General features: G+C 40.7%; 2 protein-coding genes across 2 annotated transcripts; one reads left to right on the top strand and one right to left on the bottom strand.

Annotated features, from left to right (window-relative positions):
- Positions 1-5,290: 5,290 nt before the first annotated feature.
- Positions 5,291-46,904, bottom strand: RGS20 (regulator of G protein signaling 20). The gene is made up of 5 exons (XM_065629270.1): positions 46,782-46,904; positions 11,972-12,120; positions 7,793-7,879; positions 6,701-6,935; positions 5,291-5,479 (listed from the first exon to the last, which is right to left on the bottom strand). Exons 1-5 carry the CDS (start codon positions 46,902-46,904, stop codon positions 5,291-5,293), a joined length of 783 nt encoding a protein of 260 aa, XP_065485342.1.
- Positions 46,905-56,210: 9,306 nt separating this feature from the next.
- On the top strand, positions 56,211-106,981 carry ATP6V1H (ATPase H+ transporting V1 subunit H). The gene is made up of 14 exons (XM_065628694.1): positions 56,211-56,570; positions 58,083-58,209; positions 67,380-67,482; positions 68,935-69,024; positions 72,793-72,906; positions 74,490-74,594; positions 75,683-75,736; positions 78,548-78,645; positions 80,112-80,304; positions 83,585-83,763; positions 84,562-84,687; positions 87,341-87,442; positions 92,005-92,118; positions 106,149-106,981. Exons 2-14 carry the CDS (start codon positions 58,106-58,108, stop codon positions 106,207-106,209), a joined length of 1,443 nt encoding a protein of 480 aa, XP_065484766.1. The 5' UTR covers positions 56,211-56,570; positions 58,083-58,105; the 3' UTR covers positions 106,210-106,981.
- The last annotated feature ends 16,751 nt before the right edge of the window (positions 106,982-123,732 follow it).

Raw genomic sequence — 123,732 nt, 5'->3', positions numbered from 1 at the left:
ACTCAATTTATTTTATATTACTGCCCTAATTTATAAAACATTCTGGTTTTTTCTACTAACTGAATGGGTTTATTTTTAGCTTATATGTAGGTCCTTTGACAGGATTACTTCTTAAGAGTTACTTAAAGATGCATAATTGATTTTTTTTCCAAGTTGTTTAAGACAGCAACAAACTAATGACAGATGTTTAGTATCAATTACGTTGCTTTGTTTGGGGACCTTACTGAAGGAACAAGTCTAACAAATTGTGTTAGAAATGATTGCAGATTGGATGCCAAGTAGACCTAAATTTCCAGTACTGTTTGCAACGTAAATACAGGACAGACACAGGTTGGTTTGCATCACCTTCCTCACGCTACGTGTACTTTAGTCTTTATGCTGGATTGTGACACTTAGGAGAATTACCTTTTGAGAACATATAGTAATTTTCTTTCTGTATTTGGAAATTATATTTGGACTTTATTAAAATAACTAGAACTGCAATAGCTCTTTTTGTGATGTAGGTGTATCCAAGTAGAGTTCAAATAAAATGTTGTTTCACCTAATGTTACCTTCTGACTGGACAACAGCCTTCATCCATCTTCTCTTGTGTCCCCAGGGTAGAAGGAAAAATTTCTTTCCTGCAGTGAAAGAAATAGTTAGAAGACATTTCCTCGTGAAGAATTCATTTAACTTGCGCAGTAGAAAGTAGGTTTTAAAATGTCTTGTACTGAATGATTCTTTTTGACTAGCACTAAGCAGAAGGTAAATATCTGCTCAATGATCTTGGCTTTTGCGATTCCCACTTTGAAGGCCTGTTGCACTTACCAGGCATTGTAAAGGAAACACCTGTTTTTTGCCCAGGGTTCAGGATTCCACTTGTGTTCACATACGAGCATTTTAAATTGAAACTTACCACCCATACCAGCTTAGGTAGAGCTTAAATTCATCAACATGAAGTCTTATTTCTGCTAGAAGTGGTTGTATTAGGTTTCAAATCCCTGCCTTTTGAAATAGATCATCAGTAGTCATTCACATCAATAAACCTGAGGAGTTTCACTTCTAATTACAATTTCATACAGCTGTGTATTAGCTTCTGTTTTGCTAGATCATCACTAAGCTTGAAGTGTTTTACCATTTTAAAAGGTTTGGGATTAATTTAGTTACATTAGTATAGAAAATCTTTAATTCATGTCATTGAAATGATGCTTACACCTTTCATGGCAGAAGACACTTTTTCTCAATTGCTGTTTAGAGCAGACTTGTTTGAAAATTACTTCACATTGAGATAGTATTTCTCTTTTTCAGATGTCCTTTGTAATCAGAACACATAAGTACATGATCTTTGTGTGAAGAATTTTAATCTGTCTTTGTATGGTAGGACCATTCAGGGGAGATACATATATTTATATTTCCTCCCCTCACCTTCATTTGTATTGTGCTAATGACTTTGGAATTTAAAGGTCAGTGTAAAGCACAATATGTTGGCTGAAGAAGCCCATGCAATTTTAATACTGCTTAGCAGGCTGGTGAAAAGAGCAGTCTCTAACAGTGTGCATGTTGTGTGGGATTTATTGGTTTGTGAAGTGCAGACATTGAAGGAAGAATACCGGTGGTCTGGAAAGGTGTTAGAGCTTAATGATATCCTGCCGTTAGATAAATGCCAAGGCAAACCAACCGTGCTTATTTTCAAACCGGGATAAATTGATTTTGTGGTAATTTCTTACTTGATGAATTATAAATAATACCTTGTGTCAATATGATGATTTTCTCCTGCTGTTCATGTAGCAGCTTGTCTATAGTAACTTTTCAGCGCAACTCACTTTTGCCGTGAGAAAAGTTTGTGCATAATGATCAAGTATATAGTGGTGAAACGTAGTTAAAAATCTGCCTTCTGTGTGGGTGAATGTCCTTTATTTTTATTATTCTTTTTTCCTCCTCCCCTTCAATTAAATCCAGCATCGAACAGGCTCAAAATAACATGACTTTTAGGGGAGTGGGCTGGTTGTTTGGGTTTTCTAAGAGATACCGCGAGGGTATCTAGGGACCAGCATTCCGCCATTCGTTCTGGGTGTAAGCTTAAACATAAAAACACAGCATTAAAATTTGTTAAGATCTTTCAGAAAAGAGGTGCATTGCAAATGTCAGTGTATTGCAATGCAGAAGAAAAATGAAAATTGCCTAGAGAATTTTAATTGCTTAGAAGTTGTGGCACATGGAAAATAAGCTAAGAAATTATTTTTTAATAACCTGATGTTAACCATAGAACTGCCCAAACCAATATTGTTTTCTCTCCCTTCTAATTTCATTGCATCTTTTTCTTTTTCTTGCAGAATAATAGAATATGTTGTTTGATTAAAAAGTATGAGTATTTGGTGTGTTTTCCAGCTCTTAATGAGGTATTTTTGCAGGGAAGAGATGTGACTTAAAAGAAACAAAATCCTCCATTTTGTGAAATGACACACTTTGAACTTTTTGTTTGATATGTGTGTATGATCTTTCCAGCAAGCTGAATTTGACCTACTTAAACTTACTTTGTCAGTTTAGGGTTTTAGAGCAGTCCTTACCCATGCTGATTAAAACAAGTACAGCTTTGTCAGGCTGACTGCAAGCTCCCCGTGAATATGCTGCTTTATTGATTGATCTCGTTTGCTTTGTTCAAATTACTACCTATCATGTAACACTTTATGTAAACTGAGATTGTACTGATAGGACATTCTATGATTCTGTGATCTCCAAAGCTCTGAGTTGGAAGGGACCCATAAGGATCATCGAGTCCAACTCCTGTCCCTGCATATGACAACTCCACGTTTCACACCATGTGTCTGAGGGCCTTGTCCAGTCTCTTCTTGAACACTGTCAGGCTTGGGGCCGTGACACCTCCCTGGGGAGCCTGTTCCAGTGCTCCACCACCCTCTGGGTGAAGAACGTTTTCCTGATGTCCAACCTAAACCTCCCCTGGCACATATTCTGGCTATTCCCTCAGGTTCTGTCATTGGTTGCTGAAGAGAAGAATTCGCTGCCTACCCTACCTCCTCCCCTTGTGAGGAAGCTGTAGCCACCATGAGGTCTCCCCTCAGTCTCCTCTTCTCCAGGCTGAACAAACCAAGTGACTTTAGCTGTTCCTCATACGGCTTCCCTTCCAAACCCTTCGCCAACTTCGTAGCCCTCTTCTGGACACACTCCAGTAGCTTTATATCATTTTTATGCTGTGGTGCCCAGAACTGCACACAGTGCTCCAGGTGAGGCTGCACCAGTGCAGAGCAGAGCGGGACCATCACCTCCCTGCCCGGCTGGCCATGCTGTGCTGGATGCACCCAGGACACGGTTGCCCTCTTGGCTGCCAGGGCACACCGTTGGCTCATGTTCAACTTGCCATTGACCAGAACCCCCAGACCCCTCTCTGCAGAGCTTCTTTCCAGCATCTTGTCCCCCAGTCTGTATGTACAGGCAGGGTTGCCGTGGCCCAGGTGCAAAATCCGGCAGTACAAGTTCAGCTGGGGTAACCGATGTTGATACATTCAGCGGTGGCAACTGCTAAACTGGACTGTGTCTTAAATAGTGGTATATAGAAGGTTCTGTCTTAACCTAGTCATCCAGTGTTGTACTACAGAGGGCAAAACACTTTGTTTTGCTGTCTCACTCAAGCTTTTTGGTTTACATTTTTGTGCTGACATGCTGAATAGTGCTTTGTTTTTGGAAGGAGATGATGGTAACTGGTCCATAACTATTGTTGCTAACTTGCCGTGTCTCAGGTCTTCTCCTGCGGTGCCGTGTAATGGAAAATCTTGGGTTTTGTTTAATAAGGTAAATGCAGTAAGGAGAGAATGTGTCTCCTGCCGAGTGCACTGAGGAAACAATTAAACTGATTTCCTAAATTCTGCTGTATTATTCCCATTTCCTTTTTCTCAGAGACAGAAAGTCCTCATTTTGTGCTTTTCCATAGTGCTGGAATTAGGCAAATAGCAGGTTTTAGAAAGGCTACAGTAAATGTCACTGAACTATGCCTGTCTGGTTCTTTCCTTCTAGGGGTATTTTTTTCTTTGTTCCCAAAGTGTCCTTTTCCTACCTATATGTGTCATTTGATTCATTTAAATAAATGTGCAGGAAGATGTACAATTGAAGTCCACTAGAAATGCCAAAATTTAATATAGTGGAATTGTAGTGTATCTTGTAATTGAAAATAAGTTACTAGAATAACAGATGTACAAACAGATCATGCAGAATTCCATTTACTTTCTTCCAAGTACTTCCTGTGCTTACTGACTCTAGGATATGGTCAGAAATCAAGTGTAATGTTTGGGGGATACTGTAAGTGAACGTGGTTTATTAGCAGATAGAGCTGTTGCTTTTCTTCTGGACAGTCTGAAATAGTGCTAAGTCAGAACAGAGTAGTTCCAGTTAAATACATGAGTATCTGTAATAGAAACCTTATGAGATCTGTCAGGTAACAGGAGAATTTAATGTATACAAACCCAAGGTGGCTGATACTGCCATCCTGTCAGGAGCGAATACTGAGATGTTTTTTACATCTACCTACCAAGGGAAGAGAAGAATATGTGAGAATTCTTGTGCTTTATTTCGGAATTCAAATGCCCAGACTTTTCCTCCTCTTAAGTAAATAATTTAACTTTATAAACATCAACAATATGAACTTAAAAATGCTTTCAGCAGACTCTAGTAGTAAAATAACAATTCTTCAGCAAAAGATTTTTATAGGCAGCATTATTTCAACCATTAGCTTTCATAACCTTGAGGTTGCCATACTGATTTCCTTTAGCACACCGTATACGAATTAAATTTACCAAGACGAGTGGAGCGTACCTGTGCCAGGTACGATCCGTACAATATGTGAAACGTTGTCTAGCATAACCCAGATATTGACAGTACTGTCTTCACTTTGGTCCCAGTGTGGATGGGGCAACTGGTTTGGTTTCCAAGAAAAATTTAACACTCCACTTAAAAATAAAATTTGGTTTTCATGCTCAGTTGGCATTTGTACCTCAGACATACATTGTAACAGATTTGCATCTGAGTTGCGTGCTGCATTTGAAAAAATACTGCATTTTTTGAACACCAGCACTTTCTGTTCATTCTCTTCATTTTCGTTGGCAAAGTAACACTGAATTTGATCAGAAACTCTAGTTAGCTGATTGTGTCAGAGCTTTGTGCGGGTTTAAATCATTCAGTCTGTAGTAAAACTTGCCTGAGTTATTTTCAGGTAAATATCTGATTAATTCTAAATTCCCTGTGAATTGGTGTAGCCCAGAGTTCCACTTGTTGTCAAATAAATACATTTAAGAAAAAAATCCTATGCTTCAATGGATTTTTCAGATAAGGACCGAAGCAAGTCCTTATAAATAGCAGAGTTCATAAACCGGGGGTAGGAGTCTCTGTGCATTAAGGTATAAATTTGAAGCTGTGCGTCATCAAAGGTGTGTTGTGAGGGTTCCAGCATATTTCGGTTAATAACTTCTCGTACTCTGGAGTCCAGACTGACCTGCATATTAAAATAGAAAGTCACATAATTAATAGTGGTTGGCTTGAAAAAGCAGGCTTTTTTAACCATTTCAGCTGATGTCCTTTGAGAGTGTAAAAACTGCGAAATATACTTAGGCAAAAAATGCCTGTGTTGAAATTTGGAAGTAGTAATCTCTGATAGATAGAGAAATTATCTCACTGAGGTGACCTTACTTTGAAGAAGGCTGTTTGCAATCCTGTTATTACTGAAACCTGAGAGACTGGGGGACTGTTTCCAGACCAACCTCCTGCTCTGTAGTAGAGAGAATTTGTGATGTTTTGTGACAGTTTGTTTCCTTGGGAGTTAGTGCCGCTGCAAAGAGACTGAATTTGGAGTAAGCACTGTGACGCAGACCAAAACTGTAACCTGGGAAGCTGTTGCTTAATCAAATTCCTGTGGTAAAAAGCAGGGTGAATTGATGTGAACCACAAGTATGGCTATATAATGATGCCATACAACATACATGTCATCTTTATTTTTCTGCAAGGCTCTAGTCTCTGCAGAAAGATATTAGTATTAGTAGACTAGACCGACTAGATTTAGACAGCATTTTTGTAAGTAGGTAAGTATAGCTTGCACTGCAAACAATTGAGTTTTGCAAGGATATTGGAAGACTTAAAATTCCAGCCTACTTGGCAGGATTATATTCAAACTGAACTGAGGTGTCTTCAAAATGTGACATATTTGCTAACAGCAAAGTGACAAACAGTTTTTAAAATTTTCAGGAAGTCGTCGTGTTTGTTCCATGCCGTATTTTGTCAGCTGCTCTTTGAACAATTTACGCTTTGCCAGTAACACTTTATTTGTGGTTACTGTGCTTTTGGAGAGATACACACACCCCCTCCCCCTTCCTAGTGTAAAGAAAAAAGAAACTGGTTTGTTCAACAAATAAAATTAGAGCAAGGATGAAGTGATGATCTGTATATTTGTGCCGCAAACTAAAGGCCTCAGATCAGCATGCCAGGGTAGCATGGGAACTTTCTTACAGCCGCTGAACATAGTTTTGACCATCTCACCTCAACGATGGGTTTGCCTTTTTCCCCTAAATCTCTGCTTGTTGGCAGTGGAACGTGGGGGGAGAAAAGTTCTCCCTGAGTGTTGTTGTAGCTTTAGACACAAAACACACTTTAAACACACTAACTGTGCAAAACAGCACCAAAGAATGTGTTTGGGACAGTAATATAATATATAGTAATATACCTCTTTTGGAGAAAGGATGGAAATATAATCTTCATAAATTAGTCTTGCTTTTTCTTCAATGACACTTTTGTTGGATTCTTGTTTTAGTTCCTCGCAGGCCATCCAGAAAAGCATGTTTTCCTCGCTGAATTCTGTTCGTAGAAATTCACGAAAAGCATTTCTGCCAGCTGGAGTTAGCATCAACTTGTCAAATGATTGAGCCCAGGCATTAACTTCTTCAAGAGTAGGAGCTGGGCTTGGGGGGGAAGGAGAGGACAAGAAGAGAGAAGGTAGTGATTGTTACTGAAGCTGTTTGCAGCTGGCAGGAGGCATCTGCCATTATGACGGGAAAAAATCACAAGGTTCACAAGGCTCTAATTCCTCACCTGAACTACCCAAGGGCAAACTCTAGTAAACGTATTTATAAGATGCTCTTTCAAAGTGTGCTTATCAAAATCTCAGATGCAGATGCCTGCCAGCGCTGTGATGCAGAAATTGCAGTTTGTTGCTCAAAGTAATTGCAACAAAGTTCCTCTGCAACAGCTAAGCATTTTTTCTATGCCTAGTAGTCCTTGTTGAATCATTGTTAAAAATTGAATGAAAATATGTAGAAAGAAGCAATGATTCAAACCCCGTAAAAGGCACCCTCCTGTCTATTACAGTTTTACAGGTGCTCCTACCTGTTGGAGCAATTCTGAAGAGGCAGTTGCCTGACTCTTGAGAGGATCTGAGCTCTGAGCTCCTCTTCATAGTTATTATTTTTGTAAGGCTGAGCACTACCAGTTAGCTTCATTACAGAGTTGTTGGGGGGGAACAGGTTGTATTTAAAAATTACTTCAGAAGAAAAGGAGACTGTTTACAATGCTGTTTTTGATCTGCCATGTTATGAAAGTGGGGATGTGGTTACATGCTGCATATAGATAAGGTAGGAGATCATAGATCAGACCTTTGGTTCCTTAGGAGGTAAGAGACAGATGATTGCAAATTCAGCATAAATGACAAATAGGTGATAATAGTTATTTGCATATTTCAGGTAATTCACTTTAATTATTTAGCATGTTTTCTTGGGTTTGTTTCACTTTAGCTTGACAGAACACTTAGTAAAGACCATACCTTTCCTCACAGTTTGGAATACCCTCTGCTTGGAGTTCATGAGATGTTCTCCTTGCTCTCTCTTCATCTTGATTTCTAACAGTAAGACTGCAAGGTAGCAAATAAAATCTTAGTCAACTTTACAAAGGAAGAGGCTGAACGTACCCCAGATGCTTTTCCTCCAAAATTAAAAAAAAAAAAATCAGATAAAAGGACAGAAGCTAGCATTAGCCACATTACCCATAGTTATGCTTTGAGATTAATTTGACAGTTGTATAAACCTGGCAAACTTTAATGTAGCTGCATGCTGTTCAATATTGTATCACATAGACTTTCTATACAGGGACCATAGATTCATAGACTGTCTTGAGTTGGAAGGGACCCGTGAGGATCATCGAGTCAAATTCCCTATATATATATATATATATGTATGTATGTGTACACGAGTATATATATGTATGGGATATATATTTATACATGAGTACCTTTTATCACATAACAAATCTATTCTCCATTGATCCTTATTATACTGGGTATGCTTGATGCAATGTTTTTACTTAAGTTCGACTAGATGATCTGGCTTTATTTTGAGTTATTCAAGGTTGGTTGTTTTGGGTTTTAGTTTCGATTTTTTTTTTTTCCGCCTTGGCTATTTTTTATATCCACAGGGCACGATGAAGGCCAAGACTCTGGTTTAGAATCACGATACCATGTTACAAGAAAGCCAGAGTTCAGAAGCTGAGCCACAAGTTTTAAGCAAGGTAGACACTTCTTTATGTGTTGTGGGAAGTGTAAGCATCTTTCAGAGTTCAGGTGTAAATATAGCCAGATTGTGTAGTAATTCATTGCAACTTTAGAAAAGCGCTAGTATATGCTTCAAAATGTGAGGCCTGGAGCACAAAGAGCAGATATATAGTTGCTGAATATCGTTTTGAGTATGTCTGACTGGAAATGAGTATTAGTTTATTTGTAGCATTACCAAAAAAAAAAAAAGTTTACTGCAATCACTAGTGATCACTGAGAGATTTTCATGTCCCATCAAAGGGTAGCTGTCAACTCCTGCTATTTCAGCAAATGTTAGTTTAAATAACTGTAGTTTTTAAAAATTCCCGTTGTAGTTGCAGATGATTCATTTTCGTTTGAGACTGGATTTGAGAATATACGTATTTCTTGTTAGGGAATAGGGACTATGTTCCAGTTCATACGCTATCATAGTTTAGTGAGAAATGCACACGCACATTCATATAATCTGTAAAGCTGCTTAAAATTTGTCAAGAAGAAAATGTCCAGGTGAGGTATAACCTGTAATTCACGTGAAACAGGTCCTTCAGCTGCAATAAAGCAATAAAGTTGTTCTAACTTCTAGGAAAATATCAAATTTAATTTCTTCATTTGTATCTTACCTTTAATGCTAATCTTGTAACAGTTTTGTTGCCTTAATCCTTAAGAATCTCATTTATCTCTAGTAAGGCTTTTTGTTAAACCAGCTGATTTTTCTGTCCTTTCTGCCTTCTAAACTCGTGGCTTTGTCTTATATGAAACTTTACTGGTTATCTCCTCTTCTTGCTTTCTCTAGCATTAGTCTATAATGTGCAGAGACCTGCTTTTCTCTTTACCAAGGCAGTCCATGCATTGAAGGGATAGTGAAGCTTTCCTGTTGCTAAGCTGTAGAGCAGTTATTACAAACACATTTTTTTCTGCAACATCTGAGCCATACATTCAAACTAATTAGTTTTTTCAATTCACCTTTTCGGGAAAAAAAAAAAAAGGCAGTTAATCATAGTTTTCTATTCTTTTGGGTTATATAGGTCTCGATCCTTTACTACCCTTTTTACCAGTGATTCAGGCCTTTTTTTAATATGCAAAGTGATATATTATGTGTTCCTCACACACAGACAAGAAATGATATGCTTGTCAGAGTTATTTTTGGATTGAGGGCAAACAACAAATCCAAAAGAAAGGATTACAGTCTTCCTAGGATAATGCACAAAAGAGGAAAAAGACAAATAAGAGCTTAAGAAAACATGCCATACCTCAGAAAATGACTTGCAGGTAGACTCTTTCCCTACAAATGTACCAGCAAACAAACGAAAAAAAAAGAGACTAGTGCAATACTGCAACTTGTCAGGATCTGGAAGAGTAACAGGCTGGAGGCTTGAGTTTTGGCTGCAGGAATGAACACAGGCTCTGAGCATCCAGCTGAGAGACTCCTTTCACCAGTACTTCATTCTAAATCTACTATTAAGAGTATGCTGGATATTGGATGCTCAGCAACTCGGCGGCATGACTCATGACTCTTATTTTTATTCCTATTCATAATTTTTCTGTGCGAAGTACTTGAGCTATTTTGAGGAAAGGCTCTATGAATAGGGAATATAAATAGCTTAATTACGGTTTGTTTTGCTTTTCTTGCTAGTAGAAAACAATTGTTCTCAAAAAAAATCGGAAATTATTTTAAAAGTAAAACAAGCTGCTCTGTTTTGGAGCCTCTGTTGGTTTCCCAGATGATTCTGAAATGCAAATAGGAATTTTAAGCATCATGAAATTTGGGTACTTTCACACACCCTATCGAATAAATTGCTTTCTTTGAATTGTTTGAACAGTGAGGTGCACAGAAAATGAGCATCCTGAAGATGTCAGGTAAAATGGCAAAAAAACCCACTTCACCAACAATTTAAAAGATAAAATGCAGATTTTATGTACTCCAACTTAGTAGATAAATGTGCTTTTGTGGAAAGACATGTTTGTGTAATATGCAGCTCTAGATCAAACGACTTGTGATTGCACGGGACAGCTGTTCAGATGACCCTGGAATTTGTGTGGTGATGCTTTTACATAGATGCCATTCTGCAGGGTAGCGAACTGATCCTGTACAGGCACACTACCCACTGTCTCCTGAAACTCTACCTTAGTTTACCTCTAAGCACCTGCTGAAAAGCTTGGTAGGATCAAAGCCACGGTACTTGGCATCTTGCAAAAAAATCCAAGCAGCCTTTTTGCCCTTGTAGAATACTCACTGTTTACATTGGAGAGGGCAGAATTGGGTAATTTCTCTTTCTGATGAGCTGAGTACCAATAGGAAAGGGGTGATCAGCCTGCCCTTCCCTCACCTGCTAATGCTGTTTTCCAAAGCATTTGCTATCAGCTGCTGTTGGAAAAAAAATAATGGTGGAATAGATTGCTAGCCTAGGCTGTAAGATTAGTTATGACTTCTTTCCTCCACCTCAGTGCCAGCTTTGCCTGCTCTGGTGGATAGTGCATTTGTAAGAAGCATTCAGCTTGCTGTCTGTTTTGGTTGAACTCCTAAGACTGTTTAAGACTTCTTTTTTCTTTATTTCAACGCAAGTTCTGGTCTCACCCATTAATTAACATTTGGGCCCAAACAGATACAGGACTTTTGAGTATGGGAAGCTTTACTTCAGTTGTGAATTAAATCCCTTGTATCTGGAGGAGCTGGTAAGAAATGGAAGGTGAACATGTCATTAATTTAGTAATTAAGTGATTCCTTTTCCTCTTTTGCCTTGCTTCCCTGATAAATTTTCCTCCTTATCACCTTGTAATAGGAGTTCTTCTGAATTATGTTTTGCTTAACTCCTCATCTTCAGCAAATACTTACAATACTTAAAATCTCTGATCCTAAGGATTAACTTCATGTGAGTTGCAGGTGTCATAAATTGGCAACACTAATTAATGACAACAGATCAAGTTTTGAAACAAAAGAACAGCCCTGGGCACCTGGTTATTTGTTTTCTGACCTAAAAATTCTTCCACCTTCTCCTAACTCTGTTTAACACCACTTGTGCTCATTGCTAAGTTCCAGTGATAAATCTAAAGCTATTACATATTCTGGTATTGCTTTCAGTTTGTACTGGAAGCCCTGGTGAAGCTCAAGGCTGAGGGGAACCAGTCCTGCACAACTCAGACCTTCCATTACACAGTATTGACAACAAAAGTACAACAAAGATACTGTACAGAGATTTTTTTGTAAAAAAAAAAAAATGTTATTTCAATGGCAGGAAAAAAAAAAAGAGTAAACTGGAGTAGAAGGTTGTGTCTAGTACTAGAGCACAGTCACCTCTATTAGACTCAGGCTTGCAGAGTTACCCAGGTGGTTTGTTTGGCTTGTGTTGTCCAATTCAGTGGCTATTACCTCCCTCCCCGGCTGTTCTGTTCCCCAGAGGCTTGAATGACAGGGGTTACCATGAGCAGCTGCAGCAGCAGCACCAGCAGAAGCAGCAGGCGTTGGACCCCCGGTTCCCTGTGCTGTGCGGAGCTGGTGCAGCACCTGGTGTCTCCGGGGTCGTAGACATCTGCCGTTTGCGCATCTCCATCCGCTCTGATCCCATGGGCTGCTAGACAGCAAGAGAAGAGGCAAGTAAGAAACATCTCAGTCTTACCAAGAACTGCTGAAGGCCACAGCTCCTGAGGGAACTGAAAAGCTAAATGCTTGGCTTTTCCACACAGATGCTCTTAGGTGTTGAATCTTTTGGAAAATGCACAGATTTTATATTTAAGTGCTGTGATGGAAAACAAGTGGCTATTGAATTCTGCACGTGGGTGGGCATACAAAGAGAAGAGAGCGGTGATGCAGAGAGCAAAAGGTGGAAGTGAGGGGTCTCAGAGAGCTGCAGCTCTTAGGACAGTGGTATATAAGCCTCAGAGTTGAAAAGGGTTTCCTGAGGTTTTGACTTCAAGGCTAATCTTAAAGAAAATGGTACAGAATAGAGGTAGGTAGAGCCTCTTTTTTTCTTTTCTTTTTAAAATTTTCTTTCTCGTCTTGATGAGCCAATGCACAGGTTTAGTGATGCTTGAGAGACACATGAGCTCTCTTTGGTGAGAGTTCAGGATGTCTCAAACTTGCTGGTTGTCCTATAGCAAAGGAGAAAGGTCAATAATACTTATCTGTCCATTAGAGGTCTGACTGCCACAGATTTTTAAAATGTTTTTCTCTCAAGAAGGAATCAAGGGAAGACGAGGAGTTATTACTGGAGAAAACTTATGACTGCATCTTAATATTTAACATGCAGGTTTTTGGTTGCCTCCCCCAGCTGAAGACAGAATGAAACATTTTTTGGTGGAAACACTGGTTATGGTTTTTGTACTGTTCTAGGAAACCTTTTTGGAGCCTGAGTTCTGCAGATTGTGCAGAGAAATGGTGTTAATGAGATGACAAGTCCCCTTGAAGTCCCTGTCTCTTTCTGACCTCTCTATGAGCTTCAAACTTGCCCTACAGCACTTAATAATGCTCTCCCTATTATGCTGAGGGTTGTGCCATATTTAAGTGACAGATGTCTTTTATAGATGAAATTCCAGCTTGTACAAAGACGAGTACGTCTTCATTTTGATTGTATTGGATTTTTGGATACATAACTACTCATCCTCCTGTGTCATGAGACCTCTTTGTGTGCAGGTTTTTCAGGTTGCTAAAAGTTCTTTTGGGACCATGACAGTTGTAGGGGAACTCAAATTAGCTGCTACAGATTTTGAGTTCTTTGTTTCAAGTCTGATATTAAATTATCAATTAAAAAATCTGATGAGATGAATACTGGAGGGTTAAAAGTTGCCTTCCTTTATAAAATGTTTAGCCAGGTTTAGAAAATATTACTGTGGTAAGTTGGGGGAGAATGCACAGGTGCTGTCATGGACTTGAGAGAAGTGTCAGGAGAAGAAAGATTATTTTAGCAGAGTGCAGCATTAAAGTGTGCTGGATTTTTCTCTGCTGAATTTTTTTCCCTTTTATAGAGCTTAATAGTTTTTGTTTTTGTGAGAACCACCCACTCTCCCGAGAGAAAAATGCATGACATGCTGAGCAGAAGGTGCACCTGTTTTGCTGGAGGAATAAATTAAAAGGATAACAGTACAGATATAAATGATAACCCATTTTGTAACTCTGTAGACCTAACCTGACAAGCAATACCTAAATACCAAAAAAGAGAAAATCAGAAAAATAACATAGCTCCCAAAACCCCACCACCTTTCTCATTTCAAAATGTATAGAATCACAGAATGTCCTGAGCTGGAAGGGACCCACAAGGATCATCGAGTCCAACTCCTGTCCCTGCACAGGACAACCCCACAGTTCACACCATGTGTCTGAGGGCCTTGTCCAGTCTCTTCTTGAACACTGCCAGGCTTGGGGCCGTGACACCTCCCTGGGGAGCCTGTTCCAGTGTCCACCACCCTCTGGGGGAAGAACCTTTTCCTAGTGTCCAATCTAAACCTCCCCTGGCACATCTTCCTGCCATTCCATTGGGTCCTATCTTTGGTCGCCAGAGAGAAGAGATTTGTGCCTGCCCCTCTTCCTCCCCTTGCGAGGAAGCTGTAGACCACAATGAAGTCTCCTCTTAGTCTCCTCCAGGGTGAACAAACCAGGTGACTTTAGCTGCTCCTCATACGGCTTCCTCTCCAAACCCTTCACCAACTTTGTAGCCCTCTTCTGGACACACTCCCGTAGCTTAATATCCTTTTTATGCTGTGGCGCCCAGAACTGCACCCAGTGCTCCAGGTGAGGCTGCACCAGTGCAGAGCAGAACGGGACAATCACCTCCCTCGCCCGGCTGGCCATGCTGTGCTTGGTGCACCCCAGGACATGGTTATCCTCTTGGCTGCCAGGGCACAGTGTTGGCTCATGTTCAACTTGCCATCAGCCAGAACCCCAAGATCCTTCTTAACAGAGCTGCTTTCCAGCGTCTCATTCCCCAGTCTGTATGTACAGCCAGGGCTGCCATGTCCCAGGTGCAAAATCCGGCACTCGCCCTTGGTGAACTTCATGTGGTTGGTGATTGCCCAGTTCTCCAGTTTGTCCAGATCCCTCTGCAGGGCCTCTCTGCCCTCGAGAATGTCAACAGCTCCTCCCAATTTTGTCATCCGTGAACTTACTTAGTGTTCCCTCGAGTCCTGTGTTCAAGTCATTTATGAAGACATTGAAGAGTGCTGGCCCTAAGATGGATCTCTGTGGAAACCCACTAGTGACTGGCCACCAGCCCAACATGACCCCTTTTACTAGAACCCTTTGATCCCAGCCTGGCAGCCAGTTGCGCACCCACTGCATTGTGTGTTTGTCCAGCTGTATGCTGGACATCTGGTCCAGGAGGATACTGTGAGAGGCAGTGTTGAAGGCTTTACTGAAATCCAAAAAGATCACATTGACAGGCTTCCCTTGGTCCATTAGCTGGGTAACCTTGTTGTAGAAAGAAATTAAGTTGGTCAAGCAGGACTTTCCCTTCATGAACCTGTGCCGGCTGGGACCAATGACGTGTGTTGTTGTTCAGGTGTTTTTCTAATAACTCCCAGAATTACCTTCTCCATGATTTTGCCGGGTACAGAAGTGAGGCTGACAGGCATGTAGTTGCCAGGGTCATCCCGGTTGCCCTTCTTGTAGATTGGGACAATATTTGCCAGCTTCCAGTCATCCAGGACCTCTCCAGATTCCCAGGAGTGTTGAAAAATCATGGAGAGAGGTCTTGCTCTGATGTCAGCCAGCTCTTTAAGCACCCTTGGGTGAACTATCAGGACCCATTGACTTGTAGGGATCTAGCTGGAGTAGCAAATTCTGTACAAGTTCTGGATGGATGTGGAAGAATAAATGTGAAATGTAGAATACATTTGTAGATTCAGGTTTCTTTCCTTCAGAGTTTCAAATTCATAGGAACAGAATGAACCCCTCAGTATTAGTTTCCTTCCAGATACCTATACTTTTTAAAATAAAGCATCTTCATATGTGAATTAGAAAGTGATAGCAAAGAGAGCATTATTGGAGTGATGTCTAACAATATTTCACGCTTCTTTGGAAAGTAAACTATTATTGATTAGATAAGTGTAGCTTGGATTCAGATGTGTGGTTTATATAGCCTAATCCATCCAGTCTTACTCTTGAGATGTTCTATGTAGCTAGTTCACGCATTCATACCTCTAATCCATTTGATGGTGGTCTGAGTGGAAAAGCTGGTTCCTGTTGGGGGTGTGTGTGCTTGTTTGTTTGTTTTTTCAAAGGAGAAAGGTAAAGGACAGTGGAAATAGGAAGAATACACTCTTCCTCCCCACCTCATCCCACTGTGGCTTAATTCAAGAGATCTTTCTGGATCCATTGTTACCATTTCAGGTTCTTCTCCCTGTTCTTTGGCATCTTTAATGCAAGAGAGGAGCATGTGAGCAGCTGTATGACAAAAACTGTCCAGCAGCATTATGTTCTTTGTTTCACTTATGAATCATACCCCTTAAAAGTTTGTTGGTACTATAGGTTTTTATGAACGTTCATCATTGTATGATTTCTCACACAGTTTATGGAAAATGAAGGATTGAGCGACACAAACATTCAGGACACTTTTTTCTTCAGATTAAATGATGCATTTACATTTTTATTTGGCAGATGTATACAAACTTTCTCATTGAATAAACAAGTAGGTTTTGGTCATTTATGTGATGAAGATTTGTTTTGAAAGATATTTTTAGCAGATAAAATGTGCTTTCATGATAGCCGAGCTATATTAGAGAAATGGGAAATAAGAGAAAGAAGCCTGGAATATATCTGTTGGCTTAAAGACAGCCCAAGCTTTTGAATTACAGAGCCGTTTAGTGATTATCTTGTATTTCCTGTGGCAATTGACAGTCATATTGTATATTCAATAGAGCTTTGGAGTTGATCACAAACTAATTAGGATGTGACTTTCTGTGGTGTGTTAGCAGGAATACCGGGGTAAGATACAGGAAGTAATTTACTCCTCTCTGCAAGTACTACAGGTATCGCATTCCAAGAGAGAGAGAGCATCTGCCTAAACATCTAATGAGATGTTTAGAAAGCATGACTTACGCAGAAAAATTGTAGGAGTTTATGTTGTTTAGAAAGGGGAAATGAGAAGCATATTGATCTTCTGATCAGTAAAAGGCTATGATGTTCTGCTGTTCTCTGTTTCTTTCAGAGATAAATAATGAGTTACCTTAGGCTATGTAGCCTCGATTTTATAGGATAGCAAGGTAGAGAGCTGAACAGTGGTGCAGGTTATTATGAAGTTGTAGAAACTCCTTTGGCACAGATAGTATTAAGACACATAAGACAAAAACACATCAGGCTATTCCAGGTTCACAGAACAAACAATGAGTAAGTGAACCATCCCGTCATTGTTTTTCTAACTTCATTCTTCCCTTTTTTTTAAAAAAAAATATTTATTTTTATTTTTAATGCAGCTCTGTCTCTAAACCAAATGGTCATCAAGCACATGGTTCTATTTACCTTTCTACCCGGACTAACTCCCTTTGGCCACATAAGAATGATTAATCCACAGAAGTGGATGTCTTACATTAAAAGTCTACATTTTTCTGGTTCATCCTCTAGCCAGAATTGCAAAATAAAGTTAAAATGTTAATGTTTGCAGCACAATTTGTTGTAAATGTATATCCTAATCATGATTGTACTGAGACTGTAATGCCACACATGAGGCCAAAATGCACAGCAAGATATATAGGCTCTGCCCAAAGGATATGTTGTAATTTCGTATGTATATTTGCTAGCTTTCTAGATTTGCTTTTTAAAAAAAGATGTAATAAAAAAAGTAAACCAGGGAAACACAAGCCCTGCAATTTTGCAGCTGTGTATGGTGATAGAAGAAGTTAACCATGAGCTCCCTATCTGCTGCTTTGCTCTCCTATAAGCTGCACCTTGGCTGCAACAGAGGCAAAGGCACAGACACCGAGTTTGTGCAAGTCCTATAAGGACCTATTTTCAAAGAAAAGTACCTTGAAAAGCATTGAGACTATCCTAGTATGACTATACACAGGAAAGTATAATAACCTTAGAAGGTGTATGGAAAAAAGTCATAGAGGTGAAGGAAGTTGTCTGAGGTCGTGCAGTGAGTTAATGACAGAGCCACTAACGGGACGGAAACAGAAGAGCCTTATTTTATGTCTGTAGTTGGTTTTCTGCTACCTCTGTTATATCCAGAAATTCACTATGGGTCGTTGAAGTTCTCCATCACACTTTGCTGCTTCTTGCTGTGTAATGAACCTTTCCAGACAACTGCTTGAATTACTGTTTTCAGTTGTGCTGTGTGCAGGAATGGACAATAAATTCCTCAACAACTCAAGTGAATATTACTTACAGGAATTTACAAAATGCCCTGCTTCTTTACAGTACAACCCACATTAGTAACAACTTCAACAATTGCTTGACTGACTTGCGGATCTGTGGGAATGGAGGCAGCTATTTTTTTTTCCTTCAGTAGACTTTAGGTGCCCAAGGCAAAAAGGAGAGGGCCTTTTTAGACCTCCCAAGAGAAAGGTCTTCTCTTCATATAATGTTATGTTTGTTAATTTGGGACATCAGGTGATCTGACTTGGTCATGCAGTAGGTGCAAAACCAATTAGAAAATGTAGTGCCTGTGTTCTTTTCATTAATGATGAGACTAACATTATATATTAGTTGAAGAATTATTCACCTGTGGATGCTACTGCTATGGTACGTGCTACCTTGGCAACCTCTTCAAGTTATTACCCCACAGTATTAGGCCAAAGGGTATCAATCAAGTGTAATCAAAAACAGTGGAAGTGTGACTGCTAATTTTAAAAGAGGGCTTTCCTTATTTTCTGGACTGACATTATGAATGATAAGGTTGTTTTGATAAGGAAAATTTCAATAATCAACAGCATTTTAAGCTAATGGCTTACCTTAAAGTTGTTAAAGGGAATTATTTATGTTGCTACTTATGTTTAGCTAAATAATTTACTTTCTTTGTCCTAGTTGAGAATACACTCAGCAGACACACAACTGGTAGAGTCGGGAAGTAAGATAAGAGGCACGTAGAATCATAGAATAGTTTATGTTGGAAGGGACCTTCCAAGGTCATCTAGTCCAACCTCCCTGCAATGAGCAGGGACATCTTCAACTGAGGTTGCTCAGAGCCCCGTCCAGCCTGGCCTGGAATGTCTCCAGGGATGGGGCATCTCCCACCTCTCTGGGCAACCTGGGCCAGTGTTTCACCACCCTCATAGTGAAAAATCTCTTCCTTATGTCTAGTCTGAATCTACCTCATTTTAGTTTAAAACCATTACCCCTTGTCCTAGCGTAACAGGCCCTGCTAAAAAGTCTGTCCCCATCTTTCTTACATGTCCCTTTTAAGTACAGAAAAGATGCAATAAGGTCTTTTCCTCGGAGACTTCTCCAGAATGAACAATTCCAATTCTCCCAGCCCGTCCTCACAGGAAAGGTGTTCCATCCCTCTGATCATCTTGGTAGCCCTTCTCTGGCCCCTCTCCAACAGGTCGGTGTCTTTCCTGTGCTGAGGGCTTCAGAGCTGGATGCAGGACTGCAGGTGGGGTCTCACCAGAGCAGAGAGCAGTAGAAACACCTCCCTCAACCTGCTGGCCACATTCCTTTTGATGCAGCCCAAGATACAGTTGGCTTTCTGGGCTGCAAGCACACATCACTGGCTCATGTCCAATCTTCCATCTACCAGTACCCCCAAGTCCTTCTCGGCAGGGCTGCTCTCAATCCTTTCATCCCCCAGCCTGTATTGATACCACGGGTTGCCCTGACCCAGGTGCAGGATCTTGCACTTGGCCTTGTTGAACCTCATAAGTCTCACATGGGCCCACTTTTTCAGCTTGTCCAGGTCCCTCTGGATGGCATTCCGTCCCTCAGGCCTGTTAGCCACACCACTCAGCTTGGTGTCATCCGAAAACTTGATCCCACTGCCTGTGTCACTGATGAAGATATTAAAAAGTATTTGTCCCAATAAGGACCCCTGAGGGACACCACTTGTCACCAGTGTCCATCCTGATATTGAGCCAATCATAGAATCATAGAATCATTTCGGTTGGAAGAGACCCTCATGATGATCAAGTCCAACTATAACCTAACTCTGGTACTAAACCATGTCCCTAAGCACCACATCTACATGTCTTTTAAACACCTCCAGGGATGGTGACTCCACCACTTCCCTGAGCAGCCTGTTCCAATGCCTGACAACCCTTTCCATGAAGAAATGTTTCCTAATCTCCAATCTAAACCTCCGCTGGTACAACTTGAAGCCAATTCCTCTTGTCCTATCACGTGCTACTTGGGAGAAGAGACCAACCCCCTCCATGCTACAACCTCCTTTCAGATAGTTGTAGAAAGTGATAAGGTCTCCCCTCAGCCTCCTTCTCCAGGCTAAACAGCCCCAGCTCCCTCAGCCGTTCCCCATAAGACTTGTTTTCCAGACCCCTTAACAGCTTCGTTGCCCTTCTCCGAACTCTCTCCAGCACCTCAAAACTGAACACAGTATTCAAGGTAGGGCCTCACCACTGCTGAGTACAATGACCACTACCCTCTGGATATGACTATCCAGCCAATTTCTTATCCACCAAAGAGTCCACCTATCAAATCCGTATCCCTCCATTTTAGAGACAAGGATTTTGTGAGGGACTGTGTCAAAAGCCTTAATTTGGTATGGGTATTGCTCCCCCATCAGCTGCTGCATTTCATAAGTAGCATAAGAGGCAGCTTGAACTTGTCCCCACAACCTGACAGTGATGCTTAAATAATGATTTTTGGGTTGGTTGGTTGGTTGGGGTTTTTTTGTTGTTTGTTTTAAAAACAGTAGTATGATGTTGCAGAGAAATGCGTGTACAGAACTGGGCAGGGAAAACAGTTGTAGCAATCAGCTGGAACACTTTGGAGCTCCAGGAGCCATGAGAGCTGAACTGTGTATAAAAGTAAGTTAATTCAACGGTGAGGGATAGTTCTGAGCTGCTATTTGGCTGTAGAACAAGAGGGTGCATTCCTGGGGAACAGACATTCTCCTAGACCTGGAGCTGTCAGGCAGATCACTCAGATCTGGCAGGAGACTTTGTTGGTTTTAGTCAATCTGGCATTGAAGTGGGAAAGAACTTGCAACTGAACTGGACAGATTGCTCCTTGTAGAGAAATTTTATAATGTGGTTAGAAAAAAAATAATAAACTAGGTGTATTGTCTGTCAACATCAGAGCAAATGTTCTTGCATCAGCCAACATATTATGTTGTTTATCTCCAGGTGTGCACTTTGAAAATGGCAATTGGTAAATACAGCTTATTGTCCCACCACCCCCCCAGGACAGTTGCTTGTTTTGTCAGCTGACACTTTGAAATAAAAGCAAGATAGAGGTGTCCTTTCTAAGGTTTTTAGTTTGCATGGCATGAAATTAGTATCTTGTTTTAAATGGATTTGTTACTGGCCAGTGTCAAGGATTTTCTGTTTTATTTTCCTGGACAATCAAATATAAGTACGTCCATCAGCATGTTTTCTTTGCAATACCAAAATCTTCTTATGATGAGAGAAAATTCCATCCCAGTTCTTATATATTCAATTTTGAAGTATTAATGCTGATTACATGTAGCATGAGTCAAATTTTCAGCTGCTGAAAAACTACATCACTTCACCATGGCCAGTGAAGACAGAGGGATTTATACCAGCTGAGGATCTGATCTGGTACTTGTATTTTTATGCTGCAGAGAAAAGTGATTTCATATCTTGGGTTAGACTTAACACCAAGTTGTGCTAAGCAGAGGTGTTATGAATTGTCTGAAATGCCTTTCTTCAAAATTTGTCTAAGTGTTTTGCTTAAAAAATCCTCCTTCTGCTTCCTGAATGCATTTACATGGATCATTACCAACAGTGAGAGTTTTATCTTATCACTGAAAGTGACTTTTATCATCTTACTAAGAGAATGTGGAGGGTGAATGTGTATCTGTATGCATAAACTATTGTTCTCTATTTCTGCTCTGACTGAATTAATTCTTTGAGAGAATTCTTACTGTTTTGACTGTAAATTTAGACATGGATGTTTTTATTTTTCTAATGTAGTTTAAGCATGTTTAGATTTTTAAATATATTTGTTTAAATAGCTAAAGATTCAGACCTGTGAGATGCTGTTCTCATTGAGGTCTTTGCAAGTTCAGGAAGATCAACATCTCACAGGATCAAACTGAAATTACTGCTCTGGTTTTGTGTGGGTTTTTTTAAGTCACTTGGGTAGTCACACTGAGCTCTAGTGCTTTCCCTCGTTAAGATTCAGGCAAGGTTATGCTGCTTCTTCAAGGTAAGAGGAGAAGGTCTAGGAGGAGAACTTACCTCTGAGCACCAATGGAGTGATTCATCAGCCTAGCTTGTGACAAGTTTATCCTGGATTTCAAAAACCTTGGATGCTCCCTGGTCTCTTGTTCAATTCCCTGTTACCTTGAGCTCCCTTACTAGGTTGCTGTACTATAAGAGAGATCAATACCCTAAAATGTGGCTCGCTGAGGAAAAATAAGCCAATCAAAAATTGCTTCTCTTCCTCTAGGTTATCTCCCTCACAGCAAAAATGACATTTCACTGCTCTAAACTCCCTGTGCAGTGAGTCTCCTTCATCTCCTCAGATTTCCAGACCTCCCAGAAGGTGTTATGTGAAAGAACAATTTCTGTGAGAACCCTCTGTACTTGGATGCTCTCTGCACTTTGAGATTTGGGGTCTGCCTTTTCTGTCCCCACCATCTGGAACAGATATGTGCCTTGCTTGAACATGGGTTGGAGAAAAAAACAAACAAAAAAACCCTGATGAACTGGAGATAGACTGCTCTCTTGTACATGTTTTGTAAGGAATCCAAAAATACTTTTAAACTACTGATGGAATGAGGTGAGATACCTTTAAGCAAAGGACTTTAATCTCTGCCATCTCCAGCATTGTTTAACCCCAGTCTGGGTACAGTTTTAGCCAACTGCTGGATATGACATGAAATGTATCTCTGTGTCAAATTGTATCAGTCTGACTGCCTGAACTAATCACAGCACTGTCAAAGACACCTACCTCTGCTTGGTGAGGGCTTGGGTAGCCATAATTTAATTGAAAAAAAAAAAAAAAAAAGACTTTCTGGTTCATATGGGTCAGGGAGGACTAAAAGGTGCTATTCTGCTGGTTCTTGGGGAGTCAATGGGATCTGATTTTGTCACCATGGGGAATCAAATCCTTGAAGAGGACAGTCAGTCAATGTCCAAATGGCAAGAGGAGTTTCTGTTGCAAAGGTCCTTGTAGTGGTGGTGTTGGCTGAACCAGATGGGACTCCCTGAATCGTGCTTTACTGTGCAGCTCTTGCATGCAGCTGGTCTGTGCTCGCTGGGACCACTCCAGCATTTGCGTGACCCATCCCTGGTCATTATCTTGAGCTACATACAAAATAGCTCCTAATTACCTAACCTGTATACAAAAGAGTGTCCTACATGATCATTCCTGCATCTGCAGGAAGGTTCTTCTGACTACTTACAAGTGACTAGCTGCTTACAAGCTTCCTGTGACTGCCTGCAGTTGGTGTAGAGGTGGATCCATTTTGCAGCCTTGAAGCCTCTGGAAGGGACAGGTTCTCCACTCAGGGTATTAATCAGCACATTGAAACATACAGGGACTGGTCTGGGCACAGTGGGGCCTGCCTGAAGGAATTCACAGAACTGACCAAATCCCACCTGGAGAGCACCAATTAGTCAAATACTTAACTGAATAAGGGGAGTAGGAGTTGAATTGATCAGCTTGTCTCTGGTTCATTCACTGTTTCAAGTCAATCTAATGTAGCATCTATGCAGATGCCCAGGTGTGGAGTTTCTGGATCTCCCTGGGAGAGATCTTTCTCTATATAATGATAAGAATAAATGTGGTCCATTATAAAAATGTCTCTAAAATGAAATGAACCAAAAATAAAGGAAAATAATGGCACATTTTTGCTTCTTATCCAGCTAGACGGCATCTATGATTCATATAAAAAGTACACACTAAACACTAATATTACTGAATGCTAATAATGAATTAAAAAAAAAAAAAAAAGTCCAGGGATTTAAGCAAGCATCTCAAAAGCTACTTTTGACAGTAGTGGAAAAACTGCTGTATGCCTTTAGAGTAATGTTGAAGTACTGGAATAAGTATGTCTGTCATACCTTTTCTACTCCAAGGCATGCCTATCTGACATTCACATTTTGAGGCATTTCTGTATGTAACCTTATGAATGCAAAGGAGTGTGAAGGTCAGGAATGAAAATTAAAAGCACCTCAGATGACATTTGGCTTAGTTGTAACATTTATAGTATTTGCTAATCTCTCAGTAGAAAGGTGGGCTACCAAGAAAACAGCTTTCCAAAAGGAGTAATATTTAAAATCTAAGCCACAAAGATAAGATTTAAACAGAACAGAAAAACCCAACACAAGAATATCCAGGAAAAAAGTGCGAAGGTTTTATTACTTAAACACCCTGTTTCCCCCAAAATAAGACAGGGTCTTATACAATTTTTGCTCCAAAAGACGCTTACCTTTTTATATGTATAGCTGCCTGGACACTATTTAAATTGACTTTTTTAATGAACTGTAACTGAGTCTTATTTTTGGAGTAGGGCTTATATTTCTACCATCCTGAAAAATCATGCTAGGGCTTATGTTTGGGGTAGGTCTTATTTTCAGGGAAACAGGGCATAATGTGCACTCCTTGTGCCCATTGCAATCAGGCAGGTGTGCAAGCCTTAACTTGTGCTCGGGTCTGACTTGCACAGCCACAGCAGGAGCTTTCACAGTAACACAGCGCCCGTAAAGCCCTGGGCTGTAACGCCAGCTGACACACATATGGATCAGCACAGCCCAGTTATTTTTTAGTAAATACTTTGGGCCTGATCCAAACTCCATTAAAACAATGAAAACCACCAATTAGTTTCCATGAGCTTTAGGTGAGGTTACGTAACTCTCGCAATCGCTGCTCTCCCTTCAGATTCCCCTCCAGTAATGGTAACCAGTGAGCTGGAAAAAAGAGATTCTGTCCTTGTCTACTTGTGTCATAAGAGGCTTGCAACTGGGGTCAAGCTCCAAGTAAATCTCTGAATCTATATTTTATTAATTTAAAAATATTTGGGGCGGCAACATACTTCCACTTAAGCCTTTGGCAGCTTATTGTCAACTGAAATAAGAGCAGAAAGCTTGATGTTTGTGCTTCTTCCTCTTCATTGACAAATTTGACATGCAGGATTTCTGCATCAAGCATTTTACTATTTTAGATAGAGAAGAATTATAATGTATGTTAATAAACTCACCCACACACATGTACATACTTTAGGCATAGTTGTCAAATTGCCCACGTAGTGAATTAAGAGCAAGGGCTCTTCAGAGTTTTTCTATTATTGGAGATTTGGTGTCTTGTAGTGGGGTGCCTGAAATGGTTGAGAGTTTATGAATGCAAGACAGAGGTTAGCAGGGAGGAGACTGGCAGCCACTCAGAATAAAGCAGCTTCTTATTGCACTGCTGTGCCCATGTCTGTCAAAGGCTTAAGTGGATAAAATTGCAAGAGAAAGTAGTATCCTTCTGTGAGTTTAAATAACAATTCTGGGATGCTTTAATGTAAAATGTCCAGAAATTGAGTGCCTTTACCTGTTTTATTTATTTTTGCAGAGGTGCTGGGATCACCTGTCCAGCTTAAAGCATTGTTTTACCTTTCAAGAGGAATGACTGGAAGTCTGCTACATTCATGTAGTAACAGGTATTGGTGCCTTGATCATGTCACCTGGAACTGAGGCCTTTTTCTGCCACGGGCTTAAATGTCTTCTGCTCCTTTTTCTTTGCTATTCAGTGCTGCACATCTGTCCACCAGATCAGCCTGCTGTCTGCAAAAGCTTTCTGTACTGAAGTATGAGTAAATTCTTACTTTCTTGTTAAGAAACTTAGTTACTTGAGGTTTCAGTGAGATTTTTGTGTATTTTTTTTAGACAGGTGTACTAAATCTCCTCTGGTAGTATTGTGAAGTATTTCTTTACTTTGGATTTTAGCACAAGAAACTTCACTGAAAATGTTACTCTAACATGGAATTAGAAGGATCACTCTCAGTCATTATTTTTCCTGTAATGTGGAAAAGACATGAGAAGTTTTTACCAGTTGCACAGAATAAGTAACAAAAGGAACCTGTCACTCTGGTCCAGCCCTTTATGTGAGTGCAATGACAGGGCAGCAGTATGAATGAGACTATGGGTAGAACTTCATCCCATGCTGAGTCCCTTCACAAACTGGGTCGTTGCAAACTGCAATTAAGTTAAATCAGTGTCCAGTCCTTCTCTGCACAGCAGACTGTCACCATCCCTTGCCTTGTCTTCTGTGGCAGCTGGAGTCAGCCTCAGTGGATCTGTCACCTCACACTGCCTGACCAGCTCTCTCAGAAGCAAAACCAAAAAAATAAATGTCCGGCTTCTCCAATGTTGGGAGTTTTACTGCTGCTTCAGCTGGCTTTAATGTCAGAAGTATTTGCTTCTAGTTATTTGTATGCAGCTCACTTGAAAAAAAAAAAAGTAAAACAAAATCATTCAGCCTAATATTTTACAAACCTCTTTACTATGCAAACAGTGAAACCAGTGCGCATAGCAGATTGCTCTGCTCACTTCCACCGTCTCCTACTGAGTGCTTGGTTGCATCGTGCTTAATTATGAATGGTCTCCAAAAAGCCCATTTTACTGTACTATGAAGTGACTCATATCACACAGCAGCCCTGACAATTCGCACTGGGTGCTGGAGTCACATGGCGCTGTATTACTCTGTGACTCATTTCATATTGTACTTGGTGCTGGGATCTGACTCATATCGAACTGTGCGAGGAGCTGAGTGACATTGTACTGGTCTGAAAGCTGGTTTGAATCAGGATGACTCACCCTGGAGTGCATTAAATAGTGATTCACGTACCGTTTCCTATTGATTCCGATTGTTGCGATTCACTTCGGATTGTACTACGCCGGCATCTGGCTGCTCTGGCAGGGCAGGTGCCATGGCAGCTGCCCCTCCGCCTTGTGAGCTGGGCTCTAGCACCAAACGGAGCAGCATCAGCTGGGAGAAGTATTAGCAAAGTCAATTTAAACCCAAAGTAAGGTCAGAATTTGATTTAGCATGCCGTCATTTCGGTCATGACGCTCTCTGGACTTCTTTGCTTCACCTGTCTATGACAAATTTCAAAACGCCTATAAGCAGAAAGTTAAGAGTCGTGAATCTCATACTAAGAATACTCTTGCTTCTGAATGCTTGGAGATCTCTGTAGTATTTCCAGGACCTGCTGCCTCCTTGGGACAACTTTAGTGAAGAAAAGAAGGGATTAATTTTTTGTTGGTGACTGAGTACTGGTATTTGCCTACACTTCAGGTTCGCCAATTTGTGACCTGAGCTCCAAGAGACACAGAAACCTTACACGCTGACAACTCCTTCCTGGTACTTTAAGATGAGCCCTCAAAAATCACTACTCACGCTGAAAAATGTGTGCTATTCTTTCCAAGGGATGAAGAGGTGTGTAACACTTGAGGCAACGCTTCCGTGATTAACGATTTGGGACCCAGAATAAAGACATCAAAATAAGTATTGGAAGGGGATTCTGTGTGCACATAAGGAATTCAAGGGGAAATAATGTAACCGTTCTCTCATCTTGCAGCATTTTATAGTGCTAGTTTTGCATTCAGTTGGCTTGAATGTGCTCTTAGTTTAGAAAGATGCTTCTAATTTTAACATGATGCTCCTAATTTAAACCTGACCACACCTAGGACTGTTTTAGCTGATAGTGATTTCAGTGCTTTGTTGAGTTGAGCTAGGGCTTACTCGGTTTTGGTCCTGCAGCGTAGCAACAGTGTAACTGGCACCACGGTACATAGCTCCGCCTGATAGATCTGACACTGATGTTCTGTTTGTGCAATGGGCATCGAGGTACAAGGAGCCTCCTCATCGTGACATCATACTGATGGCACAGTACGAAAAGTTCTGATCTTGCATTTTTCAACAGCAAAAATGAAATAATGGAACGGTTGCATCAAATAAATTACATCAGTATTAAATTACTGTAATTCTTACTGGCATGTACAAGGATAATCTTATTTCACTTTCTGCAGTTGTGTCCACTATTCATTACCTGCTTTTTCCTACCTACTGACGTTAACTAATGACGGAGCTCAGGAAAAGCTCTTTCTCTCACCCGAAGATGCATGATGTGGCTGAGCCTATATGGAAGGACTCGCTTGTTGCTACTAATCTTTCTAACTTTGCAGGGGAACCGAGGGCCCCGAGAACGTACATGCCGCGGGACTCCCTTCACGGAGGGGCAGGGAGGCGACGGATGCTGCCTTAGCTTCATCCCCACTCGTGAAAAGAGGAGGAAGGGCCCCTGGGAGGGCGGTGGGAGCCAAGCCGAGCTGTTACCTGCGCTGGGACGAGGGAGGCGGCGCGGAGTGGGGCGCAATCCCACCCCGGGGAGCGGCGGCAGCGGCGGGGCCGAGCCTGCGGGGAGGGGTCGTTGCCCGGGCCCTGCGATGGAGACTCGGTGGGAACCCGTGGGGAGGGACGGGACGCTGCGAGCCTCAGCGCCGGGCGCTCCCGGCTGCCGACCTTCCGGGAGATGTTGGGAAGCGCTTTTTGCATCGGGTCCCTTCGGTTCCTCCCGGGGAGGGCGGGCGCGGCTCCTCGCCCGCCCCGACCGCGGGAGACGCCTCTGGCAGGGCCGCCCGCCCCGTCCCGTCCCTCCACGCCCGGGGCGGCCCCGGCTGCGGCGCGGCGGTCGCGGCTGCCGGCGACGAGCCCGCGCCTGCCCGGGGCGCGGGGCCGCGGTGGCCGGCAGCCTCCGGGCGGGACCGAGCGGTACTTACGGTGTCAGCGGCGGGGCCTCGCCGGGAGTCCTCACCCGCTTCCCCTCCGGTAGCGGCGGGCTGGGCGCCCGGGGACGGCGGCTCGCCAGCCCCGCGCATGCGCCCGTCCCTGGCGGGCTCGTCTCACGGTGCCGGCCGCGGACGCGGGTGGGTTTCGCTCGCCGTGGCCGGAGCCGGGAAGGTTCGGCCGGCAGCCGTCGCTCCCCGCCCCAGCTCCGGCACGACGGGGCGGGCTGCCGCCGGTCCGCCCCCGGCGAGGGGAGCACCGGGGGCCGCTGCGGCTCAGGGGCGGTTTGCAACGGGAGCAGCAGCCAGGGCGCCTGCACCGCGGCGGCGGGCTGGGGAGGGCGCGGGGGGAGCCATGGGACCGCCGCAGGGGGGAGAAATGCCAGGGACACCGGCGTGAGAGAGTGTGCGCGCTCAGGGAAAGGGGTGGGAAGGGCTTGAAGAGGCGGCGATGCCGCCGCGGGGCTCCGTACTGGTACTTTAATGTTCATAGATGCCTTAAATGAGAGCCGTGCTTATCAAAGCCGGGATTGGAGCACGCTTGCATTTTAAGTATCTGCAGGGATGCATCTTCCTTCCCGCCCCCCGGCCGCCTCCCGCCTCCCAGAGGCGCACAGCTCACCGCCGCCGGGCTCTCTCGGTCTAGCTCTCCCATTTCGGCGTGGCACGATGTTATCCGGCTGCTGCGGTCGCTCCCCCGGGGCGGCTCTTTCAGCAGCACCCTTACCACCACGGCTTCGTTTTGGGGACTATCTCACCGCTACCGTCCCACCACCGCGCCCCCCCGGGCAGTCCCAAACGCCGTCTGCCGGGAAGGCGCAGCGCGCTCGTCGGCGGGGCAAGGGTTAACGGGTTAACGGCTGCGGTTGGCTTGTGTCACCGCCGTCCCCGGGCACAGCGACATGGTCTTCCCGTGAATATGAGACTGATGCAGTTGCACGAACGCTCTGCGCTTCCCTGACTGAGGAGCTGGGCTCCCGGTTACCGGGAGAGCTGGTGGGAAGCCCTGCCGTCGAGGCTGCTCCCTTCCCGCCTGCGCACTGGGTGCGGACCACGGCGGCCGCAGGGGCCGCCTTGCCGGAGCCAGCAGACCCGGGGAGCCCTGGGGATGGCAGAAGGGCAGTGGCGGGCTTTGCCTGAGGACTCCAGGGCTCTCAGCCGTGGAGGGCTCACGCAGCGCCCGAAACTCCCACGCCGGTACCGGCTGGGGAGACGTGGGCGGACAGCGGCTTCCCCGGTGCGGGGAGGAGGACGAGGAAGGGTCGGTCGCGGCCCCACGAGCGGTACTCACAGCGCCGGGCGGCTCGGGGGCAGCGCGGGGCTGCGGCGGCGCGACTCCGTGGCACGCCGGGCATCTCCGGCGCTCCGGGGGAAGGCGGCTGGGCGCTGGCGGCGCTGGGGCCGGGGCGGGGGCCGGCAACGGCGGCGGCTCAGACCAACGGCCCCGCAGCAGGGCGGCGAGTGGGCAGCGGGCGGCCGCCCCGCTCCCGGCCAGCAGCGCCGCCAAACCCACGGGGCCGAAACGGGGTCCCGGGGCGTCTCGACGGGGCGCCGAGACGAAGCGCGGGCAGGGTCGGCGGGCAGGGAGCTGCGGCCGCAGGAAGGGGCTGGAAAGCAGAGCTGAAAGCGGAGCGAAGGGCCCGGCAGGCCTCGGAGGCTGCGGCGTGCGGGGGAGATGTGGGAGCAGGGAGATGGGGCGGGGAGAGAGAGAGAGAAAAAAAAAAAAGACAAAATAAGCATTACCGGGGGCAGGCGGGCGCCCTGCCCAGCCCAGCTCCGCCCCGAGCGGAGCCCCTCCGTCGCTGTGCTAATCCGGGGGGATGACAGACTTGAACCCCCACCGGTCTGTCCCTGGGTGCTCGGGGTTGCCCCGTCACTCTCGCGCAGGCACGCTGTGTGTTTTTAACTTTTCTAAACTGGCCCTTCAGGCGCAGAATGGAGGAGACTTCTGGTACCGAGCCAGTGCCCCGTGCGGTTCAGAGTTGGACAAAGTGCCAGAGATGCACGGGGACGAGGCTGGCCACTTACAATCTGCACGCAAAGCGCACCCTGTGCCCCCCAAAATCTCCATCCAAAGAGCCGAACGCAGCCGGCGGGAGGAGCGGCGGCGGCTGGCGGGCCCCGCGGAGCCGAGCGGAGACCCCGCTGCACCCGCCCCGGCCGCCCGGCTCTGTCCAGGGTCCTGAAGCTGCCCCGCCGCCTCCCGCCCCTCCGGCGGCTCGGGGGTGGGCGGGGGGCTCAGCGAGGCCGCTCTGGGCTGCAAGTGACAGAGAAACATCATCTTCCCTTTCCTTGACGAATGTCATGGTCCTGGAGACAGAAAGCCATCCTATCGGAGTATGAGCCCGGGATAGGAAAACGCAGAAATCATTGCCACTCGGGCTCTGCCCCCATTTCCTCCAGCAGTGATTTCTTCTTGTTCCTCGTCAGGGCTTGTTTTTTGCATTAAGGCCCAGCCCTTTTCAAAACATCTTCCTAATTTCTGGCCTACTACCCATCTCCTGATATCAAAAAGACAGAGAGGAACCGAAGTCTGCACAGTGTGAAGAAAGCCCTTCCCATGGTGATGGTGCTGCCCTTGAAGGCCAAAGCCGGTGGTAAAACAATGGAAGGACGTGGCTGTGGTGCCATTGGTGCCAGGGGAAGGTGCTCAGTAGAGCTGAGTCCTGCAGGGAAAGCAGCCATTCCTGCACATAAGGAGAGCTTGCTGTTGCTTAGCAGCAGAGAGTTCCCCTAGGTCTGTTAGGAGAGGTGAACCGGGATGGAAGGTGGACAAAGTTCCCAGGAGACCATAAAAACAGAAGGATCAATTTCCCTCCACCCCCATGCCCCCTTAGTATTTCTCCTGCCCAGTGATAAGGAGTACTTCTGCAAATCTCTGCCCTTTTGGTCGTGGTACATGGTACATACATGGCTGGGATGTGAAATACACTTCTGTGCTGAATTACAGTTGTCTAAGCCCAAACAAGACCTATGGAGGCTTGACAATTAGGACGAAATGATATGCCTCACTCTTTAGCAGAGAAAACGGAAGAAAGACTCAGTAAGTGTACCAAGGTGGTACTTGTGTCCTGAGACCAAGATCAAAACACCTGTTAACACCTCTGAGCTTTGAATTCAGGTCCTAGGCACTCTGCTGGGAAGGAGAGTCATTTCTCAGACCAGTGAGTGAATGTGGCTCCCCTGAGCCCTCTCTAGACTAGGGCCCCAGGTGGCTTTCCAAATATTTCCAAATGAATAGTGACAGTGCATAGTATTGTATAAAAAAGATGGTACTCATGGTCCGCAGCATGAATAGTATTTTAGACAAAGCCACCTAAGCTGAGCATCTTCCAGTGCTTGGTGTTTGTAGACAGCTCTCTCTAGTTCTCCAGGCAGGTATTTCTGCATTGTTGCATATGTACACAATCACCTAAATCCTGAAACTGCTGAGCAGCTTGGAGGCCTAAAGTCCTCCCAGAACTGGTAAAACAGGCATCTTCTTCTCCTTTCTCCCTGACTAATGGAAGCAGGCTGATGTCCAGCTGCATAATACAGAATGGCATAAACAAGTGCTTGGACTTCGTTGAAATGGGGTTTGAAGTTGAGGGACTTTAAGACCTGAGAGACACAGATTGAATCCCTTCCTCTGCCTAAAAGGAATCTGAGCATGCATTTCTCATGTGCGAAAGAAAATTCCCTCCGTCATTAGAGAAGCTTGCTCTATATGCGCATGTCTGTGACTGTACTCTTAGTCCCCACCACTGCCACACTTCGTACAGGTTAATTCAACTTCACCAGGACAGAAAGAGTATTTGGCCTGGGTCTTGGTTCTGTTGCAAAAAATACTTACGGAAAATGGAGCATTTATGTGTGAACTGTGTATTTAATAAAATTATCCCATATAGTGGCACCTCTGTAACATACAAATCAGAACTTTCAATATTGATATTAGCTACTGATATATAAAGCATTAAAAAAAAATCTCTTTACTAGACTTTCCTGAACATTTTGCATTAAGTCTACAAAGGTTACTGATAAACATTTAGGAGACAAGTCTATCCAGCATGCAGAAGTTTTCTTCTGTTCTACATCTGAAAGGAACGGCTTTGTCTGAGGGTGCTCTTGCTATTTAATATTGTGCCTTTATATGTTCCTTAGATTCCAACCTCTCTCTTTCTGCAGACTTGTCCTGTTAATATGTTCTCCTAATTTTGCCTTTGTGGAAAGGAAGAAACTTGTTATTGTTGTTGCTGTTATTATTACTGAAAACTAGCATGGCAGCTTTTTTTTTTTTCCTCCCCCTAACTGAATATGTTAAGAACAGCTTATAAGAAAGGCAATATGGAATATGTATCTGTATTTTAATCATATCGCATTCCAACATTCTTGCAGTCACACTTGGGTGGGTGACATAATGCACATAGTAGTTCTTCTGGGGCCCGTTTTGCTTTGAGGTGTGAGCAGAGATTGCTGGGCCTTGCATCTGAACTGCTGCTCCTTGCCCAAGGACAGGTCATGCACATTTGTGTGATGGCTTATGGGTATTGCTCTATTTTACTGTTTCCTGCTCACTTCAATTGTTAAATAGAGAGCTTCTAGACAATTGAATGGAGCCGATTCATAGTGAATTAGGGAGCAATTCAAACAGGAAGTAAGAAGCCATTTTAGACTATTTTCATTTATATGAAAGTGCACTTGTTACAAATCACTTTGAAGACTGATAGGCTTTTCTGGGAGAGGAGGTATTTTCAGAAGTAAAATGAGTTTTGAGGGACTTTAGTTGAGCTTCAATTTTCTTTATATATCAGCAGTATTCTAATATTTGCTTTATCTTACTTCTTAATAAATACTTAAAACGCAAACAAAATAATATTTTTAAAAGATTAATTTTAAGTAACCATGTTTTGAAGTGGACATAATGCTAGTGATATTATGGGAAACAGCTTTCTTGAACTTTTAAATATTTATATTCTTTCAATGTTAGTTACTTACAGGTGTAACTTTTCTTAATGGATCTATTAGTAATTGATTTCAAAGAGAAGATGTAGGTTAAAGGCTGATGGGAGGTGAAATAAACCAGAGGTTTCGAACATGTAAAACTAAACACAGAGCTGCATCAAGTAGTCCACGGAACATTAACATATCCCACATGTGGGGATGCCTGTTAGATTTTCATTTTTAATAAAAAATAATAGCAATGTGTTAATTCTCCAGTATAATTTATTTTTTTGTAAGTTGCACTGGGAAGTTCCTCTCAATGACATGGCATTCACATTGTCAAAACCATAGGGTTTCTTTTAGTCATCTGCTGGAGGATTATGTTTCCTTAAGGTCTTATGCTAAAACTGTTGATTGCATTATGTTTGGACTAATGCTTGAAAAGTTATCGTAATGGTTAGGCTTGGCTTAGATCTCAGTGCAGCCAGAATTGTTTGCTATTGATGGCTCTGCTTAGTACTTTGCTAATTATTTCAGCACCGTGAGGTTATTTTCTAGGGTGACATACTTGCTCAGGGTTGGGCGATTTCAGATGTATGTTCTGCCAAAACTCTCAGCCTCAGTATTTATATCAGTCAGCCTCTACTCTGAGGGCTTGCGAATCTGAGAATGAACCTGCGCTGTCTCCGCTACAAGCCTGTTTCTTTTCCACTCCCACGTATCACATCTTTGTTACTTCTAAGGAAGAGGAAGCTTAAAGAGAAACAATCTTTGAGCTGGAACTAAATATTAGAAATAGGGAGATGTTTTCCAGTAACAGGACTGAATGACAGGTTGTAGAGCGCCATAGTCAGCTCTGCTCCCCATTCTGGCCCCAGTCTAGCAGATGCACACAGGCACCACAGGGTCATGAGCTCTAGGATGGAGTCCTGTGGCACAACTCATGTGCTTAAAATCCTCGGTGACTCAGAGCTTCTGGCAGATTGACAGACTACCCAGGAAGCTGGCAGCTTGGGCAATGAGGGTTTAATTAGAAATTGCAACATGACACATACAAAAAATGAATTCTTTGCTGAAGTACAACTGCATTAAGAAACTATGTCATTCATTTCGCTTCCCATGTTTGGCAAACTGAATCCTCACTATATTCTGTCTGACCCTCTCACCTTATGTATGTCAATGAACAGTTAAAAATGTAATGCCAACAACACCTTTTAAAATCACGAGGTTAATATCCATCTCTAATTCTATCCTCTTGTTTTGTTTTTTTTTTTTTTTGCACATAAACCTTTCAATTATTTGGAATCATTAAAAAACCCTACATGTTTCAGTTGATTAAAAAAAAATTCTCCCATTATTACAACGTTCAGTTAGAGTATGTTTTGACGACATCAGAGAACCAAAGGTCTGGACAAAACGTTGAGCAGAAAAAGATCAGCTTCTACATATAAGAATTGTGAGTTTCCAGATGATGGAAGGAAGCTGCTCAGTCACTCTCATTACAAGCTTCCAGAAGGTGTCACTGTGCACCTACGATTTGACTGGGGAACTTCAACAGTTGGGAATTAGTGCCAAAGCATTATGCCTCCTTGTGCTATGAGGGGTCCTCCTCTCTGCCCATAATGGAAATTAAATGCACTAAAACTGGAGACACAAACATTTTCCTCTTTTCATGATCAGCAAAGGGGAAAAAAAGATCTTCACAGTATCAATGTGACCCAAGAGGTAGCTACCCATTTCTGCAGGAATATTCCTGCCATTCTGGGTCACACATAACCTAATTATTACACAGGATCCTTACCACACAGGTGTTTGGTAAGTAATAAATATAGTCTAAAACTGACATGTATGCAATTTTTAGGTCTAGAAAGTAATTTGTAGTTACATTCCAGACCTGATTCAGAAAGGAAAATTAATAGGGCAATTTGGAACCAATGTTCCCAAACAGCTTGAGTTTTCAGAGCGGTTCAAAGTGAGTGTGAGAGACTGGATGCACAACGTGGCTGCACAGTAATATTCCAGCTTGACAAAATTTCCGAGGAAGCCACTGTGACTTCTGTCAGTGACTTTTGATCGGGTTTTGGACCTTAGAAAATCTAGAGGAATGGACTGAATTATGTTGCAATGTTAAAAGGGCAATGGGAGAAAATACAACTCGCTCACAGAATGCATTGGGGAACACAAAAAGAGATCAGAGCTAAAATACGCTATAATTCCTCTGAACAAAAGAATAAAGAGCAGGCAATGAGAGACTGCTGAAGACTGTGAGGTTAAAAAGAACAGTATTAGAAATGAGAGTGTCCTGGGCTCATAGATACTGGCATGAAGAATAAAACATGTATTTGTCTCATTGCAGACTAGTTTGAGGTGGTGACCAGTAGTATTTCTCCAGCATCCTAAAAAGACCTTTGAATGATGATAGGAAGAAGAGAAGCTGATCCGATAAGAATGACGGTGAGGAGAAAGTATGAACATACTTAGGAAATGGGAAAACTCCAGGTGATACCTCCCCCCATGTACTAAGTTGCCAATGGTACTGAACAAGTACTGATTTAGAGAGGTCAGGTTATCCCTGTTATGTAGATGCTCTTGTGGAAGTGAGCAGAAAGGCCTGGGGCTTCCTTGCAGAATCTCTTACTAATCTTTCTGTCAGAGATGCCTTATGCGGTCTTACCCATATAAGAGTGCTTGCCTGGATTAGACAGACTGTGGTTGCAGACAGCACAAATTACTGGCTAAATGTCATGCTTGCTTTAGGCTTAGGAGCAGGCTTACAAATGGTATCAGTTCCCAGGTCTCTCTTGGCACCAGATACCAAGTTGCAGGTTATAGATACAGAGGAACTAAAGAAAAAAAAAAAAAGGAGGGGAAAAAAAAAAAGCTCAGAGCTACTGAGCTTTAGGGGAAGGCACTTGATGTGTTCCTGTGAAACCATGTTTCTCCTGTTTGATGCTCAGAGAGACTGACACTCTTTTCTGCAGGCTGAACCTTTTCTTCTGGCCACTCTGGGGCTGTCTGTCATGTTTCCCTGCAATTGGAAATACACTGCGCCTTGCTGCAGATTCTAGAAGTGTCATGAGAGGGGGAGAACAGCAATCCAGATAGGTGGAAATTTGGACAAACCTATTTTTATACCCCATCTTTATGCATTGTTGTTCAAAACAACTCATCAACAGACCATGCTTGTGGTGGTTTATCTCCATTACGCTATGTTTTGGAAGACCTTGTCCTCCAGCTGGGTGGGCGAAACGGCCCTTCCAACCTCACTTCGAACCTACCTCCTGATTGAACACTGAAAAGACGAAGTGAGACTGGAAGTGTCCTGCCTGCACTGGCCTATACTTTCTTCTCTGATCTGTAATGCCTTAAACTTACTTCTCCAGATGATTTGGAAAGGCTAGTAAGAAACCAGTAGAGTTTGGTATTTCTTTCTTTTTAAAGTGTGTCTGCTCACAACCCAGTATGATACTCAAGAGAGCACAGCTTTTTTATGAGTCTGAAACAATTTTATAGTCTTAGCACGCTGCTGTTGATCAGGTAAATCATTCAAGCAGATGCTATTTTTGTACTTAAACGAAGAGCATGCATTGATCTGTACAGGGTCTGGATGAGCAGAATAAACACAGTGCAGTGAGGAAGGCTAGTCTCTCATAAAAATAGCAACCATCTTTCAGAATGAAAAATTTCAGTGAACATAAAGAAATCCTAGTTTGAAGAAATGTCCCTGGCATTTAAGGCTGTGACTCACTTCACTTCATCAGTTTTCTGACTGGAGAACTATCCAGCTATTCCATGCCAAGTCGTCCAGAAGATCTGGATGCAAACCAAGAAACACCTTCTAACCTTCTTCTTTAGGGCTTGTATTATATATAGATGTTATAGATGTCACATTTATTGACATGCAGAATTCTGGGTAATATGGGTCAGTAAAAGGAACAAGAATTGGGAAGGGAAAAAACAGGACAAAGGGACAGAGAGGAGCAACTCAGTCACTCCCCCTGCACAGTCTGAGCACCTGTGCAAATTTGAGCACAAGTTCCCAGCACCAAAATCCACAAAAGGTGCGAGTGCAAATTTTGTTTGGGCTACTAAACTCCAGGATGGGCAAGGAATCCCTAAAAGGAGATTCCCTTCCCCAAAGACGTCCCTCCCAGAAGAATGCTTGTGTTTAAACAAGTCAGTTGGGTAATAAAAAGAGAAGACCATGGATTTTCCAAAATCAAATACTGCAATGCAAGAAAAATAATAGTTTAAAATATTATAATCCTTCTGTGTCTCATAATAAGTGGCAATCATTATGCACTTCAAGAATAAATACTTTATCCCATCTATCTTAAGTGTGATCCACTGTTTTTGCTCTTAACTTGATTACCCTCAAAGGAAACAGTGAAGTTGACACAACAGTAAGAACTGTCTTCTTCTTCATTGAGTCCTAAAGTAAATCACACAAGATGTTACAGGAAAAATCACAGCTACTTCCTGAAATTAGGCTATGTTCACAAATGACCCTGAACAAATAACAAAACAAAGTGGAGCCCTTCCTCTTTTTCTGTATGAACTCCTCAGCCTACACCTGGCATCTCTGAACTCCTAAGAATAATTTTAGTCCTTGTGAGAGTAATTAAGCACTTGCAACAGTGAACCAGGAAAACTGATGTGATATTTCGTAAGATCATCAGCTGCTGCTTGGATGGTGTCACTTGGCACCTCTTGGTTTGTTGCAGCCTGTTCTTACCTCTAATTGTTGATACAGTATTTTAGATTAGCTTTATTTTGAGAATAACATTAAAAGTTTAATATTGAGGACAATTAGCCTTCTGAGCTGTTTTCGGCCACATCTGGTAGGAGACTAAAGATCTGATAAGTTCAAGATCTCAGCACCTAAGTTCCTGAAAGTTTCTTTGGAGTCAGCACCCAGCACAGGAATGGGCTGTGGGAAAGGCCAAGCCTTCTCAGACATGAAAATCGGTCAGTAAGCTGGCACAGACCCAGGATGAGCCAGGCTGCACCAGTTCACCTGCTCACAGATCCTTGCTGTTTCTCAGGTGTTACCCTTTGGCACACCTTTTGGATGTGGCTGATGGAAAAATAATCTGCCTGCTTCAGTGTTAAGTTTTAATGCTTGTGATGAGACATACAGTTACTTATATTGTACATAAGCAAGGTGCTTTCACAGAATCACAGAATAGTTGGGGTTGGAAGGGACCTCTGGAGATCATCTAGTCCAACCCACCTACTAAAGCAGGTTCACCCAGAGCAGATCACACAGGAATGTGTCCAGGTGGGTTTTGAATGTCTCGAGAGAAGGAGACTGCACAACCTCTCTGGGCAGCCTGTTCCAGTGCTCTGGCACCCTCAAAGTAAAGCAGTTTCTTCTTATATTCAGATGGAACCTCCGACGTTTCAGTCTGTGCCTGTTGCCCCTCATCCTATTGTTGGGCATCACTGAAAAGAGTCTGGTCCCCTCTTGACATCCACCTTTGAGATATTTATAAGCATTGATAAAATCCCCTGTCAGCCTTCTCTTCTCCAGGCTGAACAGAACCAGCTCATTCCCTGTGTGGCCTCTGTCAGAAGAGTGAAGATCTCTCCCTTGCATTTCCTGGCTTGGTGGGCTTTGACCTTGACCTGCTCTCAGGAGGATGTGCCTAGCTGCCACGTAGCAACCTGGAGCTGGGCTTTGAAATGAAGGTATTTGTGGTAGGATATCCTGATCTCCTTTTGTACCTTTCTTTTGACTGGATTATAAAGAGATGCAAATAAACAGGAGTAAAGAGCTGCCCTGTTATTGCACAGAAGGGGCCAGCAAAATGTAGGACTGCATAAACTCTAAATGGCTTGAAAGAAAAGTTTATTTTACTCTAGAGTCTTTGAATTTTTTTGTGGAAATTGCTGTGAAAAAGCATGTATGTGGTTCACAACTTGTGTTCTTTGCACCACTCATGGGAAATGCATATCAGGTAGCATGCATTGTATGCAAACAGGAAAGGGGAAAGAGTAAACTACTCTTCATGCTCACTACATATAGAGCAAAGAGTAAAGGACTTAAATTCCAGGCAGGGATATTTGGGTTAAATATGGGTTTTTAATGGTAGGATGGTGAAGCACTGGAGCAGGTTGTCTAGACTGTGGAGTCTGTGATAGTGAGGTTTCAAAGAGCAGGTGATGTAAACCTGTGCTAGGAAGGGCTTGGGGATGGCTGACCTTAGCAGCAAAAGTCAGATGACACTTTCAAGCTCCCACCCAGAACCACCTTTGATGATACTGCACCCCACATCATTCTCCTGGCCACTGGAAGGATCTGCTAATTGGAGTGGACTGGCTGACACCTGCAATCCAGACATGACTTATTCTGGCACTTTGAGATTCCTCTGGCACTCAGAAATTCCTGAGAAATCTGAGCTGAAAAAAACCTACACCACAGTTCCTCTTTCATTCGGACATGAGGTGTATTGGAAATAAAACAGGGTGTGATGGGAACACTGTGCTCAGGTGATCTCTGCCACATGATGGCTTCTACGAGAAACCATAAATCAGAGCAGCACTAACTGTATTCTGTCTTATCACTCGGGCTGGTGTTGCACAAAGTTACTTCATTTTAGTTTTGTATTTTACTGCAAATCATTTACTTTCATCAGTCTGGATGTGAGAGACATATCATGGAGTAAAGGTCAATTCCTCCTGACTCACAGACAGCCAAACTAGTTGTCTTTTTAAGAAGGTCTCCACGGCGTTCCAGGGAGAGACTGGTTGTTTTTCCCCAGTCTCCTTCATCTAAACTGATGATTCTTGCTGGTGGAAGGATATCCTAAATTAATATATTTGTAGATCCAAAATGATCCATATCTTGAAATAGTTGATTTAGATTTAGGCTGAATGGGTTATTTATTAGCCAGCATAACATTTTGTTCCACTTAAAGAAAGCAATCTTATATTAATGAAAATGGTCTCTGTAATTCAGGCCAGTTAGGATTGTTTTGCTGAAAAATGTCTTGAACTGATGTAAAACCAATTTATCTTTTGGGTTTTGTATTAATTAAATTATTTCCGACAGAGATATCCTAATCAGCCCAGAATTCTGCATTTTTCCATTTCAAAGGTGTACAGCTAAAGAGGAAGTTTAGGCCTATTTCAAACATAAAATATGTAAATCACTAAATTGTAAAAACACAATTGCAAATTAGTACAAATTATCTCTGAGGACTAGAAAATTTGCACACCATTAATATGCAAGTAATCCACCCATTAATGTGTAGTACCTTATTATTTTGACAACTTTTACAAAAGAATGCCCTGCGATTGCTGTTTGTGCAGCTGTTATTGGCTCATCGACAACACCAAGCAATACAGCTACCTATTCTCAGAACAGTGTTTCTGGATGCAAAATAAAAATATGTTATGAATTAAAAAAATATTAATATGGCATGTAATAAGAGAACAGAATAGTTGAGGTTGGAAGGGGCCTCTGCAGATCACCTAGTTCAACTTCCTGCTCTCAGGCTTCCTAGGACCGTGCCGGGCAGAGTTGGAACACCTCTGAGCATGGGGACTTCACAATCCCTCTGGGCAACCTGTCTCGCTCTGTTTAACCACCCCCACAGTAAAAAACCAAACAACTTTCTCTGCCTGATAGAATAATACCCACATAAACCACATTCATCTGTCCTTACATTCATGTATGATGCTAAAGATTAAAGCATGTTATTTTTTAAAGGAGTTATATTTAATGATTTGAGCTGCCTGGAGCAGACTAGTATATAAGGACATTCAGATTCACAAATGAGAGGACTGTCTCTATTATCATTTGGTGTTTCTGCTGATGGCCACCTCTGCAGAATCCTGTCCCAGTTCTGCTCATACACACGCAGACACTTGGTCTCCAGCTCCGATACGTGGGCTCTAGGGGACACCAGCGCACTTAAACACAGCACACAGTGATGCTGGTCACTGGGGTGACCACGGCCTGTTGTGGATCGTGCTGGTTTTAGCTCTGAGAATAACTATTAAATAGCTAGTAATGTTTTTTTTGGATTCCAGGCCTGTACTTTTTACTTTCAACTTATTGGTTTGTTTTACTTCCCTCACCCAATACAGAAAACTGTAGGATCTTTACCTGACCAGCAGATTCGTACTCTGATGAATGTAAAACCTTCAAAGATGAAGTGTCTTTACCATAGTTCCAAGTGCTATCGCTAAGCTAAAAGATCTCCTGCTTCAAATGACCAGATGAAAGGGAGGACTCTACCCCTGCAAATGACCAGTACAGTCTTTTTCACGGCACAGATGACATGACCCTAACAAGTGCTGTAGAGCTGGGTATGGCATAAGCCTGAAATGCTGCCTCCTGTGCCTCAGGAGTGCTTTGTGACTTCTGAAAGCAGCAATTAATGAAACAAGTTTTTCCTTGGAGGAATTATCTTGCAAACAAGAGATACGTCTTCCAGTTTCTACCTGGCCCCTCTTGCAAGGTTGTGGGCTGACAGGCCTTAATCCTCCTAATAGCTCTGCTGACAAGATGTGAACCAGTATTTTGCTGGACACTGCAGGTCTCAAAAGGATTGATACTTTAGGATTGATATAGTCTGTAAAAATACGCAGTAGCCCTTTCTTAACTAGTAAAAACACTTCACGCACAAGATAAACCCTCGTTATAAAGGATGCATGTCAAGAAAACAAAATTAACCAGCACAGAAGACCACAGAGAGATAATGTTCTCCAGCTTGTCCTAGAAATAATTTTGCTTACCTTTAAAATGAACTGCACATAATTTTAACTCATTATCTTAATCTATAACTATTTAGCAAAATACTCTCTCTTTTCCCTACCTAAAAGTATACTGTATTATCAAAGAAGCTGTCAATTAGACTAGCTGCTCATAACTTGGTGGTCCTAAATGCCCTGTAATACTCCTATTTCTCTCCCAGAATTCTGTCTCCCTTTGAAATGTTGCTCCAGAATAAAACAGAGCATCAAATATGTCTCAAATTTTACATCTGCTCTGTAAGAATAACTATTTTGGCAGACGAAGAATGTTAGCTGCCAAGTGATTCAATCCACAGCCATACAGTTTGCATCCCCTGCCCATCTCAAACATATGAATTAGATAAATTGTGACTGCTAAACTATGTTTCAGACTATTTAACTAAGCACAACACCTGTTCAAAAGAACAGAAAGAATGTGTTCTTGGTATTAAGTTACTGCTTATTTTGTTCTTAACACCCTATGACACAATCACAAGCTTCAAGACACACAAATGTTACCGTGACTAAGTATGAAAAACAGACTTCACAGATAAACAATCCTGACATGAAAATGTACTTAGGAGAGATTATATTGACTGAAGAGGGTGAATATATTTACTAATATCAGGACTTTTTCTACTCTTATAAAAGATAAAGACAGTATCTGAGTTCAGAGGGACTGTTAACGGTAATAGTAATTCTTGACTGACAGCACTCATCACCTGAAGACACTAGAGTATTTGGCAAAGCAGTGCAATCATTCATCTGGCATGTTGTCCTTTGCAAATAATATTCTTTATGATTTTTGGCCTTTCTGGAGTTGTTTGTGAATGGATACTTACTTTATCAAACAAATCATGATTCATAGCAGTTGCTGAATAATTTAGATGAGCTATGCATGGTCATGAGGGACTCCCACGTTACATGCTGTTCATGGAATAGCGTTTGACGTCTCCAAAACCAAAAGATCTCCGTAGAGCTGAGATCAGCTAGATGAAGGAAAAAGGATGCCATACTTCCCCTGAGATCCTCCTTCAGCCAGCATACTTGTGGCCATTTCAGCTCCTGTCTGGTTGCCCACACAGAACTCAAATGGGTAGGACTTGGCAAGCAGAAAGGCAATGCCAGTATAACCGGGGTCTTATTAGGCCTCAGCCTACACATTGATGTTAAAGGAAGCTTAACAGCTGCTCTCTGCCTTTCCTTGGCACACACCTTCTCACTTCACACTACGCTTTTCTTCACCCCCATGCCTTGGGAAACAGAGGACAGAAAGCCCTTACAGGTAAGACAAATCTCAACAGGAGCTGGAAAAGATTCTGCTTTCAGGGAGCAGCAAGAATAGGGCTGCTCCCTCAGGGAGGGTGAACTGGAAGCCAAAGGGATCCCACAGCCCACTCCACGGTACCTGGCAAACAGGACAGACATGGAGATGGCCCAAGCAAGGTGCAGATCATAAGGCAAGGTGGAACTTGCTAATAAGCCATTAATGCTTATTAGTGCCCTCAGAGCCCTGACACTGCTGTCCTGTCTGTGCTTGCCCAGTTACCTATTGTCTGTAGGTGCATTATTCATGTAAATCCAACCAAATCTGGAGCCTGTATGCTTAGAAATCATAATTATGTTACAGAAGTGAAATGGGTCCAATCCAGATGTAACCTGGACGTGAACTATAATGTGGCATCTTTGTGAACCTTCTTATCCTCTTCTGAGGAAATGATGGCAATGTAACAGGACTTTGGCCAAATTGTGTCACTAAGAAAATATCGTGATCCAGCTGCAACCTCTCACTATCTCCCTGCACAGTGTAATATTTCTGGGGTATTTATTCAGTTAACTGGCAAAAAGTACATTAGGAGCACACAAGAATGGGTCCATGTTAGCTCTGGGTTAAGCAAGTACTTGTGTCTTTGTGTTGAGACTTGTAAAAAGTTTATGCATTTTTGCTTTTTAACACATTTATAAATCAAGGTGCAAACATGTCAGAGGGAAAGGCTTTTTAAGCAATGCAAATGGAGATTAGAAATAAACAACTCACTGAGTTAATTTAGAAGTCATGAAGAGTATTTAAAAGGCCTTTAAATTCTGCCTACCACTTTTAAAAACTTTTCTCTTGTAATTCAGTTTTTCTTTGAAAGCATGTTCAAGAATAAATAAACCTAATTCAAGTGTTCTCTTAAAATATTTTTTTGGCCCTGATTTATTTAATATTTCAACTTTGGCATGTTGAATTAGATGGCAATTTGCTCAGAGAAGCAGCCACCACTCACATTCAGAAGCATCAAATTCAAAATCCCACCTAAGGCGGAAGAGAACATGGGAATTAATGAGGAGTAGGGGGATTGGTCTGATCGAAGTCCCTGTCAGTCAAGAAAATTTATGGGTGTAAGGACATAGTTTGCCTGCAGCAATCAGTGTCACATATAGAAACATTGTACCAGAAAGAATCTGAACTTTCTGCAGGCTTCAATGTCACCAGGAAAAAAAAAAAGTTTTAATGTGAACTTGTCTGTGCTGGGAATGTAAGTAAGTGACAAACTGGTCTGGAACCTTACGAACTTCAAATTTATATCCTAAGCCCTGGGAAATCATGGAAACCCCCTATGCCTTGCATCCCTATCAGTAAAAAAGAAAGAGATTTCTTTCCTACATGAAGTAAAGCTTGCAATTTATTTTAGTTCCCCAGCCTTCGGGCTGTACACATTTCTACACAGGTAAGTTTTCTAACTTCCTAACGCTAACACTGTCCTTGTAGAATCATAGAACCGTTTTGGCTGGAAAAGACCGTCAAGATTGTTGAGTTAAACCATCAACCCAACACCGGCACTAAACCATGTCCCTATGAACCTCATCCCTGTGTCTGTTAAACCCCTCCAGGGATGGTGACTCCACCACTTCTCTGGGCAGCCTGTTCCATTAGAGTTGTAGACTCAACTCCTAGTAACATTGTTTACATTGCATGTGTGAAAGGATCATTTGCTGAAGTTCTGGAGACATGTTCTTCTAAAGCATATAGCCTCACCCAAGAACTTTCATATGACAGCAGTTTCACCCCAGCTGAGCTCATGAAGAGCATCTCCTGGCCTGTCCCTGCTACCAGAGATGAGAGTCACACTGCTGGAGCTGCAGCATTTAGAAGCATAAGCACAAAGTCACATAAAGGGGATAGCCAGCAGGAGAGGGGAAGCTGGCAGTGCTGGTCTTTAAGGAACTGTGCACAGTAAGAGGCCCTGAACTTTGCAGTGTCATTTAGGTCCCTCTGCAGATAAATCCTTTCACAGCAGAGAGCAGAGAAACAATATGTTGTCCTCTGTGAGGTCCCTGACTCAGGCCTGTGTACCATTTTCTCAGAAGCTCAGCAACGAACTATGATTTCAGGCAAGAGCCGTAAAAGCAATCACCAAGCTGAAAGGAATGATTAACCTGGGATGAGTAATAGGAGGGTTAAATGAGAAATGACTATGGACATCAGCTGAGGAAAACTCAGTATATGGGTTTCAGAAGGTATGACTACCAAGGGTTAAATTCAGGAGCCACTGTGCCTGTGACAAAACCTCCTCTGCCTTCAACACCTCCAAGAAGACCCCATGCTTGTGTGCTAAATGGACAGATAGTGAGACAGAACAACATGAAGTTCTAAAAGGAGTGTACTTGGTTCATTATCAGAAACAGTCTCCTGATAGTGGCAAAGCAGGCTGAGTATTTCCTCTCAGCAAAACTAATTTAGGATTTCTGATGAGTGTATTCCTGTAATTCAAATGAAATGGCCTCCTGGAAACGGACATGCACTGCCTAAGGAGATGGGATGCGGTAGCCGATTCTTGCTTTAACCTGAATGTCCATAGGGCAGATGTGCAACGGGAAATGGTTTCTTCTCCAGTCTTGCCTTTCACCAACTCTGCCAACAACCCTGACTGGCTGCCTCACTCCCCCTCCACTCTTGTGCTAAGCTAATCTGAAAAAACCTGAAGATTTGTGGTTCCAAGAACGCGTGACTTTGCTATCACATTCTCTTCCCTACCATGCACCAGGGTGCATCACTTCTGCACCAACATTTTAATAAGATATGGTTTCTTGCACCTGTCTCTCTTGCTCTGTTGAGCTGCACAGGAGCGTGCTGATCACTATAAATAGCGTTGGTTCACCCCTCAGGCAGCTTTCAGGCTTTTGACAAAATCTGGAGGATAGATGACTGCTGTTTTTAATTAAGCAAAATGGTTCAGCTCTACAGATTCACTAGAGGGGATTTACTTTAACGCCCTAATAGATTTTAGTATTATGTTGTGTTTGATTTCTTTGGGGTATATTCTTTTGTTAACTATTCATACCAATCAAAATAATCTGAGGTAGCATCAGTAAAAAATGCAGACCTCTTCAGTGTCTAAAAACCACGAAGCAGCATGTTTTCCCTCCCCCTTTTAACCACAGATCAGCTCCACAAAGTATGAATCATTTTTATGAGTTAGATGGATGTGTTTAATATGTTGTTTGAAAGCAAATACTTAACAGGAAGGCAAATCAACACCTTTGTCACTGTGGTTGCAACATGCTGAGGAACAGAATGCAAAGGATTATGCTCAGGAATAAAGGAAAACTACATGAATACCGATGTCTTGGTGACAAATACCCTGTTGCTGTTATATATGACATTAACACTTTCTGCTTCATTCCAGATACATGATTTTCCCCCTCCTTCAGGACATTTGGATAACTCTGGATGTTGTCTTACCTTGAAAATCCACTGTGCTGCTCTAATATCCTCTTCATCTTCATTTTGGAGGGTCTCCTTTGCTTGACAGTTGTCTGCATGGTAGCTGTGAGTCCTGAAGTAGAGAAAAAATTGCCTCCACATTGAGAAATGAAAAGGCTGTTCCTGAATCCAATTTTGCAGTGACCTTTCTTGGAAAAGCACCACTTTTATTTAACTATGAAACAAAACCAAATCCCAGACATTGGGCTGAACGACAACAACATAGAGATGGCTCGTCCTTACGGTGATGGGCAAGTATCAGGTCCTCTTGCAGTTTGCCCGTTCTTTCTGCAGCCTCCACAGTTCTGGAGACAAACAGGATTAGCTGCCCTCAGATATCTGCGGTGCCTCATCCTCTCAGCATTGCGCCAGCTTAGAGATTAGATTTACGACTTTGTAGGTTTGAGTGAGTTGAAAAGGAGGAAGACGGGTGCATAGTGGTTGAATACATGTCAGAGAAACAGGCTGTAAGAATCATGAAACACATTTTATCACCTCAGAGCAAATGTATTCCATTTACAACTTGAAGGAACAAGCAACTCAGCATGTAGTTATACTCTGCAGGCAGTACCAAATGGAGATGTCTGTCTTAGGTCAGTGGCACCTGTCAATCACGTTTTTTCTCACCAACTGAACAGATGGTCTACTGGTAATCCTTCCAGCCTCAATGAAAACACCACACAAGCAGCAGCCATGTTTGCGGATGGAGACAAGCTAAATATAAAGACTAAGACTCAGGTAGATTATTAATAGATTATTTCTCTTGGCTTTTTAGAGGGCTGCCAGGCTTTTGCCTTCTGTTTGTCTGTGTTCACTTGCTACTTATTTTTTGTGCTTTTCAAAATACAGCCAGGAGAAACACAGAAAAATTAGGAGGATTATTAAATTATTGTTAACTTTCCATTTAAATAATTATTTGAACATCATTTATAGTTCTGGACATTATCAATGCTGTTGTAATGAGAGCTAAGCAAATCATAGTGTTCCTTGTGTGAGAAAGCATTCAGGACCCTTTTAAAAAAATCTTATCCTGGAGACAGCAGAAGGTCAAGCTCATACATATGTTAGTGTTTATTGGAAAAAGTAAATCTTTTAATTTATTCTTAATTTCAGAATACTTCCAGTTTTAATAATTTCATATTTTAAATTAGTGATTTTAGTCGAATTAGCTGAAACTTACAAATTAGAAGTTACTATAAATGAGAAGCCAAGAGACTCTCCATTCTGAAAGTGTCTGATGGGATATTCTACCTATTTGGAAAGTTTACAATGTCTTTTTCCAAGTTGAACAATATGTCTAAACCAACATTTTTTCCTGCCAAGAGTCACAAGCTCTGACAATTCACCATTGCAGATATAAGGCAGGGATAACGCCATCTGCCCCCTTAGCACTTCTTGTGAGTAGAGGTGCCTTGGTCACATCTCTCTCTTTTCAGAGAAATCCAGTAAGTGCCAAGGAGAAAAATAAAGAACGATGAGAGAACATTTTTTCCAGCATTTGGCTTGATGAGCTAAATTGCGGTAGAAGTCATCACATAGCAAGAAAGCTGTTCCATAAGTTCTGGTAGTAAGTCTGACTTTGGCAGATATTGATGTTTAGGTAACCACCTTCTTTTCTGTCCTGTGGCCAGGCTTACTCTCTGCAGCACTGGCTAGCTCAGCATTTCCTTTTTCCTCCAAAAAGCTACTGCTCTGATCTACCCTTTTTTTTTTTTGTGAGAAAGGATGGAGTTAGACGATCGATCGATCGATCGATCGATCTATCTATCTATCTATCTATCTATCTATCTATCTATCTATCTATCTATCTATCTATCTATGTAATTATTTTAGCACAGAGGTGGGCTTTATTTCAGCTGGTACTGCAGCAGTTTCCAGAGAAGGGTGCTTTTTCTACACTTTCAGGTGCTGACCCCCTTGTCCAGAAAAGAGCACAAAGCCGCAGAGACTGACAGTGAGAGGAGTACAGATCCTGTAAGGCTGCAAAGAGGGACTGGAGACTCTGAAAACCTCCAGCTTTCAACACAGAAGCGGGTGTTCATGAGACAGAGATAAACACTTGTGCCTGCTCCCTAAAATAATGTACTGTACTATTTTAACCCCAGCTATAAATAGTTAGTTTTGCTCTGGCCTTTGTGTTCCTGTTTCTGCACAATACTTTACTTTCAATTTTCTGACAATATAGCATTATTCCATTCTACTGGCAAAAAAAATGAAGATGTATTTATTCCAATAAAATGTCATTTTTCTTTCGGAAATACTACTCCTATTGAGGATAAGATATGTGTAGTTCCTTAACTGAGCATGCACAATTTAATTTCAATGAGGCGGTGGAGAAATCAGAAGACTGTCTGATGCAACGTTTGCAAAATGGCGGTGTGCTAGCTTTACCAGATCCTTTAGGCCAGGATATGATTAATCAAAAAGAAAAATGAGCCAAGTTCTATGATCTAGAAGCCAGATAATTCTATATTGGTTGCAGGAAGTATTTACTTGTTTAAAAAGATGTTCACAGACTAACGAGCTCCCACAATGACACAGACACTAAAGTGAAGGTAAAGTAAGAGGAGAAAACAAAGACGGGTGAAGTAGTAAAAATTCTGTTCACAGTGGGCCAATCTTGCCATAATTACTCAGGAAAAATGTCCAGTAAAGCACCCCATATCCCCTCATATGGAAAAGTCACTTCTGTGTCTGTAAAAGGAAGCCTCTTCCATGACAACCCTCCACTCTTAGGCAGGAGAGAAAAGACTCTGTTGTCCCCCATTTCCCTGTCCCACAGGTCCCCTCTGATGCCTGTGAGGCAGACATGAAATCTGCTGGAAAAGATGGATTAAATGGCAAACTCATGAGATGAAAATAAGGAGAAACTAGAATTGTAAAATAGGTCAATTCTGTTCAAAATTTACAAATGTCACAGCATTTTCTCTCCTGGATAAGAAGCTAGTTGTGCATCAGTAGGTCATCAGAAACCACTGGAATTTGCTCCAGTATGTAATTTTTATACTTCCTTGCAATATCAAATCATGCTAATTTGTTTCCAGATAATTTGGGCACCTAAAGACATATTGAGATATTTGATGAGATTTTCCAAAAGCCATCGTGCTCTTTTATTCCATACCACTAAAAAGCCCAAAGGAGCACCTCAGATGTGAAGGTTTTTAGCATAAATGCATCAAAAGGACAAAGAAAGTCAGTGACTGTCTTTTTCTTATCTGTAGTTGAAATAGATATTTAAAATTATAAATAAAAAACATACAAAATATTAAAGTATTTAAATAATTAGTTCTATTTATTTCATTCTGAAATTTAGAAATAGCACACAAAATTTCCATCACTGGAAAAGAAGAACAACTCATATCATCTGGGAGACAACCAGCAGTCTTCCTTTTCATGCCTTAAGAAATAGCGTATGAGATAGGGTGCTGGAAGACGCAAAGATGGACACATTCTGATGTATTTCTTTTCACCTTGCATTAGCGACAGATTATTGTAGGTTCATTGCTTTTTTTGCACTATTGTCTTCTTCCACACTGTGGAGTAGTGCTTTGTGGAAAGGAGTATTTTGGATTTACAACAACATGCTATTTGATTTTCCCCATTTGGGTGACCTTGAGCTAGTTTCTTCATATTTCTCTGCCTCAGTTTATCTAGATAGCAAAGACTCTCCTGTGTTACATTAGTGCTGTATGGACTTAGCCACTGATATTCAAAAAGGCTTCAAGTTTCATATTTCACAAAACCAGCTAGATTCCCTCTAATGTTTTCCTCTTGCAGCCCCCAAACAAACATGAATCCTAGTTATTTCTTCTTCTCTGCTGGTGCCTTTCTCCTGCTATAGAATCTCCTTTGCCAAAAACCAGCAGGTTTAATTTAGGGTCTGTGGATCAAGTGCACCCGGTTCTTAGTTCTGTGGCAGAAGAAACATGTCCTACTCTCACAATGCACAATGCTCAGTGCTGAAAGAAGTCACGCCAAGAAGCCCATCCCTATGGCTCGCATCCATCGCCTGTCATGTGATTGTACCTGCTGCTCCTTTCCACATTGCCCTGGGCAGTTGAGGTTTTTTAAGCAGTGGAAAAGTAGAAGCTTGACCACTCAGAAGATCTGATGTGAGCCTATGGATGAATAATCTTAGGGTAAAATGTGGTACTTGTTTTAGGAATGATAGCTCTTTAAGGTAAGGCTAGTCTCTGTGTTTTTCTAGTGTATAGGTACCACTTTGAAAATGTTCTCCTTTACAAATTTTGCCATTTTTAATGTTTTATTGGTCAATAATATTTTGTCAATTAGAGAAATGTGTTCACTTTTCCTGACTTTTTAAGTACGTTTTGCTTGGATAAACTTTCCAAGCTGTTTCTTCTATATATGTTAAAAACTTGTACAGACATGCAGGAAACAGCAAGGTGGGTACGGAATACTGAAAGGTTAAATGGCAGGTGTGTAAAACACTTATGTAATTTGCAGAATACATGAGAGACAATGATACATTGTTCTTATTACAAAAAGGAAAGGAGAACAGAAAAATACTCTCACGATCCAACTGTCTGTGGTCTTACTGTGAGGATGACTCATCTGCATTCATTTTTCTAGTAAGTGTTGAACATTTTTATTCTTTGTGATCCGGGCAATTGATGACTTTTATTCCTGCATGCTGATATGTATTTCATTTTTCTCTGTGTGTTTCACACATCCATAAAGTCAACTAAGTATAGCAACTTCAAGTGAAGCTGTGCTGTGTTAACGGACAAGCACTGATGTGACCAAAATTAACTAAATAAGAATTGCTTTGCAGCACCTGAATCATAAAGGCTGGATGCTTACCAAAAAATTGGAGCATAGTACTTTTCTAATCATAACCCTTAGCAAGATCCAGTTTGGAGAATAAACCAGCATGAATAAGGCACTCTGAGGTGCTCTCTCAAGTTGATAGCATATGATGGATTTGCACTGGTTGCTGAGGATCGCCTCTTGCTGTCACAGATGACAGGCACACACGAGACAGGTTCCTGTGATGACCACATGTTTTTCTCAAAGCCTAGCCTTGCAATGCAAGTTCCTTAACACAGAGAATGCCTCATGGGACTCATATGGAGTGAAAATTTCCAGACATGCCCCAGAGTTTGGCAGAGGGGGATAAGAACACATGTAACTCTGCAACACACCCACCGTCCTGCAACAAGGTGGTTCACAGTTTAACTGTGTGCTTGTCAAAGGAGTTACACTACCCTTGGCAAAGTTTTCGCTTTATGATTGACCTCCTTTCTTCTCATTTTTCACTGTGAAACCCGATTTCTTCCTATCCTCTGTTGTATATATATCGTTCAAGAGTTACAAATCAATGCACAGAACTTTCCTTTTAATACAGTACAGTTTATTTTTTTAAGAGCACTGCATATCACTGAATGCCTCTTGAAAGTCCAAGTGGATGGAGTCTATCTGCACCAAACTTGTCCACACGCACAAAGAACTCCAGCAGAGGTGTAAGACATGAGTGTCCCTTACAGAAGTGTGCTGACTTTTTGTTAATGTTTTGGATTTTTTCCCTTACATGCTGTAGAAACAAAATGCAAATTAAGTATATTATTATACAGGTATGTTCAGGAACAATGTATTGCTTGCATTGTCTAATACGATACATTGTGTTCACTAATTTGATTGCTAGAGACTATTAACTTGACTGGCAGAGATGTCACACTCACTATTTGGTAGTTCCTTAAATGCCCCCTGAAACTGCTGTTAAAAATAAATGTAATTAATTTCTATTACAATTATTTCTCCTCTCTTTGAATTTCTTTCTGCTAATTCAGTAGATGCATACTTTCAGCCATTACACCTCACCCCAAGGTTACAGAAAAGCCACAGGAAAATATTTTTTACTTTAGCCTCTCAGTCGCCTGTGAAATGAATTAAGAGAGCCAGAGTCTGCCGTTTATGATGAAGAACATGCCACATCACAGCTTTTCAAAGTTCTTTTCTATAGAAAAATAACCATGTTGCTATAGTATCAAAATTTCGACTGCAAATAGCAAACTGTCTTCTTTTAGCCAGACTGAATGGATGGTGCTAGACTCTTGCAGGTGGTGCAATTAGGCAAAAAAAGGTCTGCTGTGAAAACGAGGACTACTCATGACCTAATGCATGCTCCAAATAATGGATCACATTGGGCAACAAAGTGAAACCATGAATTTATATTTCTCACATGAACACTGCGTACTATAAAGTACCGAACGATACTGGGAGCAGGTGTATACTTGTACTTGGGTTCACCAGAGTACTTGAGTACTGGTGCTTGGTTAAGCCAGAAGTGTGCTAAAGGGGCGGGGGAAATATGCTGTGCAAAGTAGACTGAAATCCAGTGGTTTTGGGTGGTTTCCTGGAAATAGGTGATCTCCAGCAGAAGAAATGGCTTTGCATGCCTAGGCAAGTATTATTTAATGCCAGGAAGATGTGCTAGGGGAGGTTTAGGTTGGACATTAGGAAAAGGTTCTTCACCCAGAGGGTGGTGGAGCACTGGAACAGGCTCCCCAGGGAGGCAGCCACAGCTCCAAGCCTGACAGTCTTCAAGAAGAGACTGGACAACACCCTCAGACACATGGTGTGAAACGTGGAGTTGTCATATGCAGGGACTGGAGTTGGACTCAATGATCCTTGTGGGTCCCTTTCAACTCAAGACATTCTATGATTCTATACTTTGGGCTGTTACCCTGCTAGACACAGGGATGGGCACGTGATGGGGAGAAACATTATTTGTGTCTGAAAACTGATGGCTGGAACTGCACTTTCAGAAGTGCTGATCCAGTTTCCATGGGTTTACTAAACTCTGAGAACAGCTGCTGGACTGAGCTTTGAAGGGTGAAGGTGGAAGAGTATCATATCTCTTTCAGGTAAGAGAAGGCACTAAGTTATCAGCATTTCCAGTGCTGGGAGATTTTGGGTTTCAGGCAGAAGTATCATTTTGGACAACTGAGGACATTTCACGGAAGGAAAGCTTGAAGTGCCTCCAGGTGAGCTAAGGGCTGAAGCGTAGCTTGTAGCATCACTGTACAGGCCTTTGATGTCATCATTCTGTGAGTCTCATTTTAAAAGCCTCAATCCTTTTTCACATTATCTTATAAACCCTTTGTGCTTTGGTTTCTTTATAAAATAGGTAGAATCATATGTATCATCATTGCGGTCTGGAATGACCGCAGAAAAAGTGACTACATTTATTCCAGGTGCCTGATGCCAGAACTCAGATGAGCAGTGAGACATGCCATAAAAAGGACAAGCAGAAAATGCAGAATGCCACGGGACAGAAGTTACTAACACTCCTAAAAGAGGAACTGGTTAAAGTAAGGCCTAATTCTGTTTCTCAGCTCTGAAATAAAAATCAGATTCAAATAAACTTTCAAAGAAACAGATTTCTGTTCAGATCGTGTGGAGATTTCTATGCTAGAGATCACGAGTTGTGCGTTTCTTGTCACTGTATGTAAGCAACCTGCATGAATACAAATGTGTTAGATTAAGTCTGAAAGACCCATGTGCTAGGCAATCTGCAGAATCACATTAATGCATATGTTTCTTGCAGACTAGATGACAGAGTGTACACATGGCTTAGAGAGCTTTACTCTGCTTAAGTATAAAGAAATGAAAATGCTATTACTTGGACTGTGGCTGGGATTTTAGCTCAGTGGTCATGTTATTAAGAAATCAACAGTTTTATTGTGGTATGAAAAAGATCAATTTTAAAGGAAAAAAAAAAAACTCTTATGGAGGAAGTATGATCAGTGGCACAGTAATGAAGACCCTCCATGAGTTGAAAAACACTAATAGAGGTACTGACCAGGTATAATTTAAAGAACGGTGTATCCTCTAAACAGGAAATACAGAGACTCTGGAAAAATTAAAAGTTAACTGTAGACATATCTAGGCCAGCTTTAAATTGGCTGTCTTGATCTGCTCACACAGAAAATTCTCTGACCAATTCCTCTTTTCTCTGCCTTTCCTCTTTATTTGCTAGCAGAATTACTCTTCAGGGTCATTTCTGACTAGCAATGGTGTATCTACAGACTTCATCACAGTATGGCTGGAAAACTTCACTCAGCAGCCAAAGACAGAAGTTTTTTTCTTGGAAACATGGACATTTAAGGCTGTGGTTTCCGAAACACTTGAGTTTTCAGTCTGAAAACTTTCCTGCTCCTTTTGCTTATAGAGACAAAGCCCAACACGATACAGGCCATTTTTAAAAAAAGTTGTGCAGTGTGTATCTCCCACCAAGGTACGACTTGGGAAGAACAAAATGTCATGCCCCCGGTGCACAGCCCAGTGCAGCTCACAAGGAGAGGGAAAGGTGTGACACGGCTGGCTGTGAAACCTGGGACGACACAACGCGGCACAGGCAGTCAGACTTCTCCACCGGAAGCCAGGGCTCAGGAACGCCTGCCTGCTTTGCAGCTGTAGGAAAGAGTAACCTTGAGCCACTGCAACAAGAGAGGCAGAAAGTGAGAAAATGCTGGGCACCGGAAAAAAACCAGCATAGCTTATGGAGTCATTTCAGTGCCAGGCACATGGCCTGTTGTCTCTCTAGCCCTTTCCCCTCCTGGGGCTCTCTCCCCAGCTTGGCAGCCCCTTGGCCTGGTGGGGCAGAAAGGGGAACCACAGGGGCCGCCTGGAGGCCTGAGGGGTTTGCCCTGAGAGGGGCCTCTCAGTGCTTCCCAGCCAGGCTCCTGTTCTCTTCGTGGAAACACTCTTGTCAGCAGATAGCATGGGTGGGCACCTACGTGCTGTATGCTCCACTCGGTCTTTTTGGATGGAGTTAGATTCCCCTGTAAAATCATACCTCTGTGTGTGTATATACATTTCATATACACGGGTCGTTTTTTTCATATACACAGAATTGTTTAGGTTGGAAGAGACCTTTAAGATCATCAAGTCCAACCATAAACCTAACACTACCAAGTCCACCTCTGCACCATGTCCCTAAGAACCTCATCTACATGTCTTTTGAACACCTCCAGTGATGGTGACTCAACTACTTCCCTGGGCAGCCTGTTCCAACGCCCGGCAACCCTTTCTGTGAAGAATTTTTCCTCATATCCAATCTGAACCTCCCCTGGCACAACTCGAGGCCATTGCTTGTTACGTGGGGAAAGAGACCGCCGCACCACATACACTTAACAACGTACAGCCACGCGCACGCACAATAACGCGTCCCTCGGCCCCGCCCCAACCGCCGCCCGCCCCAACCGCCGCCCGCCCCAACCGCCGCCCGCCCCAACCGCCGCCCGCCCCAACCGCCGCCGCGTGCAGCCTCGCACGAGCCCCGCCCACCGCGCGGCTCTCGGCGGCGGAGGGGGCGGGGCGCGCTGGGGCTGACTTGTCCTTCGGAGGCCGCCGTCGCGGTCACGTGAGCGGCGTCACATGACGGCGGCGGCGGCGGTGGCTGTAGCGGAGAGCGGCGGAGCGCAGCGGCGGGGCCTTCGGGTGTGCGGGCTCCCCGGGGCTGCCGAGGGGCGGCCGCAGCCCTCTGCCTCCCGCAGCCCTCTGCCTCCCGCAGCCCTCTGCCTCCCGCAGCCCTCTGCCTCCCGCAGCCCTCTGCCTCCCGCAGCCCTCTGCCTCCCGCAGCCCTCTGCCTCCCGCAGCCCTCTGCCTCCCGCAGCCCTCTGCCTCCCGCAGCCCTCTGCCTCCCGCAGCCCTCTGCCTCCCGCAGCCCTCTGCCTCCCGCAGCCCTCTGCCTCCCGCAGCCCTCTGCCTCCCGCAGCCCTCGTCCGCCGGCGTGCCCGTGGGGTGAGTTAAGAGCCGTTATGGGGACGGGGCGTTAGGGGGGTCGCGGAGTGGGGTGGTGCCGCCGCACGGCTTCTCACAGGGGCTCTGGCGGGGCCGGGGGCGGCGCGAAGGGCTCTGCCAAAGGCTCCGCCTGGCGCCGCGGCTTCCCTGAGGGCTTGGGCGACCCTGGGCCCCTCAGGAGGCGGCCGCGCCTGTGAGGCTGTGCGGGGGGTGGCAGGACGGGGTGTCTTCCTCTCTGTCCCAGGCGCCTCCCGGCTTCTTCCCCTGCTCTGAACAGCTGAAACCGCGGTTAGTGGGCCTGCCCTCCTCTGCGGCTCGAGGGGTGTTTGAATGGGTCTGGCTGGGTTGTGTAAGAGTGAGGGTTCAAAACCCGCCTGGACGCCTTCCTGTGTAACCTCACCTAGGTGTTCCTTCTCTGGCAGGAGGATTGGACTAGATGATCTTTCAGGGTCCCTTCCAATCCCTAAGATTCTGTGAACGTTCAGTGGTCGTTGAAGGACATTAGTAAATGGTGCCGTCTGTGTGGGTGTCTGCTCATGGAAGTATTTTCAAATGGAGGATGGTTCTGCTGCTGCACTTGGTCAGCGTAGTTCTTTTTTTTTTTTTTTTATTTTTTTATTTTTATTTTTTTTTTTTAGAATCACGTTTTCATTCAGTCATACAGCAGAGGGGTGCTTGTTAGGGATGGGGCAGAGTGTGCCAGTTTGTTCTTGCTTCTGTAAAAGGAGCCAGAAAAGTCCAGAAACAGGCTGAGTGGAGAGGCTCGATGCAGTTTAGTTTGTAAGGAATTCCTGCTGCAGCCTCTGCAAACACACTTCTTGTTTTGGCATCAAAGTCAGGTGGAGATTAAACCATAAAGGAAGGACAAAGAAGTGGTGAAGGTCACTGTCTGTGGTAATGTGGTGTGTCTTGATGAGAGCTTCTCTTTGTATTTATATTTGTTTGCTTTCTGTACAGTGTTCATGTGGATTTTCTTGTTAGTCTATGTAACATGGGTTTTGTATAACTTTCTTTTTTTCTTAATTTGTAGCTTATGTATTTCTAATGTCTAAATACTTTTAGACAAATACCTGAACTAAATTAGTCCTGAGGCTTAGGGGTGGGAAGAGCACACACTGAATTTTAACCCTGATTTGGAAGGAAGATAGCTTCTGTTATCTGTAGGGCTATTTTGGCATTGCAGAAGAGCAGTCTTTGTTCAGATAACTTCATTTGACTGTTTAAGAATTTACAGGACTGGGAGTTATTTGGTAATGGCATATGTCTTTTATTTTAGCAAACTTGTGATTGGTTACAATTTAGTGTGTAGGTATGACTTATTTTTGTTTGTTTCAGGGAAGTCACATTTTAGATGCTGTATAAAACTTTGAGTTCTCAGGAGGTAGTGAGTGCAGTTTTAGGGAACGGAACACCTGAGAACAGATTTTCCTTTTTATTTCTTTAAAATATTGGGCAGATACTGTGTTCCGTAATACTTTAATAAGATGTCTCAAATCTGACTTGTGTTTCTAGGTACGTTTTAATTATCACTTAAGATGGATATCCGAGGTGCTGTAGATGCTGCGGTCCCAACAAACATCATTGCTGCCAAAGCTGCTGAAGTTCGGGCAAACAAAGTAAACTGGCAGTCATATCTCCAGTAAGTAAAAACTTTCACACTTTTTTTTTTCTTTCCCCTCTCTTAAGTGTTAGACCTATTGAGATTTTGGATTACATTGGAACATTGGGTTACATTGGAACATCAGGTTACAGTGCAGAATGTTCTGTCTTGGTCCCATAGAAGTTGGAAAAAGTCTATGTTAAATGGAAGTGGCTGAGGAAAATGTTCTTATGACTTATTACCAGAAAGGGAACTCTACTTTTATGAACTAAAAACAGTAATAGCAGATAATGTAAGTTTGCACAAGTGTATGGTAAAACCAACTATTTTTTTCTTGCCGTTCAAACACCATTCTCAATTTTAGCCTTATAAGAAAAGTTTACAGTAAGAGGAATATTATATGTAGGTATGTTATCTCTATTGCTGAAATGCCTTTTGTGTGAGTGCAGATTGTACTAGCAAAACTGGACTGGTAGTCCAGGAAAATAAGCTGTAGCTTAACTAAAGGAAGAGTAGTGCTGGAGGGCAATTGAAGCAAGTAAATTGGGGAGTGAGCTGGAACAAATACTTCAGTCTTGGGAGAACTGTGTTGCTATTTCGGATAAGCTTAGCTGACTTTGGAACATTTATAATGGCACTAGGAGTAGTGAGAGAAATATTGTCCAAAGAGGGTACAGAGAAAGCTGAGGAAAATAGATTCGTGAGTGAGGTAAGGAGCAGAGAGAAGAAACAGACTTTTGATAGTCCTCTGAAGTGATATGAAAAATTGTTGAAGCCCTCGATTCCTCCTGACAAGTACCTATGAAGAATATTAGCAAAGTATAAATTACTATTATCTGTGATTATACATGGACCATCAAGAGATTACTTCCATGTTCATTACTTTGTCACTGAAGTGGCAGAAATCTTGATTCTAGAGCTACGAGCCATGCTGGTGATGCTTTTTGATTATCAGCATTATACCACTTCAAAAAAATAGCTTTTTTCAAATTACTGAGATACATGCATAAATATATGCTATATATTAAAATAATGTTGCAAAACTGTACACGTGCAAGTGAGAAATGCTAACCCAGTAGAAGCTTATTAATGACTACCTGCTTTGCCTTGTGCTATGTAGCTCAGTCTTGCTTATTCCTTCCATTCAGTTGCAGTGTTTTTTCTTTTTGTGACTGTATATCTGCATGATAAATCTGGATTAAGGAACTGATCTTCTGAGGAGGCTTCCTTTTTCTAGGCTCTTTTTCAATGGAGCAGTTCCTGATTCAATTTATAGTGTGACGTTACAGTGACTTTGCTGGTGAAAGAGGAAGGTTGATGTGGTAACTTGACAGTGGCAACTACCAAGCACTTTTCAGTTTAAGTGGCTGTTGCTGTTACTGTGTGCCCTGTTGTCCATCTGATGGGAACTGTGCCCTGAGGAAGCCTGAGCAGCTGTTCCTGTGCTGTCCCAGTGGCAAGTGAACCTCTTGTTTGCAGTTATTTGGGGTGAAAGTGGGAGCACAATTGTTCGCTGTTGTTTTAAATGAATATGAGAATCTTTTTCATCGTTTCAGTAGTGGTTCAGACTACAGGGCGGGTGAGATTTGTCTGTTGCTTTTGTTAGTGTAGGGGATGGTTCTGTTTGGCAAGGAGTTGTATGTTGAATATATAGGTAGTATTAATTGCTTGATTGTGCTTCATGTGGTCTTCCATTTATAATTTTCCTTCATTCCTGGGGTTCTCTGATGCTAAGAAGGATGGGGGAGTTTTGTTTATTTATCTGTCAGCAAACCTCAGTCAGTAACTTCTTTTGTCTAGGAGGCAGGGTTGATGGTTCTTTTTTGGATTCTAGATGTAGAATTTGACTTAGTTTTGTTCTGGAATCTGTGAAAGAAGAATGTACGAGTTGTTTCCTCTCTTTGATGGATTAGCCAGGTTTTGGAGGCTACTGTAGTGCATCTGGCTAGTGTTTGTGATCTGACTCTTGAGACTCTTCAATGCTTGGTGCCCTCTAATGTCAATGACAGTGTGTCCTGTTTATTATTGCTCTGAAATAAATGTAATCTTTGTTTCTTGTATTTACTGATAACAGCCTGGCTGTCTGGCTAAGGTAATATAGCTTTAAGGATGAATTTGTAAGTGGTGCCAGAGGGACTGTGGAGCATTGTGAAAATAAATGTAGTTCCTTGGCTGAGGAGTTTGCTTATCATTAGTTGTTGGGAAACATCAGCAGAAGTTTTGGTGCTTCTAAAGAGGAAATAAAATTATACCTGTTTTTGGACACGTCCTTTCTACAATAGGCAGATTTGAACGTGATGGTGTCTTTGAGGCTGATGCTTTAAGGGGTTTGTTGAAAAGTCAGTTAGTGCAGCTTTAGTGACTAGTTTCTGGAATGAAGCACATTTAATAATAAGTGGAAGCTGCTTGCTTCTAGTGCAGTTGTTAGAGGCAGGTTGGAGTGGTTTGTTCTGGTCTATAGAGTAGAAGGAAGATGGGTGCTGATGATTTTGAAGGATACCTCTCTTGCTTTCTTTTGAGCTCCTGTTCTGGCAGTCTGTGCATTTGGTGTGGTGAGTTTGCATATAAATATATGGAGGCGTACTTCAAGTCTTCAGATGTTTTTACATTAGAGGAAAGATATTAGTTTGGTTTCCCTAAGTTAACGTATCATCTCGGGCGTGATATAATTTGTGTTCTTTAACCTATAGATAGTATATAGTATTTATGTAGTTGGACTCGAAGAACTTCACAAGAAATTCTGATGAAGGTGTGGGGGTTTTTTGTGTGTGTGTTTTTTTCTTTTTTTTTTTTTTTTTTGTAAATCTGGCTATGACAGTTATATGTATATAAAGATACTTTAAAGATTGCATCAGTTGCAACAACATTGAAGTCTGAGTCAGACGGGAGTGCATTCTGAATGAAGTGTTTTTCTGTTCTTCAGTGCAAAAGCAAGATAGCTCACCAATAGTTGGTCAGACTCTAGTAGCCTGACTTCTCTTGTAGAGTCAGTTCAAGCTAAAGATTAACTGGTGTATAGTTTATTCCATCTCTGAAGGTTATAACTGTAAACTGAATGTCAAACTACACTAACATACAGCTGCTGACTTCTGATGTTTTCTGTATATACTGTTGGCACAAAAGTGAAATATTTAGGTATAACAACTGTACATATTACTGGCTTGCTATTGTGTTCACTGCTCACTTCAAAATTAGGCTGTGGAGAAATAATTTTTTTTTTTTCTTTTAAATGCTAAAATTTACACTTTCTTTGTGTTGAATTCCAGCTAGGGTCTGTGTCTGCAGGAGAAGAAAGTAGCACAAGTTGGAGCAGTGGAAGGCGATGTGTAGGTCTACCTACCTTCTGGAAACTAAGTGTAGTTGAGGCCATTAGTTCTGTTCAAACTTGCTTGCTGTTGGATCTTGAAACTTGTAGCAGTTTAAACGCGTTGATGCCCTCTGCTAGTTGAAAATAACGGTGGGTTGCTGTTGTGTGCTGTGTGGTTGCTTTCAGCATTTGCCTCAGGGTGTTGGAATGCCTTTGGAGGGTGAGTTAGCTTGCTTGAAGCAAGTTTAATTTTTGCTTTCTAAGGGTAGTAAATGAGGTCTGTGGAAAAGTGAACTTGTTTCAGAGTTTAGCTCGCATCTTACTAGATATACAGCATTTGAAAATACTTCATATCTAATAAGGTGAGATACCCGATGGCTGATTTGTACTTAGCTTCCCATGTGTCTTCAAGTACTTTACATATATGTTTCCTGGGAGTGGGGTAACCTTCTAAAGAGTGTTAAATATCTTGGACTTTAAAAGCCAGTCTTGTCCTGGAAGAAAGACAGAAGTTTACTAACTTCAAGTGTGTCTGTGTGTGGTGTCTTTTTGGTTGGTTGCATGGTGGTGTGGTGCGGATTTTTTTTTTTTCTCTTTTTTGTTTTGTTTTAGATTTGGTCCAGTATTGTGCAGTACATTCAGCCTGTTTTACTGTTTTAATTTTGTAATGTTAAAACTGAACAATTAAATAAAATGAATGTCCTTTACATACATGCAAAGTACTGTAGATAGCTGGATAAAAGAAATTATGCCCTGACATGATGGCCTCATATGAGCTTTGTTTGGTGCAGATATAGTCAATTTTTTTAATATGTATAAAAAGCAAACAAACAAAAAACCCAAACCAAAAAAACCAAACCCCACCACCACCCAAACAAAAAAACCCCCAACCAACCAAAACCAAAAAAACAAGCCCAAAATTAAAAACCAAACAAAACCCCCCTAAGCTCCAGAATGGCTTTTGTTAAATCATTTGAACAAAAAGAAGGAACAAGAGCTGCTGGAGGAAATGCATAATAAAAAGAAGGAATCACAAGTTTCTGAATCATCCTGAGGCACCAAGAAGTTTTAAAAATGGTAGTCATACAAATTCATGCTTTCTAAATCTCACACAACTTCAGTTTTCTCTCCTGTAGCAAATGGTCTCCAAGACTGGCCTTAGTATCTCAAGCACAGAGCTTTAAAACATGGCTACAGGACTCCTGGTCTAAACCTGATGTATTTAACCAGACTGCTGAAGCTTAGTCAAAGTGACTTTTATCTGCTGACAAAAGACCGTGTAGACATATAACGGAAAATCAGAAGTTAAATGGCTGTTAGGAAGAGAGGTGGAGGGAAGCTTTGGTTACTTGCTTTGTTTGACTAAAGGTGCTTGGAAATTCCTGTCTCTTTGAAGAGGGGATGAGGAAAATGTGGTGATAGCATCATGGTAGCTGGTACCAGCTGTCTGAGGCTGTTCTGTGTATTTTCATGTTGTATTGTTTCTTTTTTTTTCTTTTTTTCTTTTTCACTTGTTGCTAAGGTTTACTACATAATAAGTTATTTCAATTTTTAAATGAGATGAATGAAAATGGATGCATTTGAAATTACTAAAATTATTAATCAAATGTATGGGATCCCTGATAATATATTAACTACTTGTTTACAAAGGTGTCAAATCCCTTGTACTGTTTTGTATGGGTTAGAAAGTGTTGGTTTTTTGTTTGTGTGGGGTTTTTTTTATGAATGGCATTTACATTGAATAGCATTTACAGAGTAAACCCTAACATCTTTTCCTTTGAAGGCAACATCAATCCTCACACCTTTTTTTTTTTTTTTTTTTTTCCTTCTCGTGCGATCTAATGTAGGATGAAAGCAAAGCTTGAAAGCTTTTTTCCCTTGGCAGCTGGCAGACCTCTTCTAATAGCCTGGCTATAAAGAAACATCTCTTCCCAGACTGAGGTTTCTTTAAGCATTAAAGCTAAAAATTAAGGGTTCATTTTATGTCATCTTTAAAGTGCTTTCCAAATGGCAATGTTCTTGTAAACAAGCAGCTCATCTGGTTACTTAATGTCAATATCATCCAGGAGTCCCAGGCTTCGCCAGCATTGATTGAAACATGAGAGGCTTCTAGATATGGGTCCTTAAGTCCGGTATTTGTGGCAGATGAATTGTCCTCATCTTTCAAAAACTATTCAAATCCATCCTTAAGAAGCAAGAAAGAAAACTTTAGTAATATTTGACTTCAGTAAAGCATTTGACACTGTCTCCCACAGCATCCTCACAGCTAAACTGAAGAAGTGTGGATTGGACGATCGGGTAGTGAGGTGGACTGTGAACTGGCTGAAGGAAAGAAGCCAGAGAGTCGTGGTCAATGGGGCAGAGTCTGGTTGGAGGCCTGTATCTAGTGGAGTGCCTCAAGGATCGGTTCTGGGGCCAGTATTCTTTAATGTATTAATCAATGACTTGGACGAGGGCATTGAGTGTACTATCAGCAAGTTTGCTGATGACACCAAGCTGGGAGGAGTGGCTGACACGCCAGAGGGCTGTGCTGCCATCCAGCGAGATCTGGACAGGCTGGAGAGTTGGGTGGGGAAAAATTTAATGAAATATAACAAGGGAAAGTGTAGAGTCTTGCATCTGGGCAGGAACAACCCCAGGTTCCAGTACAGGTTGGGGAACAACCTGTTAGAGAGTAGTGTAGGGGAAAGGGACCTGGGGGTCCTGGTGGACAGCAGGATGACCATGAGCCAGCACTGTGCCCTTGTGGCCAAGAAGGCCAATGGCATCCTGGGGTGTATTAGAAGGGGGGTGGTTAGTAGGTTGAGAGGGGTTCTCCTTCCCCTCTACTCTGCCCTGGTGAGACCTCATCTGGAATATTGTGTCCAGTTCTGGGCCCCTCGGTTCAAGAAGGTCAGGGAACTGCTGGAGAGAGTCCAGCGCAGAGCCACAAAGATGATTAAGGGAGCGCAGCATCTCCCTTATGAGGAAAGGCTGAGGGAGCTGGGTTTCTTTAGCTTGGAGAAGAGGAGACTGAGGGATAACCTCATTCATGTTTATAAATATATAAAGGGTGAGTGTCATGAAGATGGAGCCAGGCTCTTTTCAGTGACAACCAACAGTAAGACAAGGGGTAATGGGTTCAAGCTGGAACACAGGAGGTTCCACTTAAATTTGAGAAGAAAGTGCTTCTCTGTGAGGGTGACGGAACACTGGAACAGGCTGCCCAGGGAGGTTATGGAGTCTCCTTCTCTGGACACATTCAAAACCCGCCTGGACGCCTTCCTGTGTAACCTCATCTAGGTGTTCCTGCTCTGGCAGGGGGATTGGACTAGATGATCTTTTGAGGTCCCTTCCAATCCCTAACATTGTGTGTTTCTGTGATTTGAAGCAATAGAATCTCAACCTTGAAGTCTGAGGTTCTAGCAGATAACGTCAAACATCAGTCTAAAAGGCATGTGGTAGCAGCATGGACATCATTGCCTGATTACTTTTTCATGTATAATTAGTTAAGTTTAGTAGAAACTAGTCAAGGACTGCCACCAGCTTTATGAATCTTCCATCTAGCCTTAATTGCCTTTCCTCTGTGCATATGAGGATATTTCTTACAAAGCAGCTGGAATACAGGAATAATGCATGTGGTACTGGACTACTTACGTTCTTTGCTTGAAAAGTGAATAGGTAAAAGATAGCTCTGTGATGAGGCCATCCTCAAGACATAACCATTTAAGTAAGAAGAAAGATAAGAACACATTGTAGGTCATATTTATGTTTCTGTGTTTCACAAATGCAGGTGAGCCAATTAAAAAAAAAGGCAAACAATTCCTGTAAGTTTACAAGGGTTTTAATGTAACTGCTGATCATGGAACATCTGGGAACTGACCCAAACGTGGAAAAGATGGATTAAAAGAATCCATGCTGGATAGTTTGCAGAGTGGAAGAGGTGTTTGACTCAGTGGACATGTAAGAGGAGATGAATCTTGGAAATAACTGAAACTGAGCAATCTCTAATACTTTCATCCCCTGTGACCTTTGTATTGATGATGATGTGCACAATTTTCTTATTTCCTGAGCACTCCTGGTATTAACTAGTAAAGCTAGTCACCTATTGAAGTCTTGGATATTTTCAGGACTGCTTGATTTAAAATTAGTTTTCTTGTAATACCTGAAGAGTACCTGACTGCACTATTTTGACAAGTTTGTTATTTGTTTTGATGGTAAGTTTTGTATTATGACAAAAACCCCAACAGTATTCTGCCAGCTCTTCAGCTGAGTCAACAGCTTTCTGAAATAGCACTGGTGATGGCTGTAACCCCATGAATATCAAATTAAAGAGAAGATCAAGTTGAGTTCTCTTATCTCATAGGTGTCTACAACAGTTACTATATCAAGCCCTCTTGCTATTTGTTTGAATGAGTTTGCATGCATATCAGTTTTTAAACTACCAAAAAAGCTGGAATGTAGTGGTTAGTGAAAGCTAAAAATACATTAGGAACCAAGTTCTCTGTACACCTTAAAATTCTCTTCAGTGCTTATGGCAAACTTAAAATAACAATTCATTTTGTTTTTCAGCACTTACTTCAGGTTGGGTTAGACTATTATTTAGGTTATGTATTATAATTTTGGCATAATATGCTAGCAGTGCATATTTCACTTCTTACAACTGTTTCCACTGATGGTTGTGTTCAGCCTCTGGAAGTTTTAGAATTAGATAATGTTGTTGAGCAGAGGTGGAAGGCTTTATAGAGGTTATTCTGTCATGAGTTTTAAATTGGTTGCATGTGAGACCTTTTGCAGAACAGAGCTCTTTACATTCTACTGTGGGATATAGGATTGGTAAAGTGATACTGTTGATATCTCAAGTGAAAGAAAATGTGGTTTTGGTGAGTTGACTTTGGTCACCAGGTGCTCACCAGGCTGCCCTATTACTCTTCTTCCATCAAAAGGACAGGGGGAAAACATGACAGAAAGCTCTTGGGTTGAGATAAGGACAAGGATATCACTCATCAATTACTGTCATGGGCAAAGCAGACTCTGCTTGGAGAAATGAATTTATTTCTGATTAAATGATGTAGGATAATGAGAAATAGGAATAAATCTATAAAGCAGCTTTTCCCCACCCCTCCCTTCTTTCCAGGCTCAGCTTCACTCCCAACTTCTCTACCTCCCTGGCATGAGCGGTGCAGGGGGATGGGGGTTGTGGTCAGTTTGTCACACTTTGCTGCTCCTTCCTTCTCACACTCTTCCCTGGCTCCAGCCTGGGGTCCCAGCCATGGGTTATGGTTCTTTATGAACTGTTCCATGGTCTGCAGCCCTTCAGGAACAGACTGCTCCAGCATGGGTCCCCCATGGGGTCACAGGTCCTGCAAGAAAACCTGCTCCAGCCTGGGGTCCTCTCCATAGGGCCATAGCTCCTGCCAGGAGCCTGCTCTAGTGTGGGCTTTCCTTGGGCTGCAGTTTTCTTCAGGACATATCTACCTGCTCCGGTGTGGAGTCCTCCCCAGGCTGTAGGTGAACTGACAGCTGACCTCATCATGGTCTGTACCATGGGCTGCAGGGGAATCTCTGCTCTGGTGCCTGGAGCAGCTCCTCCCCTCCTTCTTCACTGACCTTGGTGTCTGCAGAGTTGTTTCTGTCACATATTCTCACTCCTTTCTCCTGGCAGCAGTTTTTACTCCTTCTTAAAGATGTTATCACAGAGGTGCTACCATTGTCATCGAGTGGCTCAGCTTTGGCCAGAGGCCGGTCTGTCCTGGAGTTGTCTGAAACTGGCTTTATCTGACCTAGGGGCAGCTTCTGGTGCCTTCTTATAGAAGTTGCCTCTGCAGCCCCATCTGCTACCAAAACCTTTCCACGTAGACCCAGTACAGTTTGAAATAACTTATTGTTAGTGTTACTTATGGTTTCATATTTTGCTTTTCAGAGGGCAGATGATCTCAGGCGAAGACTGTGAATTTATTCAAAGATTTGAACAGAAAAGAAATCCAGAAGAAAAACAGGAGTTGCTGCAAACAGAAGGCAATCAAGTAACTTTCCTTTCTTTTAATAATCTATCTTTTGGGGAGGAGGATGGAAAGAAATTTTCATACGAACTCTATTTTATTTTTGGCCATATACAGTTAAGATGTTATACAAGTATAAAACTTGCTATTATGATTTTTTTTTTCATTTATTTAGGTTGGACATTAATTATTAAATGTCATCTGACTTTGACTATTGTGGGACAAGCTAGCTTAAGTTTTTCCTCATCCCAGTTTACTTAGTCATGCACACTTGTACTTGAGTCACTTTTTTTTTTTTGTTGTTGAGCTTTTTTCCTTATAGTTTATTGATGAGAGCTACTATTACTGAGATTTCTGCTTAGCCAGCTGAACAATTACAATTTAGTTCCAGCAACAGAGTGTACTGATTGCTAAGGCAGTTAAACATGGGTGTCTTTGTCATTTTGGGCATGGCGAGATATGAGATATCTGCATTGGACAGAGCTGATATAAGATTGATAGGTGACCTGTGCCGTTTGGCTCATGGAGTCCAGGCAGGCTGCGCAAAGACACTTCATTGATGTTTGAAGTGAATAGACTCTCAACCTTGAAGCCTGAGGTTCTATCAGACAATGTCAGACATCAAGAGGACTGGGCGAGGTGGGGGGAAGGTGAAGAGTAGGAGATGTACTCAAGGCACAAAACTTTCCAGTCTTTTTTTTTCTAGTTTAATTTTAGGCTGTTCTGTGGTGTGCGTTTCCCGCCTCGCTCCCTGCCCCGCACCCGCGCCCCCCTTCCCCCCCCCCCCCCCCCAAATTGTATTGTGAGAGTGCTAAGTAACGGGTGAATAATTTGAACAGTGACAAAAGCATATATGGTGAGCATTATGTGCCGCTATATAATTGTGATGTAGCAATTCAGAGTTCAATTTTCCTTTCAGTTTTAGTTGAATGTGCTGCAGGGGAAGGAGGAAGTGTAAAAACATAGTGTTGTGACTGTTTCAGCCTATTATATCTGTTGCTGAAATTGTAGAGTAGAGTTGTTCAGAAGGCAGAAAAGAGCTCAAATATGAACAAAGATTTGTCTACAAGGTATAGGAAGTGAAGAGGTAAGAGTGACCTGTCTTCCCTCCCATTCAAGTTGCTGCAACTTTCTTGTACCATGTCTGAGTTTGTTGTTTTATCAATTTACTTGGTTGTTCTCCTTACTGACATTTTTCTAATCAGTCAAAGCACTTTGACTTTCACTAGTGAGTACTTGTTATTTCATTTGAAAGCCATAAAACAATTTGTAAAGGGTAACGATCAATGTGATAGAAAATTTTCTTTGTAATATAATGTCAAATGTATTCATCTCCTATTCCAATTGAACAAGATGTTGGGATGCTCAATGCTTATGTAAGACTTAACTGTGAATTAATGAGGTCCTGTTTTATATTATTGAAAGGAATGAAGACAATTGCTAATATTAATTTAAATGTCTCTTTTATTTTTCTAGTGTGCTAAAACATTTATAAACTTGATGACTCATATCTCCAAGGAACAGACAGTTCAGTACATTCTGACTATGGTTGATGATATGCTGCAAGTAGGTCAATAACATGTCTTATTTTTAAGTCTTTAAATGCGTGCTTGAGTGTTTCCTTAGCCTAATTCGGGTCTCTTCAGTATTTGTCATACCGTATTAAAAATATTCTTTTAAATTTTCAGATCTTATCTTCAGGAATTAAATGTCAGACCTAAGGTTGTATGGGTAATTTAGTCTTATATATGTATGTTCATATTCTGGAACTAAAACATACCTGTGTGCTTTTCTGTGAGTTCTTAACCACATTTGATGCAAAACTTGGATGTTAAGGAATGATTTGTGACCTCAGCTCTTTCCTGTTGTGTAGATAGGATATGACTTCTAACTTGAAGTCGTTGAAGCTTTTCATATGAAGGTGTTAATTTGACCGCCTTCAGCAAGGTGTTGTTTCTGCAGCTTTGGGTTTCCAACATAAGTTAGACTGTTTAGGACAAGATGTTCTGAAATTCGGCATAGTTTAATTATAAAACAGGAGCTTTTGATTCGATGAAATATATATAATAGCTCTTTGTAGCTATGTGATACAGTGACTTATAAGAGTAGGCTATTAAATTTGGTGTCAGGACTGCTGTGCTGACTGGGACAAGTCAAGAGGAGATTTTACCCAATCAGATAATCCTGTTTTTGCATTTCTTCGCTCTAGTAGATTAAGAGAAAGTGGTTGGAGTGATGGCATAACAAGATGAGTTGGGCGAGGTTTACTCCTGGCATTCACACAGAATATCTGGCTGTTTCATAGCTTCTCTTCTGCTATTTTATATTATATTTAATAGAAGGTTACAGTGAAATGTGTCTAGTGATAATTTAATGGTTTACAGCATTACCCTAGGAGGTGAACCATGTGAGCTCTAATTCCAGCTCTAAATATTCTATATTGTCAACAGGCAAATAGAAAAGTGTGCACCTGTTCACAGTACATACAACATGGGTATTATGGTGTTCTTTCAGGTGCCTGTCTGCACATTAGTGCCCTGAGTGAGTGCCCTGACTGCTAGATTAATAGCTTGTGGTGGTGGCCACAGATTATTAACACCCATCTGCAGCTTTGTCACTCTAACCCTCTTCCTCTTTTGTTTAGATTTACTTTTTCTCAAGTGTGATGCAAGCACCAAGAAGCAGAGAAGACAAAAGGGAGCTTCAGTGTCATTCCTTGGTTAGGACACAGAGTTGGGAGTACCTTGTTTTGGCTTATGCATTTGATGGCAAACTTTGTCTTAGAGTGTGAGAACTCTGTTTATCATGGCTACTTTCATGAGGAATGGGTCTAATTTTACGTGTGAGGCATATCATTGTTCACAGGAGTAATCATTTCACTTGCCCTTCTTTGGAACTTTTTGTGAATGTTAGTAGGTCTTGTTTTGCTTATGTGCTTTGACATTAGCACATAGCCTCTAGCTAAGATACGCAATAGCTGATATTATCTCCTGTGCTGTGGAATTAATACCCCACAGGTAAAGGCTTTCACTGGCCGGCTCTCAGTCCAACTGCATTAGTTCTAGATGGTCACAGGAAGTACTTTTGAGTAATCTCATATTTACCATATTGATTCTGTCATGTGTCGAGATGAATGTTTTCTTGACTCTATGGTAATGCACTGACATTTCTGTATACAGGGCCTTACCTTGCCACAGAAGTGGCATGTGTGGAATTCTTATTCTTAACACAACAACTTTAAATTTTCCAGGCTTTATAGTGATACAGGAGAGCAGAGTTAGTGTGCAGTATATATCTGCTTTTGTTTGAAACTGGATGCTGTTTTCAGTTGAGAAGTTCTGCTTCAGTGCCTGAAAGGCTGTGCTGGCTTTTGCAGTGTTCTCTGTGATTTCATTATTCAGGGATATCTTGCTGCAGGCATAGTGGGCTTGTGTGCGGGCATCTGCATGGTATCATCCCAGGGCTTCCTAAACCTCCATGTCTCCACTAGGCAAGCCTGAAGCAGGACTTCTGTTTTCTTTTGGTCGTGCTCAGATGGTAGAACGTGCTGTCAGTGTTGCCAAGATGGAAGATTTGTGTCAGAAAGCAGCATATTGGCCATGAACTCTGTGACTGAGTTTAATGCAGGGTCTCTGCAGACTGCGTGGACAGAGGAATCCACAACAGTGGTTATGAAGTCTCCTGTCCTTGTCCAAGTAGTCTAAATTCAGTACATGCAAAGATTTTTAAGTGAGAAATTTTTCAAGGATGTGACCTGTCGTGATGCCACTGACTCTTTTCAGTAAAATTGTTTTGAGCAAGGATGTTCACTGCAGTTTCATGAGACAAACAAGTAATATTTGAAAACTGCTTTTGATAGCTGAAACTTCTAGAAACTATCGTAGGTGACAGTATCCAGCTTTTGTCTCTGTGTTGATAATGACCATGGTTCTTCTGTTGTCTTTCTATGCTTTTCTTGTGAGGTTGTAAAAATGATATTGACTGTTTTGAGCACGCCAAAAGCCGACCTGGGTGTCTAGGATTGTTCCAGCAGTTCTGCTTACAGATTTGATTATCATTGTAAGAAAGATTTCTTTTAGAGGCTGGCAGAAGTAAAATTAATGTGGTGATTGCCTTACAAGAATATCACCATTCTGTTTATTTCTGAAGATGGAGAGTATTAGCATATTGGAGTCCCTGAGGAAACAGTTCTTATTCTATTCATATGATAAATACATGGAACAATTTCTCTGGATTAGTGACCATGTCACACTGCACAGTCTGCTGCTTCTGAAATCTTTAAGAACCTGCACTGTAGTTTGTGCAGGTAGCAGCACCACCCAGGTGAGCTTCATTATGCATCTTCAGAAGTGACAGATGCTAAATTATTCAACTGCTGATGTGAGAGCTTCAGGATTTCGATTTTATCGATGCAGTCAGTGTCTGCCTAGGAAGGTGCAGCACCACATATTTCAGGGCCATAGATATTTCTCCATTCCTTCAGTCTTGTCTTTACCCTGCACCTTAACAGCAGACTAGACAAGTCTTCTGATTGACAGCATGTTGAAGTTTTTATGGTTCTGGACTTGTCTGTCTACTCCTTAGGTTATAAACCAAACTCATTGATCTAGTTATTTTTGATCTTTTTAGCTGGACTCTGCGTAGCACAAGTGTAGATGCTGACAGTGATTTATACCATTTTTCATCAAACTATCCCTCACAGAGTGGAGGCTCTCCACTGAGGTGCTGTGTTCCTGAGATCTTACTTTTTTTTTAAATTTCATAGTTTGGACAACAAATTGTGAGGGAGTTTTTGAGTGCTTCTGATACAGACTACATAGAACGTTAATCACCAAGATTATTTAGGAATGGAGAGACAAGACTAGCTTATGTCTCCAAAATTTCACTTATAGCACATGCAGCGAAGCTGAACAATAGACTTTTGTGTGGAAGTAGCAATTTGTGGAAAGCTTTGTATGGATTTTATTAAAGCATAACTGATTGGATGAAGACTAGTGTTCCTCCGGAAAATGACAGTATTTAGCTTGTGTCTGATTTCTCTCATTCTGCTTGCTTGATCAAAAAGATACATCCATTTTTACTCAAGCAGGTGTTGGAGTACTGAGGTATAACTGGGGTTTCAAAGTTCATTTCACCCCACTCTAACTCTCTAATCTCAATGTTGAAGTGGTGATATGAACTGTATCCACAAGTAACTGTCAAACTGAAAAGTTCCCATGGGCCGTTACAAGCCAGGATACACTCTGTATAACAACATGATGAGGAGCAAATATCTGCTTTATGTTGAATGCTTTTACAAGTCTCTCATCTTTTCCCCTCTCCCATTTTTTGCAGGAAAATCATCAGCGTGTTTGTATCTTCTTCGATTATGCAAAACGTGGTAAAAACACTGCATGGTCTTATTTTCTGCCAATGTTGAATCGACAAGATCTTTTCACTGTGCATATGGTAAGTTTTAAATGAACCTGTCTCTGAAGATGGTAGAGAAAAAAGCTGCTTTTCTTTTTCTTTAGGAGATTTTGGAGTTTGAAGCCTAACTACTGCTTGGACTTGAAAGTTTTCTTCTTGCAGTCTAGATGAGTCATTCTTAATATAGGCTTCACTTGACCACATTTTAGAAAGAAAAATTACATTGTTTGAGGTAGCTTTTTTTCTGGGAGACAAGAACAGGTTTTAAAGGCTCAGAAAAGACAAGATTCTAGAATTAATTAAGGACAGTAGGACATAACTAGAAAAATAATTTTTGTCACAACTGCCAGTGCTTCTCATGCGGTACAATATTAGAATTTAAGCTCTCATCCCGTGAAAGGGAAATATCTTTGAAACTTACTCTCTTGTATGCTCAAATTACTATATTGCCACTTGAAATCTGCTTAAAATGGTTTGGAAGCATACTGGGGAAGAAATAATGTCTGCTGTTTGGTGGGTTGACCCTGGCTGACATGAAAGCTCTCACCCAGTTGCTTATGTCGTCTCCCGCAGCGGGACTGAGTAGAGAATCAGGAGGACAGAAGCAAGAAAACTCGTGGATCTCTCATTCAAGGACCAGGTAGCAGTTTTTACTCAGGAGCACAGTAAGCTAGAGATCTAATATCTCTTATTTTAAGACAAGGGATTTTGTAGGGTCACTTGACTGCTTTTGGAAGTGGATTTGATGCATTTCAGTGTAGAGATCACTGTTGCAGGCTTTCATTCATAATCCCTCTAGAAATCAGTGGTGGTGGCGCTATACGTCTGAATGCAGCGTAGGTGCCTGGAATAGTGTCCTCACTGCATCATGGAGCTGTATGTGCGCAAATGAACCTCTGCTTCAGTAGTTTCTTGGTTAGACTGCCTCTTCATATGTAAGCTGACTCAAATGTTTCCGCAAATAAGCGGTGGGCTGCAATGTAGAGTAATTTCAAACATAATTTCGAAAGGCTGGCGTAGAAATATACTCTGGCTATATGTATTTTTGTGCCACAGGCATAAAGAAAATTTTTCCCTGACCACATTTTCACGCCTCAACTTGATTCTTAAATTCTACCTTTACTTTTGGTTTTCTGCTCTTCTCTTTTTGGGCTTGAAACTTCTGCCTTCTTGAAGATGACTTGCCTCAGTTTAAGTACAAAAAACTTGCATGCTTTGCAATCATTTGGCATATGCCATAGTTGCTGAAGGTAAGCCTGCTCATTTATGTGTTAGGCCACCAAACATCTTGCTGGTGATGGATTTCTGACTGTAATGGTGTCCTACAGCAGTAGCCCATTGACAGCTCACCCTCCAGCCCTTCTGAGTTCTTCAGTGGTGCCTTGTGAACTTCACCAGCTTTACCTGATAACATTGTGAAAATACACCAGTTACTAGGAAGTAGAAGCAGCAGAAAGCTGAAGAATCAAAGTTTCTAGGCAAGAGTCTTCTACACAGAAAACAGGTAGATTTTGGTAGGAGGTCATCTTTTACCTAAGCTTGTTTTCCAGAGCTTGTAGGATTTCTCACCGAATCCTGAAATTACTGCCTTTGAAAAATCTGTTTATTGCATTCTCTTTCAGGCAGCAAGAATTATTGCCAAACTGGCTGCTTGGGGGAGGGAACTTATGGAAGGCAGTGACTTAAATTACTATTTCAACTGGATTAAAACTCAGCTCAGTTCACAGGTAAAAAGCTATTTCTGTTTAAACATTAGTGACTTTGGAAACTTTTATAAAGAATATGAATACATAAAAGCACAAACAAGAGGTGTGGTTTTTTTTTTCCTCTTTTTAAAATGAAATTTTACTTGGGCATTTTTAAAGCTAAATCTCCTTTATTCAAACACATAGTTTTTAACTTAATATTTTATATTTTCTGTTGTAGTCCTTAAAATGTAAATTAAAAATAATTTTAAAAGGCTTTTACCTTTTCTCTTGGTTAACTTTTTTTTCTTCTTCTTCTGGACACTGAGAAAACATGAAGAGTTTTTGTCTCCCTATTTTGTTTCTCAGAACTCTTTGCTGGGAAGAAAAATCCCATGGCAGCAGGAAGTGAATATCAAAACCTTTTTCTGGTTTACTGTAGTACAAAGCTTTTATTTTTAGTCAGCTTCTTGAAACTAAGTAAATCTTGATGTATTTGGACAGTATTTTTATGGCATTAGCTCAATATGAACTGGTTACTGCTGGCGTGGCCTCCACAGGTGAATCGTTCTCCTTTGTATTAATTTTTGGATATTTTCCCTTCAATCTTTATCAAAACCCAGTGATTTGTCATTCTCTAAGGTAGTGTTGTAGCAGAAGTGGATTCTGGAGAGCACAGAAACATTCAGTAGTTTTAGTAACGGTATATTTTTTCATAGTTTTCCAAACTGAGTTTGTTTAAAAAAAAAACCTTTTATTTGTTTTTCCTCTCAAAGAAGCATCTTAAAATTGGAATTGCCTTCAGAAATATTCAAGAGAGTGGTTTTCAAATTCTAAGATGAAATGGATAAAAGTATTGAGTAAAATCACACTTTAAAAATATGAATAATAATAAAAAACTAAATCTTGATATACCAGAATCAGCTCCAAGCATATTCTTCTAGACATAATGGTGTGTGTGTGGAAATATAGTTCATTATCATGATACATTGAGCAGAAAAAGTATTGGATAGATTCTTAATATTTTCTTTTTCTGACTAGAGAGGTTGGCAAATTGAAAGAGATGGGCTAACAACTGCTCTGTAACGTTGAAGAACAGCTCTGATTTTAAACTTTTATTTTTTTGCTAGAAACTACGTGGTACGGGGACTTCTGTGGAAACAGGAGCAGTCTCCACAAGTGATGTGAGTATATCTTTGAAATCTGTCAATTTGCTATTTTGGGCAGGTGATATGCGTTCCTCCGATTAAGGTGCAGGCCTGTTCTGGTGTCAGTAACAGAAAGTTCTTGGAATCAGAACTGTATGACAACAGAGTGCCAGGTGATGGCACCAAAAAACAAAAGTATTTTTAAAACACTGATTTCACAGAAAATGCTGGCAGTGGAAGTATGTATTTTACATATTGGTTTGGGTTGTTAAAACTGTACATGTATCTAGCATTCTATTTGTTAATGCACTTGAAAAAATTACATGCAATTAATATTTGAACAATATCTGTTTAGCACTGAACTGTCCAACTTGTAGAAGAAACCTGAGAATCAGAAGCTTTTGGCTCTTGTGATGTGCGCAACTTAGAGCATGTCAGATATTAAAGCAAATATTGCCCCTCAACCTCTGTAGCATGAAATTACAAGAGTGCTTTCAAAGCTGTAAGCTTTTAATATTTGAATAGCTTGAATACAGGGCAAAATAGATTGTCAGATTGTCCTTTTTGCATCAGTGTTTATTTATATCTTATTTCATGTAGCTATAATGGCTGTTGAGCTTGGTGATGAACTGGGGCAGTATAGCAAATGCAAGATATCATCATAACTGGATTTTCTGTTTTGTTGTGGCACAATGAGGCAGTTTATTGTAGAGTTTGAATGTAGAGTAGCATTCAGTTTGGTCTTTTGTTCCTTTCGCGACCTGAAAGTATTCACAGTTTTTCAGAAGACTTAAATATGAACCTGGAGTTTTTCTTCCAAATGTAGTTATTGCTTTAAAGCATTAGCTTCTTGTACAGAAAAGCCTCTTAAGTTATCACCTGACTGGGCTTCAAAATAGAAAAGAGAAGGCTGTAGTGCATGACCATGGACAAGGGAGTAAAATTACAGCCTAAGTGTAGAAGTTGATGTATTTCAGTATTTCATGTTCGGTTCTGTGTGCCGTACTGTTCCTGTTAGGCTGGCAGCCCTTGGTCCTATAGCCTTAAAAAAAATAGTTCTACAGCACGCAACACCACTTGTCACAGAGCTGTGAGATCTTCTAACTTGCTTAGAAATCTGTATTTGTTGTACTGTAGCACTGTATGGATCCACTCTGGCCCTGCGGGGTCCCAAAGCAGCAGATCTTATAGTGCAAATATGTTCTAGGGAGATCACGTTGGGTAAGTGTTGTCTTGACTTCGTTACTGTTCTGATTTCAGATCTGGCTTGTGCAAGATTTCCAAGCAGGTCCTGACTAATTTATTTCAGGGTAAATTAGAGATACAGTTGTAACATCTTACACAGGCAATTAGGTCTGAGATCTGTTATGAAATTTCAATTATAGTAGTGTTGTAAGAATGCTTTTATGACAGGCTTTTTAAAAACTCCAAGTTCAGTAGTACACAAGTGGTGATGCAGATAAATTAATACGTTATTTGGGGTGGGAGGGCTCTCTGTGTGTTTATAGCTGTTTTATTTGCATGGTGTGAGAGAGTGAACACCTACCCAGGGAAATGAAAGTTCTGTATGATGATTTGAGCCTAGATGTAAAGACTCAGTCTTTACATAAAGGTCTTAATCTCTGATGAGAAACATAGAATGAATTCATCTTTAAGTTCTGTTGTCTGTCTCTTTTTTTTTTTTTTTCCTCTTCATATGGATTGCCTAACTTCTTTCCTCCATTAAATATTTGAATGGTTTGCCCTTGTATTATGTAAGTGATCTACCATGAGACTTTCAAGACACTTAGGCTTATAGGAAAAACAAAACAACAAAATTTTATCAGCAGCATATCTGAGTATTAGTGAAGATAATGCCAGAAGCTGAGCAAGAAGAGAGAAAAAAATGCGTTTTCTCTTGTACCTTGGGATCTTTCTGTTGCTGTAGGTGGAGGGACAGTGGGTTGATCCAAACCCGTTTTTGAACTGCAGCCCATCTTATGTGTTACTGCACAGTAAATACATGCTTTTAGAGATGAAAAGCTGTTTAATTATTCCGTATTTGTGACTGTTCATATAGGAGTCTGAATGAAAATAGAAGTCAGTGTTGCATCTCTCAGCGCTTTCCTGATGGGAAAGTTTTAGTCACTGTATTATTTTCTTAGCACAGTATACTGTGTTGAGTTTTTAATGAAAAGAAAATTAAAAAGCAAAGTTAAACTTGGAGGATGATTTCACATACTCGTTTTTCTATTTTTTTGTATAAATATACGTCTCATTATAATAAGCATGGTATTTACTGTGTGTCACATGCATAGGAAAATATACAATTGTAATCATACTACTGCTTTTTTGAGTTGGAGAATGGAAGTGGAAAGAACCTGAGCTCAAGATGCTTTTTTCTACAATGACCTCTAGCAAACTTCTTCAAGCTTGGTAACCAGTTTGCTGATTTATTTCCCCAAGTTTGGAATGGAATAGCAATTGACTCTGTGGATGAAAGGGGTCTGGCAGTAGAATCAAGGAGAAGACAGCCTTCATTAATAGATGCTGAAAGAAGGCATGTTCAAATGGGCTATAAAAATCTGTTCTGGTAATGTAAAATAGTATCACATGCATAACACTTCTTTCCTATTCAAAATTCTTTTCCATTTATATTTTGCTTCCCACACTTTCATTTGAGGTGTTTTTTTTTTCTTTTTAATAGTGGGATGTAAAGCATTCTAAGAGTAAGCCTATTTAACTCAGGAGTGTTGCTGAAGAAATGTGTGTTGAAGTATGCCGGTAAAGCCTAGTTTGGAAAACTGAACTTCAGCACTTAGTACCTAACTCTTCTTGTAAGAAGTCATGTGTTGTTCTTTTCACCAGAGTTCCCAGTATGTACAGTGTGTTGCTGGATGTCTGCAGCTGATGCTCAGGGTTAATGAATATCGCTTTGCGTGGGTAGAAGCAGATGGAGTAAATTGGTGAGCATTTATTTCAATTTATATGGATACACTTGCAGTTACAGTAGCACGTTCCCTAGTGACCTCTTTTGGAATAGACCTCTCTTGCAAAAGACAGCTGCTCTTTTTGAGTGACAAACCTATTTGTTTTCCAACAATAATACAGTCAAACAAACTTTCAGATATAGATACCAATGTTGATGCTTTAATGCTACTTTACTCTTCATGAAGAACCGCTTAAATAAATATCTGAAGCAGAATACAGCCATTTGTCTTTAGCTGAAGATTCTCTGCTTTTTATTTAAAAGGACTAACAAAATGAGTTTGTGCTAATGATCCTCGTCTTTTGGTTTGAAGTTTTTCAGTCTGAAAATATTAGTGAAAGGAGAAACATGTTCTAGAGCTAAGCTGATTTTTCTTTTTTTTTTTTCCCCACGTATGGCTTCAGGTAGGTCATTCTTTTATCCAGATTCTCTTCATAAATAGCTCTGCATGAGGCTATGATGTTGTCACTCATATTATTTTAAAAATGCCTGTTTGTAAGTAACTTTTCTGCTCGGTGTGTCTCTATTGGGGATGGTAGCTATACAATTTGCACTTCAAGGCAAAATACCCCTGTACCCTGAAATGGAGAAAAATCAAAGTTGCCAGTGAAGTGAAAGTTCAAAAGATGTTCACGTGTGTCAAGATGACACTATTGAAACTAACTGTTTCACCAAGGAAACTGTTTAATAAACTATTAAAGCATTACAATAAGCCCATGTTTCAACAAGTTTGATTTTTTTTGTCTTAATTTTGATAGCAATGATCTTGAAGGTAGTTTGGTGGTAGGGTGTGTGTGTTGTGTGTTTTTGCTTTTTTTTTTAAATTGGGTTAGCGTTTTGGAATGGACTTGTAAATTGCTTATTAAATTTTCAAAACTTCAGCTGAACAAAGCTTCTGCACGATTTCTTCTTGGAGATCTTGTAATATTATTTCTTTTCTAGCAGTGCTTTGTATATCTGTGATGTGTTATATCTATAAGCTACTTTCTGAGAACTCGTTAAATAATGATTATTTCAGCTCATTTTGGACACTCCTATGGAGAGATACAATTAAAGAAACAAGGTCAATTTGCGTAGAATTTGTTCTGTTTACTCCTTCCTTTCTTAACTCTGAAGGGAGCAACTGTGTGTTTCTCTGTTTCTCCTAGAATGACAAATGATGCTGTAAAGATGGGTACTGTACCATATCAGTTCACATGGGAAAAGTTTCTTTATAGCTGTACAGCTAAGGAGGAAATAACTATACCTTTAAAAGATGGCTTTCTGTTTGTACAATGATAAATACTCGTGCAGGATGCTGGGAAGTGTGTGGTGTATACTCATCCTCAGCGTCTCTTTTCAATAAGTTCCTGTTAACCATTTCTTTTAATGTTTTGGGGTGGAGCAGTATGATCTATGTGGTCATTATTTAAAAATCAAATGTATGATATCTTGGTTTTTCAGTATCATGGGGGTCTTGAGCAACAAATGCGGCTTCCAGCTCCAGTATCAGATGATTTTCTGTGTGTGGCTGCTGGCATTTAGCCCTCAGATGTGTGAATATCTCCGTCGGTATAATATTGTTCCAGTGCTGTCGGATATTCTTCAGGAATCTGTTAAAGAGAAAGTAACTAGAATCATCCTTGCAGCATTTCGGGTAAGTGTCTGTTGGTGAAAATTGCTCTGTGGTTCTTTCAATGAGTACATCTCTGTTGCTGATGCACAGCTGTTTCTGCTAGATCTTATCAGTATCCTGGATTGAAAGCTTAGTTCTCCATCTCTTTTTTTGAGCTGAATTTTGCTACATGCATTAGATGTGCTATTACAGGTAAGAGGTGCCTGCTGTTCGATGTATTCCTAAAATAAGGTGGACTGAAAAAAACTGTGTTAACATGGGCACTAATGATTTCCCTTCCTTAGTTCAAGATTCCTTTTTTCTACTGGTACTAGTGTGTAACACCAGAGTTACTAATACCAGATACATTTTGCTTTAATTAAAAAATATTCTTTTATACACTTATCTTTTTGTCCAACTGACTGACATGCAAATTATTTTTATCTACTATTTTGGACTATTTTCCAAAATGTTTTCTTGGTAGCTCTGTCAAGATGAATGAGGATATTTGTATAAGAGTTATTAGTTGCCTTATTGTGTCCCTGTTACCCGACCATCACTGATCCTGTTTAAGATAATTTGGAATTACTAAGCACAGAGGCTTGATGTTTTCATTGTGGAAGCACAGATTTGTGTTCATGGGTGCTGATTGTCCCTGTGCACATAGTTTCACATATGTGCTTGTCAAGTGTCTTGTATGTGACACAGGAGGGCTGTAGCAACTTGTAATCCTGTTTTACAACAGGACTCATTTACTGAATAGGAGATGTAGGTTCTGGAAACTATTTGTTTTCCTGGGTACTAATTGTGTTCCAGTAGGAGGTGTTTCAGGTAACTTTGGGTGTGGAGAGGGGACTTGTTGCTTATTGATAGCAATAACGAGCTGTGCGAAGGCCCTTACTCTGTGACTTAAATGGTCTCTGTAGCCAAAAGCATTTGCTACTTTGAAAAGTTTCTGGATAAGGTAGAACATAAGAATATACTATTTATCCTGTTGAAGGAGGTCAGTGGCCTGAGGTATTTAGTAGGGGCTCTTCTTACTGCGTAGACCTCTGTAGGTGTTCTAGTGTTCTTTAGGATCTTAATGTTAAGATTAAGCAGGGATGTACAGCTTGGAGACAAAAAAAAGAGGTTGAAGGGCTCAGCAGTTTATATTCAACTTCTTCCAATTATGAAGTCATAAAAAGTAGGAGAAATAATTGCTAGTTCTTAGATTTAGTGTGTTTTTCAAAAGGAGAAAAAAATGAAGCTGAGTTCTTTTAATAAAGGCTAAGAAAGAATAAGATGGTTCTATTACAGGCTTTGGGGAAATTAATTTAGCTGTGTTCTTTCTCCAACATTAAAGACTAGTGTTGGCATGAAAATTAGGTTATAAACTGGCAGCCAGGAAATAAGAGATTAGAAATTAAACATCAGAGCTGTGAGTTCTGAAGCAAAACTAAAATAGGTAACAGAGGCAAAATAGCCCTTTTCCTCTGTGAGAGGCCACAGTATCAGTTTGTGGAAAAAATAATAATAGATGAAATGCATAAAGGACCAGGCTTGATAATTCCCTAAATCATCACTGCTGCCTGTGCATTACTGAAGGTATGCAATCAGTCTTGGCAGCTTGCATACGTCTTCTCTGCTACCCAATATCTCCTAATTTGACCTGTTTCACCTCTTTGGCAAGTTTGTTGTTCGAAGTGTGTAATTGTAATGTAATTTTTCTGTAAAGCAACAGATATTAGGTACTTCTGTCTACTTTGAATCAATTACTTTCTCTCTTTACCTACTAAAATGTTTTACTAATTTTTTCATACTTTTATTGTCCTTCATGTCTTGTTCTTACTTTAACTCGTTTTGTACCTTAGGAGTTCTGTATCACTGAATAGTTCAGTGATCCATTCTATTTAGTCATGTGTTCCTGTTTGTATTTTTCCTAACATAACCTTTCAATTTCACTATAAAAACCATGAATATCTCACTATGGTATGAGATAAGCAATATTTGTATCAGCTTCCACGTCTGCCTATAGTTCTCTTAACTGGGAGTTCTTTGGAAACTTTATCTACCCGCTCTTTGAACTTGTTGAATTTCGTCCTTTACGATTCATTATTTGTTCTTTTGTTCTCATTAGCACTTTTAACTCCAAGCAATTTAGCATCACTTTCTGTAAATTACCTTTTTCTTCTCAGTGCTCTTACTGAAATAGAAATGCTTTTTTCACATTAAAGTCAATTATATTAAAAAGCAGTAATATGACTTATTTTCAATATGCAAGTTGTAACTTCTCTTTGCGGTGTTCTGCCTTACTAACTAATGTGAAGTCTGATATGTTAGAAACCTTAAATGTAATGGTTCTTTAACATGAATGAGAGTGTTGCAGTCAAATTCCTTCTATATGGTTTCATTGCTTCTGATAGATGCTAAGGCTTATTTATATGAACACATGTTCTATTAAGGACTCTTGTGTTTTATATGGAATTCATGTTTTCAGCTTTATGAAAAAGGTCAGGTGACTAGTTCTGATTGAATAACATAATTTAAAGCTGATTAAATTGACTAGAAATGTAATGAAAAAATGACATTGGAACTTGTCTATTACATTTCACGCTTGTATTTCCAGCCTTACCAGCAAGCTTCTATTTGAATAAAAATCTCTAGCTGGAATACTCCCAAGTTCAAAAGAAGCTGATCTAATCCAGATGGTAACTCTTGAGTTGGAAAGATGATTTCAGGTGGTGTTCTTGTTTTATTTTTTTAAAAACTTCTGTGGTTTATGCTGTTGCTGCACAGAAAGCTAAAATGATAGTCCCAGATAAAAGTAGTTGTTTGTGGCAGAGACTCAGGGATTTGGGATATAAGCCAGCCATTTTCCTTTGAATAGCCTTTGCATACAGCCTGATTTGATGTGGAAAATGATCAAAGCAGGTGAATTAATACTTTCTAATATTGAAGGCAGCATACTATCTAGGAGTAAAAATGTTTAAGTGACCTAAACTTGTATGCAGTGGTGGTTGTGCTTTTCAGCACATATGGCTGCATTACTTCTACCTTGCAAGGCAGGGCCACTTTTTTTTAAGTTCCTCTTCATCTGCTGGTATGACAGGTATGGATACTCCTCCTGTGTAGTAAGGCCAGTCCTGGGCAATTTATGCTACTAAATGTAAGTGTAAAGCAGCCACTGTGTGGTAGACTCATACTTCCGAGAGGCTATTTCAGGAAGTGGTTAATTCTGTCACTAAACTGAGAAGTGCCAGTAAGAGTTCCTTAACAATACCGCTTGGTTTTGAAATAGTCTGTCAAAACTAACATAATAAATAAAATTTTATTTCCCTAGAATTTGTTAGAGAAATCTACTGAGAGAGAAACTCGCCAAGAATATGCTCTTGCCATGATTCAGTGCAAAGTTTTAAAGCAGCTAGAGAATTTGGATCAGCAGAAATATGACGATGAAGACATAAGTGAAGATATCAAATTTCTACTGGACAAGCTTGGTGAGAGTGTGCAAGACCTTAGGTATGCTTTGCAGTGTGAACTTTTAAAAAATGCCATTATACAAACATTGGTAAAACCTTTTTTCTTTTTCTAAGGGTAAATAATATACGGAATTATGATAAGTAAATGATAGCTGATAAGGTAAAATGTACAGAGATGCTGGTTGTATATACAAGGTTTCTGTTCTGAGTGAGTATTTACAAGCTGAATAGAAAATAAATTGTCACTTTGGATATGTGATCTTCAGAACTGATGAATTACTAAAGGACTTCAGAGGGAGCTTATAGAAGTTCCAGCCTAAGATGAAGACTACCTGATAGGATACGTTTTGCTGTCCAGCTTAACTCAAGTTTTTGCTAGAGTTTATGTTGTTCTTGCTCTTGTGTGTAAATTGAACTGCATATTGTAGTTCATGTCAAAGATTTAATTGGATGAAAGGCAAGGACTGTGATCCTTGGTTGGAGAACTATAAACCCAGGAAACGGGCAAAATGGCCAATTAAATTCCTAAATGCCATGGTTGTATGTCTTGGGGTTTTCTTCTTTTTTTTCTTCGGGAATTGTGTTTTGGAGTGAATGGAGGGGTATGTTTGAAAACAAATTTTTCTCTTGCCTTTCATGCCTTTCCCTATTTTTAAAGCGTTGAACTGTGAGACAAAGAACAGTTCTTGTGCTCTGCAGAGAGCTGACTTCCAAATGTGTCGTAGCAAGTTGTGCTCCAGCTTTGTCATTCTAGGGACAGGGACAGGCTTGGGCATGCTGTTCAAACTCTGTTCATAGGAGCTTAGCCAGTATTTCATTTAAAACTTAAATGTTGCAGCTCCTTTGATGAATATAGTTCTGAGCTCAAGTCCGGAAGGCTGGAGTGGAGTCCTGTACACAAGTCTGAGAAGTTTTGGCGGGAGAATGCTGTAAGACTAAATGAAAAGAATTATGAACTGCTCAAGTAAGTTTTCAAGTCTTGAATCATATAATTCTTTAATATTTTCTGTGTTTAACTGAACCCGTAACTAATACAGGTTTTACATTTCGACACAAAATAATGTTTAGAATGAAAACAAGTCGGAACATCTTGCTATTTTTGGAATGCATGATCCTTGCTCATGTATGGTCTATTTTGTTTAAAAGCAGAATTGTTTATTTGCTCTTACTGGTCAAAATGTATTGATGATGAGAGAGGGAATATCTCTAGCTCAACTTGAATGAAAATTTGTGCAGTTGACCCTTTTAATGCTTTCACATGAAAACCAGCTATACTAATTGTAATTTAAAACATTTATACCATACCTTAGTCTTAGTTTTGTGTTGTGTGGTGGTGTTGATCTGAGTAATGAACTCCTTTCTTAATACTTGGAGGTTGAAAGTTGTGGTACTGTTCCAGAGAAAATCCAAGTTGCTGCAATACGTTGCAGTCTGTCTGTTTTGTTTTGGGACTGTGTTTGGTGTTAAGTAGGTTGTTAGCTGGAGTGCAGCTGAAGCTCATCTTTCCTTTTGGAGTCAAGGACTTACTTGCTGGCTTCTGAAAGTATGTCCTGAAAAGATGTCTGGGTCTGAAATAGCTTGTAGGAGCTCTTAGTTATTTAACTGCGTTGTCATTAACTGATAATACGTGGTGTTCTTCATGTTCAGTATTTGCTAATATGTGCTAGACCTAACAGAAATCAGGAGGTTGAGTGGAGCATGTGAGATGTTGGAAGGCATGACAAGAGCAACCCGAGCCTGAGCTTTATGTGCATTTCAGTCTGCCCTGAAACCTCATCAAAACCAGTCTGATAAATTTTTCCCTGAAGGCATATAGCGAAGTATGGAACATTATACACTTAATTTTAGGTGCTGCCACGTGCAACATGAAGTTGATGTTGAGGCTTAGTATTTCCTGTAGCATTTACAATGTCTTGCTGTATTAATTTCTCCTGGTTTTGGGACCATTAGGTAAATTTATTGTGCTTGTGCTGCCACAAAGACACTGATCTACAAAAGTTACTTTAAAACAATAAACCAAAACAACAACAACCACCAAAAAAAATGCCCACAAACAACAAGCTACATAATTTTATTTTCCTTTTTCTGCCAGCTTACTTGTTTTCTAACTGTAATATACTTAAGCTTACTGTTGAATTTGCTTTTTGTTTCCACTGCCTTCTACCATTATTGACTTTTTAAGCAAGTGATGCTGGACTTATCTCATTCAACAATATTATATGGATCTTCAGTGTCTTCTGATAAGAGTTATGGTTCAAGTTTCTGTGCCTACTTCTTGTCCCTAGTATGAGTTCTTTTGAAATGAGAACTGCTTCATCTTTCTGGCCTCAAGGGAGGCAATGGCTGTGGTAATTTAATTTTACCAGAATGTTATTTTTTTAATTCTGGATGGATTTTTAACCTACCTATTTCAACTCATTCCTAACTTTCCGTGATTAGAGCACATTTGTCATCTCACTAAGTACAAATGAATCTAATTTTTCAATGATCTGTATGTTTAACCTTTTAAACCGATTATTAGTGCCTAACCTTCATATCTGTCTTTTCCTACCCCCTGCTTCATTGCTAGCTAGACAACAGTGTTACTGGTAGCTGCTTTCCACTAACACTGATTTAACTAAATTCAAAAATGCAGACAATATTAAGAGTTGAGAAACTGTTTTCTTATTCTTACAGCCCTCTATTTTTGTTCATGCTAACAAAATAACTAATATATGAAAGTAGAGCCAATGACAAGGTATAGCTTTCATCATCCCAGTTTTTGAATTAGGGCAGAACTGCTTTTTAGACCACACCAGTTGAGTAAACGAGTGATATTTTTCAGATTAAGTTGACAGTCTTGAACTGAGAGAACTTCACAATTGCACAGACCAAAGAACTTGATGTTCTGCTTTGTTCTCAATGGCTAGGGTGCCTTTTTAATTTTTAAATGACCCCATATAACAGTGTTCTGCATAAAATTCTGCCCCTTTTGTCTCACCTTGAGCAAGGTTACTGCTGGAAGGTGAGGGGAGGAACAGCTGGTAGACAGCAGACTTGTCACAGCCCCTTGCTGTGTCACAGGCAATGTGGCCTTATTGCTTTCTGCATCTATAGTCCAGGATCCTGAGCGCAGGAGCTGGGAACAGCATCCAAGCATGGCCGGGGTCTGTTTTATAACAAAAGCATCTGTTGGCCTTGTGTAGCCTTTGTGTTTGTGTCCCACCCCGGTCCCAGTCTATAAATATTTATATGTTTGGTTAGTACTGCTTATCTTGATCACAAATTTGTTGGTCTTGAAGCCAATGTGTTTTAAAAAAAAAAGACATTTTGAAAACATAGGTATTTGTAGATGCAGCTCACTAAACTCATTGTAGTGATTGCTTTTAATAATTAGGGCAGAATCTCCATTGTTTTAAGTGCAACTGCATGTTTGGAAAAAGTTGTATTCTAGCTTTCCTATTTATGTGGCTTGTAAAGCATTTTTATACTTGCAGGCTTTGTTGTTTCAAGTTATCTGATTTAAAAACAAACCAATGAACCAAAAAGCCAACAAAGAAAACCCCAAACAAACAAAAAAACCCATGGCCTAAACCTGTGTTTGTTTTTTTTTTTTTTTTTTCCAAATCCTTTTCTAGAATCCTGACAAAACTTCTGGAGGTTTCCGATGACCCTCAAGTGCTTGCTGTAGCTGCTCATGATGTGGGAGAATATGTACGACACTATCCCCGTGGGAAACGGTGAGAAAAATGCCAGTATGCTGTTATTCAAGAGACTAGCTAGAGTGTATACTTTGCCTGTGGCCTTTTTGCTTATTTGTATTAGAATATGCTACATAGGGGTTGCAAGTTATGCTAAAGTTTAGTTCACTGCGAAGATGAAAAAACAAACCCAGATCAGATGAAAAAATACAAACTCTGTTTTTGACTGAATATATTTCAGTATCTCTTAACAGTGAAGGGAACCTCTGTCTAAAGAAGTCTTGAATAAGTTGTTTAGACTAAAGCAGAAGACATGCACCAGATGAGACTAGGAGAGCTACCAAGAATTTAATCATCATATTGTTTTCATCCTCTGTTATAACTATTGGACTATAATTATTTGACTTACAGTAGGGATGGCCTATTTCGGCAATGTTTAAGTCTGTTGTCACTAAAGACTACTGACGCAAGGTCTTTCTTACAAACAACTGCTATAGTAGTTTCAGTGATGTTAACACAGATTCAGTTATCAATCTTCTATTTTAGCATGTTTTCTTTTAGCTACACGAATAGACATTTTGGTGAAAATGTTAATGTTATTGTAAACCTGAGTTCCTGTCAAAATATACAGACAGACATTGCTATATTTTCTTGCTTTATTTTGTTTTAAAAACCTAAGAGCAAAGATGTTTGTTTGAATAATTGCATCTCTGAGGTAAAGAGACCACTGGAGCACAAAGGGGCCTTTGGTTTTTGCAGGAATCGTGCTCATTAGTCACCCATAGGGACATGTGACTTAATTTTGGTAACAAAGCAGTGGTCTGTTTCTGGTTTCTGCATAGGCTTTAATGGTGAAGATGAGAATGGTCCTCTAGGCTTGTTGGGAACTTTGTGAACACTTCTTGTGCAGGCTACTGTCTTGACGGTAGTAGAATCATAAACAACAGACTAAAACTTCATGCCATATATATGCTAGAAAAATGTGTTCACTTTAGAAAGAATCACAGCCCTTGTAGTCTTGTAAGCAACTTGAACTGAATATATTTTTGGATTATTGGAACAAACGAACTGTTTTCCAGGCCCACTAAGATAAAGGTCAGAGGTGTTCTGTGTGTACTGCTTGTACTGAGCAATGCTGTGTGTTTGCTGACTAGCTCCTGTGTCTTCCGAAAGAGATTTATGACAACTGGTATTTGGAGGGGAGGCAAGATATCCTCTGAAATGGCAATTCATTCTGCTGCCTGCAAGCGCCAAAACTGAAGGGTTTCACACTGGTTGCTCCTGCTTTGAGCTACCCCTTGTCTGAAATTATTTTGTTAGGCATTTGCCATAATCTTTAAACAGCTTGCACACGTCTGCTCAAGTGTGGCATATGCTTGGGCTGGTATGGCCATGCAGTTGCTGGACCAAAGCTCTGAAGCTGGATGAGTGGATAAACAGGACCTGTATCTCTCTCTGGAACTGGGAAAAGGTACTGCTGGTGGGACCACAACTCTGCTCAGCTCTCAGGCTGTTAAACCTATTCAGAAATGCGCTAGCCTTCAGAAGGAGTGGTCATCAGCAAGTAACGAGTGTCCTGGATAATATTCTAACCCACATTCTTATGTCAAATTCTAATACTTTAGCCGCTTTCTGCTTATGGACTTGGTGTGTTTAGCTTTTTGTTCTGATGGACAAACTAAAAGGCTGCAATCTCTTTCTTTTAAAGAATTTCCTTTGTAAACCAGGGTATTCTTAGTATGACTTGGACAATTTAAGGACTAAAAGCTTGAAATAGCTAAGGACCGTGTCTCAGTCCCCCCGTTAATAGTCCATTTCTTACCAGGTTGTTTTTTTATATATAGCTGTTTACTGCTCCCACGCCTGGTTGGCATTTCACGCTCTCATTGTATGGCTCACTTTGAGAACGGATGCCTTTTGTTGGTTTAGAGGAATAAGAGAATTCAAATGTCTTAAATGTTTTTGTTTAAGTGTTTATCCTCAGCTCTTGGTGGGATTGTCCTTCAGCCTTCAAAGACTGCACAACCTAAAACTTCTTGAGCTTACCTGCTGTTCAAAGCAGAGGCCTAGGGTTACAGTTCTGGCTAATCTTTCCCTTTGTCTGACCAAAGATGTTTGTTAAACTAAATAATACATTTTTGTTTGGCTGTTCTCTAGTATTGTCAGCTTAACTGATTCTAACTTACCTTTAAAATTGCACATTTTGGACCAAATTATTAAGGCAATAGCACTGTGGGCTTCTAATGAGGCTCACCAACATGTATTTTCTGGCCATATAACAGCAGAAATAAAGTCACTGAAAATAAATGCAGACCAAACATCAGCCTCCAGCACAGCTCCCATGTGGTCCAAGGGTTACTGCTATGTAACATCAACACTTTCAATCACCTGAATGCCAGGAACATGTGTTTCATTATGCATGTGCGAGAGATTGACACCTAGAACTATTCTCTTCCTTAGCTCATGATTCAGAAACAGTTTAATTGCAGTCCCTTTTTCACCTTGGTCTGCTTCAGATATGTAGTGTCGATTTTATATGAATATTTTCTGCTATAGCAGTCTAAACTGCTCTTGTTTGTCTTCATTTTGTTTCCTCTTTCTCCCTTTAAATGTGTCATGTTAACATCCGGCTTTTCAGCATCCAGAAATTTGAATTGCCACTATCTTGGCTTAGTGTACTGTTATAAGGAACAGTCCCTGCAGAAGATGTGCACATATTGTAACTAGCCCACTGGGCTCTATTACTGCTGTAAAGTAAGCAAAAGTTGAGGAGAGGGAAAACAGGACTAAAAATAGTGTTTTGAGCAGGTTTGGAACTTGAAGGAATGGAATTTGCGGTGAACCTTCCTCACAGTTTCTTACCTTTTGGTCTGAAACACATGGCTGGAAGTGATTTGTACCTGTGGGCACTGTTATGCAGGAATGGTAATGTTGTTCGTTGAGTCTTTGTATTCTCAGACATCACTTCAGTGACGTGCTGTCATCTGAAACATTCCATTTCCATTCGTGATGATAGGATTTTAACTTCTCATTTTGATTCTTGTGTGCTCCTAATGTAAGGGAGCTTTGGAGTTTAATGCCTTTTTTTTTTACCTCTTTCGAGTTCCTGAAAATTCAGTGTTTTAAGTCAGTCCTGTAATGAGGAAAAAATTGTTTGCATTTCATAGTCTTGTCTTTGTGTGCACTGGATTTATATTTAACTCATGATTAAAAATGTGAGGCAGCCTAAGGCAGGCATAAAGGTTCTTTTGAATCTGTTACATTATTAATAACTTGAATTCTTGGCAAGGATTTTCCAGCTTAAAACAATTGAACTTTTCTGAATGCATTCCTTTTGTATGAAACATCCTTAAATGTTTTAATAGTGTTGGGAAATAGTATCCCCTGTAGTCTCCAGGATGGTTTTGTCTGATTTATAAAATGAAATGAGAAATTCTTTTTCGTCTCCGCTCTATGTCTTTATACTGTTCTGCAGTGTACAAAATCATGCGTTGTGTAGCAGTAATGCATTAATTTGGCCATGAAAAGAACAGTAATAAAAGCGGACAGCTAATGCAAGCTTAGAATGGCAGGAGAGCTTTGGGTTAAGCATAATAATGCAAATGATATCCTCTTCACAGGATGTCTTAACTACTTAGTGACCTGTGAGAGAACTGATGTAAAAAGCCGTATGCAAGTCAGTGAGCGATCAGTTTATATATTCCTTGCAAACTGTCTCCAAACTTTCTTTGTTATGACAGACTAAAGTGTTGCATGTAGAGAGTCATCTGGATGGTGATGCTTTTTCAGGTTCTAAGTGTGTTGCGTTCCAGTTTTTTAAAGAAATGATATATTTGTGGCATGCGATACAAGGTTTCATCAGTATTTCATGTGGGATTTGGTATAGCTATTAAAAAACTATGTCTGACTACTGTGGTGAAGTTAGTAATGAAAGATGCAGCTCAAAACATCATTTTTCTGGAAATGGTAACTTAGCAGCCAGTTCTGCATCTTGTACAAGATTAGTTGTGGCTCTAGTACCGTTTGAATGGCAAAAAGCTCTATGATGAGTACCAGGTGGCTGGTTTAATAGGTGTTAGTGTGATTACAAGCATTTTTTTCTGGATTAGGCAATGCTGGACTGTACTGGGGCTTTGTTCTTGCAAAGAAATTGAATGACTTATCATCAGTTTATGGAGGGGAGGGCACTACCTCCTCCTAAATAATAATCGATAGCTCTGCACCCTGCCAACCATCTCAAGCCAATATTGAGTTCTTTAGCAAGCTGAGTAAAGTAAGTAATGTTCTCTGAAATGTGCTCCTTCCTTGATTGTTGTTTATTTCAAAATTTATTGAAGTAGTGGGTAACAAACAGAGGAGTCCAGTACAAAAACTTTCTGATGTTGTGAATTATTAAAAAAAAAAAAAGAAAATCGGTAGTACGAGAGATCTGCGTATGCAACATATTAAATAAGATTTATATGTAAGGAAAGAAATACTTCTAATGAAATGAATATTATGTGTCTTAACCTCTTAATGCCTTGAACATGAAGTGGATGGATAGGACAGCTACCCAGAAGCTGAAGTCATGTCAAAAAAACTGCTCCCCTCCTCTCTTTCAGAGTGATTGAACAACTTGGTGGTAAACAGCTGGTAATGAACCACATGCATCATGAAGACCAACAAGTTCGTTATAATGCGCTGCTGGCTGTGCAGAAGCTGATGGTTCACAACTGGTATGTGAAGATTATTTAACATATTACTAATAGTAAGAAATATTGGGCTGTGGAGAGAGGATTCAAGACAGTAGATTTCTTTAAGGGGTGAATAACATTTTTATGTGGTAAGACTGCAGCTGTTAAATGACAGAGCAATATGATGCTGATGTGTAAGATCTTGGCTAGGTTTTTTTTTGTATATTTTCGTTGCAGTTGAATTGAGTAGCTTCACCTTACATGACTGAATGTCACACAAGTAATTCACTCAAACGATATCTTTGAAGTTATTTATGCTAAAGTCTTCAAAATGTTGAGGATGTGTGTAGGTATTTTAGCAAGTTTACTTTATCTCAGCTGAAAGAATCAGCAGCTTGATCTAGTTGTAGGAGTTGCTGTTTCAAGTGCTTAATTGGCCGATGCTTTGCAAATTGCATGCCTGACCATTCTTTTCACTGTTGTTCTTTGCTCTAGTACTTTCCCCCACTCTACACTGTTATTTTTCTGTTGCCCTTTTAAAGGGTCTAAGTACAATTTTTCTTCAGCTCCTGGAGCAGCAGAAGCTTGTGGGCTGGTTGATTAGATGAAGTTGAAAGTCACTCGCTAGTATCTCTTTCATCAGTTGCCGAGATTAGCATTTGAAATGAGGGGGGTTTTTTTGGTGTTTCTTAACTAGTTCTCTAACTATTCCTCTAAAAAAGCTCCAAAAATCCTGAAGTCCCGGCATGTTCTGCCACAGAACTTGCTGGCGGATGATGCTGCCTTTCCTGCAGAGCACAGAACTTTTACAGTGAAACACTGAAGGGCTGAAGTTCTGAAAAACTTCAGTGTTCATGTAACAACTTTGTATAACTTGCCAAACTAATTAGGTATGCTAAGCATAAAACAGGGAGAGTTAAAAATACTAATTAGGAGTTCTTAATCTGATTATTAATTATGAGTTCATATTTCCAATTTGGCATTGCCTTGAAGATAAAATGCAACAGTACATCTGAGTACATTGGAACATAGATGTTGAGATACAAACAACTAATTTCATTTTGAACTTAAAACAACCCTTTATGTCTGAAAAGCTTGGTGCTTGGCAGTACATCAAACTTGTTATTTTTTTTATGTCTGACAGAACGTGATCTTTTAAAAAGGTTGAGCAGTGATGATTCTAACAGTGTGAAAGTCGTAGAGGAGCAAGGGTCTATCAAGTACATTCTTCCATGTTCTTTAAGTAGAAGACAGGCTGTTGTCCCCCCTCCCTGCAGTGTATCTTCTGTAAAACAAAACTAGTTTTCCCCCTTTTCTTCTGAAGAATATGGGTTTTAACTTTTGTGCATGTTATAATACTATTTTTATGCTGCTTCCTCCCTCTCTTGTGCTGTGGGAACCATCTATAGCAGAGGAAAAACTTACACATTTAAATAACCTTCTAGGACAAATCCAGATTTACCATTCTCCACCTCTGAGGAGGACTTTGGTAAATAATGTGGAATTTCTGAGTGTATGGAGATGGAGACTAAATGTGTGGTTATGTAAAACCTAATTTTGGGGCAGTATTGTATATTGTGCTCCACTCTGCTTTTCAGTTTGGTGATATGCTTTTTTTTCTCACTATGCTGTTCTGATGTATTTGAAGCATTCTGAGTTTTATAAACCAGCTAAATAGAGATCAGAGTGTGGAAGGATTAGCTACTGAATTTCCCTTCTGCAAGTAGGGGATGCATCCTTATTTTGTATGTGTTCTGATGTCTTGAAAATTTAGTAATAAAAATATAAAACTCTGGTCTTTCTCCAGTGCAAACCTCATGGGTAGTAAAAGTTCTCCTGGATGCCTAACTTGTCTTTTTCTCGTATTCATCTTAAGAATTCTATTTTTAAAAACATCACACCAGGTCATCTAGATTTGTCTTGGTTTTTTTTTAATGGCATGAACATTTCTGTGCCTACTTTTCATGGTTTGTGAACCTTTAGACTTGAGATTGAGAGAGATTGCAGTTACATCTGGTTCCAGTTCTTCAGAGGTGTCAATAAAAGGGATCTGTTTAAGTTAGTGCCATCTTCAGATTCATATTGTCATTTCTATAGAGAATATACTCTTGTTTAATTCTTATTGGAACAAGTTTCTGGGACACATTGTCCTTGGCTTGTGTTTGCCAAAGTGGAGTTTCCCCCTGGAATGGATATCGGGTAGCTTGAGATAATGAAATGACACATGGTTTGTGTCATATGTGGGAAGCTGGATCTCTCTTTGTATAGATCTGGCTTTTGATTTCAGGAACTCTTCTGTTTCATAGTTTGTGTGGGGAGAAGAGAAAGCAGAGTCCCCTGGCTGCTGCACAGTGCAGATCAAGCACCTGCTTATTTAGCTTTGCTTTCTCATAAGATGGATTACTCAGCAACTTCAGGGTTTTGCTTACCTCGCTCTTCAGAGCTGGGGAAACAACAATCATTTTTCCCCTTGGTTCCATGTGTTTTGGAATTCCCGTTATTTCACTCAAAACAATTTTTTTTCCTTGAATTTAATTGGCATGGAATAACTCTGCATTACTATCTGTGACATGCATGACAGAGGTAGCCAGGCTCTTCCCACATCTGGAGGCTGATGGAGAGAAGGATGAGAAAAGAAGAGTTTGTTCTGCCAGGCGGAGGCTCTGTGCAAGTGCCTGAAGCAGCAGAGTAAGGAAAACTTGTGGTACTTAAAGTGAGGAAGTGTCGTGGGGCAGCTGAAGTGGCATTCTGCTTGAAATGCAGCTCTATCATTAGTCTGCTAATAACTGAACTTGAAGACAATTAACTCCTAAGTAATTTGAATAGTTCATTGCAGGCTACTCAACAGGCTTTTCCTTAGGGGTTTTTAAATCGGGGGTAAATGGGAGGAAATCGGACTGTCAAGCATTATGTTTAATGGTGAAACTGAGTTGGCAAAAGCAGTAACTGCTGTCAGCTTTTCAGATGAGGTAAGTTGAGGTGAAATATTCCAGTTAAATTTGCTTGTTAAATGATCATGCACTTGATGAAGCAGGGAGCGGAGGTATCTTATTAGCATCACTTAATGTCTTCAAACGGTAATTATCCAGTATCTTAATCTCAATTGAACTAATTGTGTTAGTCGTGGCACCCCATGCTGATGATAAAAACCTGTTACTGGCAGATGAGGGAGTTTGGTATGACAATGATGGTGTGGATTTTCTTTGTGTATTCTGTTCAGTTTGTGCTGTAAGTATGTATGAGAAACATCATCTCCTTATTCCTTGCCTTTGCTGGTATTCAGAGGCAATACCCAACTTGACCATTTTAGTATTAAAAACTGATTTTGGCAGCCTAGTGCTGGTCAGAGCAATGTTTTTAATGATGTAGACATCAAAAGAATCAAATAATAAGTTCTAAACTGACAGCACCTACATATGTCACTTTAAAGAAACACAACATGTTAATCTGTACAGATGAAGGATGTGCCTTTCATGTGCTTCACAGCACAGCATTTTATTTACTTCAGGGATGGCACATTGTGACTCAAAGCACCTACAGTTAAAAGCCCAAGTTCCTTCCGTAAACAACAGAGAAGCAGATTATTTTTCACGTCAGTGCAGAGCCACTTCAATACCCAAATTTGAGCAGTGAGGATAATCTTCTGTCTCTAAGATTTGTGAACCTATGGTCTCCTGGCTTCATTCTAGCCTTCTTAAAATAAGAGCGAGGTGAAAGAGCTAGGTGTATTCTAGATGTTCTGTATTTAATGCGTAATTTATGACCTTACTGGTCATCTAGAACGTAGTGCATTTATTTCCACCAGTTGCTAGTCTTCTAGCTGGGTTAGGCCCAGGGAAGTTTGCTCATGATTCGTGTAGTAAGTGCAATTTATTACTTTTTTTCTTGCTCCGACAGCAACAGTGCTGTTGGGAGTTGGGCACCAGAGGTCAGAAATAAGAGATGGATGTTGTTACAACATCCAGTCCAGCTGAGATGTGCAGAGATGGATCACATGTACTCTTTGTTCATACAAATGTAAAGTAAAATGCAGTGGTTTAACCTCTATAGATCAGAAGTTCTTCAGTATTCATACAGGTGCTACTGAAACCATGGTGGATCTGACTGCAGACTCTTTTCCTCTGGCTGAGTCAGGGTAATGGCAGAACTCATAGCATTTGTTGGCATTTGCTCCCTTTGATGAAACTCCTGGTCTGTGTTGTCCCACCTCTCTGTGTACACCTTAGCAGTACGGTGCTGTTAGTGAGGGATTGCATCTCTTGCCTCTGGGTTCAGATGTGATGCCTCATCTCCCCAGGGTCCTCTCACCTGTGCAGGCCCTGAGCTCTAAACCTCCTTTAAACAGGCAGGCTTTTAGAATAAACTGCTATTCAATGAATTAATGTTGACATGGAGAGTAGGTTGGAGGATTCTAAACAATGGGAGTTGGGATGCATCGTTGCTGCATGATCAAGGATGGTATTGGAAGTGAAATTAATAAATGGCACACTGAATGAAGCAAGAAATTCAGATAAGCTTTGAATATGCAACAGACTCCTGCATGATTTTCAGAGTGCACATTCCAGACAAAATTACTTGCTTTCAGTCTTTTAAAATGACTAATTTGCAGAGAGATATTAAAAAAATCAAACTGCCTAGGATTTGCAATACGCTATATGTAGAAGCTGTTGTTCTTATAGCCTTAGCATGAAATATTCAGCATTTGTCTTTATTCTTCTTTGGTATAAAGTTTGTTTTCCAAAGATATATATCTCCTAAGATAGTGCCTGTACCATTCTTGCTTTCGGAAGCGGGAAGTGCAAGGTGTAATGATATTTAGTTGGCAGCCATGAAGTTTGCCTCCTTCCCCCCACCTTTTTTTTTTTTTTAATTTTTTTTTCTCCCCCATTCCAACACTCAGGCACGTGATGCTTCAATCTAGGAATCAATGCCTACATGATAATGCATCCGCTGTATTTATTTATCCTATTTCTTAGCCTTCATCCTCAATACAATTCCTTTTTAGTAGTTAACAGAAGTTAACTAACTGAAAAGTTTGAGAAGAGAGATTGTGTCCTTGATAAAAATCAATACTTTTCTTTTTTTTAGAGGACAGGTCATAGCTAGAATAAGACAGGCAAAAATCCAATTAGTTATAGGCACACTTGATATCTAGTATAAGTGCTTCATCTTTCCATTTGAACATAAATTTATCTACTCTTGTAAAGCTTCGTTCCATGCAGGTAGGGACTATGGTTTGTATTGCGTATATGCTCTCTGGGATTTTGCACTGTGATCATGTTTTCTGTGGTCACATCTGTACTGTTTTTAAAACACATTTGACTGATTCTAGAGCTTCTGTTAATGTGGAACAATATTATGCAAATATTGAATATCCTGCTCAATTGGCATTTTCTTTTTTAAAATAAATTTTTCATTTTTGTGTGCTACGATGAAAAAGTACGTCACCGAAGAAGTAACTTTGGTAGTTTCATTTCTAATTAGTGTTACTTCAAAGATTTTACTTCTGGGTAGGAAAATTCAGTTAAACATTTTGTGTCAGTCATTCTGAAATATTCTGTGCAAGCTTAAAGCTCTTAAGTGTTGAAGGCATTTTGTTTACTGTTCATTGTGGCAACTAAATCTTCTGATTAAGTATAAACCAACTTTCAAACCAAGTTGCATGGTTTAGTCAAGTTGTTGCTTTTTGTTTCACAGAGCGGCTGTCTGTGTTAGCTCATAGCATATCTTATAAGTGAAAAATGACTTGTAACTAGAGAAAGGCATATATTGAATTGAATTTCATAGATTATTCTTTCAAAATCTAATAATGTTTGAGTAATAGCCTTGTAATAGGAGATCGTTGATCTGCTGTTTCTGTATGGCTTATATGTAAAGTTGTGAACTGGAACTCTAGAATTATTCTTCCGAAAAATGGACAAAACTTTTCTGAAAGGAAAATGAGTGAAAGGGAGGTTTTTGCAGTGTCTCAGTATGAAGCCACACATTAATTTTGTTTTTCACATTGTAAGGAGGGCTACAAACCATGCTCTGATTCAGTAGTCAGGTGATAATTTGTAGATTGTCTATTAATATTATTGCATTCAGCTGAAGACGGGCTCAATTTGAAAATAAAACAAATACTCAACCATTCAGTCTGTTCAGTTTTAGTGTGCACATCAGAATGTTGAATGTTTCTTTACTGTGAATAGTTAAGGTAAAAAATGTCATAGGTGCTGTTCATCTTGAGTTTGCTTTTGTTCTACCTGTTTGCATTGAGTAGAATCTTACACTAAATATTGAGGGTTACAGAGATTTCTGCAATATCTCCTCTGAGATCCAAGGCCATGTGCATACATCAAAGAAATACATGGTGAAAAATCACCATGGTTCCACTGAATATAAGATGATTTATTAAACCACACTTCGATGTGGCAGAGGCCGAAACTGTTCAGTCATAATAGCTCTGAGTCTGTGTACATTTGTTCTTTTTGTTGTTTCTGCTTCAGCACTGTTTATGGTCTGCATTGGTACCATAGACAATTACTTTATAATCTTTAACACATTTCTTTTTCTTGAAATACTTGGTAATGCATAAATCTGCTGAGTCAAGGAAGAAAACAAGTGACCGAAGAGAACTGTGTGGTAGCACTCCAGCTTGGTCAGTCCTCCTAGCCCAGCTCTCTAGGAAGATGTCTCTTTGTTTTTTAGTTTACTACTTTCATAGCTGTGCTATTTCTCTTTACTTCTGTAAAGAGCAGTGCATGTAATGTAGAAAGAAAAATATAATATTTTATATATATAGATAAGAATATATATACACTATTGTGTACATAATATATACAAATATGCAGTGGTATCACAGAACACTAGGGATTGGAAGGGACCTCGAAAGGTGGGGTGTTCCTGCTCCGGCAAGGAGATTGGACTAGATGATCTTTCGAGGCCCCTTCTAATCCCTAACATTCTGTGATTCTGTGTGATGAGGTTACACAGGAAGGCGTCCAGGCGGGGTTTGAATGTCTCCAGAGAAGGAGACTCCACAACCTCCCTGGGCAGCCTGTTCCAGTGTTCCGTCACCCTCACAGAGAAGCACTTTCTTCTCAAATTTAAGTGGAACCTCCTGTGTTCCAGCTTGAACCCATTGCCCCCTGTCCTATCATTGGTTGTCACTGAGAAGAGCCTGGCTCCATCCTCGTGAGACTCATCCTTTATATATTTATAAACATCGATGAGGTCACCCCTCAGTCTCCTCTTCTCCAAGCTAAAGAGACCCAGCTCTCTCAGCCTTTCCTCATAAGGGAGATGCTCCACTCCCTTAATCATCTTCGTGGCTCTGCGCTGGACTCTCTCCAGCAGTTCCCTGTCCTTCTTGAACTGAGGGGCCCAGAACTGGACACAATATTCCAAATGCGGTCTCACCAGGGCAGAGTAGAGGGGAAGGAGAACCTCTCTCGACCTACTAACCACCCCCCTTCTAATACACCCCAGGATGCCATTGGCCTTCTTGGCCACAAGGGCACAGTGCTGGCTCATGGTCATCCTGCTGTCCACCAGGACCCCCAGGTCCCTTTCCCCTACACTGCTCTCTAATAGGTCATTCCCCAGCCTATACTGGAACCTGGGGTTGTTCCTGCCCAGATGCAAGACTCTACACTTTCCCTTGTTATATTTCATTAAATTTTTCCCCGTCCAACTCTCCAGCCTGTCCAGATCTCGCTGGATGGCAGCACAGCCCTCTGGCGTGTCAGCCACTCCTCTCCCAGTTTGGTGTCATCAGCAAACTTGCTGACAGTGCACTCTATTCCCTCATCCAAGTCATTGATGAATATATTGAAGAATACTGGTCCCAGTACTGACCCTTGAGGCACTCCACTAGATACAGGCCTCCAACCAGACTCTGCCCCATTGACCACAACTCTCTGGCTTCTTTCCTGCAGCCAGTTTGCAGTCCACCTCACTACCCGATCGTCCAGTCCACACTTCCTCAGTTTAGCAGCGAGGATGCTGTGGGAGACTGTGTCAAATATATAATTTCTGATCCAGCAGTATGATGTGTTAATATTATGTTTCAGGAGCCAAATATTAACATAGGCTCAGAAATCAAACTTGGAGCTGGTTTCTTTGTTTATTTTCCTTACTGGCTTTTGTGGCTCTGTTGCAAGCCACCCATGGTGGCCTATCACCAGCCCTGCGTGCCTTTCTGGCCATCACTAGTGCTAATGTGACACTGCAGTAACCAGGTTCAAGGGAGCTTATTAGCAGAAAACAATTAACTTGAAGGTTAAATGAACAAAAACCACTGTCTTGCCAGAATGCCTGGGTGAGTGCCGTGAGAAAGGCAGGTGTACGTGGCTGTACGTGAGTTCAAGGGTGACCATGCCAGCTTTGTCCCCCACTGGAATAGGTGGGGACTTGAGTGATGGTTGCAGCCTTGTCCTGATGTTGCCGCTTCATGTCTGCTCCTTAGAAGGTTCCAGGAATTGTCCAATCTGTGGAGTTGGAAGCAGTGTTACACTTACAAGAACAGTGCTTTCACTGGACCGTTTAGCCTGCTTAGAAGACATCGGTTGTGAAATTTGAATGCCTATTTGTGAAGCCATGATAAATGACTGACTCTCTCAACAAATCCAGGTTATTAGATCCATAGTAGAAATGCAACATAAAGGTGGCAAAATTGTTCTTTCAAACTATTCCATCTGCTGCCTGTCCTGTGAATTTGTCCATTTAACTATTTTTCATATCTTCATGGTTTGTCTCCAACAGTGTATGTTGGCAATGTCTTTTGAGTGGCTTGAGTCATGTGGCTGACCTTTTATTGTAACTTTATTACACTTCTGTAGTCTTTCATAAGGGGAAGAACTTCTTAATTAGCTTTCCAATTTCACTTTCAAAAGCAGGGAACTCTAGGTTTATATTTAGATAGAGAAAAATAGAATAATTATTTTTATATTCTCTGTCAAAGGAAAGTGCTCTGCCTCTTAGCAACCCCAGTCTGCTAAAACAAGGTAGAAATTACAGACTGTCAATTGTTGGATAACCTGGTTCTTTAGTAATTGGAAGCAAGATTTAAAATAAATATTGTTAGAAAAGAGAGAATACGAAAAGTTCCCCATTCCTTTCTTCTATGCTTCATCTACTTTTCTTCCCTTGCCTGCTAAAAAGAATAATTTTCACTTTTCTTTAAAGGACAGGTAGATCTAACTGCACTGGAATTTGGAGTAGAACACCAAAAGTATTGCTACTTAAACTGCAAAGCTTGTTCCTTTTAGTGCGTGGCGTGTAGAAATCTGTTGTCTGTGCCTTAAAGCTTTCCCATCTGTCATAGATTGTTGTTGACAATGATCCTTTCCTCAATCTGAAAATTAGTATAACATTTTCAGGTAGGGTCTAGAGCCAGTTTGTAATTATCTCCTCACCCCATACTCTCTGAATTTGGTGGCTGACATGTTGGATCAGTTCCTTGTGTCTTTTCCGAAATGACTTTTAGGCATTTGTTGCAATTACCACAACACGTAAGTATATCTCAGCTTGAGGATGTCAGAGTATCTCGTGCCAACAAAACCAATTAGAGTAACTTGAAGGCAGCAACAAATGGGAATAAGCATTTGAGATGCAACAAATTTGTGTATTGACCTCTATGTTTCCTTTTCTTGGAAAAAGCACTTTGGATACCTCGGAAGACATGTGTTTAAAGATTAGGCCTGTAAAAGAGGAAATTGCCAGACTGGAAGGAATCTCAGTTATTCTAATATTAATGAAAATATTAATTTGTAAATGGAAATGACTTACGCCTCACCGTCAGACCTCTGAATGACCAAGGAAGTGAGAGAACGGGGCGTTTCAAGTTTTGTTGATCTGAAAAATGGAGGATTCAGAGAGTAACTACAAAGTCATGTGCTATGCTTGTATGTTTTGATGTTTTTCTGCGGTAAAGAGATAATGTTTTGCACTCTTGAAGTTTATACTGGGTCAATTATTTCATGTTTGAATACAATTAACTGCAAGTGCAAGCTTGTCTGCACCAGCCTGATCTGCTTTGTAATAAGGATGGTTTTATGTAGAAGAAAGTCAAAAGGGGCTAAAACTGACCGCTGTAAAGGCCTTTCTGTACCAGTGTGAGGAAAACAGTCGAAGTAGAACTTTTTGTTCCAAAGAGCTAAACTTGCAAATTTGAGCTTCCAAGGTAATTGGGCCTTTGCTCAATGAACTTTACATTGTGGTTATTAACGCTGGAGGACAAATTTCCTTTTTGTTCCTTGTTGCGTGGTTTCTAGTGCTGATTCCAAGTTCGTGCTACTTGGAACTGTTGCAAGGTACCTTAAAAATTTCCATGGAGTTCGCCTCTACAATCCCAGCATGCGGAGTGTACCAAAATGACGTGCTTAATTGTCAGTCTATTTATGTGAGGGAGCGCAGACTTTTCCAGATACTTATTGATTTGAGGGAGCACCATTAAGCATGTGATAACTTTCCTTTCCTTTCTGGAAAGTGGATAAGGAATAAAGCATTATATGTAAACATGCTCAGTATTACTGGACTAGTGGTACATGGAATTTCATTTCCCTTCACCCCCTTAAATGATTTAAAAGAAAAATGAGCCTTACGTAACAACTGGTGAGCTGGTGTATTTGTATTGAGAAAACGTTTACTACTTCTTGGCTGGCTTTTGAAGTATTCTATACAATAATACAATGACTACTCAAGATAAAAGACAGTTTTCTACTGGAAAGAATTAGAGGCTGAATTTGTTGGCTAGGACAGTATTTTGCTCTTTTTCCACAACTTTGTCCCTGAATTTTCTAGATCTTGTAGAATGCATGTTGAGCGATGCCCTGTAGATCTGCTTGGCCTGGTGAGAAGGAAAAAATGGTATTACGTGTAAGATCGTGTATTGAGAGAGAATGACCCCAAAGCTCAGCGATGTCAAATGTTAGTAGGATTGTATTGTCTTGGTCTCGAATATGAGCTAATCAGACACATGTGAATCTCTGCATGTAGGGGCCACACTTGTGTATGTTGCATACGTCCACTTCTGAGTTTAACCATCTTAGAAACTTGATGTGGTTGCCAAAGACCAGCAACAATGCCTTTGTTATGGTAAAGGTGGTTGTCTTCTGCCATTATGAAGGAGACTAACAAACTAAGTTTAAAATAGGGAGAAGTGGTCAGATTCATGGGGTTATAGTTTGTAATTTTAAAAATCAAGTTTAATACCTCATTACTTTCTGTTGTAGTGTGCATCTCTAATCTGTCAGATGCTGTTTTGAGTATTTCGTGAAGTGATTTGTTATCTTGGTGACAAGATTTATCCTCCTTTCATCATGCATGCTCTTATAGTGCAATACATTGAATGCTTGCATTCTTAAAGGTAGTTTTAATTTGGTGGGGTAAACAGTAATTCTAAAATTCCAGGTTTTCTCTTAAGATTTAACTAAATAACAGTGCAGCATAAATAAAAAAAATGTTTGACACTTGATTTGTAATAGCATAGTGATGGACACCTGTGTCCAATTCAAGTGTGAAGATTGAGGCTTGCAGTGTTACTTAACCTTCTGCTGTCATGAGATACCAGTATGTAAAAAATGTACTTGGATCTTCTTGTCCTTTTAGTATGTATTTTAACAGAGGAAGAAAGGAACCTACTGAAACTACTCTCAGTATCTTGAGTTTTAGTGGAAGATGAGAGGGAGAAGTGACCAGAGGCCTGGCAGAATAGCCTCTCAGCCTGCTCTCCTAAGGCTGCACGTGGAAGCTTTGTGTTGAGAAGCTGCCTTAACCTCTCCTCTCAGTCTCTTACCAATCCCTCCCATCATCCGGCACAGACCACACAAGAACTAGTCCTAGGTTAACCAGTGACACTCAGTTGGAAATGATAACCAAATAGAAAATGAACTGGCACTTGTACCAGCAGGTGCGACAAGTTTTTTTTGCATTTCAGCAGCCCCTGGTGGTGGCTTAAAGAAGTGATGGGGTAGGGACAGTGTGGGGTTTTCACCTGGGTTTGCAGTGTGGCAACGTAGAGCAGGAACTGCAGCTACTCGTTCTGTATGAGGAAATGGGATAAGAGCTTTGCCTTGTCCCCGAACTTAAACCTCACACCTGCAAATGAACAACTGAAATAAAAGGGTTTCTAGGGAAGATACTGTGCTATCTATTGTATGTCCTTAAAAGTTGAATATTTCTGTTAAGGCACTGAGTACCCACAATATATGCTACTGTTCTGCTTTCTCAGAGATTTTTGCTGAATATGCTGCACTATGGCTGGATTTAGTAATCCTTGAGCAAGTATCTGAACCCGTGTAAGCTGTGCAATAGTTATTCTGTTGCAGCTTGTTAGCTTGATGGATTTTTTTTTTCTGACTTCTAAGTAATTGCATAAGAATTTCACATTCAAAATGATTCATGTGTACTGTAAGAATAAATAACTTTGCAGGCTTGTGATGCTGTGAGCAGAACCATGTATGCAGAGTCAGTTGCTTTCAAGGCTGGATGTCAGAAGAAATACTAGAATAAGTACATGTATATAGGCATGAAACAAAGAAGAAAAGACACTGAGGGAGCAGAAAGAGGTTTGAGTTTGAAAGCCCTTTCGTAGTTGCTGGCCGTGTTTTTGAGTGGCTGCCAAATGTATTTGTTTTGGTAGTACAATTTTGAGTCCTGAAAAGCCACAAGAGAGCGGCTCATTTCCTTATTTGCCGTCAGGAGTCTCTCCTTTGAGGGTGGTAACCTACCTGTTGTAATCAAGAGTCATATCTGTTGAGTGCAGCCCAAGCATAAAAAGACTGTGATCCTGCAGCAACACTTGGTAAAGCTGTGAAGGAAGGTGCCAAATCATAACGTATGGCTCAGCATACAAACTGTGTGTTATTTTCTTTGCTAGTGGAGTTTGAAGTTAACATTATGGGAATTTTACTTTTCTAGGTACTTAACTTTAAAACTGAGAAAAGTGCTGCTTGGTGATAGTTGCGATGCTAAATTTCATTCTGTGATGGGAATTGTAATGCATAGGGAATAGATAGTCAACAGGACACAAGCTGAAAACTGGGTTTTGAAATGTGCAATAAGATCTAATTTTTTTTTTTTGATAAAGCAATAGTGCATACTTTTGAGGTTGTTTGTTTTTTAAGACTTCATTCTGAACATTGTTTTTCTGAACTACAGTTTAACCTGTATAGGTTGAAAAACCTGTGTAGTGAAAAAACCTGTGGTGCTAAGTGTATGATCAGCAATAGAAAAAGAACACCTACATTTCACAGGTCCTGAAATGTCTTCTTCAGCTGATGCAGTGGTACAGTTATTGAAGTTTATTTTCTGTAACAAGCAACAATGCAGATATTAAAGATCTCCTTCAGCTTCTTTGTGGTTCTGTGAAGTGTTGAGCTACTTTCATGGGAGATAGTGGCAGATGGGAACATTCAGAAGAATTGTGCAGTATTTTTCCATAGAATTTAGATGATGTTGCTCAAGGCTAATGCTAAGAATTTGTGTGGGCAGGACGGGTGTTCCAGTGTTGAGAGGACAGGTGTAGTGTAAGTGACTTGGTGCAATTCAAAATACAGGTGATAACACTTTCTTTAAAGTGTTGGTATACAGTGGGCCTGGCTGGGATATATTTTCTTTTTTCCAACTTGAACATGTAGTTCTTCAGTCAGTGTCTATTTTGTAGCCTATGGGTTAAGTTTCCAGTATGTCCATTGGTGCTGCTTGTGCTCATTCAGCTGGGTTATGGGAAGAGATACTTTTAAATACTTTGCCACAGTTCTAATACGTACATTCAGCAAGCAAAGTCTGTGGGCTTTGTGGATGTTCTGTAACAGTTGCCAGGACTTCTAAGTATTACCCGTGGCTTTTTTCCAGGCAGTTTTGTTGATGTTTGGTTTGTACCTTATTTTCAGAGGGATAAATGATGGATACCTAAAGCTTAGGTACTCACAGCAGCTCCAGTCAACTGTTGAATATTAGTAGACATTATTTGAAGGAATAATTCTAAACTTAAAGCTTTTGCTTTTCTCTACTTCACACTTTCCACTACTATCCTGCTCCCCACTCTCCAGAATGTTTCTCAATCTAATTTTTTTGTTGTATTTCAGGGAATACCTTGGAAAGCAGTTGCAGTCAGAACAACCTCAAACGGCCACCGCACGGAGCTAAACACTTCTGTCAGTCCATGCTTATAACTACAGAATGTTTGTCTTTAAATGAATATCAAGGAAACACTGAAATCACATGTTCTTTGCCTGCTGCTAGTGCATAAACTTTCCAGCTTTCCTTCAATGTTGTTGGCTTAGTAAAAATTTATTTGTTCAACTAGTTTTGATGATTATGCCTGTTAGCTTCATGTTATATTCTGGATGTATATGAGGAAATGTGGCTAATATGTTGTGTTTGTTTTATGTATTTATTCTCATAATAAAGAATGTTATTAAAGGATATTCATTCCATGTTATAATTAGCCCAGAAAAATTGTTGTCTTCTTTTAGTGGGTTATCAGTGTTGCCACTTTCCAAGAAACTCAATCCATGTATGTCTCCAGACAAATTAATAAGGCTTTGACTTGGTGCTCTGTAAAAATGCAATAGCCTGATAAATGTTGATTATCACTACTAAAATATATACAAAGTCTCATAATAGTGTTAAAATTGTACATAAAACCAAATGTGTGGGGGTTTTGCGGGGGCAGTACTTTTCTCTTGTTACAGACTACATTAAAAAATCTGGACATGAGAAGAGGAAAAGAAAACAAACACTCCTCTAATGAAAATTGTTGCACTTCAGATAGTTAGTCAAGCTGTATAACATTAGTGTTAAGGCTGTAGATCAGAGATCAAGTGGTGGTGTTTTTTTTTTTAATAACAAATGTGCAGTAACTGATGAACTTGGAGTTTCATGGAGTGTTTTTGTTACTGAAAATGTTTGTAAATGTTAGGGGTCTGGTGTAATTCTAAAATGTGTTGCATTTGCTTTATATTAGCCAAATAATTTGGCTATCAGTCTTTTTTTTGGTTTTTGTATCTCCTGATAATAAAAAAGATGTAAGCATCAATAAATCAAAGATGGAATTGGATTGGCATTTGAAAACAATCTGGTTGCATATATAGGAGCCTGACTTCAGGCACTTGCAACACTAAACAGTTACTATTCCTGTGTTTTGTTTTTAGAATGGGGAAAAAAAAAGATGAGAGAACATGACTTAATCTCATCAGTAGGCCTGTGTGATGCAAGTCTCAGAGGAAGCTTAGAGTACTTTGTCATCATCAAGTGAAAAAAAAAAAAAAAAAGGGGGAGGGCGGGAAACTGGGATTTTTCACCATGTATGACTAAAATTTGACCACTGTTGCAATGAAGAGAGATTTTTAGGGGATGAGAGTTTGTGACTGGGGCTTCACCTGCTGGAAAGCAGCATTGCAGAGAAGGACCTGGAAGTTCTGGCTGACAACAGGTTGACCATGAGTTGACCTTGTGGCCAAGAAGGCCAACGGTATCCTGGGTGCATTAGGGAAAGTGTGACCAGCAGGTTGAGGGAAGTTCTCCTCCCCCTTTACTCTGCCCTGGTGAGGCCACATCTGGAGTATTGCATCCAGTTCTGGGCTCCCCAGTTTAAGAAGGACAAAGAATTACTGGAGGGAGTCCAGTGGCGGGCTATAAAGATGATCAGGGGTCTGGAGCATCTTTCTTATGATGAGAGACTGAGAGGGCTGGGTCTGTTCAGCCTGGAGAAGAGAAGGCTGAGAGGGGATCTCATCAATGTTTATAAATATGTCAAGGTTGGGTGTCAAGAGGATGGGACCAGACTCCTTTCAGTGGTGTCCAACGATAGGATGAAGGGCAAGTGGCACAGACTGAAGTGTAGGAGGTTCCATCAGAATATGAGGACAAACTTCTTTACTTTGAGGGTGCCAGAATTTCATTTCCTATAATGAAAGTAACTGAGTCTTTGAAATCTTTATAAGCTGACTTTTAAATTTTGCATTTGAGGTTTCATTTGCTTTTCATGATGCATCTTCTGAAAGGATTTTCTTTAAACTTTGATCTCAGTCTGAAACCCATGTGGAATTACATTTGAGTTTGCAAGATGCAGCAACTGTGTAAAGAATTTAAACCTGTCACAATTCAATGCAGGAGGGATGGAGGGGAAGCAGGATGAATAACAGTACTGGCATCTGGAACTAAGGCAGAAAAATGCTCTAATTGTATGCTTAGTGCATGCTTATTATTCCCATAAGCTATTTGAGATCCGAAGGCCTGCAGCTGGATGAAGAAGAGGCCAGATCTTGGTCTTGGCCAGTGTGAACTACTTTGCTAGAAACAAGCCCAGGCTGAGGAGGAGATGGGCTGCCTGGGCCCTGGATGTACCACACTGCATCAAACCTCCCTTCAATAGCTCATCAGAATCGCAAAAATGGCTTTGTGCACCCGTGTGAACAAATGAAAGTTGTCAACAATTTCAAATACTGGGTCAATATTTTTTTTTGGTGAATGTGACATGTTGGTTTTAGACCAGTAGTGACAGGGGGCCAGAAGAAATGTTGATTCGTCTCTATCCAAAAGCTTTCGCTTTTTCCTTTGGCAGCTTCTGCACATCACTTGCGAGTTGTCTTTTTAGGACCACATGCTGTGTCGGAGTTGAGAACGGAGCTTGTGCTCTCATGATGCCCAGGTATATTATGTATGAAGTAATTTCGTCATAAAATGGCAAGTAGAAAAATAACCTTTAGAAATGCGTTCTTTTTTGTGTTGTTCCCCCTGCGCTCTCCCCCCGCCCCAAGATTATTTTTTTATTTTGGCCAGGAGATCACAGGATATTTTAATCTCAAAGCATTACAAAGAATCTCTTTGTATCTGGCTTCCTCAGGTAGCACACTTGAACTGAGGTGGTCCTTTCCTATCCAAATTTATGGGTGTGAGAGCACTGGTGAAATGCTGAAACACATCTGGGAGGTCTTCAATTGGTGAAGTCCTTTTATCGGGGAAATACTTAGTCCAAAGTGAACAAGTTGTACCTTCTGTTGTATTTCTTGATGTTACTCCTCTTAGTATTCCAGTTCTTAGTGCTGTCTAGTTCTTTATACTCTAGTTCCTTTTAGAATTAGGAGTACTTCTCAATTTAACTGAATGCATCATGGTATGATGTCAAGCAGATGATAGATCAAACCTAGAATAAGGGAAATGTTTTAGAAAAAAAAGTTGTATTTTTTTTGTAAGAAAGGGTTATTTATGGCCCTTCTGTCTTGTTGCATTTTACCTGTTTTCTTTATATATTCCAGTTTGAATTCTGTCAAATACTGTTTCTAAAGGAAGGGTCAAGATTTTTATTTTACTGCTCTTAATCCAGCAAGTCTGTTTAAAGTCCAGATCACTACTTTTTTTTTCCGCTTACAGACATTAAATTTCCTACATTTTATTATCCTTGATTTAATATGCATTGTGCTGACTTTCTTTTTTTCCCAAAAATTCTGGAATGGGATGGAATCTTCCTCTAAAAAGATAGTATTAAGCTCCCTAGATTTTTGTTTCCATGGAAGTTTCCATTTCTGCCCCTTAGTTTTGTTAGTCCATCTGAATAACCTTGAGCCTGGGGCAAAGCCGAGCCTATTCTTCATGGCCTTGACTGCCCTGCAGGGACTAGACACTGTAACTTCTTCATAGCAGCCTATATATCCTGTCATGCTTCTGTACCCTTTCTGGAGATGAAAGGAATTCTGTTGAAGATTGCTGGAATCTTCCTTTTTTTGTCTCTGTTTCCTAATCCAGTGTAGTAATTGATGATTTTGATGAGAATCCTGTGATGCAGCTTGGCATGGAGGATAAGGAGTGGATTATTCCATCAAACTGCGATCTTTTTTCATTCTCTGTTCTCAATCCTGTGTCTCTGCTCTCAACAGAGTCTGAATTTCCCATTAGCTGCTTCGTTGTGTGGAAAGAAAGTCCTTGGTCATGTACAGTTGCATCGCTTACACTGAGGTGAATCTCTGGTCTTCTCTGACTTTTACATAATCTTTAGTGTGTCTTTCCCCTCCCACCCCATCCCTTCTTTTCTTTCTGCCTCTATTTTTCCTTGTTCTGAAGTATTCCAGGGCTGCTCTTTTCTCCTTCACCTGATGCCTCTTTGGTCGCATAATTAAAGACCTTTTTCAGGTGTTTTTATTTAATATGTAGACGCTCAGTTAACTGTTCTCCGTTTCCTCAAAAATACATATGAACTCGATTTCCAGATCCAACTTTAGTCTCCAGCTACTCAGTGCTTTATGCAGGGAAAAAAAGTCTTTTGAGTACCTATTTGAAACTATTAAACAGAGCTTCTCTTTTGTCAGCTCTATTGGGTCTTTTTCAGTGGTGCCATAGTTGCCATCACTACCCATGTTCTCTCCTTTTTTTTAAAAAAAAAAAAAAAAAAAATTAACAATATGGACCATTCAACCCTTGTTTGTAAAGTCATTGGAAAACTTTTATGTTGTGTGGGCAAATTTTTCTACAGCAATGGGGATGCAAACACATCTCACTGGCTGTGAGACTATGGCTTTGTGTTAGCATAGTTTAAATTTTTTTGTAGGCAGATATGGCAAATCACAATTTGGGTTAAAAAAGCTAATTCATACTATAGAGTAATCCTAGGTAAGCAGACACAATGAATGTAATACTTGAAATAAACAGATTTCTAATATATTCCTCTTTATCTCCTGGCCTAAGAAGGTCTGAAAAACAGATGTTGGAAAATGTTGATTCTGAAAAGCATACTCTTGAAGACCTTTTTCATGCAATGCTTGTAATAGAAGTATTTTGTGTCCACTCTGGTCTTATCTCACAAGATCCAGGCTCTGCAGTATCAGCGGCATGATACTTGAAATTTAACCTGTGTGCCTTGGACTCCATAGCCTGACAGAATTAGTTAATGTATTGTCAATTTAAAATAAAATTAAATCAAGTAATTTAACCCTCCCCGCCCCGAGAAACAAACAAAAAACCCCAACCAAACAAAAAAACTCCACTCTGAAACTAAAATCTTAGAATTTGTCAAAATAGACTGCTCTGCAGCATCTACTCCTTCCTCATCTCAGTGTCTCAAACCATCTTTCATGTGAAATGCCTGCGGTGCAACATCTCTAGCCGTTTGCTTCTCCCTTGTGCCCAATCTGGATTCCGCAGAAGTAATTGAATTGGGGATGTTTGTCAGGTAAATGGATTCCAAAAAGATCAGCAAATGGAGGATGATTTCTCAAGCCACGTCACAGCTGTCAATAGCTTGTATGGCCTTGCAAGAGCTATAAAAAAAAATAGAAGATCTATATAGGGAGAGAGAGGGAGAGGGAGATGGCTTTTTTGCCTCTCTATAAACAGACAGCTACCATCAGCACCGATGAGGTTTTCGGTGACATGGTTTAGAGGTGGACTTGACTGTGGTGGATTAGCAGTTGGACTTCATCTTAAAGGTCCTTTTCAACCCATGCGATTCTATGATTCTATCTTGTGTACCTTAGGAAAAAAAAACACCAACAACAAAACCATAACAAACAAACCGAACCAAACAAATGAAACCAAAACAAAAACAAGAAACCAAACCCCTTAAGAATATACGAGTAGTGCACATGTAGCACTTTTGCTCTTCTGGATGCAGGTAACCATACTTCCATGCTTTGTCTTGATAGGAATGCTGAATTTTACAGCGGTGAAGAACTGCTTGCTGTTCCTGCCTAACCTTTTGGCTTTCTGGGAGGCTGGCAAACCAGCAGAAGTGGCTGTATGGCTTGTGCTGAATATACTTCATTGCTACCAACTTGTTTCCTTCTGTAAGCAGGCTTACAGCTTCATTTTTCTCTCTTCCACCATGACCGCAAGAAAACCTGCTCCCCCTGAGCAAAAACACCAGGCAAGCCAGGAGAGGTAATATTTCCTCCTGGTATAGTTATGGCTAAAGAGCTCCACACAGCTTTTCCAGGGGTGAGAGTTGTTTGTACTTCTTTTAAAGCTGCTTTTAAAATACCTGTATTATATTTTTCTGGTTATGTGAAGCTGTTTGAAATTGCAGACAAAACTTGTCATTTTATGAAACGGGAAGCAAGTTGTTTCCTACCTGAGGTGCCTGGGGAGTGAGTGAAATAGAGCCAGACCTGATCAAACAATGCTTCTGAGACTTACTGATAATGGTCTCGTGGCTTTCTACCTTTAGACTGATGTGTGTGTCATGCTTGAGAGGACATCATTCACCTACACAGGGCCAGGAGGAGCTGGTTGGGTTACGCAAGTAAAAATACCTGGCAGCGAAGAATCTGTGTAGCTAAAGGGTGCTGATGTGTTTCCATAGCCTGGCCTGGGAGCTGCAGCAGGGAGACATGAGGCTGAAAGGGCCTCAGGAATAACCCAGGTCCATGTGATGCTGAGTTCTGGGCACCGTGAGATCTTGCTGGTGGGAAATGTACAGCTGCCTCTAGATTCCACCTGGATTCTTGTTTTGGTAAGTCCACCTTCCCTAAGCCCCAATGTCCTGGTTGAATTCCTGGTATTCTTCTTTGACAAGTTAAACTGATGCCTTATGCACCTGAAACAGCATGCAGTAATAAATTATATTTTATTTTCAGAAGGGCTCCTCACTGATGACCAAAGGCTGAACACTTAATGTTTTCATTGACTTTTCTGAGCTTTTAGAAACTCTACTTCCAGAGCAGGTAGCAGCTCATCTGTCCATTTAAAGTACCTTTTGGCTACAGTATTTTGAATACAACAATTGCCATGAAAGGCCTTTGCAATTGAGTCTGCATAAAGCTTCTCTAAATTTTGGGGAATTTGCTTATAGTAAACATTGCTTTGGCAAAAATGCGTGCCCTTCTCTTAGCGTTTTTGAAATGGCAGAATGAAAACGAGTGTCTGGTGAATACTGAAAGGGGTGACCCAAGTAGAAGACAGATGGTGCTTTTCTCAGTGTAACTTTGCAGTAAAGGAGTTAAAAATGAAGATTGCAGTATTATCAGGAGCTCCTGTCTGGCATAAATAACTGAGTGACATTGCTTAATTAAACCAGTGCTTGGAAATGCTATTTAATCACCACTGTTGCAGTGCAGGATTTGTAGTAAGCCAAAGAAGCTAAACAAAAGCAATCTGTGTTCTGATGCAATTTGTTATGAAAATAGTTGGTTATATGGCATGTGGACAGAGCAGGCTCCACAGTTAACTTGCTGTGTAGCCTCCCTTCTGAGGTACGGCATCAAGAATTAACTATGTCGTATTAAACAAGAAGGTTTTCATGAGAAGGGCCCAGCTTTTTGTAACAGATGCTATGAGCAGTGCGAGGCCTTGGTTGGTAACCCTGTCCTCACCAGACCACTACGGTAGCTTGAGCAGAGCATCAGTGAGGGACCTGCTCTGTGTAACTGCATAGGTGGATTGCCCCAGCATAAAAGTTATTCTTGATGTCATCCCTTTTAAAGGCTATGCGGTGATCTGGTTTCCCTGGGCAGATCTTCGCAGCGACCTCTCCTGAGCCAGAGGGTTCAGGCCAGCCCCAATGTCTGCTGTTGCAGCAGGGGATGGAGATGGTTTGTGCTGGGAAGGGGGAGGGAAGCTCCAAAGTAAAGCTACTCCTGAGTTTCTGCATACATTTTTTCCTAGGGCTTAACTGGTATCCCTGAAAGGCTGTGAATCCTTGAATTTGTGGAAGCAGAGCATTGCCTTGTGATTGTAGGAAGGGTTCAAGAAAGATCTGTGAAGGCCTGACTTCTTGGTTCTCCAGTCCCCCATTCTCAGAGGCTGCAGTATTAATTGCCTTTGTCTTAGCATCAGTTGTGTTTCTTGCTTCTAGTCTTCCTGTTAGGAGATTGGACCAGAAACCCACTCCTCTGATGGCTTTAAACCCTCTTTCTTCCAGATTCACTGAAGCCATTGTAAGGATATTATAACTTATTCTTGTGCTGGTATTTTCCTATAGCTGCTTGATCTTCGGTGGCAGTAACTTTGCCCCCTGAACACCTACTGAAGTCACTTAGAGAGAAATCACTCAGAAACACTTATGCCTGTCTCTAGTGGGACTTAATAGTGTTGCAAAGTCTGCTTTCTTCCTTGAGTCTGATTGTAAAAATTAAGAGCACCACGAAGCTTGATGCTCTAGAGGTGTTAGAAAGTCCTGACATGAACCTCACACCTGTGTTAGAGGGAAGCGGTTTATGAGCCATAGGCTGTCCGTGTGTTATCTGTAATGGAGCTGATACCTCCTCACACAAGCAAATCTTAAGTGTGAGAAGCACAGGCAGAGCTAATGAGCTGGTGTATAAATGGAGCCTTAATTACTGAACTGATATGCTGTGTTTCTATTGTCTTTGCCAGGTCGGACTTGTGGCTTTCTGGAGAAGGCTGCAGTACTATATCTAAATTTAAAAAAATGCCTTAATTAATCTGTTTACACTCACAGCTATTTTTTGTTTGCTTTTGTAGGGGAGCAAACCAGCTTTTGTAAATGTACTTCAATAATTATCTTGTAACTGAGTCTGCTGCTTTGACTTGTTTTTCCACACAGAATGAAGTATGCTGTGATACGACAATATACTTCTTGTGCGTTGTTACCTGAATTTGTTTTTTCTCTTACATCCAAATAACTGTGGTCAAATATGCCAATTTGTCAGGTATTATTTACTATCTCGTTACTCCATTCCCACGGTAATGTTCTCTGGAAGATAATAGGGAAAGTCACTTCTGTCTTTGCCTGTTTCAGTTGTCCATTCTGTTTGGTCTTCCCTGGCTGGTGTCTCCAATCATGGGCCAATATAACCTGATTCTTGGCTGCAGCAAATGAGCACCACCCGTGTTCCTGATGCAGATAACTGGTATAATCCTGTAAAAGCTTTTAAGGCTTTGGAAGATTACTGAATGTAAGGGTAGAAATTTTTGTGTGTATGTTGAGAGTTCTGTTAGCAGAAAGGATGAAGCTTTTCTGCTTTCTCTAGTTCTGGAGCTAAGAAGAGGTTAAACCCTGATTCTGTGTGCAAGACAAAAGTCTTACGTGTTCTCCTGAAATGCAGAGCTGGTTTTGTGTGCATGTAGCTACATAACAAGTTCTAATTAAGAGGATTTGTAGTCTTCTTCCTGAGGTAAATTGCCCTGATATATTTCCAAAGTTTAACAGGCTCGTTGTTAATGCAGCACTTTTTTTTTTTTTTTTTGGTATCTTTATGAAACTTGTTTAGGTGATGAGCTGTTAGTGATTTGTTTACTTTAACTAAATTGCTTAGGTATTATTGTATTGGTAACTACTCTGAGCATGATAGCAACTCCGCTGTACACTTATCTTAAAAGGATATAATTAATAGCTGTTGCTATTAATGCTAATGAGGCAAATATGAGGCTCTCCGAGAATGAACTGGAGGCCAGAGGTTTCACAATTTGTTGTTGTCATCATCTTTGCATGGTTCTAGTTTGTATCCAGCTTGAAGTGGATAGAGGAGATGATGCTGGAAAGAAATTGTCTCTTGGTGCATCACTCTGTACCTTGCATAGAAAGTTAAACTTTGGGGCAGAGAATGGAATAGAGTAGCCTAAGGACTTGTTATAGATACAGAAGACAGAACTTTTATCTGTCTTGGTGAATCAGCCATCAAAAATGGAGCTGCTCCACTGAAGCAGATGGAGAAATGTCCCAAGAACATGAGGCTGGAGGTCACAACACCCTTCTGGAGAGGGATACTTAGTTTCAAATTGATATTTCAATTTAGGCAGATGGGATATTTGAACACGAGTATTCACAATCAGAAGGCGTACTCAAACCATTATTTTTAGGCTTGCAGATTTTTCCATTCAGACTTAAGGTCCTAAACAGCTTAAATGCTTTTGAGAGTTAATGGGGACTCTCCATAAATAGAACAGAAATTAAATCCAGCCAGGCAAACTTGTTTTCATCTTATATGGCATTATAAGTTGGTCTACTTAACACCTGGGTAGGAGATAGCTCTCATGCACACAGACGAGCTGATATAATATTGTGTGGATTTTTATTGTAGGGGTTTATTGTTTCTCTCTAAAATTCACTGTAAATTTTTATCCACTTCGATAGAAGCAGTATTGAGTGGATAACTACAGAATTTATTGGACTTATTGAGATGAAGTTTGCTCATAAAATGCCTATGAGCAGGTTGTGATTCTATCAGGGATATTTGTTCTTTAATTTATTTAACTTAATTTTCTGTTTAGAACTGTGTTTTGTTCCTCTCTGTTATTGTTGACAGTAGTTACCTGATTAGCTGATGCCATCAGTTTGAGCTAGACGAGCTGCTGTGATTACATAAGTCACAATCTAGCACTTGCATGTCTTGACTGGAGGAAAACAGCTTTGTGATTATGAGAAAAAGTGGAGGCCATAGGATAGGGAGAAGGATTTGACTCTCAGGAAGCAACAGTAAATTAAGAGGATCAGGAAACTTTTCTTGACCTAAGCAGTATCTAAAATGTCAGTCCCAGACTACAATAGCCTATTTTGATTTCTGTTCTGAGTTCAGATGTGAAATAATATCTTCTTATGCAAATTATTTGTATTAGATTAGTTTCCCCTGCCCTGCTGGGGGCTGTTGCCCTTTTCACTAAGCATTGTGTGTGATAAAGCATATTGCTTGTTCACCTGAAATAGGGCCCATCATCCCATATGTGCTGTACTAGCTTCAGAGTTGCGGCGGTTTAAATGTTGAACACCTTTATTTATAATTATAACTTGAGTATGTGCAGTGAGTTGTTTTCTCGTTCTAGGAAGCAGCCATAAAAAAAATGGGATCACATTCAAGACAGTAATTTACTACTGAGTCTCCTTTAGGTGTATAAAATACAGCATAAGATGTCATCTGTCTGGCTCCTTGTGGGAAGAGACTTCAGTTCTGCAGCTGTTCTGCTGACCAGATTACAATAATCTGCAAAGAGAAATCCTTAATGTGCTTTGTTGCAAATCTGCAAGGTTATGAAACAACAGCTTCCCCCTTGTTCCGTGGTCTCTGACTGAATGCGATTCAAGTCCTGACAGATGGACTTGGATGCTCAGCTCCTGAGTTTTGCTGTGAATCTTCATGAGCTGAGACAAAGCCAACAGAGGGAATCAAAAAATGATTTGGGTTGCAAAGCACCTCTAAAGATCACCTAGTCCAACTCCTCCTGCCATGGTCAGGGACATCTTTCACTAGGTCAGGTTGCTCAAAGCACTATCCAACCTGACCTTGGACACTTTCAGGGATGGGGCATCCATAAGTTCTATGGGCAGCCTGTTCAAGGGTCTCAACCCTCTCATAATAAAAAATGTCTTCCTTATGTCCAACCTAAATCTACCCTCCTTCAGTTTAAAAACATTACCCCTTGTCCTGTCGCTACAGGCCTTGGTGAAAAGTCTCTCTCCATCTTCCATATAAGCCTCCTTTAAGTATGGAAAGGCTGAAATAAGGTCTCCCTGGAGCCTTTTTTTCAATTTTGATTCTGGAATTTCAACAATATTTTATGACCTGAGTTGCATAGATAAGGGGATAAAGGTTTTGCTAGTGTTCTGCAGGCTTTGCTCTGCCTGGTTTATCCCATCCTTCTGAGGTTACTTCTCCACCTGGCTTTGGAAAGCGAATAAGCTCCGACTGTCCAAGAAAATGGGTGACTGCGGCATCCTAAATCCTTACATTCTCTGAAAGAGCTGTTGGAGCAGAGCTCCTGTTCAGCTGCAGAAAGATTAACACCTGTGGAAAGAGCAGGTGTTTTTCACTGGCTGAGGAACAAGTATTTGAGACAAGGCAGGCAACTGTCATGTAAGAGTTAAGGTCAAAAGGATAATTGAATTCTCTGCACATATCCTTAGCAGTGGCTGCATTTGCATCTGTACAATAAGCTGTATAATCTTCTTGTTACTGGGGGACTACGTGTTTTTTTATTTTAAGGCTGAAGCCATGCTCTCTCTGGATGTCTCTTTGGTGATATAGAAAATCACTAATGACAAAGGTGAAATGAGTGACTTTCCATGGTGCCTGAGCATTATAATATTTATTTAGTTCCCAGTAGCCATCCCAGGTTTTCTGTTCTGGAAAGGAAAATTCTGGTTCTTCAGTTTACTCATTTGCCTATTAACACCTAGTTGCTTATCATAAAAGATACCAAAGTTCCATATAGCTCTTCACAGACTTGTCTTTCCTTATGCTTTATATCAGGGGTGTCAAACTCTTTTTCCTCGGGGCCACGTCAGCCTCGTGGTTGCCTTCTAAGGGCCGAATGTAACTTTAGGACTGTATAAATGTAGGAGTAGTTAGATTTATACAGTCTCAAAATTACATTCGGTCCTTAGAAGGCAACCGCAAGGCTGATGTGGCCCCTGACGAAAACAAGTTTGACACCTCTGCTATATGTCATAGGAAGTCCAGTGTTACAGAGCAATATTTATTTCAAGCTATTTGTTTTTTGTTGGGTTTCCAATCCTTTTCAAAAAGGGACATTTATATTTTTTTTTTTTTTTTTTAGATCACTTGTTATTACAGATGAGCACTCTAAAGCTTTAAACTTCCTTCTCTGAATGCTGACTGAAGTGATAGAAGAAAGTAGGTAAATTATTTGTAAGAACAGCAATCCATTCTAATGTAAGAGACTATAATTTTCTTGCATTAAGTTTTATTTTCCTCTCGAGTCTTTTTTTCCTATGGAATTAGTTAAAGTAAAATTTAGTAACTGACAGTCAACCTAAAGTCAGGCTCAAGTATACTCTGGAAATAATTGCTGTGTGGCAGAGTTTTGATGAAACACTACCACTTTGTTACTCATTTTCAAATACAGACAGAAAAGGGATGTTGGCACATGCTTTTACTTCGTCAGCCCCCAAGTATTCTGTTTAGTGGAATGAGAGAATACGAGTGAAAAGGTTGTTTTGTTTTTTCTTAATGGAATCCTGCTGAAGATACAAGAATGATGATTAATAAGAATTTGGACGAATAGGTTTATCCAAACAAGGTGGTGGTTTTTTGTTTTGTTCGTTTGTTTTTACTTTGTAAAGGTAGAAATTTTAAATTTAGAGACATAATTTCTCATTTTCTTGCTTTATATGGACTCTAAATTATGTGGAAATGGGAGAGTGAAAAGTGTATCGCCTCTTTCATAAGGTCAGGTTGGAAGAAATGTCCATGACACCAGAACAATTGTACTTCAAAGAGAGATTTAACAAATGTCTGCTGGGCTGCTCTTCATAGATGTGGTAGGAGACAGTTAGCATAATGAGACTTGTGTGCTTGTTAAACGATGAAAGGGAATGTTTGTGATTGAGCAACTGCCAATTATTTCAAAGACTAAAAGAAGGCACATTAACAAAACTGAAATTTTAAAACAAAACCAAAGAAACAAAAAACCAGCGATACTAAGATTTAAAGAGATTTTAGCTTTCTGTGTTCAATAGTGTATCAGCGGTTGATAATCCTTTGTAAGGTGAAATAAATACAGTAACAATTAGATCATGTATAAATAAATACAGTAACAGTTGGATCGTGATTCTTTTGCTTGATAGATGGACAGCAAGCAAAGAATCTTCAGGACCTTTTTGTGGATAACAGCACCAAAATAACATATGATGAATTGAACCTGAAATGACAGCAATTTATTTGGCCAATTTAGTTATGGGCTGTTTGGAACTATTTGAAAATCCCATCCCTATGCCACTTACAGCTGATAAGCGTTATGTTAAACATACATGGGCAAAACCTCAGGGAATGTAAACCATCAGATTTGGATAACAGCTTCATAAGCATGCACTGTGCAGAGAGTGTCTGCCAGGGTGCAATGAACAGTGAGCTTGTGAAACCAAATCAGTGAATATGCAATCATTTCAAAGGAAGTTTTCCAGCTATCTGTTCATCCTGGACCTCTATTTAAACAGGGAAAGAGATACCGCCATGGAGATCTCTTCTTTAAGTCTAGTTTTTATCAAGTACAGCGAGTGTTTATGAAGCTAGCACTCATTGTCTCCCGTTACTAGGACGTCTGACACTGAACAAAGCTGGAATTCATCTGGTGGCATTGCTGGATTGTACCTCTTCCTGTAATCACAGAATCATTTTGGTTGGAAAAGACCTTTAAGATCATAGAGTCCGACCATTAACCTAGCACTGCCAAGTCCAACACTAAACTATGTCCCTGAGAACCTCATCTATGTGTCTTTTAAACACCTCCAAGGATGGTGACTCAACCACTTCCCTGGGCAGCTTGTTCCAGAGCCTGTGAAGAAATTTTTCCTAATATCCAATCTGAACCTCCCCTGATGCAACTTGAGGCCATTTCCTCTTGTTCTATCACTTGTTACTTGGGAGAAGAGACCAACCCCCTCCATGCTACACCCTCCTTTCAGGTAGTTGTAGAGAGCGATAAGGTCTCCTCTCAGTCTCCTTTTCTCCACGTTACTTCTATCACATAAAAGCATGTATCTATGCATTTTGCAGGAAGCATACTGTTTATAAATATTTAGTTGCATTAGGATGCTCCATTCTTAGCACCATCCTGGAGCAAAAGCAGGTCTGTCAGGAAGGCACTAACCACTCTCGGCAGGTTTGTAGCAGACCGAAGGGTAAAATCGGTCCCTGCACAGAGTCTGACACACATGTCTCTGTGGTACTGTTAGCCATGGGGGAAAGAAAATAGCAGTAAACTAGTTTGGCAGAAATTCTTTACTTTTCTGGCAGGACTTAAAAGGGGGATATGTACTTTCATGCTAAATAACAGGCCGAACACTTAAGTCTGTTGGAAGGCTAAATCAATAAGTATTTGTAACTTACTGCCAAAGCACTGAATAGCTCTGTGGATATTTCAGGTTTGCTCTTTGGACAAATAGCTGTGGGAAGATGACTGTGCCACAAATTACTTAGAATGTTATTTATCTAGGGGCTCTTGGCAGTAGGACTTGGAAAAATATGTTGTGAGGGTGGTTGTTTGGGGTTTGCTGGGAAACAATGCTTTTTGTCAGTGGCATTTGATATGTTGTAGGACTGGCCTGCTAGGAGAAGTTATGGTGTAATAACTAAAATGTGATTTTTCTGGCTCCCCTGGTGACTCATTTTATTCCCATCGTGCTGTTGCTGTATCAGAGCATCCTTCCCAGCACACTGCCAGCTGGCTGGAGGAGCAGTGCTGTGAGGAAGAGCACAGGACCATGACAAAGGCTGCGCTTGCCAAGGCCTAAAGTACATTCGGCAGAGAAGAGCCGGCAGCCCCAGAAAGCCAGGGAGAAGTGTAAGGGCAGGGTAGCCTTTGTAATGCCCTGAAGTGCTTTACCAGCACCCAGTGAAATTCAGGGACTTCTGGGGACAGGGTGTTATTTCTGTTTGCACCAAAATCTATCTTTAATAATCTTCAGGTTTAATTTGTTTTGAACGGGTTTGTCCAGCGACCTTTTGAACCCAACTCTTTATAACATCCTACGACAGGATGATATGTGACCCTGTCACATAACCGCCTCTCAGGTTAAGAAATAATCTGGGGGGGGTGTGTGTGTGCGTGTTTGTTTGGTTTTTTTTCTCCCAGAATTGTTAGTGCTCTGTGTGTTCAGACCTTTAGCTTTCCTCCTGGAGAGTAACGTCTGTGTCGATATTACTGTATCTGGAAGAGATGTCGACAGGAAGCCTCCACACAACCCAGTAAAGCATGGCATGGTGACAAAATTATTCTTGGGAGCAAAAACACTATAGGCATTCAAACAAGTTTTCCAAATAACTATTTTTGCTGGTTTACCTTTGACCTGTTAGCAGTATTCAAGAAGAGACTGGACAACGCCCTCAGACACATAGTGTGAACTGTGGGGTTGTCATTAGACTCAATGATCCTTGTAGGTCCCTTCCAACTCAGGACATTCTATGATTTAGCTGGAAAGCAATTGCCCATTTGCGGCCCTTCTGTAAGAATAAAAGCAGAGACTCAAATATATATATATATGTATATATTTTTTTCTTTCTTGCTAGTTGTTAAAGCTTCTTCCTGGAATAAGTAAAAACATTGGTAGCTGCATTGGTCACTGAGTCAATCCTTGTGAAGAACCATTAACGTGTTCTTTAAAAAAAAATATGTTCATTGCTTTGTAGGTCTTGGGAGACAGCACTAATGCAAATCTATCCTCAATAAAGGCAGAGTTTCATATATTGAAATCAAAGAAAGCTTTCTTGGACCCAACATTGAAAACTGGTCTTGAACTGTCTGTCCTCTTAGAGAGCAGGATAAAGGAGCATCAGTCTAAGGATGAGTTGGGTTCTCAGTCTCATTTTCCTCATATGCTATATTGTTGTTTCTGAATTTTCCAAAGTATATTTGTGAAAGAAAACGGGAGCCGAAAGTTTTGATGAATAATTAAATGAATAATTTCCATTATACTTGCCAATATTTCATTAGTATTTTTTCCTGAAGCTCACTTTTAGCTGCAAATGTATATAAGCACAGAGTATCAGTAAGGTTAGCCACTATAAAAGTGACAACCTTTACAGTCATGATAAAAGTTCCCCTCACACAAGTAATATTTTGAAGGGATTTTGTTTTATTGATTTTTAAAATATTTAGCCTGAGTGTCACTTTTTGTGGCAGTATGTTTAAAGCAACAGCAGAAAAATATAAACAACCTCCATAAAACCTGCAGTTGCCAAGCTGGAGAGATTAAAGAAGTATTATGCCACTAGACCTGGACAAAAGCAAGAATCCACCTAGCTTTTTATCTCAAAAGCTGACATACACATGAGGGGTCTCATGGCCTTTCAATAATATCTATGCATTATTTTAGGTATAGGGGAAAAAAAACAAAGTCCGATCCTGATAATATTTTGTAGAGACTGTTCTGTTCATAGCATTTATTTTCTAATTGAAGAGGTCTCAGTTCAGATACTGCTAGTGACAGACCAAAAGTTCAAAAGGAAATTGTTCCTCTGGGTCTGCCTGAGACCTTGAGCTATCTGGACTCATCTCAACACTGGCAGCACCAATGATACAGAAGCCACCATCCAAGGCACTGATACGTCCAGAATGGGCATACTCCATGCTGCTTTTTTCTAACTGAAGAGACCTCAGTCAGGTATTGCTAATGATAGACCAAAACCCCAGAAATAATTTGTATCCTCTGGGTCCTTTGGAGACCTTGAACTGCCTAAGCTGGTGACAATGCTGGCAGCACCAGAGATGCAGAAGCAGCCAGCAACAGATGGCTGGTGCTGCCATGCCACATGCTCCTTAGTTCAAGCCCTACCTGAGCTTGAACTGATGAGGAGAATGTGGGGTAAAAGGACTGAATGTTCACTGAATTGGTAGGAAAAAAAAAAACCACCCAAAAATAGAAGAGGCAAATTCTACCCTAAAAAAATCATCCTGCAAGAACAGGTGGGGTTGTTTGTTTGTTTGTTTGTTTTTGTTTTGGTTGTGGTTTTTTTTGTTGTTTGTTTGTTTGTTTTGTCTAAAGATTAAGTTGATGGCTTTGGCTAGGAGCTTTGCCTCCAGCATAGCTACAGTGGACACAAGTGATTGCTTGTATCAGCATAAGGCCCTCAGGATGGTGAGGGATATTGGTGGAGGGATGGGGACATGAAACAGAAAAAGCACTTCATGTGCTGAGTGCTTTTCTAAAGCACTCTGTGTTACAATAGTCACATATGGGCTCTGTGGAAGGATACTAGTGAGCTGGGAATTAAATGCAAACAGGAAAATACCCCTCGGTAGACTCCATGTACAATGTATATGTAT

Source organism: Caloenas nicobarica, chromosome 2 (assembly GCF_036013445.1).
Source record: "Caloenas nicobarica isolate bCalNic1 chromosome 2, bCalNic1.hap1, whole genome shotgun sequence".
NCBI classification, from domain to species: Eukaryota; Metazoa; Chordata; class Aves; order Columbiformes; family Columbidae; genus Caloenas; species Caloenas nicobarica.
The sequence above is the reverse complement of the archived record's forward strand: the minus strand, read 5'-3'. Positions and strand labels throughout refer to the sequence as shown.

Coding starts and splice junctions, on each gene's coding strand:
- RGS20 (XM_065629270.1), bottom strand. CDS start 46,904: ATGTGGAGGCAATTTTTTCTCTACTTCAGGACTCACAGCTACCATGCA. Junction 12,121..46,781: donor CAGCACAGTGGATTTTCAAG/GTAAGACAACAT, acceptor GCTGTCTAGCAG/CCCATGGGATCAGAGCGGAT. Junction 5,480..6,700: donor CCATCCTTTCTCCAAAAGAG/GTATATTACTAT, acceptor TTTAATATGCAG/GTCAGTCTGGACTCCAGAGT.
- ATP6V1H (XM_065628694.1), top strand. CDS start 58,106: ATGGATATCCGAGGTGCTGTAGATGCTGCGGTCCCAACAAACATCATT. Junction 58,210..67,379: donor AACTGGCAGTCATATCTCCA/GTAAGTAAAAAC, acceptor TTTGCTTTTCAG/AGGGCAGATGATCTCAGGCG. Junction 80,305..83,584: donor TCATCCTTGCAGCATTTCGG/GTAAGTGTCTGT, acceptor TTATTTCCCTAG/AATTTGTTAGAGAAATCTAC.